This window comes from Podarcis cretensis (assembly GCF_951804945.1).
Source record: "Podarcis cretensis genome assembly, chromosome: 3".
Taxonomy (NCBI): domain Eukaryota; kingdom Metazoa; phylum Chordata; class Lepidosauria; order Squamata; family Lacertidae; genus Podarcis; species Podarcis cretensis.
In genome coordinates this window covers 94,576,217-94,720,395 of record NC_137172.1, presented here as the reverse complement: position 1 = coordinate 94,720,395, position 144,179 = coordinate 94,576,217, and the positions used below count along the sequence as shown (strand labels likewise).

The 144,179-nt window shown below is 42.8% G+C and overlaps 1 long non-coding RNA gene across 1 annotated transcript; it reads right to left on the bottom strand.

Annotated features, from left to right (window-relative positions):
• Window positions 1-68,184: 68,184 nt before the first annotated feature.
• On the bottom strand, window positions 68,185-142,951 carry LOC307212991. The gene is made up of 4 exons (XR_013837333.1): window positions 142,861-142,951; window positions 142,465-142,550; window positions 89,777-89,838; window positions 68,185-68,217 (listed from the first exon to the last, which is right to left on the bottom strand). It is a non-coding gene; the product is annotated as an uncharacterized lncRNA (long non-coding RNA).
• Between the last annotated feature and the right edge of the window lie 1,228 nt (window positions 142,952-144,179).

Sequence of the window (144,179 nt, the reverse complement as noted above, 5' to 3'; positions counted from 1 at the left end):
CAAGTATATGTATTTTGGATACATTTATTAGCTGAGGGAATTCACTGCAACATTCAGAGAAGTGAGAATTTCAAAAGTTTGCTGGGTTTCAGTTTGTGCATTGTTTTGAAAACTGCCAATCAGGTGGGTTCACTTTAAATGTGAATTAGGTGGGTTAACTTTAAATTGTGAACTGAATCAAATTTATTCCCTATCCCTATTCCCAGGTAAATGGGATTAGGATTGCCGCTTTAGCATTCAGATGCTCCTCATCTGTTGTATAGAAAGCAGTTGTATGACTGATATGCAGTTATTTTCAAAGGGTTAATTAGGTCTATGATATTATTCCAGTACAGAAAGCTTTGCACCTTTTAAGGACTTAGCACTGATCAAATGACAGTTTAAAGGAAAGACCAAATTCCTCCTATAAGAGTAAAAGGATTTGTGCTATTACAACGATGATGCAAAGTATCCTTTTGAATTGGCACCAATTTGTTGCACAAAGCTTCTTCCATTACTTTATCTCCTACCCCCCATCCAGCTTTTTGTGGAGGATTCCACTTTCAGAACAGTTTGAAGTGAACCCAGCAATCTTAAACCTTCTTTAAAACACACAATAAAGCACAGCTTCTTAGTTATTGCAAATGTAATTTTCTGTCCTCTGGGAATGCAGCCAGGAGTTTGGCAGTGGTTCTGTCATGTGCAGTCTGTGGGAAGAGAAACAAACACAAATGCTAAGAAGGATGGGCATTATTTTAATTCCATAATTTTGCAGGGCTGACTCACAGCTCATCCTCAGGCGCTTGCTAAACCTTGACTCTCAGCCATGAGCATGAGGAAGGCCTTAAATATGATGATTTCTCCTCTACCTTGCTGGAGTTGGTTCTCTGTTGTTACTGAAACTGTGCTTTAAAAAAGAAATAGGCAGTTTTAGTCCACAACTGACACGTTGTTTTCCCCTGACATTAAAGGCATTCGAGAAGGAATAGTGGCAATATGATGAGATAGTGAAAGGTCCTTCAGACAGGGGCGTAGCTAGCCACTCTGGCACCCGGAGCGGTGGTGCAGGGCAAGCCATCCACGGGGGCAGCATGGCGATCCACGCATGGGGTGCAGCGACAATCCGCCCATGGGGGCAGTGCGGTGAGCTGCCCACAGAGTCCGCCTGGCAGACGCAAGCCCCACACTGCCATTTTGGACAGCGTGGGGCCCCGAGCCACCGCGACACTCCCAGGAGAGATGCATACCTCGGGCGCGCTGCAGGCCAGGCCCCGCGGTAAATGCCACCTCCCATGGTGTGCCATTTTGTCACCCCCTCAGGGATGACACCCAGGGCAGATCGCACCCCCGCACCCCCTTGCTATGCCCCTGCCTTCAGACAACCTGTTTAGTGAAATTTCATCCTAATTTGCTTATGTGGTGATGGTTAGACTGTGCCTGGTCTTTAGTGAATGTTTGTTCATCCAACATTCACCTTAAATGCATGTCTTTCCATTCTTTATTACTTCTCTCCACATTTTTCAGTGCATTTCCTTGTCCATATGTTTTTTAATAGAGGATTTGTTACACTTGGGCCACAGAATGCTTTAATCTAGTTTAGATGCATGAACCTAAAGTTCTAGGATGTGTTTGAATTCCTCCTATAAAATACTGGACATCTGGTGGCATCATGAAAGAAACTCCTGGGGATCTACACTTTTCTTTTCTTTTAATCTACAAGAACAATAAACAGGTTCATCGTTCAGAAGTTTCTACTTTCTGTGCAGGTGGCATTCTTCAAGGAGCTATTATTGCTATTGAGGCAAAGTGTTTGCTATATTGGATCACACCACTGCCTGTGCCTCCTCAAGTCCTCCTTATTCCTAGAATATCAGTGCCTAGTAGCCCATTCCCTGTTGATGAAGTGTATCTCAGTGGAGGCAATGTGTCTCAAGCTGATCAAATATTGATCTGGTGGCATTCTAAGTTTTAACTCAAACAGAACAAAAAATGAAACTTCATTCTGCAGCTTTGTCTGTTGGTCATGAACTCTTTGTTTCAGCTTAGCTTCTGGATTAGCCTAAAGTTGGCACTTGCACAGTGTGAACTTGCCCTTGATCTTGAGGTCCATTTCTTGCCTGCAGAAAGACGAGGCTGGGATGGGGCAGGTTGGCTTTTTCTGCAATGAGGAGCAACAAGTTGGAGCTTGGAAGTGCTCGAAGCAGTGACTGTAATCCATGCATTCCATACAGCATCCTGACTCTCAGGCATCACACTCCAAGGAAGTTGCCATGGGAGTGTTGGGATGGGGAGTTCACTAGCTCCACCTGTTTTTCTTGCGGTCTTGTCTGAAGCCTCCATTGAGGCTCCCTGATCACTTTGGGTTCCTGTAAAACCAGGCAGATAACAAAAACAGGTATGGAGGGGGTTGGAGCTAGCACAGTGACCACAATTGCCTACTGATATGTAACACCTAGAGAGGGGTGTATGGCAGTGGAATGCAGTGGAATTTTTCGTAGGGGAACAGGGCCCACCAGCATGTGAAGGTGATGGGGGTGTGGGCGATGTCACGTGTATAAAGTTCACAACTCCCTCCCTAAACCAGGCAAAAGCTTCCTGGACTTTGGGAAGGAGGCGCCAGGCTTTGATTCTTTAATACACTAATTTACCGGGAACATTTAGGGGACTGTCCTAGTCCCCCTAGTCCACTGACACACACACACTGACTTGTGTGTGGAGGTTAAATCAGTGGCTAGTTAACTGAGAGGTGGCTTGACAAATTGGATTAATTTTGCAGTGCCCCATGAATATTTGTCTGCACAGCCATTGTGCCTTGCAGATATATGTACGCATCAGTCTTTTACCTGTGTTGTTCCTACTGCGTCCCTTTTCATCCATGTCACATAAGCATGCTTGTGGGAAGAGCAATGTTTCAAACCTTTGATATCTCTTGCACCTAACTGCTACCATTCCCAGCCTATGGTCTCTGTAACCCAGGATCTGACCTCTCTCACAATGAGTGTCACATAACCAAATCCGCATGGGTGCACTTAAGCTGAGATGTGGTTGGCACCATTTTGATCAACTTAGACGCCGTACCAAACAAAAGGCAGGCAGAGCACAACTTCTCTCTTTGCTGGAAAAATTTCGTTGTACGTTGAAGTCTTCACTTGAATGTGGCCTTAAGTAAACATTAAATATGAACAGTGTCAGATCTGACACATGAACAACTTGTAGCTAAATATTTATATGTAAGCTCCTTTGAGAGGAACAGCAGGATTTAAATTAAATAGTTTATTGTAGGTTTGTGTGTGTGCATCTAATAAAGAGATCCTGCTTATTCCAAATACTGGCATAAATCAAAAGTCCATTATGTTTGGCTCCGTTTTAAGCTTGGTGGTACTTAAACTCCAAATAAAATTTCTATGGCATTTTAATGTGTAAATAACCATGCAATTGTTATAATTTTTCATGGCTCACATGCTCCCCTGGCAATAATTATATTATTACAGTGTAATTGCAAGAATTATATATTTCTCCATAATCTCCCTACCTGAGGGTAAAATATATTTCATTTAATAATGAAATACAACATTTCAGGCAATCCTATTTTTAAAAAATCATTCTGTAGATATTGGTATCATGTGTGCGCATGCATGCATGAACACAGGCATAATGTATTAGATCCCAAGGCTATTCTCTATCTCTTTTCCAAATATCCATCCAATGGAAACGTCCTGTTTAAGGCTCAGCATGATTCTGTGGTCGAGATCTTGGTAGAAAATGCATTTTCCAGCTAAACTGAGTATTATTCATCAGCAGTGGTTTTGTAACAAAGACTTTGCATAAATCTTTAAATGCTTTGAAATGAAACAAAGTTGCTGTTTTTACCTGAAAATATCTTTCCAGAAGGGCATTAAAAATTGGAAAATATAATTTAGATCTGATTTCTCAACTCTGCATGGAATAGAAATAAAAGAAGGGGGGAGGTAATTTGCTCCTGCTCCTCATTGTTACTACAGTCCCACCCCACCCCATGCCTTCCAAACTATTCTAGAGGCTTCCCCAACTAACCAAAGCAGATTTTCCAGAGGATGGCAGTGGGAAGGAAGGGTCAGAGGAACACACATCTTCTGTTATGTTAGCAGCTGGCCACCTACACTACAGCAAATAAACCACCCCCACCCACATTTATAGTTGGTCACCTCAGCCAACCCACTCCAAATATCTGTGTGGATAAGTGTGTCTTTCCCAGCACTGAAACAAGAATGGCAGTGCTGGGCATGTATCAACGGGAAAGGGAGTTCCATAAAGGACCATGTCTCAGTTTCACAACAGCCTTGAAATACACTGCCGTCAATCAACAGCAGTGAGTATTACATGATGTCACGTCAGTGACCAAGCCAATATCCTTTGTTCCATCTCATGGTTGCTCCATAGGTTGTATCATGTTCCACACAACTTTTTTTTTTTTAATTTCATATTTATTAAGATTTTTGAATACAAATGCATAAATAAAAATTACTTATATCATAACTTAATTTCGTCTCTTCTTTGGACTCCCTCTCATCTCCCGCTCCCACTTACATCGTTGCAAAAGATTTTTTCCAAGCAAATTACCCACTTGTTTACAATATTTATCACCACTCATTTAGATAAAATCTAACAATTCTCCAAAATAAATTTATATTTTCCTTATTTCTCACTTATCATCAAAATCAAATCTAATTCAATGGTAGGCAATTATTTATGATCTAGCATCCTTCTTAGCATTCAACCAAATTACAGTATTTCTGTAAATAAGTCTTAAATTTCCCCCAGTCCTCCTCAACCCTCTCTTCTCCCAGGTCTCGGATCCTGCCAGTCATCTCGGCCAGTTGCATATAGTCTATCAGCTGCATCTGCCACTCTTCCAGTGTGGGTAGATCTTGAGTTTTCCAATTCTTAGCGATGAGTATCCTTGCTGCCGTTGTTGCATACATAAAAAATGTTCGGTCCTTCTTTAACACCTTCTGGCCGACAATACCCAGAAGGAAGGCCTCTGGTTTCTTAGTAAAGGTATACCTAAATACCTTCTTCAGCTCATTATATATCATTTCCCAGAAGGCCTTCACTTTAGGGCAGGTCCACCAGAGGTGAAAGAATGTTCCTTCATGTTCTTTACATTTCCAACATTTATTATCAGACAAATGGTATATTTTGGCAAGTTTAACTGGGGTCATGTACCATCTATATATCATTTTCATTACATTTTCCTTCAAAGCATTACATGCAGTGAAGTTCAACCCAGTGGTCCACAACCTTTCCCAGTCCTCAAACATAATATTATACCCAATGTCCTGAGCCCACTTTATCATAACCGATTTGACCATTTCATCTTGTGTATTCCATTTTAACAGCAAGTTATACATTCTTGACAATACCTTAGTCTTTGGCTCTAGCAATTCTGTTTCCAACTTCGATTTCTCCACCTGGAACCCTACCTTTTTATCATTTTTAAAGACTTCTTTAATCTGAGCGTAATGTAACCAGTCTCGCACTTTATCCTTCATTTTCTCCAAACTCTGCAATTTCCAATTGTCTCCATCTTTTTCTAATATTTCCCAATATTTTGGCCATTTGGCCTCCATGTTGGGTCTTTTTCGGGCCTTAGCTTCCAGAGGTGAAAGCCACCTCAGAGTTTTGTTTTCCAATAAGTCTTTGTATTTTGTCCAGACATTAAATACTGCTTTCCTGACAATATGGTTCTTGAAGACCTTATTTATCTTAACCTTGTCATACCATAAGTATGCATGCCAACCAAAAGCGTTGTTAAAACCTTCCAGATCCAGTACATCAGTGTCTTCGAGAAGTAGCCAGTCTTTTAACCAGCAGAAAGCTGCGGCTTCATAGTACAGCTTTAAGTCTGGCAGGGCAAAGCCCCCTCTTTCTTTTGCGTCAGTTAGTATCTTAAACTTAATTCTGGGCTTTTTGCCCTGCCAGACAAATTTAGAAATATCTCTCTGCCACTTCCGGAAACACTCCGTCTTGTCCACAATCTGCAATGTTTGAAACAAAAACAACATTCTTGGCAATACATTCATCTTAACAGCAGCAATTCGGCCTAACAAGGAAAGCTTCAATTTTGTCCAGCTATCCAAGTCTCTCTTAATTTCCAACCAGCATTTTTCATAGTTATCCTTAAATAGACTCAGATTCTTTGCTGTTATATTTACCCCTAGGTACTTTACTTTTTTAACCACAGTTAATTCTGTTTCTCTCTGAAACCGTTCCGACTCTGTATCTGTCAGATTTTTTCCCAGCACCTTAGTTCCCAGCACCTTAGTTGCTTTCCGGCTTCTTCTTTTTCTTTTAAGTAATTATTTTGGAATTGCACGCATGCTGTCTGCCATAGTCTGCAGTCTGTTTGGTCTTTTCTTTCCTTGTTTTGCTTACAGGTTACTAAGCAGCATAAATGCATGTGTATGTTGATTAAGACATCATACCAAAGCTATTGCTAAGAGTGCATAATCACAAAGGCCCAGGCAAACATATAGACCAGAGGTCCCAAACTTATTTGGCCTACCATTCCCTTTTCAGGGAAAAAAAAAATTACTCAAGCCCCCCCCCCCCGAAATCTACCTTCTTTAAGCGAACAAACAGAAAGATGCAGTGAAAAAATTGTGTTCTTTTAGTATCTACATTTCTATCTACGTCCTACAACATATTAAATAAATAAGTAATCACTATGACTTTTTTGCGGATATTGAATATAAATTCACCGTCCAGTCACGCTTCCTCTGAGCCTTCTCTGCTAGGAAGCTCTGACCTGGTAGGATAGCAGAGTAATGCAGCGGTCCTGAGTCCATGTGAGAAAGGGATAAATCAAGTCCAAAAGACAGATCGGTTCTTATCTCTAGCGTTTATTTACAAGCCATAAATCAGTCCATCAGAAACCTCCGCCATTCCAAAGGCATTCCTCCGTGCTTCCCAAAAGCACACAGACACAGCCTGTCTGTTGAGCTGTGTCTCTCAGCGTCTCTCTCGGTAGAACTGAAAGTAACTCTCACAGACAAAGCCTGTGACGTAAGGCCCTGCTTCCGGCCCCTCCCAGATGTAGGGCACCACGGAGTTTTAACCCTGTCTGTTCCAAACTCCACAACTTTAACTCTATGTTGCATCGGTAAGCAGCATTATACAACAGCAGAAACATGCATGAACGGTTTTTCTGCCCAAAACTGGACGAGGAGATGGACTAGGCCCTGGCATTAAAAACCCATGGGGCATTCATCACATTGATACCCAAATCAGAATTGGAAAAGACACAACTTAAGAATTACCGCCCCATTTCCCTTCTCAATGTGGATTACAAAATTTTTGCAGACATTTTAGCAAATAGATTTAAAAAGGTTTAAAGTGAGGTGATCCATAAAGATCAGGCAGGCTTTCTCCCAGGAAGACATTTGTTTGCCAACACAAGGAATATTATTGACATTTTGGAACTTCTGCAAACAAGTATTAACACAAGAGCAGTGTTAATATTTATAGATGCGGAGAAGGCCTTCGATAACATTTCTTGGAAGTTTATGAAGAAAAATTTGGAAGGGATGGGAGTGGGACGGGGATTTGAAAATGGGATAAATGCAATCTATTCAGAACAAAGGGCCAAATTGATAGTTAACAATGTGGTGACAGAAGAGTTTAAAATTGAAAAAGGAACACGACAAGGTTGCCCTATTTCCCCTCTGTTATTTATCTCGGTCCTGGAGGTGCTCCTTAATATGATCAGAGGGGACTGGTTGGTGGAAGGAATCCAGGTCGGAGCGAAACAGTACAAACTTAAAGCATTTGCAGATGACCTAGTTTTGACTTTACAGGAGCCAGAATCTAGTACAAAAAGGGTTTTACAATTGATTCAAGACTTTGGTCGGGTAGCGGGATTTAAACTAAATAAACAAAAAACTAAGGTACTGGAAAAAAATTTGACAACTTCAGAGTCAGAGAGGTTTCAGAAAGAGACAGAGCTAAATGTGGTTAAAAAAGTAAAATACCTAGGGGTGAACATAACAGCAAAGAATCTGAGTTTATTTAAAGACAGTTATGAAAAGTGCTGGTCAGAAATCAAGAGGGACTTAGAAAGTTGGTTAAGACTGAAACTTTCCTTGTTGGGCCGAATTGCTGCTATAAAAATGAATGTATTGCCAAGGATGCTGTTTCTTTTTCAGACTTTACAGATTGTGGACAAAATGGAGTGTTTCCGGAAGTGGCAAAGAGATATCTCTAAATTTATCTGGCAGGGCAAAAAGCCCAGAGTTAAGTTTAAAATACTAACTGATGCTAAAGAAAGAGGGGGGTTTGCCCTGCCAGACTTAAGGTTGTACTATGAATCAGCAGCTTTTTGCTGGCTGAAAGATTGGCTGCTTCTTGAAAACACAGATGTTTTAGATTTGGAAGGATTTAACAATGCTTTTGGGTGGCATGCATATTTGTGGTATGACAAGGTTAAGATTCACAAGAATTTCAAGAACCATATTGTAAGGAAAGCAGTGTTTAATGTCTGGACAAAATATAAAGACTTATTAGAAAATAAGACCCCGAGGTGGTTATCACCTATGGAAGCTAAAGCAGTGAAAAGACCTAATATGGAGGTCAAATGGCCAAAGTATTGGGAAATATTAGAAAGAGATAGAGACAACCGGAGATTGCAGAGTATGGAGAAACTAAAAGATAAAGTGCGAGATTGGCTACATTATGCTCAGATTAAAGAGGCTTTTAAACTGGATAAAAAGTTAGGATTCCAGGTGGAAAAATCGAAATTGGAAACAGAACTGTTAGAACCTAAGACTAAATTACTTTCAAGAATGTATAACTTGCTGCTGAGGTGGAATACACAGGATGAAACGGTTAAATCAGCTATGATAAAGTGGGCACAGGACATTGGGTATAATATCATGTTTGCTGACTGGGAAAAGTTATGGACCACCGGTATGAAGTTTACGGCATGTAATGCCTTGAAAGAAAATATTATGAAAATGATATATAGGTGGTACATGACCCCAGTCAAGCTAGCAAAAATATACCACCTGTCAGATAATAAGTGTTGGAAATGTAAGGAAACTGAAGGAACGTTCTTTCACCTCTGGTGGACTTGCCCTAAGGTTAAGGCCTTCTGGGAAATGATATATAATGAGCTGAAAAAGGTATTTAAGTATACCTTCCCCAAGAAACCAGAGGCCTTCCTTTTGGGCATTGTTGGCCAGAGGGTGCTAAAGAATGATCGAACATTTTTTATGTATGCAACAACAGCAGCAAGGATACTTGTAGCGAAATATTGGAAAACTCAAGATTTGCCCACGCTGGAAGAATGGCAGATGCAACTGATGGACTACATGGAGCTGGCAGAAATGACTGGCAGAATCCGAGACCTGGGAGAAGAAACAGTGGAGGAGGATTGGAAGAAATTTAAGGACTATTTACAAAGACACTGTAAACTATATGAATGTTAATAAGGATGAGAGATTTGAAAACAACAGGGCACCATAAAGTTAGTCGAAAAGCGTATGAGAATGAGTGGATTCTATGAGAATAATAAATTTTGAACAAATAATATGTTAAAATTAGGTATTTAAGACTTAGATTATATTCAAAGTTAGGGACAAACTATTGAAAAGGTGTATAATAAGAATGGAAATAAGGTGACAAATTGCTGATTAAAGTTTTATTAAACATGGAATGCAGGAGCGGGAGACGTGAGGAAGTCCAAAGATGAAGAAAAGTTGGTTATTACATGATGCTAATTATTATGTTTGTTCTTGTTATTTGCATATGTTGTTTCTTTTTTTTGTATTTTAAAGAAAAAACCCTTAATAAAAAATTTATATATAAAAAAAAAAACCCATGGGGCAGACCGGAGTGAAGCCTGCTGGCTCAGTCTGATCTGCCCCAGGGACAGGGACAGTACCACAGCCCTCCTGACATTGGCCAAATAGGCAGGCAAGCTGTGATCTACTTCCCAGCAAAGCTGAAATGGTACATCCAATCCCAGGAAAACCCCTCGCCTCCAGCGTGACAGCTGGATCCCAGGAAGGCAATGCCAGAGAAGGCATTGTCACAATGACACCAACATTGGCATTAAGCATCATTACACAACAGAATAACAGAATAACAGAATAACAGAATAACAGAATAACAACAACAACAACAACAACAACTTATCATTTATACCCCGCCCATCTGCCTGGGCCTCCCCAGCCACTCTGGGTGGCCTCCAACAAAATATTAAAATACAGTAATGCATCAAACATTAAAAGCTTCCCTAAACAGGGCTGCCTTCAGATGTCTTCTAAAAGTCTGGTAAATGTTGTTTTCTTTGACATCTGGTGGGAGGGTGTTCCACAGGGTGGGTGCCACTACTGAGAAGGCCCTCTGCCTGCTTCCCTGTAACTTGGCTTCTTGCAGTGAGGGAACCACCAAAAGGCCCTCGGAACTGGACCTCAATGTCTGGGTAGAACGATGGGGGTGGAGACGCTCCTTCAGATATACTGGACCGAGGCCGTTTAGGGCTTTAAAGGTCAGCGCCAACACTTTGAATTTTGCTCGGAAACATACTGGGAGCCAATGTAGGTCTTTCAAGACTGGTGTTATGTGGTCTTGGCAGCCGTTCCCAGTCACCAGTCTAGCAGCCGCGTTCTGGATTATAGTTTCTGGGTCACCTTCAAAGGTAGCCCCACATAGAGCACTTTGCAGTAGTCCAATATTGGGGGGCTTGATTTCTGCCAACTCTTTGCAGAGGCAAAGGGGAGATGCTCCATTCTGCAACTTAGATTTTTGCTCATGAAAGGCAAGTTACTTGTTCCTTTGTTGCTCAAAGACAATGTAGGTCTTTCAAAACCGGTGTTATGTGGTCTCAGTGGCCGCTCCCAGTCATGTACGAATGATTGTTCAAAATCCTCTCCTCTCCTGTTCTTTATGCTCCCCCACCCCCTTATTTTTATACAACACCCCACAAATGCATCTGAGACTACTACTGCCCCCCTGGATGGTTCCAGCAACCCCCCCAGTAGGCAGTATCATCCACTTTGGGAAACACTGATATAGACTATGGAAAATATGCAGAGAAGGAGAATGGGATGTGTATTTAATTGCTACCTGTTTCCCTTTTGTCTACCCCTCAGCATTACATTCCACTCAGCATTGGCCCAGTGTTATTACCATTTCCCAGGCTTAGTTTTACAGCTTCTGTAAAATAAGTTTAGTGCCGAGCCCAGTTTCTGAAGGATGGGTGCCTTGTTTCAATCTCAGCAAAGTAGTGAAAGGCTGAATAGGGATTTATGAGCTTGTGTGCGGAAACCTGCAAAGCCATCTATCTAGCACCTTTTGTGGGCAATGTGTTTAAAAGAGGTGTAAGAAAGAGATGGATGTCACAGAGAACAAAATGTTCTTGTTTATCCAAAGAACAAGGAGAGGCAAAAATGCAGCTGTTCCACCAGCAGCGGTCTTGAATTCTGCAAGAGCAAGATCTCTGGAGAGTTGCTCCCAGAATGCCATAGATTGTATTTATTTAACCTTATTAACAGCTCAGGGGACTTGGGATGCTGGAACATAGGAAGCTGCCTTATAGCGAGTCAGATCAAGCTCATTATTGTCTGTGCTGATTGGCAGTGGATCTCCAGGATTTCAGACAGGGACTCTCTCCTTGTTCTACATGGGATTGAACCTGAGACCATCTGCAGATGATCAACCACTGAGCTATGACCCTTCCCTCCTTGTCTTGCCCTCACTGGTTCTCTCTCTCTCTCTCTCTCTCTCTCTCTCTCACACACACACACACACACACACACACAGACTTATCCTAGAGCATGGATGTGGAACTTGTGACCCTCCAGACATTAGAGGTTCCTCATCTAGGGCTAGTAGAACTTTTTTAAAAAATTACTTTTTTTTATTCAAAATTAAAACAAAACATATTATCCAGAAACATATCATCCTTATTTTCCCCCTTTTTTCCTCCCTCCCTCCCTTCCCCTCACAGAACCCACCCACCCCCGACTTCCCTCAGTTCCAGTCTTTGATTTCTCTAAAAATGCTGTTTTCTGCATGTTACACAGTTGTATAGTTCCTCAAACTATTTAAGTAATAATTATCAATAAAAAGTTTGTGAATGTTTATTCAAAACCAGCCAAGGAGTCCGGTTCGCTTTGTTGCGTCTTCAAATACTTTGTAAAGGGTTCCCATTCATCTTTAAAGTCACAGTTATCCTTGTCCCGTAGCTTGTATGTCAGTTTTCCCAGTTCTGCATAGTCCATCAATTTTTCTTGCCATGATTCTTTAGTTGGGGTTTCTTCAGTCTTCCATCCTTGTGCTATTAAAACTCTTGTGGCCGTTGTCGCATACATGAAGATGTTTTTCAGCTTTTTTGGCAGATCTTTCCCTACAATCCCTAATAAAAATGCTTCAGGTTTTTAAACAAATGTTAAACGGAACATTTTCTTCAATTCGTCATATATCATTTCCCAAATTTTGTTAATTACCTTACAATCCCACCACATATGATAAAATGTCCCCTCCTTTTCTTTACACTTCCAACATATATTTAAACTAGTTTTGTACATTTTCCCTAACTGCACTGGTGTTGTATACCATCTGTACATCATCTTCATGTAATTTTCCTTCAATAGGGAACAATCTATAAATTTTAAATCAGTTTTCCATAATTTTTCCCAATCTTCCATCAAAATGTTGTGACCTACATCTAGGGCTAGTAGAACCTGGCCCTCCTAAGATTCTGAAACCTCTCCCTCCAAATCCCCAGAGCCTATGTCCAGTCTTTCTCCTGTCTCCCACACTCCTCTTCATAAATTTCCACTAACTGTCTGACTCCCTGGAGTTGTCTACCTCCTATACTCAACCAATCACCATTCTCACTATGGCCAACGGGTCCCAAAGATTGTTGGGGCTGCAACTCCCACCATCATTGAACTTTCAGGGGGGTGGGGTTTATGAGAATTGGTGTCCAATGATGCCTGGAAGATCCGATATTCTCCCACCCCTGCCCTGGAAGAAACTTGCACATTCTCCTCTCTATTTAGTATATTCATCATGTCCCCCTGTAGGTTTCATGGCCCATTTTAATGTCAGCTTCACTGTTAGACCTCTTGAAATATTCACCTTCGCTGTGCCCTTCACAAAATGCAACACACGTTAATCATACCCCCTTCTTAATGTTTTTAATAGCAATAAATCTCATTTTCCTATCTCCTTCTCATGCAGTACTTATAAGACCAGAGGCACTTCATCAATCTTTTCATTCTGTCTCTGTAAGTTTCCCAAACCTTATTGTAACAAAGTACCTAGATTTATATGCACACGCCAGGTAGCTTCTCATTAACTTTCTATAAGCAGAGTCAAGATTATCTCATTTGATTTGTGGTATACTCTTATATTGCAACTTCAGCTTATTGCATTAATCTGAATATTTTCTTGATTGCTTCCAAATGTGGACCTGATGATGGTGATGACTTGGGACAGCAGGTAACAAGGCAGGCTCCTTTCAGATCACACATTTTGTATGCTAAACATTGTACCCAATGTTTCCAGAAGCAAAATGTGGTTTTCAATTCCAACAAGACTCATTCAGAGGGAGGGCAATAGTTCCTGAACATGCCAAGCACTTTGCTTTCAAAGCAATCTGAAAAAGTGCCAGAAGGGAGCACTAATAATCACTGAGAGAAATCTTCACAAAAACCATCCTCTCTTTTTAACTCCACCCTAAATTCCCCCCCTCCACTTCCTCTACTCTTTCCAGGCATGGTCTGTGGTTTGAAACTCTGTGTCTTAGCACCTCTTTATTTGCTCCAGAGCTTTCCCTGTGAAAACCCACTCTTTAAAGCTCAATTGGAGCAAACTTCAATCAACAGAAAACCCAAATTCACATTTGCTCCAATTCAGCTTTAGAGAGTGGATTTTTGCAGGGAAAGCATGGGGCAAAAAGAGAAGGAAATTGGATACAGAGTGTTAAAGCGTAGACTGGAAAGTGCGGGCCAAAATGTAAGTGTGGATCAGCTCACCATCTGCTGCTTAAACCAGATTAAAGGCAACCAGCACTTCGGGCTTTAAACATATCCTGAAGGTCAGGACGAATTTAGACACCTCCACCACTTGAAGGGGGTGACAGCACAATTTGGATTCTGTAACAGGAAAGACCGCACACTCATTTCAAGTCACACAACTGTTAAGGATATTGCCAAGCCTGAAACTGATAGATTTGCACTCTCGTACTTGGCAATATGACTTCTGTATGTCTCTTCTCCCACACTAGGCTCTCATTTGTTTGTTTGTTTGTTTTTTAAAAATAAAAGGATTACAGCAGTACAGTGGTACCTTAGTTCTCAAACTTAATCCGTTCCGGAGGTCCGTTGAAAACCAAAGTGTTCTATAACCACGGCATGCTTTCCCATAGAAAGTAATGCAAAATGGATTAATCCGTTCCAGATTTTTAAAAACAACCCCTAAAACAGCAATTTAACATGAATTTTACTATCTAATGAGACCATTGATCCATAAAATGAAAGCAATAATCAATGTACTGTACTGTAAAATAAATAGTACAGTAGGTGATAAAAATTAAAATTAAATATTTTTCTTACCTGCACTGATGATAGTCATTGTTTGGATGGGGGGCTTTTATCCATTTTCACAGTCACACACTCAGTCAATCAGTAGCTGAACTGGGGTCCACACAATCACAAAAACAAATTAACTGAAAAAGCCTCAAAAACAAAAATGAAAAATAAATAGCAAAAATAAAAATGCCCAACTTAATCTTTTCCGGAAGTCTGTTTGACTTCCGAAATGATCAAAAACCAAGGTGCGGCTTCTGATTGGTGCAATAGCTGATAACCACATTGGATGTTTGGCTTCTGAAAAACATTTGAAAACTGGAACTGGAACTTACTTCCGGGTTTCGGTGTTTGGGAACCAAGGCATTTGAGAACCAAGGTACCACTGTATTTATCTCTCCTTAATCTAGAAGAGAATATGTTTGTACCTTCATTGATTTGGAATGGTAGGAATTGGAGTCCAACAACATTGTGTCTAAAGACATAAAATAGGACAGGAACTCAGCAACCCTGGACTCATTTGCTTCAATCCAATTCGTGCTGCCCTCATGACATATGGATTTTACCTGTGGTGAAACACAGGATTGGCTTAAAGGTGAGTAGACCATGCCTGCATGTGTGTGCTTGCACATGCGTGCGCACACACACATATGGGACTGATCAGACCTGATGATTTCTGAATGGTAAAGAGATACGTGCAAGACAAATCTTTCTCTCATATCCTATAGAATCTGCAGGCTGAAGATGAAGCTGTGGCTCCATCTTTATTCTAGGTTCCTCCTGGCTTTACAATCTTTAACATGAAAGTTGGGAATTGAATGACACAACCAATTTACTGTAGTCTTTCTTTTGTCAATAAAGATCTGTCACACATTTTGCAAAAGAGCCACTTTTGAGAATGTATGATGGTTAGCTTGAATATGTATGTCTCCAAATTTAAATCTGTCATCGAGCTCAGCCTCTAATTTATCTTAGGTATATCAAGCTTTTTCATGTTTGTTCAGCAAAAGGAAAATAAAGCCCAGGATTTTCCCCTTAAAAGGTATCTTCTGCCCACAGCGCTTGAAAAAAAAGAAAAGGACTACATTTTGTGTGATTGAGACTCTAAACGGTAGGCATGAAAAATAACTTGACATTTTAATACACAGAGAGTATTGATTACTAACCATCTTATATCTGACTTCGAGATGAGCTATTATGTATGCCTACAGATGTTTCCGCTTTGAAACCACATCAAAGAGACCCATGATAATATATGCTAATTTCTGCACTACCTCAGCTTCAAAAACCTTGAAGGTGGTGATGCTATTTCTGTGCTGATAAGGTTTCTTTGGTCAGTATGTAAGAGGTTATAGTCAAATGGAGACATTCCAGATGTCTTATGTGAAAGCAAACTTTCCTCCAGGTTTGGTGCTACTTTGAAACATCCCCCCCCCCCATATTTCAGGTCAACAGCTATAATGCTCCATCACAGTTTGTTCCCAATTGACATGAACTTTGTAGTTTTGTGATGAAATAATAATAATAATAATAATAATAATAATAATAATAATAATAATAAAAACATGGGACGTGGGTGGTGCTGTAGTCTATACCACAGAGCCTTGGGCTTACCGATCCGATTGTCAGCAGTTAGAATCCCCACAACGAGGTGAACTCCTGTTGCTTGGTACCACCTCCTGCCAACCTAGCAGTTCAAAAGCACGTCAAAGTGCAAATAGATAAATAGGCACTGCTCTGGCGGGAAGGTAAACGGCATTTCTGTGTGCTGCTCTAGTTCACCAGAAGTGGCTTAGTCATGCTGGCCACATGACCCAGAAGCTGTACGCCCGCTCCCTTGGCCAATAAAGCGAGATGAGCGCCGCAACCCCAGAGTCGTTCGTGACTGGACCTACTGGTCAGTTTTGTGGTCTTAAGGTACATCATGCTCTAACTTTTCTGAAGCTAAGCAGAGCTAAGTCTGGACAGTGCTTGGATCACAGGCCTGCCCATGAAGGGAAGAGAGGACACAATGTCACAAACAAAGTACAGTTTTCAAATCACTCATCAGGGCCCTGTCACACACTTTGGGGAAGTTGTCCAAAGTCAACATAAATGTTTAGTCAAATGGCAGTAATTAAGGGCTGGAACCAAAGAACCCAAGAGGAAGAAAAATATCCAGTAGCACCGTTTATGAGGCATTTTTTTGTCTAAAGTGGTTCATTTCGAGCTGAAAGTGGAAAATGTTCAGCAGAGCCTTCCCATGCAAAGAGCGGTGTGGTAACTTTTCCAGACAAGGACAAACGGAAAGAAAACAGAACTGGCACGAACAAGAAGGGTGGTGCAAAGTACTAGCTGCAGTGTCCAGCTAGTCCAAAGTTCTGTTCTCACAGTGACCCGCCAGATCCTCAGTAGTTAAACTTGTATTTAGGATTATTATTTTTTAAATAGAGGTTTATATCTAGTAATCTAAAGGGGGTGATATCTGCCTATTTTAAAAGGAATGAATATTAAACATAGCCATGCACTTTCTTTCCCCTCTTCTGCATGTTAGGTCACAAAAGTCCATGGCATTGATTAGCAAATTAATTAGCAATGTCCCCTAAGCCCCGGGAGCTGGTCTCTTGTGTCCATTAACATACAGGCAGAAAGAACAAATCTGCTTACCAGCATACAAAATGAATTGATATTCTTGCAGAGGCATTCGCTTCTTTGAACCCAGTTGTTTAATACCTCCAGCTATCAGCAAAGTTGGATGGGGAATAATTGAGTTTTGTGAGTGAAATTAAATAATACCGTGCTTTCTGACTCTCCCCTGAGGAGCGTGCACCATTTCAACATTCAGATGAACATTTGTATGAATAGCAAGAGAGAAAAACCTTAACTTTCCTTTCGAAAACAACGGGATTGCCATCTTTTAAAGCTACCACTTTCCTGGGTTTGAGCTCTTTGTTATCTCGAAATGCAGATGGGGAGGAACTGTGAAGCTGCGGCAGGTTTCTGGTTGCAAGTTTCCCAGGAAATTGCTAGAATTACTCCTCAAGACCTTCAGCCAGGGCCCAAGCATGCTCTCTTGTCTTTCGGTGGGTGGGTGGAACTCATAATGAGTTTCTCTACAAAGGATTCATTAAGCAGCTCATGCATGGGGATTGCACAGTAGTGACTACTGCCCTCTCAACATCACCGCTGCTTACCAAGATGGAAGTGGGGTGATAGCAGTGAGCTTCAGGTTGCACTGGATTAACTTCACTGATAAGCCTGTGCAGACCTGATCTCACTGCCAACCTGGGCTGCCCCCATAGCATCCTGATAAGTGACAGCAAATGTTACCCACCACAGGAAAGAAGCATGCTGGGGCAGATCTACACTCATGGTTTTTAACGTTAAGGAAGGGTTAAGGAAAGGTTTTGATGATGTACATGGATACATGACATCCAACTTTTTACATTCATAATGTGTTATTACCTTGCCTTTTTATTGCTTAATTTTAATAATAACAATAACAACAACAATAAATTTATTTATTTATACCCCACCCATCCGGCTGGGTTTCCCCAGCCACTCTGGGTGGCTCCCAACAGATTAAAAACAGAATAAAACATCAAATATTAAAAACTTCGCTAAACAGTGCTGCCTGTTCTCGCAGTGAGGGAACCACCAGAAGGCCCTCAGAGCTGAACCTCAGTGTCTGGGCAGAATGATGGGGGTGGAGATGCACCTTCATAATCATTTTATGCTGCTATATCGGTGAAACACTACTCATGTGTCCCTATGTATGTGTGGATAAGAAAGGACATGGAGGGAGACAGTGAAGAAGAATTAAAATGTGACATCAGAGGGCAGAGCAGAGCAACTAGTGACCACCAGCAGGGAAAGAAACAGCATTTTGCAAAATGGTGTGGCCAGGTATTACTTTCACATGACGGGGGGAAAACAAGGCAAAAAACATTTTAATTAACAAGTATGCCCTGTGACATTTTAGAATGACATATTTAATATCATTCCAGTAGGGGGAAATAATATAAAACTGGTCAGTGTAGATCCAGCCCTTGTTGCTAGGGGAAAAGGGCAAATGACAGAGATTTCAAAGATTACTAGAAAATAAGACAGAATCAGGAAAAGTGCAGTAACATGGAGGCGGAAACGAAAGCTCTTTAGAAACCCAGCAATTCCTACTGCTTTGTGTCCAAACAAATCAATTACAGCTCTGACTTCATTCATTGTCTAAGAGCACCAACAGGCAGGAACAGCCAGGCTGGGTCATTTTACCCAAATGTACCCGCACATTTTGATTCATAACCTTCTTTCTAGGAAGGCTAGAGACTTACTTTTTAGAAAAAATGAAAGCTCAGTCTGGGGTCGTTGCCTGAGGCTACCAATGAGGGTTTTTGTGGGGGCTCGCGGGAAGTGGGTTGGTGACCACTGTGATATAGTGCCAGGAGGGTGTCTCTGCCCCACCATACTAGCCATTCCATCTAGTTCAGCATTGTCTAGACCAGTTGGAAGTAGCTGTCCAGGGTTTCAGCCAGGAAACACTCCAAGCCATGTGTTTGGAATTGAATCTAAGAGCTTCTGCATGCAAAGCAGATGCTCTACTGCTGAACTATGGTCCTTCCCATTACTTTCATTTAGCAGCACATTATATTCTAAAATATGGCTCGTTGTTGGAACCCCAACATAGCATCAGTGTCACCAATAAGGTTCTATCTCAATTTAGAAAACAGCAGCAACAATATTGTTGCATATAGCTGGCTTCCATTTCAGATGCCATACCTACTCTTCATAAACAAAAAAACCTGCTTTTCTGTGGCAGCTCTCCTTTGTCATTTTTCATATTCCTTTTAAAGAAATGTAATTTACTCTCTGTTAGCAAGTCACTTCTCTTCAATAGTTCTATTCAACAGAATGCCATTATTTCGTTGCTTGCTTCTTTTGCAGTTATGTCAGACAAGAGCCTGAAGAACATCTGCAGAAGCAATATGGTACGTGGTGCAGGCCCTTTATTTTAAAGCTTCCCTGTAACAAAAGGTATTGGATAATGCAAAATGTTCTTTGGATTTGAGGGGTGGTGTTTGCTGTATGGGTAATTTTCTTGTGTATCCTTGTGCCAGGCTTAAAACTGTAAGCTTTTGTCAATCTGCCCTAGGCTTCGTCCAATAAAATATAGCAAATGTTCTGGTCATTCAAACAATTGCTTGCCCTCACACAAACAATTGTGCCCTCTTCAAGACACAAGGCAGCTTGTGGGTTTAATCAAGGGCCACATTTTTATTATAACTTGCGGGATCTGCTACAAGCAGCGAATTCTCTCAAACAATTCGTTCTAACTGTGTCAGCTCCCTAACACTTAAAGCACAAGCTCAGATGTTCTGTTGTCTCCTTTTAAATAAATGGTTGAATGCATCCTACTGATAATTCTTGGATCAGTCTACTGACCGAGCTGTGTTTTCCTTTGCCTGTGTACAGAGGAGGCAGGTAACAGCTTCCTCCCACCCCTTTGGAAAGAGTAATGCCACCAGAGCCCAAGGACAGCTCTCTTGCTATGAGCCAGACAGATGTGAGGGGTGGTTTCATAAGCCACCCTTCTTCACCACGAAGATAACTCAGCCTACTCAGCAGGGAAGCCTGCACAATTCTTGGCTAATCCACCACGAACCTGACAATGCCTACTAAAATCTGCAGCCAATGCATGCGAAAACAGCTCACCTTTAGTGATCTTCACAAGGTGACAAATGTGGGGGGAAAGATGTTCCTTGCAGCCAATTATGAGATGCTGCCAGGCTGCTGTCCTGGCAACAGTGCTGCTGGAGGAAGCAACACAAGGTGTTAAGGAGAAAGCTGACCGCCAGTCATAATTGGCTCGTGAGCAGCCAGCCACACCCCAGAAGGAAGTGGGGCATATTAATTACCGCCTATGAGCTGCAAGATGGCCTTACTGAAAACCCTTTTAATCAGGATGTAGGGACACCCCATTATCCCACCCCCCAAAAAACAACCCTCCACCTATTCACACATATGGCTACAGTTTTGCTTTGTTTTATTTTAAAGAGAAACTCTATTGTGGAACATGAAGCGAGACAAAGGCATCACTCTTATCGGGCAAATGCAAGTTTGTGATTCATTCAATGGGTGCTAATAGTGCCCTTTTCTTAGCAGTTTATATCCTTGTGCTGAAGAGTAATGTTGTACTGTTCAGAAGCAGAGACAAGGAAATGACTTTTCTTGAAGCCAGAAAAAGATACCAAAGATATTATCCAGCACTGCCTCACTTTTACTGTCAGCTTCATTTTTCTCTGCAGCAATGGGCTGCAAGTCCTTTCTGATGGAGAGCTATAATTGCCAATAATGGATTGTAATACCATGGGCTCAAATGCCCAATTTTGTGCACAGAAAGGTTTATCTGGGAGGGTGAAGGGAGGGATTTTCCTGGAAGAAAAAGACGTCCACCTCAAGAAATTCTAATACATTGACTGCCTTGGTCAATTGGTTGCTAGATTTGAGGCATCTTCTACGAAATGGAGAAGTGTTGTAAGAGTCCACTGAAAGGTGCATGCTCAAAGGGGTGGATCGGTAATATGTAGGCTTGCTTTCTGTTTTCAAATGAAGTAGCAAAATTGGGTGCATAAACATACTTCCCCGTCTTCTTTTCAGCACTTCTTGTAATGTGAAAAAATTAAAATGGTGCATCTTTACCCAGGAAGTGATGCAAATGCATCCAATGTTTGTGTAGCCCATACAATTGCATGTGGAAGACATAGGTGGGTTCCCTTTGCTTTTCCTTTTAATAAACTTATGTAAAAAGAAGCCCCTGGAAGAGCACAAAGACATTTTATGGCAAAACAAACAAACACACATACACACATGTACCATCAATCCTAACTTATCATTTCTTGTTGCTCGTAAGGTATCTGAGCCCTTTTCACTTTTCATTTCTAATTGTGATGACAGATTTAGGAGGCTTTCAACACTATAGGCTAATATGGAATAGCTAACATGGTGCCCAAGAAATGTTGATAGACTCCAACTCCCATCAACCTCGGCCAGCATTGCCAGTTGTCAGGGATGGTGGGGATTCTTGTCCCACAACATCTGGAGGGTACCCTGTTCTCGACCTAGATTGTGTGCTCATGCTAATAAATAATCCCTCCATGTATGACAAAGGCTTGTTGTAAGATATTGTTGTAATGTTCTTTAAAGCAATTTGTCCCATTGGTAAATAATCATTTTCCACCTTAGATGTTAGTTGCTGTTGTTAATTGTTTCTATAAGCTTTCAAAGGAGTTTCTCTTCCCTCTTCCCAGTCATGACACTCTAAATCTTTTGCAATTGTTAATTTGGGCCCAATCTTTCTGCCTATATGTGCAGGTGTGCATTTTTCCCTTACAGCAGTGTTTCCCAAACTTGGGTCTCCAGCTGTTTATGGTCTACAACTCCCACCATCTTTGACCACTGCTCCTGGTAGCTAGGGAGGATGAAATTTGTAGTCCAAAAACAGCTGGAGGCCCAAGTTTGGGAAACAATATCCTAGAGGATCTCCATAGGGTTTATTAGAACCTTCCCCAACTCCTTTCCCACCATTGGCTAACCCTTATTGAGGAGTGGATGGTGCTGGACACACAGCAAAGCATACGGCCCAGCTGAATCAGATCAAAGGCTCATCTCGTCCTGTATCCTGTTTGCACAGTGGCCCACCAGATAACTTTGGGCTTCCCAAAGGCAGGACCTGAGTGCAACAGCACTCTCCTCCCTTGTGATTCCCTGCAAGCAGTATTCAGGTGTTTCTTGCCTCTGATGGTGAATGTAGACAGACCGTCCAAAGGTTCCTATTTTCCAGGGACAGCCCCTGATTTACAGAAGCCATCCCGGTTTCTAATTTGATCCCTGAAAGTCCCGCTTTTCCTGAGGACATCCCTGTTTTCATTGGAGAAATGTTGGAGGGAATCTGACTCCTCAGCCATCTGAAGATAGCCCTGTATAGGGAAGTTTTTTAAACGTTTACTGTTTTACAGTGTTGTGTGTGTGTGTGTGTGTGTGTGTCGGAAGCTGGCTGGAGTGGCAGGACAACCCAGTCAGATGTGTGGGGTATAAATAATAAAATTATTACTATGCAATGGGACGTCCCTATTTTCATTGGAGAAATGTTGGAGCGTGTGTGTGGATTGTGGCATGCAATCACTTTGTAAGAAATTAAAAACAACAACTGGTGATCTGCATTTCAGTTTAATTTTCATGTGCTGCAAAACAAAAGCCGTGAATAATGAATGGAGATTAGTGAAGTTTCTTTTTTATCTTATTCATACCCACTCATCATTAATTCAGGAATGGGGGCTTACCCTTCACCAGCTGCAGCCACTACCTCCCCACCCCAAAACATTTATTTTAAGGTCCAACTAAAGTTTTGAGAGCACCGACAAAAGTAACCTAGTCTGGAAATAGACTGATTCATTCATCCATACTCTCAAGTACGGAATTAATATACCCAGTTTTAGCGACTCAGGTATTCATGCTAGGAGAAGGGTTGTCTGGTTCTATTCCATAAGTTGGTGAATATTTCCAAATGCAATATTGCAGACCTGTACAACTTGTTCACCAAGCCAAACATAGATGGCCAACCCTGTATGAAAGACTTGAATTACCGTATTTTTCGCTCTATAACACGCACCAGACCATAACACGCACATAGTTTTTAGAGGAGGAAAACAAGAAAAAAAGTATTCTAAACAAAATAGTGGATATATGATTTTTGTGGTTCATGCTGTGGCCACAGACATGTGATCTGACAGTGAGTTTGGAGTAGCCCAATGCAAAAATCCTGAGAATCCATGTGGATCCATGCTTTGTAACCATGGAGGAGGGAAGGAAGGGGAACCATGGATCCTCTGCTCACAACTGCAGCAGATCCCCCCCCCCGCCACCCGCAGGCATTCGCTCCATAACACGCACAGACATTTCCCCTTACTTTCTAGGAGGAAAAAAGTGAGTGTTATGGTGCAAAAAATACGGTACTTCCTATAAGTCCTGCCGTTTGAAAAACCAAAGGAGTTGCAAGCACCTGACAGGTCATAGCTCATGGGTTGCATTCTGTTTGATGGCTTATAAAGTTTTGCAAGTCTGAAAAAGGAATATCTAACTGCATATCTAAAGCTCTCCAAGCTTTCAGCTGTGCTGTTAATTGATGCTTCTGACTGATGCAGATTCTTTTTCACAACTACAGTATAACCATTTATAGCTCTGTCATGCTTCCATTTCATTAGGGATGGGTGAATCTGTCAATTTCACTTTCTCTCAGCTTCTAATGTTTCCAGCCTCAAATTCAGTTTGCCACATTCCAGCACCAATTTGAATTTTTAAAATATATAAATGTCATCACATAAATGTATCGGTCTCTTTGTGTGCATTTCTCCTAATGCAAACATTTTTGTATGCTGTCTTGCATAAGGCACACATTTCCCCTGAAGGAATTTCCCACATTACAATACTTTTTGGGGGATGCTATTTTCACCAATACATGCATTTTTAGGCACACTTTCCCTAATATACACTTTTTTCTGGTTGGAGAGCTGCATTGAAAAATTCAGAGAGGTGCAAATTGCAAAGGACAATTGTGTTTTGAATCGCAAATGGATTTAGGCAGTGTAAATTGGGTAACTTGATGTTAAAAAGCATAGCAAACCACACTTCTCTCCATCCCTATTTTTTGTTCCCTATTTGTAAGCAATGGTCAAATTCACAAATTGTTTCTAATGCCAGTGCCAAGTACTCTCAAGTGCCAAGTTCTCTGTGATCATAGTGTGTGTGTGTGTATCTATATAATCTCCTCCAGAGGTCACCATGCATATCCATTCCCCCAAACCCTCGTAGGATAACTTTAATGCTTAAACCTTTCAATGTTAGTTGTTTATAAACAGTTGGTAAGGCTTGATGGCAAATTATCTCTGTAGCCCACTGCACACCACAGATTACAGATCTGTGCAATCCTATATATGTCTACTCAGATGGGAGCCCCATTGAGTTAACTGAGACATAATCTCAGGTAGAGTCATATATAATCAAAGGTTTGTAAAGTTGGAAGGAAACACGAGGGTCATCTAGTCCCACTGCAATGCAGGATCTTTGGCCTAACATATACACAATCAGCCTATATGTTATCTACTATTCAATCAGTAAATGTTATCCGGTGTGGTTAGGGATACACACACACACACACACACACACACACACACACACACTCTAAAACCAATAGGTAGGAACCCACAGCAAGCTTTCCCCATATTCAGCAGTGCTGTTACCATTTGCAAAAGGTACGAAGAGAAACTGGACACTTTATCTTCCTGCCCTTGACTTGAAATTGTACAAAGGGAGACTGACTGACGTCCTCCCATGTTGAGCAGATTTTTACATTTTGCATTATTCATTCGAAAAAGTTGCACTCTTATCTATTTTGGCCAGAATAAGCAATCATCTTCTGCCAGCTGGGACTGTGCTGTGTTTATTTTAAAAAAAACAACTGGGACCAGACCAGCTGCTCCCTTGCATTCTTGTTTCATATCTACATGGACAAACATCTTTCTCCTTTGCTCCAATTTTATCCTCACAGCATCTGTATCAGATGAGAGATGGTGGCTAGTCGGAACTGCTTTCCAATAAACTTCATGGCAGAGTTAAGAATATGAACCTGAGTGTCCCTGGTTCTAGCTGAACACTCTAAACAAGCCCTTTCCCCTATTGTGTCTTTCCCTTGGGTCAGTTGAAACTTATAGTTCTAGTTCACAATTGCCTTCCGACACAAATAGTTGGAGTGCCACAAATCCTTGCATAGGATGGTCACGACTCTCTTCCTTTATGGACTGAAGAAATATGTGATATAAAACAGTGTGTTATCTAGGCTGAAGTCCCGAAATAACTTCTTCTGCAGCAGGTTGAGGGAAATGTGGATTCTTTTCTTCAAGAGATGCTGATCATAGAGGCTGCTAGGATATTTTCCTTGCTTGAAATGGAAATCAGAAGCTTAACACTATGGGAGCACCTGTCCCAGCAATTACCCCAAAGTTGTGGCGCTCATTGCTGCATAACATTGGGCAGACCCCATCCCTTTCAACGGACTTGGGAATCTCTATGGTCTTCAGTGGCTAATGCAAAATGCTGTTGCCTATTGGGGTTTTGCTCGGTTTACTGATGGTTTTTCTTTTGGCCTTTTTTTTGTTGTTTTGGCATTACTGCTGAGTAGATGGTTTTATATTGTGTTTTATGGATTATATTTTAATCCAGTTTGTAAGGAATACTACTTCCAGAGGGCCACAGGCTCCCCATGCCTAGTCTAAAAGGATATTTCCATTCTGCCACCTGAGTGGCTCAGACAAGTCTCAGGTGCAAAATGATGCACAGAGGACCACTAGCCATAAGGGCTAGGTTCTCCCTCCCTGGTCAAATTATTATTTATCTATTTATTTATCTATTTATTTATACCCCAGCCACTCTGGGCGGCTTCCAACAAAGATTAAAAATACATTAAAACATCAGTCATTAAAAACTTCCCTAAACAGAGCTGCCTTCAGATGTCTTCTAAATGTCAGATAATTGTTTATCTCTTTGACATCTGATGGGAGGGCATTCCACAGGGCGGGTGCCACTACCGAGAAGGCCCTCTGCCTGGTTCCCTGTAACTTGGCTTCTTGCAGTGAGAGAACTGCCAGAAGGCTCTCAGCGCTGGATCTCAGTTATTCAGTTATTATGCCTCTGAATACCAGTTGCTGGGAATCACAGATACTGTTGCACTTATCTCCAGCTAGCAGGGCGCTGGACTTGGTGGGGCATTGGCAGTGGTGAGTGGTGAATTTTTCGTAGGGAAACAGGGCCAGAGGCACCAGCTTGCAAGGGCAACTGTAGGGAGGGGGGAAAGGGTGATGTCGTGACATTGTGACATTGCATGCATGAGCGTCATGCTTCCCTTCCTAAGCTGGTCAAAAGCTTCCCAGGCTTGGGAAGGCAGTGCCAGACCTCTGAGAGAATGCTGGAGACTTCCTGCCTCCTTCCCAAAGCCAGTTGGGCTTTGGGAAGATGGCAGAAGGGCTCTTGGACCCCGTTGAAGCATCACACCTCCCTCCCTAAGCCAGGCAGAAGCTGCCCAGGCTTAGGGAAGGAGGCGCCAGGCTTTAATACTTTAATACTCAAGATCACCACAGCCAATCACAAACAAACAACCACACCCTAGGCCAACCCCAACCTCTCTCACCACCAAAGGAACACAAGTGAACAACACAAGCAACGCTGACACTAAACTCTACATACATTAAGCATAATAGAAACATCACCACCCGACCCCACACCTACCCATCTTCCCTCCCTCCACCCCCTTTTTTCCCTTTCTTTTCTTCTCCCCCTAATGTCTCAACAAATGAAACGGATTTGTAAAAATGTTACATGGAAAAAATATGAGGCATTACACTTACTTCTGTAAAACAAGAAAATCCTTAATAAAAGAAAAAAGAAAAAAAATACTTTAATACTCTAATTGTCCCAGAACATTTAAGGGAACTAGCCTATTTCCCCCTAGTCCACTAACCTCACCTCACTGGCCATTGGTTTAAACCAGCAGGCTCGTTTTATGTTCTTATGTGGGGAAAAGGTTCATACCAACAAGTGTTGGGGGGCGGGGCGGGAAACAGTTTGAAGAAAAATATAAAATGCATATGCTGTGACAATTTGTCACTCAACTTCAGCCTAGTGAGGGAAAACATGAGTCAGGGTGATGACTCAGACGATTTCCTATCCCTGTCATTTTCACATGTGTTTATTCATATGCTTCTTTCTTCATCTATCCAAATTAATCTGCATTTTTTTAAAAAAACTTCACAAACATGCACATTCGGATATGTCATTTTGCATTTTGAGCATATCTTATCTCAATATACACATTTCTGAATGCACTGTGTCCCAAAAGAAGCATTTATAACTAAATGTTACCTCAGAGTTTACATCTATAAACACATTTTCTGTACTTTCCTTTTTTAAAAAATGAGCATTGCAAAATCCAGAGGAGAATAAAATGGGCAAGATAACAACATTCTAATCTGCCCACGAGTTTGGGAGCTGTGGATAAAGTATTCTTGTACTTAATTGACAAACTGATCTTACTTAGTTATTTACTAAAAACATTTTATCCCCTGCTGTTTTATCACATTGGCTAAAAAGGATTCAAGTAAGTGGAGGAAGGGAAGAATTTGTTATTCACAGCGGGGAGAGCTGCCATGACAGGTAAAACCCTCCAGCTGAAAAAGAAGCCAAGGAAAACTACCAAGGTAAGGAACTTTCCACATGGGAAGACTAAATATCTATCATCTATCTATCTATTTATCATCTATCTATCTGTCATCTATCTATCATCTATCTATCATCTATCATCTATCTATCTATCATCTATCTATCTATCTATCTATCTATCTATCATCTATCTATCTATCTATCTATCTATCTATCTATCTATCTATCTATCTATCATCTATATCTATCTATCATCTATCTATCTATCTATCTATCTATCTATCTATCTATCTATCTATCTATCTATCTATCATCTATCTATCTATCTATCTATCTATCTATCTATCTATCTATCAGCTATCTATATCTATCTATCTATCTATCTATCTATCTATCTATCTATCTATCATCTATCTATCTATCTATCTATCATCTATCTATCTATCATCTATCATCTATCTATCATCATCACTTTTCCACTTAAAAACTAGTTACAGCCACTGTCCACACTTTTCTAAACAAAAGTTCCAGTTGGGAAGATCTGCAACTGCATCTCAGAAGCAAGATTCATACAACCCGAGGAAGAGACAAGTGGATGATTGGGCCACCTTTGGTTTTGTTCTTCTCTTCACTGTGCTCTGACACATTGAACCAAATTTTCATTTGTCAGCTCATCCTACATCTGCATTGTTATGTTCTCTGCCAAACTCACACATTTCTCTTTATGTTAGTTGTCATGGCATGAAGGATCAAAGACCATCAAATGCCAGGTCTCCCACTGAAAGCAGTAAGACACAGGCGCACCTCTTCGACTGCAGAAATGTTTTTTGCTCAATTTCATCTGTCTCTGAAAGCATTCAGCAGGGGGGATAGCTAAACAGCAGTTCTTTACAGTTGAAATGATTCACAAACTAGAGCAAATTGAATGTTTGCCTCTGGCAGATAACCTCTCTTTGCTTACTGTTCCCAGATTTTATGTGCAGAAGAAAGTGAGGGGAAAAGAAAATATTGAAATCTTAACTGTAGCTATCAGAACATTTCCCTACTTTTTATTTTTTTGCACATCAGACTCCATTTATTTTGCAGGGAAATTTATATTATACTTTATATACTGTTTGCACAGAGGGTGGTTTTTTGTTTTCTTTTTGCCTGGTATACTTGCAGTTTTTGGTCTTTCGTTATTACAGCACCTGCAAAATTGAGTTTCTGCTATAGTATAAGCCACAAAAATAAAGTAGAGCAAAGCTTTACATACATATTCCATGGAGCTGGTCTTTTTTAATTTTTATTTTGCATAATACCTAGGAACATTAAGCTCGTGATATCACAACAGCAGGAATAAGCTCTACTGAGGCTGAATTCCATCTGCCTAAGTCCCTGCAGTTCCCCAGGATGCCTTGCTGGGCAGTTGAGGACATAAGGCAAGTCTCCCTAGGATAGTGAGTGTCATTGCTGCCAGAAGTGGCCCAAGAGGATAATTGCATCTTTGGGTTATAATCGGGGGATGGGGTGGGGTCATCACTTTTGTGTCATTTTGTTGTTGTTTTTCTTGGGTAGGGGGCTGTCATATTTTTCTCGAGGCTACATCCAGAGTGAGACTTCCAGAAGGCAGCCTGGAGCAGTAGTTTCATGCAGCGCTGGATTTTAGGACTCGAAGGTATTAATCCGTTTTGCATTACTTTCTATGGGAAAGCGTGCCTTGGTTTTGGAACGCTTTGGTTTTGCAACAGACTTCTGGAACAGATTATGTTAGAGAACCAAGGTACAGTACCACTGTACATAGAAATGAGCAAACCTGTGATATTTTAGGGAGCAGGTTACATCATAGGAGCCTACACAGCACAACGCTTGTTTAGTGTATACGTAAATCCGGCACTGGTTTCATGCCCTGGAGTGTGAAATCCAGCATGAAACTGTGCCCTTCCTGGGTGGGAGACACTGGAGAATGGCAAGGTTTAGTGTTTTTTAAAAAAGAATCTGGGATAAGAGTTGGGGTGTGAGCCACGTCCAATATTTTTCTTTGTATATCTGTCAGTGTTGGGGAGGATTCATGTTGGAATGAAGTTATGTGGTTTTAGCAGTAATGTTATAAAGGAGTATTTAAAGATGGATTGTTAACAGGTGAGAATGTAAAGTTATAATATATTAAGATAAATTATTAAGATAAAAGCAAAAATGGAAAGGATTTGCTGAAACAACTAATTGAACTAGAATACAAAAAAGGGAGGTGCGAGGAGGTCAGGGAAACAAGTAAATGAAAGTCAAGACATGGAAAGGTTGATTTGTTCTTAATTGTTTTTACTTTTTGTATTTTGTATTTTTTTGCTTCTTTTTTCTTCTTTTATTCTTGTAACTTTTTTGAAACTTTAATAAATATTATTTTTTTTTAAAAAAAAGTGTTGGGGAGGATTCACCCACCAAGGGCCGTGGTGGGCGGCCGGGTTCCCCCCTGCACAGGCAGGCAGGTGATGTAGCCCTGTTTGGCTCGGGGGTGGTGGGACATTCTGGTGGCATAAGTAGCTTGTCCACCCCAGGTGTCAGCAACCCATGCTGCACCACTGCTCTTAGTTGATATCCCCTGACGTTGACCTTGTTGTAGCTTCCAAGAGTTGGGCCAGGGATACTGTGTGTCTAGCCAAGGTCAAGTGAGGGATGGGAGTGAGCCTCCCATCCCTGAGATGGTAGGATGGGGGGGGGAGAGAAACAGAGGTGAGCAAAGTTATACAGGGGAGAGAAGGGGGGCTGGTTATATCATAGACCTTGCCCCCTCTGCTTCACAAACAGAGAAACAAAATGGGAAAGAGGGAGCGAACAGAGGGGAGAAAGAAGGAGAAGGCAAGACATATAGAGGAAAGTGTTGCCCCCCCCACCCCACCCACAGCTAGCGCCACTCCAAATATATTTGACTTCAGCCCTGTCGACCCCCAGTCCCTGAGAGAGCACCCCCCAAAAAAGAAAGAATGCTGATTTTGACATAATGAAGGTTTCCTATCCCTGGAACACACTGACTTAAAGACAAGTCCATATCAAACCACACCCTTCTTCAGTAACATAAAAAAATCACCCCAAATAAACAAATAAACAAAAACCCATACAGTGAAGTCCAAAGATTATGGGCCGATCTAAATCCAGACACCAGCAAAAAATAAAAATAAAAATTCATTCAAAGAGCTGCTGCTTTGACCATTGCCATGGATGTGTTTGTATGAATCTGTGTGCACATTCTGGAATTTGGAGTTGTGGTAGAATTTCAGGTCAGGGTACAACAGAGGTTTCAGAAGACCCCTCTAAAAAGCAGCTTGTACATATGCTGTTTACTCTAAGGTAAGCCCCACTGTTATGTATGTCAGGGCAAAAGGATGCTTAGGACTGCAGCCCCCTTGAGACTTTTAGGCTTCAATTCTTCAGACACTTACCTAGGAGCGAGCCCTGTTAAATTACTTCTGAGTAGACATGCATACAGCTGTTTGGATAATTTATTCCCCGCCCACCTTTTTCCCAGTAACCCTCATATCCATTGTGCTTTCCTGTTTTAACGGGCACTGTGCTGCGTTTAATTATAGGCTATGTGAGGCTTGGTTCATATCTCCTCTCGCCCCCTGATGCGCTCGCCTCCCTTGTCCCAGATATCTCCACACACATGTTGTTTACACTCGCTGATTATGCAGCAGTCACATAGTAGCAATTGATTAGGAGTCAATCAATATCACAGCAATTGGCAGGGACCTACAGAGTGCTGGAGCATTGATTCACCTGCCACTAGAATTCACACAGCTGGCTTCCTTTTAGCCTGCTCTTTCCAATGAAGCAAGGCAGAGAGAAAATGGAAACTATTTATTTGTCTGTTTTTTTCCCTCGTTCTTTCTTTTCTTAAAAAAACAGCTTCCTCAGGAGAAGTCATTGAAAATTTGTGTGTTAGGGGCTGCAGTGGTCAAAGTATGCAGCATTATGACTGCTATAGGTCAGCAATCAAATCGTGTATTTAAAGCATCACATTTAGGTTCTGGTTAGGGTGCAAATAGCTTCTCAAAATCCTAGTTATGGACAGAGAAACTGAAGGGGTATTTTCAATGAATTTCTCCAGGGAAGAGGATAAATTCTCCAACATTTTCTCAGGGATCTGACTTCCATTTAGCAGTGGCAATAGCACAGCTTTTTTTCCTTTTCCCTAAGGTGCTGCTCTGTTTTGTTTGCCTTGCCACCATTTTGCATCCTCCACAATAAGGTAAAGGTAAAAAACTCCTGGATGGTTACATCCAGTCAAAGGCAACTATGGGGTGCGGCGCTCATTTTGCTTCAGGCCAGGGGAGCCAGCGTTTTCCACAGACAGCTTTCCGGGTCATGTGGCCAGCATGACTAAACCGCTTCTGGCACAACGGAACACCGTGACAAGTGCCAGAGCGCACAGAAACGCTGCTTACCTTCCTGCCACAGCGGTACCTATTTATCTACTTGCACTGGTGTGCTTTCGAATTGCTGGGGTGGCAGAAGCTGGGACAGGGGAATGGGAGCTCACCACCGTCGAGCGGATTCGAACTATCAACCTTTCGATTGGCAAGCCCAAGAGGCTCAGTGGTTTAGACCACAGCGCCACCTGATCCCTACCTCCTCCCCATTACTCTGGGCCTGGCATCATTGTGGACCATGGTGGGTGGATGGAGGACAAAGCACCACACACAAACACGATAGCAAATATATGAAGTATTTCTATTGATGGGATTGAGGGGGAAGGGAAATGTGTTTTCTCAGAAAAATCGCCTCCTGCTCAGCACCAATAAGATCTGTCCCTGTCTTCCCGCCCCCAATACTTTGTCATATAGTTAAACTGTGGAAATGGCTCCCACCAGCTTGGACGGCTTTAAAGGAGTTTGAGTCCAAATCATGAAAGACATCAATGGCTACTAGCCATGATGACTATGCTCTTCGTCTACCGCTGAATACCAGTTCCTGGAAATTGCAAGTGGGCAGAATAATATTGTACTCCAGTCCTGTTTGCAGGCTTCATACAGGCATCTGGTTGGCTACTTTGAGAGCAGAATGATGAACTAGAGCAGGCATAGGCAAACTCGGCCCTCCAGATTTTTGGGACTACAACTCCCATCATCCCTAACTAACAGGACCAGTGGTCAGGGATGATGGGAGTTGTAGTCCCAAAACATTGGGAGGGCCGAGTTTGCCAATGCCTGTAACTAGAGGAGCCATTGGCCTGATTTAGCAAGCTCTTCTTAGGTCCTTATGTGTTTCTATAGCCATCAAAGCATGCATTTTTTACCAATGAGCACACTTGCTGCTGATTTTCTCACTTTTTATTTTTTATGCTGCTGCTTTTACAAACATCTGCATTTCATTATGTAATTTGTTATTACGATACTATTTCAATAATTGTCTTTATTTTTATGTTGGATTATGTAGCGATTTTTGTGTTGCATGCTGTAAATTCCACGAAGAGCTCAAAAGTTCATGACTTTCTTCTTTTATGTCTCAGACAAATCCAAACAATTCTTTCTTACCCCCTCTTTCAGCACACACAAACAACAATCCTGTTTTCCTAATTTATTTACCATGCTCAGCTTGGCGATTGTCTGCATTCCTCATTCTAAGCCTCTCTATCTCTCTCTCTCTTGCCTTCCATTTAACTCTCTACAATTATCTTTTTGTTTTAATTGCTCTGTCCAAAACTGAATGTGGGTTTCTCAATAAGGTCAAACTATTGTCAGGATTAATGGAATAATTACCTCATTTGTTTTACACAGGAGGCAGCTGCTAGGACAGCTCAATAAAACATTAGTCAGTTTTGCAACCGCTTCACATTGTCAATTCATATTTACTTGATCATCCATTACAACTCCCAGATCTTCCCTCAGGTACCTTGCCTAGTGACTGTTCCTCCATTCTCCATTTGATTATCCTTTCCAATTTAGGTTTGCCATTAGTGAACTTTTCATTGATTTTCTTTTTTGAGGGGGCAGACACCTCCACTGCTGCAAGGCTACACTTAATTCTGCCATGCCCCAACCTAGTTTATACTCAGTTTATTTAAAGAGCCGTGCCAAAAATGTGAAAACAACAACAACAAACAAACAAACGTTTTGTAGCACACTGTTTTGGGAGCTGGTAATTCACATTAGAATGCAAACTGAATCGGATCTTTCCCACATCCCTATATGTTAATAGGAATCTGCGTCCCAGTCAATTTGAGGTTTTGCAGGCATGCAACAGCACCTTGAATCTGGCCCAGAACTGAATAGGTAGCCATTAATACTCTTAGAAAAAGAGGTGTCGTATGAGCAAAGCAAGCCATGGCAGTTAAAATTCTGGCAGTTTTGTTCCATATTAACTGAAGCATTCAGGCCACCTTTAAGTGCAGTCCCAGTCAGGGCTGGTTCAGTTGTGGGTCAGCACAGGGACTCAGAGACGAGCAGTAAAGTTGATTATTTATTCAAAGAGACAAACTACAAACAGAGAACTCCATGGGCAGGACTAGCCTGCAGAAGCAGTTGCCAGGACCGAGGATCTGAGCTCAGGACCTAAGGCTCCTCCACAGCAAACTCCTTCCCAACAAACTCCTTCAAGGAGGGTCTCTCTGTGCCTTTTGCTCTGCTACATGTAACACCCTCCTCCTTCTTGGGGGCAGAGTAGGAGGGGAGAGGAAAACAATGGAACTGGCAGGTTTCTGTGGATCTGTCATAGCCTTAGTTCTTCCTCCTCAGCCGCTTCTTTCTCACTCAGACCTGTTGCTTGCTTGGCCTCCAACCCATCTGCCCCTCTTTCGACATCTGAGCTGTCTTCTGTATCCTACCACCAATCTCCTGGCTCGGAACCTTCCTCCTTTGATGCTTCTTTGGTGGTTCCCTGGCTGTAGCCTCCTGCCATTTCTCCTCATCTAGGCAGTCCCTGACTGTCCCATATATAACACATTGCGTGGCTATTCCCTCCCCCCCCCCACAGGTGGAATGAATGAAGACACCGGACACAAGTATTTAGGTTAATGGGCGAAAATGGCCACAACTTTATTGATTACAAGTAAGAGAGGTATTGGCTTTAGGCATTGGCCCCTAACCGACTATCCGGTCTAACCGGGAAGGGTTAAACACCAACAGGGGGAGCTACCCGAGATGCATATCCCTAGGCGCTCCCCGAGGGGTTACCGCTCGGGGGCGCGCTTTAGGCCCTAGCCTCCGTAGGTTTCGGACGAGGCGTCGCCCCTCGGAGTCCTTTAACGAACTACCCTTCAAGCATTGGGGGAGGTGATGGAGCTCCTCCCCCCGATCTCATTTGCATGACAATACCCCGGCCAATGCCTACCGCCAACCGAGGAAGTTGTGACAATTTGCTACGAGGTAGGCGAAAAAACCAAGTGGCTCCAAAACCTAGCCAATTAGCCAAATGGAAAAATTCCTACCCGGCCCCTTGCGGCGACCAGCCGAAGCCCATAGCAATGTCGAAGGCAAACCTAAAGGGCGGGTGGGTGGGAAACCGCGCCAGCTGCAAGGGAGAAAAGGGGCGAGCCAAGGGCTGCCCCGACCTTAAGTGGCCTCTAGAAGGCCCGCCCCTGCCGCCAGCCGATTGGCTGGCGCGTGGGGATGCGAAACAAGGGGAATCCCTGCTTCCCGCGAGGCTGACGCCAGTCCTGCGGGAGTGTGGACGGGGTCGAGAGTCCGCAACCCCACCTCCTCCTGAAGCTCGGTAGTGGCATTGCAGGAACATAGATCACTGCCGTGGCCAAACTATCTTTGTTGAGAAGTGACCGCAGCTGGAGAACTAGCTGTAGCTGGTAAAAGGCACTTACTTTCACAAATGCTGGGTAGTCTCTTCTAGTGACTGGTTATAGGAGTACCCCCAGCTGTGATTTGTGGAGAGTGTAGACCCCTCCCCCTCAAGCAGGTTCAGCACCATCTCCCTCTGCATAAGGACCAACTACCCATAGCACTTCCATCTTGGCAGCATTCAGATTCCTTGTATTGGACCTTCCCCAGTCCATTACCAATTCCAGGCACTCTCATAGCATCACCTGATTTAGAAGACCAGGAGAAATAGAGCCAAGCGTCCTCAGCATACTGATGGCACTTAACTCAAAAACTCTGGATGATGCCTTACAGCAGTTTCATATGGTTTTAAAAGCAAAGTGGAAATTTTAAGACAGGCCTTAAAGTGGACATAGTAGTTTTGGTGTGGGTTTTTTTTTTTTTTTTTTTTTGCTCTTTAGAAACTTTACATACTTTCCAATTAAAGACCAATTTTTTATTATTATTCATGCTACTTAAGCAAATGTCTGTGATTAAATATAGTTAGACACTCTGAAGTGACTTCTAATTTTCCTGCCATCTGACCTCTCATTTCCCCCCCTTGTGCCCTGAAGCACAGAGCATCCATTTGCTGTTTTCATTTCAAGCAGAGACTGAAGGAAGGTACTTATTTAATGCTGAAGCTTTCTTTAACACTTCCTTTCTCTTCCTTTCTCCTTGCCAACCAGGAAGCATCTCCCCCTTCAACCTTTTCATCCACTAATAATAGCTTCTCATTTGGTGTCTTTTCTTCTTTTCTACTTCCTTCGTATCTCAAGCATCCTTTTATCCTAATCATCTGTAATTTTCACTATTATTTCTATTGTGATAAATGGCTTTGAATAAAACAATTTTTATTATCAAATAACTTTTTTTAAAAAAATATGCTGTTGAATAATGAAATCCCAGATTGGCATACTTCTATCCAAGTGGCTCTGTAAAAGCAAAAGTATAGCAATTAACAGTGAAATCCTAAACATGCCTACTCAGAAGTAAGTCACATTGTGAAAGGCTATTGGATTGCAGGCTAGACAATTGAATTGTGGCTTGCTACTGAATATTCATTTTTTTCCTTTAAAGAAGGCTTTGAAAGAGTGTGATCCAATAATTTTATGAAATACTAATTGTAGAAATGGTTTTATAGTTTTATAGTTTTTTTTTTTTAAATTATTAATATTGTACACAGCTTGGTAGCTTCTGGCTATGAAGAGGTAAATAAATTGGAAGATCAAACACCACCAATAGCAATAATAGAGTAAGTATACCCCCAGTATATTTACTTGGAAGTAAATACCAATGTCTTAGATAATATTACATTGCAGTCTCCACGCAGACAATAGTCTGCTACAAACCAAATCCGGATGCAAAATCTTTGCAAATCATACAGCAGCTCATGCTCTGCTGGAATTCAGTCTTCCTGAGCCAATGCCGTGTCTTGGCACACATTACACTGTGTAAAGTATCTGATGGGGGGGGGGGAATTAACCTTGATGAGTTGCTGTTTACAGAATGAGGAATCTTCTCTGTAAAGGTTCCAGTATCGCTCATGTTCAAACCCTTATTATTAATACACACCAAAGAGCTTCTGGATGGTTTCTAGCAGTAGTTGCTGCCAACAATCAGTCCTGGATAGACAGTAATAAAGACGGATTACTTTGGAGTACATGACTGCATGGGGCCGGCGTCTCCCGGTTTCCATAATGGATTGCTCTGCTATTTACAAATGAATATTCACTGCACAATAGCATCCTTTACGTTGGCTGCAGGGAAATGTTTCGTGGTTTTATAAAGCAGGCATCTCCTGAGCTAATCGGCCTCGATGAGTTTTGCAGGCCCGCAAGACCACCAGAGACTCTTGTTCATTCGTAACACTTTTTGCACATCAAAAGAAGAAGTGTGTCTTCCGCCATTCTCTCTCTTATCCAAGGCGGTTTATGAAAAGATAGTAACGGGTGAGCTCTGCCAAACTCAAATTGGATTGTTCGGGGATAAGCAAAGCAATTTCTCTCAAATTTGGGTTACCTGGGAATTGGAAGGTGAGTTGCGGGAGGAGCAGACCACTTCCACTTTTGCAATGGAACTCCCCTCCTTTTCTCCCCAATGGACCCCCCAAATATTCATTTGATGCTTTAGGGAACACCAAACAGCAAATTTGGTGGGAGTGCAGGGGCAAGTTCCATTGCACAAGCAGTTGTCATACAAGGAGGAGAGAGACTTCCTCAGCTGCTTCCTTAGCATAACCCAGAGGAAGATCATAAAGAGAGGTTCTGTATGGTCTCTTGACAGCAGCATTTGGATGGGCATGAAAACTGTTAATAGGGACATCCTTGCTGGTTTTGGTTCTGCTCAAAGTGCTTCAATAGCCCATACACTGTTGTCTTTGTCCATGGAGTTTTCTTGGCAGGGATACTGGAGTGGCTTGCCGGTTCCTCCTCCAGGTGGATCACGTTTGGTCAAAACTCTCCACTATGACCTGTTCATCTTGGGTGCCCTGCTCGGCATAGTTCATAGCTTCTCTGAGTTCTTCAAGCCCCTTCGCCACTGCAAGGCAGTGGTCCGTATAGTAAAAGCTATGGTTTTCCCAGTAGTGATGTATGGAAGCGAGAGCTGGACCATAAAGAAGGCAGATCGCCGAAGAATTGATTCCTTTGAATTATGGTGCTGGAGGAGACTCTTGAGAGTCCCATGGACTGCAAGAAGAACAAACCGATCCATTCTTAAGGAAATCAGCCCTGAGTGCTCACTGGAAGGACAGATCGTGAAGCTGAGGCTCCAATACATTGGCCACCTCATGAGAAGAGAAGACTCCCTGGAAAAGACCCTGATGTTGGGAAAGATGGAGGGCACAAGGAGAAGGGGATGACAGAGGACGAGATGGTTGGATAGTGTCTTCGAAGCTACAAACATGAGTCTGACCAAACTGCGGGAGGCAGTGGAAGACAGGAGGGCCTGGCGTGCTCTGGTCCATGGGGTCACGAAGAGTCGGACACGACTAAACGACTAAACAACAACAACAGCCCATACACTGGAAGACAATGGTTGGGACTAACTGCAGGAAGGTCATAGATGGGAGATGCAGCAACGGCAGCAATGATGAAGAAAGGACCTTAACTTGTATAATATATTTGGCTGTAGATAAATTACTCGCCCGTGCCTTTATTTAAGGCTTCTGGGTCATTCTGGCATTGCTTTGCATACCCCATAGAACCTGAGTTCTATTACACACATAGGTTTGTTTCCCAAAGGTCCCATCGGGGTTTGGCCTCGCTGTTAGGCAGAGTAAGGTGGGTTCCTCAGGTATCCAAAGTGGGACCGTGGAGGGGGGAGCAGTGGCAGTCCCCCCACTCGATGGTTCTTTTTGAGTCCCACAGTGGTTTTCCTCTGCTGGATGAGGGAGAATATATAGTGTTTTTGGATGCCAATTTAAAACTATTCATAAAGGTTTTTTTGCCAGGCCTTTTAGATTATGATATTTTAGCTGGTTGAGTGGATTTTTAAAATAATAGCATTTCCGGAGCATCCTAAATTGTATCGGCAGGCTCCATGAGTACAAGAGACACCCCACTTCAGTCACCCAGGCTCCATCTTGTGGAGGGTCCTAAAGATCAGGAAAAGTGAAAAGTGTTGTATTGGAAAGAGCTAGGCTTGCCAGTGTACCTCTGCTTTGCCTCATAACCTCTCACTGGAGGGGGAGACCATTTTTGCAAAGACAGGTAAAACAACTTCTCAGTTAATTTAATTAACAGAGAGGGTGAAAACTAGCTCCTGATTGAAATGTCCCTGCATCACTCTTAGATAGGCCTAAATAATTGTTTACAAATACAAAAATGTCTAGCCCTACAGATTTCTGTATTGGCTTTTAATTTCAGGCTTGATAAACCTGCTAATGGATGCATGTGTGATAGCCCTGCTTGTTAGTCACTTGATATTTCAAAAATGAAGGTACAATGCACTTTAAACAAAATGATGTTATGTGGGAGGCAGATCAAAAACTGGAGAGTATAAAAGGGAAGATCCAACAGAGCGTGCGATGCCTCCCCTCTCCCTTTATGTAGAAGAAACCAGATTCTATTCCCCTTTGCTGTCATTCCACAAGCAGCCACTCCCCTGCCCAAGTTCAGCAACTTTCTTTGAGTGCCAGAAAGATGTTCATGCCTTGCAAATTAATAATCTTTCTTCCTCTCTCACACAAACAAGCACTGTGCCATTAGCAGCACACCTGCTTCCGAAATTGGCCATTACAACGCAACACTTTTCAGCAAGGAGGCCCAAGCACCTTATTGATTTCAAAAGAGAGGCATGTTTGATCAATCCAAAACTTCATCACTCAACACCCTCCCACTTGCGCGCGCGCACACACACACACACCACACACACCCCAACAACACTCTGAGAGAAATAATCTAAAAATGAGATTTTCAAATTAGTATTTCAAATACTCATTTCTTCATGATAATAAAGAAAGGTCTTTGGCAGTAACCCAGGTTATAAAGTGACAACGGCAAGCAGAAAGTCCCAGGTTCAGTCTTCAGAATCTCTAGACAGGGCCAGAGGGACCCCTGTCTGAAAACCTGCAGAGCCAATACTGACCCAGAGGAACTATCAGCATCCTCTATTCCTATGACCTTGCCTTTCCCCAGGTTTCTGATCATGCAAAGAGAACATTAAACGTGTACCTGTGTACACACCTCCACATTAACACATTAACAGTGTGGCCTTGTTTCCTCCCTCCATGTGTCCACTGGACATGCAAAAAGGGCTTAAAAGTGCATTCTAAAGGTGAATGGGTGCTGCATTACATTTGACAGAATTTAAGGTGGAAATACACTATGCTTCCTAAACTTCACCTTTGTCTGTGAAACCTTTGGCACAGCCGCCTTGTTCCCACGTTGTAACTTAAAACACAACCCTAATCTTCCCTCCCCTCCCCACCACTGGGTGTGGCTTGGTGGAGTGACAGGAGCGCTGGTACACCCACAGCCCAGCCACTCACAGGGAGTGTAGTGGAAGGATTGGGTCCAATCACTATCCCCGTTCTAGGATGTGGTTGCCACACAAAAGCAGAGGGACCATGTTAGAGTCCAGCAGATACCAGGCCAGTTCAACCTTTCCCCACCCACTCCACCTCCATCATCCTCTTTCAGGCAATTCCACAGATTACTGCTGGCAGGTAGCCTACCAATGGCATGGCCACCCACCCACGTGTTTGGCAGGTGGAAGGGTGAATTCTGTTCCAATAGGGTGACACATGCCTCACTTTGTTAACAGCAGGCAGGTGGACAGTTTAGCCAGCCAAGAAAGCGCCCACCTTATCCAAACTAGGGATGCTGGATAATTCCAATGAAAAGAGAAAAGGAAATGGGAATCACTGCAGTCCATGTGTTCAGCTATGGTCAGGGATGGAGATTAGTCAAGCAAATAGCATTGGTATTGTGTCACTCAATTGTTGTTGTTGTGTTTAAGTCTGCAAGAGATATGCAATCAATGCCTTTTTAAAGATTATTCTGACCTTTCCGTTCCAATGAGATTCATGTCAGATACTTACGTAATGTACATTAAATAGTGGCAAACGAGATAAATAATACAGTGGTACCTCGGGTTACATACACTTCAGGTTACATACGCTTCAGGTTACAGACTCCGCTAACCCAGAAATAGTACCTCGGGTTAAGAACTTTGCTTCAGGATGAGAACAGAAATCGTGCTCTGGCAGCACGGCAACAGCAGGAGGCCCCATTAGCTAAAGTGGAGCTTCAGGTTAAGAACAGTTTCAGGTTAAGAACGGACCTCCGGAACGAATTAAGTACTTAACCTGAGGTACCACTGTATAGCATTTCACAGAAACCAAGCTGCAGCAGAATGGAAACAGTGCTGATTGTGATGAATTCAGGTCAGAGTGGAAATAGACGCCTTCTTGCATCCCTAGCCCAGACTGCTCCCAGCTCTGTTGACCCGTAACTAAGTACAGCATGCAGAACTCTTGCTTGCTGGTTCTTCCCCATTTGTGACAGTTATATATAGAGATCACTTAGAAAAATATGTGCCACTACAGATGTTTGCAGCTTTTTGCTTTGATATGAAGGACCTAAGTACAGTATGTGGGCAAGCTATGGATTTAAGTTTGATTAGCAGCCTCTAAAAACCTTCCCAAAAAATCAAACAAAAGGATTCTGTTTTTATCTACCTCCATTATGTCCCACAAGGCAGTCACAGTTCTCAAATTTATGGGCAGTACTAAAAAAAAGAGAAGTTTTTCCTCTTTAACTATATATACATTTGGTGGCATGTCTTAATTCCTATCAGCTAGAAGCCTTGATCAATTCTGTTCAGCTTTGTTATACTAATACCTCCTCACTTTTATTCTCTTTTTCTAAGGAGGCACTGATGACCTTTCAGATGATCTCAGCAATGATTAGCTCTCTCCATTGAGCGGTATAATAAACTATACCTGACAGTTTCACTTTTCCTTACACCAAGGCAGTTCACCTAACATCATAGATGAGAATTTGAACTTTCTTGCTGCATTCTCTCAGCTGAAGGTATATGCCAGTGAAATAACAAGCATGCATAATTTCGAGGAAATGTTGAGAGACTGCTAAAAATAATGGGTTTATTTTTAATGAAAGGGGGATATTATTTCTGGGAGAGGTGTGCATGTGTGTGTAATAACTGAAATTCCTTGTAAATGAAGCATTATGTACTATTCTGGTACTTGGCAAAGTATAACAAGGGTAGTCAATATGGTGCCCTTTAGATATTGCTAGTCTACAACTTCTGGCTGGGACTGATGGGAGTTGGAGCCAACCAGCTCCTGAATTTGAAGGACAATAGTTTAGCTCCATTAATACAGATGCACATACATACCTGTCTTCTACTAAGAAGCCAGTTCTGTCCCCAGTGCAGGCTGGTTTTAACAACAAACATAGCACAATTGATCGCTGTTGAATGATTATATTCTGAATTACATTAGTGACCCACCAAAAAGCTGCATGTCACATGTGTTGATCTCTCATCTGCCTTTGACTCCATCGACCAGTAGCATCTATGGATAAACAACTGCTGTTTCACATACTGAGCTCTAATATTGCTGGTAGAATTTGAACTAGATTTGTGGGATTTCCCCCCCTGAATACATATATATGAAATATTTAAATCAAGGGGCATTAAAACAAGGGTCCATGACCCCATATTGTTTAATTTCTGCATAAATGCTTAGCTCCTCTTTCTCTCCCTCAACTGGAAATCCCCCTCAAAAAAACATCTTCTTGAAAATAACATTTTAATGTTATTTTTGACCCAAAGCAGGGTTGACTGCTAAGGATGTCAAGAATGTCATCTTTGATGTAAACTTTGGATTCCACTTTACTACTCCAGGTGAGCTTCTGTTCTATATCTTTGTTTTTATAAGATTTTCCATCATAGCAGACACCTTTGCATTCCTCTGAGTAACCTAGCCATCTTTTCTGACTGAGTGATTTTTCAGGATTTTTTATAGCCACATTGAAGCTCTTTAATTTACTTCCCTAAATTCTCCATTTTTCCCTTGATGCAGCGCTTGACCTTGAGTCTGGCACTCAAAGGAGTCTCTTGCCTGATTGTGATTTTTGCCACCCTCTGTTGATTCATGTCGTGTGCTTCTCAGTTCTGATATGTAGTTCAATTTCTTCCCTTGCAGTGTTATATATTGCATCAGGTTGAGGGACGTGGACTAAGACAAATGCTAAAAGCACTAACCATGATAGGACTTCCTCAAGATATCTTGAAGCGTGTCTGCGAGAGGAGCAATCTCCAGCATATCTTTATTGTAACTGCTGAGTGGGAAAGGCATGTGCTGAATCTAGATGAATGTTATAAGGATTATTAGGTCTGGTTCATGCAATACTCTGTAAGTAAAGCCCAATGTGCACAGCAGTCTCCAAATGCCCGAAATAGATATCTGTTCTAACTGTTGCGAAAGTTACTCAGGGCTGATCAGCCCCATATCAGTCTTCTCCTTATCCCATTATCTGAGCAAGAAAGATCTGCTACTTGTCTGAAACAAAAGAAAAAGGAATATCCTTCTGGCTTACTCTCTTGTCTCAATATATTTGCAACTTTAAGGGGGGGGGGAACCAATTTAACAGTATCCATAATTGGATATGCTTTAAAAAAGCAAATTAATGAATCAATGCAATATTTCTAATCTAAATAAGCTGTTACAGGTATGCCAAAGCTTCTATATACATGGTTCCTTATTTTACAAGCTATTGTACAAACCAGACTTTTTTTTGTCCTTCTAACAATCAGGTGTCTTAACCTGAATTTGCATATAAAATTCAAATGATAATTTTTACATCTAAGAGGCTTAATCCTAAAGAATTGCTATATATATCATTTTCACATCAGTAGCAGCATATATATATATATATATATGTGCATATAGGCAGAGTCAGGAAGCGAGATATGAGAAAATGAAATACTAAAAATGTGACTAATGTAAAGACAAGATTACGAGAGGAAGAAAGGTAGAATCAAGCATAGATTTGACAAAAGCTGGTTAATACGCATTAGACATAAACTCTTAAACCCTGCCATCATCATGTACTATAAGGATAATAAAACTGTCCTTTGGATTGTTCAAATAATGTAGAGGAAGCAATTTGAGAAATTACGAAAAGATGTACAGAACAGATTTTCCACATACAATGAAAGCGTCCACTGTTTAAACTGCTTGATGCCAGAGCCAATGACCTCCATTCCTTTGAGTCCAATAATCTGATAGGGTGCTTTGTTAGTGTCTGAGTTCATTGGAAGTGTAGCATCCCAATTACCTGGGACATAGGAATAAAGTTCCTCTTTGGCCACCTTTATGGACTTACCTGTACACAACATTGTGCTTTGCTATCTCTCTTATGCCATAAAGCATAGGACTTGGTGATAAATGAGATACAAATCGTAATGCCCATAGGTACATCACACAGTTCTGTGGAAAAGATGTTTTATGCTTTCCATAGAGTGTCCTCATGGACCAAGGATGGGAAACCATAGACCTTTCAGATGCTGTTGGACTCCAATTCCTATCAAGCCCATCCAGCATTGCCAATGCCAGGGATTGTGGAAGTTGTAGCTCCTGCAGATTCCCTATCCCTTTAGAGCACTGCTAACAGAGGTGCCATCGTCTCAAGTTGATGGAGGGAGCCCAATGCGACGTCCTGACATCACACAATGTCACGAGGAGCCAGGGTGCAGAGCCAAACATCTTCTGAACATTGAGGGGGCCTGGTCTCCTCAAGAAACTCAAAACATTGGGGGAGCCAAAACTGCCTTGGCCGCTAGAAGCTGGCACATATGCCTGCTAACATGGCATGAATGTTCTGTGCAACCTTTATACTTTCTTGCTCTGCTTTTCCTATATTACTGCTTTCCTCAAACTGCATGTGCATCCTGTTTGGGGCCTGCTACTGTTTCAGCCAGCTCTTCTGAATTCCTTCCGGTTTGCTGCCTTTTCTCCCAGCCAAATAAGATAAACATATAGGTTACTATTCTTTGTGCCCTTTACAAAACAAGTCCCATTTGCCTATTAGGAATAGTAGTTATTAATCTATTAATCTAATAAGCATCTCTCTCTCTCTCCCATGTTGCCAACATCCTTTCAATCAATACTACTGAAAATGCTAGAGGCAATTAAGACTGGGGAGAAGTGTTGTTGTTGTTTTTTTAAAAAATGTGGCTATGTGTAAAAGTTTCAGCAATGAATACCACTGTGCTGAGGTTTTGCTTTTAAAAAAAATAGATATGGCAGACTCAATTAGCACCACATTAGCAATATACTTTGTATAAATAAGTACGCTCGGCAAAGAAGGAAAAATATCAATAATCCACTGGCAGCCACTCAGTATCTCAGCACTGCGCTTTCAACACATATAGGCGCCTTAATTAGAAGTTTGCCCATGTGCGTGCTTCACTCATTAACTGCCTCTTTACTGAAAAGGAATAATGAGCTGAGTTCCTTAATCTGACATTAATAAATTGCCACCATTTTGGGAGGTATTTGAATGTAAAAATGGTGCTGTTCATTATCAAAATTATGTTTGATGAGTTGGTTTTGTTCTGGCTCATTTAGTGGGTTACTTTCACCCGATGGAGCAATCCATGCCAAGGGTCGGGGAGAAGGAATGCACACACGCAACCCTAAATAAGCCAAATGGTCCCTGAAACAAATGCTCTGTTGATAAGGGAGAGGTACAGCTGTATGAAGAATCTGTGTGAATTCTGAAAGTGTAAAAATTACACAGCACCATCAATACGAGAGCCAGTGTGGTGTAGTGGTTAAGAGCGATAGACTCGTAATCTGGTGAACTGGGTTCGATTCCCCGCTCCTCCACATGCAGCAGCTGGGTGACCTTGGGCCAGTCACACTTCTCAGAAGTCTCTCAGCCTCACTCACCTCACAGAGTGTTTGTTGTGGGGGAGGAAGGGAAAGGAGAATGTTAGCCGCTTTGAGACTCCTTCAGGTAGTGATAAAGCGGGATATCAAATCCAAACTCTTCTTCTTCTTCTTCAATACGCTACCCAGTTTGAACAAGTGCAATGGCATGAGGGAACCTCTAGCCCTCTGCATGCTGTTGGAGTACAACTCCCGTCATCTTTGATCATTGGCCAGGGCTGGTGGGAATTGGAATCCAGCAATATCTGAAGGGTCATAGGTTTCCTGCCTCTTGAGAGGTGCTGCACTGGAATGGCAAAGAGGGTGAGGTTTGAGCTGGGAAATTATCGATTCGGATCTCACCTCAGCCATGTACATGCTTGGTGGCTTTAGCTGAGTCTAAAGCTTTCCTCACATCCCATCTGAGTATCTGCAGCAGGAGAAATATGAATGCAGCCTATAAAACCAGGAATTATTTATTTATAGCATTTTCATACCACTTTGCATAATATAGATCTCTAAGCAGTCACAGTACAAGAATAGCAGTCAGTGACCTTTCCTAAAAACCAGATTTGGAACAGGATGGAAGCATAACAAACACATATATCATGTCATGAATGAGCCAGCTCCCAGGGAAAGGTTGCTGTCAACTGAAGAAAGCAGCCAAGAACAGAGAGGGTTAACTGCCATGCAGGATGAGCATCTAGTGCCAACTCCCCCGCCCTTTGGAATGCCAGCTGATAAGGGAATGGTGGGCAGCAAGCTAGAATGCAGTCAAAGCTTGCCAGAAGCACCAAAAGCCACGACAGAGTTAAGAGACAGCCTCTCAGAGAATGGGGAAGAGGAGGGAGCTGACCCACTTAGTTTGAGGCCCCGGCGAATGGGAGGGCTGCAAGATAGGAAGCAAAACAAAAGGCGTATGAAGCGAAAGTTCAGTTGCTTCTTCGTCAGACTGGAAGCAGTCTTCAGAAGGGTCATCTTGATTGATGAGGGTGAAGGTTGTGTTAAAGCTGTCTGGAGCTATCTGTTTGTTTTGACAAGAAATCATCCTTTTTAATTAACTACGCTCACTGTGTTATCAAGCCGGGGACTGGATTCCTGATATATCAGAAATAAAGCTAAGCAGGGTACAAAAGAAAGAATTCAAAATGTTGATGGTGGAACTCAGTATCATGCTAAGTCTATAGTTATATCCATTTCAGCCTGTCAGACATAATGATGCCCCCTCTCCTTTCTGCATGTGCTCTTCTAGGGGTTAAACCTTATCCAACAGCTGAAGTGGGAATCAAAGGCCATGGGGGGGGGAAGGGCCCCTCTCCGAATCATGCTGGTGGGTGATTGTTCCATCCAACTTCTTATGAATGAACATCTGCCATATTTAAGATGCAAGCATTGATCTTATTTGTTTGTTTTGTTGCATCATTTCTCAAGGCATGATTAAAGGTATTCCACAAGAGGCTCATTTGTCTTAACATATGCATTTAAGCACCAGGAGACATGTGGAATTAGAGGGAGGGGAAGCAAATGTCTTCAGGATTAATGGGCCATACAGATTAACAGCAAACAGCATCCAAACATGCCACTAGCATTATTAAATGTATTCATAAACTGGTTATTTAATTTTTTAAAAGGCATCAGTGACATCTAAGATCCATGGACAAAAATTGCACATAGCAAACTGCCGTCAACATTTTGAATGCCATGTGATCGATTATGTGGGGTGGGCCTTACCTGGGCCCCCACAATATTTCATTCAAGTTAAGATCTCAGCTTGAATTGGTTAGCCAAGTTGCCACACAGGACTGTTAACAAGGCCTTCCATAAACTTCCAGATCTATAGGGAAAGATTTTTGCCTTCCCCCAACCTATTCATTCCATAATGTGAAATATGGTGGAGGGATATTAAATAGACTAGGTCCTGTGAGACAAGGGTGATTGTAGAGAGGGCTTCATTGAAGGGTGAGACTATTATGAATTAGGTCCAAGTTATAGAAGCGATCTTATTTGGAATGGGTTTGGAGAGAGTGCATTCTTACTATCCCCTGTCCAAAACATTTTCCAAGACTTAGAGCCATTCCCATTTTAAATAACCATGTTCTGTTCTTTTTTCTTCATCACAGTGAAAGGGGAATCATCAATAAATATATTTCTGTCTGTCATCTTTAGGTTGCCTCTCATGCCTTCCATCATTCTCCCTGTCTATGATTAAAAGATCAGCCTATTCATTTTATTATTATTATTCTGATGAATGCAATGCACCTTAAGTGTTCCCTTGGTCAGCCAAGATTATTAAACTTTGTCATCTCTGTTGAAGTTGAATAATCCATTTTATTAGCTAGTTATTTTCGTCTCTCAATCACCATCCCTAAATCATTTACTTTTTTTTCTCAAATGAGGAACAACAACTAGATTTCTCTCAAACTCAGTTTGTTTAACAGTGGAGAGGAGGAATCTCCTTTCTTTTATTAATGTTACGGGACTTAATATACTTTTGAAAAGAAGGTAATAGACATTTAAACAGAAAATAATGGAAGCAATGACTTTGGCAATGAATGTTTTATTGTTGTATATCAAGTTACTATAGTCATTTCCTTAAGGTTGAGATCTTTAATATAATATACAAATTGAATCTTTTATATATAGTGATTTATTTATTTTTGCCCATGTTTTTAATTTAGGTAAAGGGACCCCTGATCATTGGGTCCAGTCGTGGCCGGCTCTGGGGTTGCAGCGCTCATCTCGCTTTATTGGCTGAGGGAGCCTGCGTACAGCTTCTGGGTCATGTGGCCAGCATGACTAAGCCACTTCTGGCGAACCAGAGCAGAGCACAGAAATGCCATTTACCTTCCCGCCAGAGATTCCACAGATTACTGCTGGCAGGTAGCCTACCAATGGCATGGCCACCCACCCACGTGTTTGGCAGGTGGAAGGGTGAATTCTGTTCCAATAGGGTGACACATGCCTCACTTTGTTAACAGCAGGCAGGTGGACAGTTTAGCCAGCCAAGAAAGCGCCCACCTTATCCAAACTAGGGATGCTGGATAGTTCCAATGAAAAGAGAAAAGGAAATGGGAATCACTGCAGTCCATGTGTTCAGCTATGGTCAGGGATGGAGATTAGTCAAGCAAATAGCATTGGTATTGTGTCACTCAATTGTTGTTGTTGTGTTTAAGTCTGCAAGAGATATGCAATCAATGCCTTTTTAAAGATTATTCTGACCTTTCCGTTCCAATGAGATTCATGTCAGATACTTACGTAATGTATATTAAATAGTGGCAAACGAGATAAATAATACAGTGGTACCTCGGGTTACATACACTTCAGGTTACATACGCTTCAGGTTACAGACTCCGCTAACCCAGATATAGTACCTCGGGTTAAGAACTTTGCTTCAGTATGAGAACAGAAATCGTGCTCCGGCGGCACGGCAGCAGCAGGAGGCCCCATTAGCTAAAGTGGAGCTTCAGGTTAAGAACAGTTTCAGGTTAAGAACGGACCTCCGGAACGAATTAAGTACTTAACCTGAGGTACCACTGTATAGCATTTCACAGAAACCAAGCTGCAGCAGAATGGAAACAGTGCTGATTGTGATGAATTCAGGTCAGAGTGGAAATAGACGCCTTCTTGCATCCCTAGCCCAGACTGCTCCCAGCTCTGTTGACCCGTAACTAAGTACAGCATGCAGAACTCTTGCTTGCTGGTTCTTCCCCATTTGTGACAGTTATATATAGAGATCACTTGGAAAAATATGTGCCACTACAGATGTTTGCAGCTTTTTGCTTTGATATGAAGGACCTAAGTACAGTATGTGGGCAAGCTATGGATTTAAGTTTGATTAAAGGTAAAGGTAAAGGTACCCCTGCCCGTACGGGCCAGTCTTGACAGACTCTGGGGTTGTGCGCCCATCTCACTTAAGAGGCCAGGGGCCAGCGCTGTCCGGAGACACTTCCGGGTCACGTGGCCAGCGTGACATCGCTGCTCTGGCGAGCCAGAGCCGCACACGGAAACGCCGTTTACCTTCCCGCTGGTAAGCGGTCCCTATTTATCTACTTGCACCCGGAGGTGCTTTCAAACTGCTAGGTTGGCAGGCGCTGGGACCGAGCAGCGGGAGCGCACCCCGCCGCAGGGATTCGATCCGCCGACCTTTCGATCGGCAAGCCCTAGGCGCTGAGGCTTTAACCCACAGCGCCACCTGCGTCCCATTAAGTTTGATTAGCAGCCTCTAAAAACCTTCCCAAAAAATCAAACAAAAGGATTCTGTTTTTATCTACCTCCATTATGTCCCACAAGGCAGTCACAGTTCTCAAATTTATGGGCAGTACTAAAAAAAAGAGAACATTTTCCTCTCTAACTATATATACATTTGGTGGCATGTCTTAATTCCTATCAGCTAGAAGCCTTGATCAATTCTATTCAGCTTTGTTATACTTTTATATATAGTGATTATATATACCTTCCCGCCAGAGTGGTACCTATTTATCTGCTTGCACTCTGACATGCTTTTGAACTGCTAGGTTGGCAGGAGCAGGGACCGAGCAACGGGAGCTCACCCCGTCACGGGGATTCGAACCGCCGACCTTCTGATTGGCAAGTCCTAGGCTCTGTGGTTTAACCCATAGCGCCACCCGCGTCCCGTTTTAAATTTAGGAGATGCTAAATTGAACTGGCATAAGAACTTCCACAAAATATGAAAAATGCTTTTCAAGAGTTCCAGTCAGAGGAAGCAAGTCATAGAATATCACTTCAGATTCTCACTTCAGTATGCAGGAACATCACTATCCTGAACCAGCAAAGGGTGAATTGGACTCATGAATGCAAAAGACTAGTATGGCTGGGAGTAGACAAAGTGGACACACCCGTGCAGAGTAAACTCGCTGGCATACCCTTTGTCCCGCCCCAACACCAATTGCATTTTAGAAACCATTGTGCATTGTCTGTATAGAAAGTCCAACGTGGAAGCTCTTCCTCATGTGTATGGGCTCCATATGATCAGAACAGGTATCAGCTATCATGATCACATGATGCCCCTACAGGTGAGGAAGAAATTCGCACATTGGCCTTTCAGTACAGATGACTATACAGTGGTACCTCTGGTTATGAACTTAATTCGTTCCAGAGGTCCGTTCTTGACCTGAAACCGTTCTTAACCTGAGGTACCACTTTAGCTAATGGGGCCTCCCACTGCCGCCATTGTGCGATTTCTGTTCTCATCCTGAGGTAAAGTTCTTAACCCGAGGTACTACTTCCGGGTTAGCGGATTCTGTAACCCAAAGTTTTCGTAACCTGAGGTGTTTGTAGCCCGAGGTACCACTGTATACATGATGTTAGAAAAAGAAGATCCAATATTGGGAGTGGGGCTAAAAGTGTTGCTCCATTCTGGCATGCATGCAGGGATTAAATAGCAATAGTAGTAGTAGTGCTAATAATAATAATAATAATAATAATAATAATAATAATAATAATATGATGATGATGATGATGATGATGATGATGATGATGAAACAAATCAGTAGACAAGGTCAAAAAAGAATGGGAATGTTTTAAAAATTATTTGACAAAATACAGTTCCAACAATAACACTTGGCTGTGCCTAGATTAGTTTTGCAGATACTGTAGTAAAACAATTTCTTCATCCCAAAAGGTGGACAAACAATTAAACACAGATGAAAACTAGAAATACAGTGGTGCCCCGCAAGACGAATGCCTCACAAGACGAAAAACCCACTAGATGAAAGGGTTTTCCGTTTTGGAGGTGCTTCGCAAGACGAATTTCCCTATGGGCTTGCTTCGCAAGACGAAAATGTCTTGCGAGTTTTTCCGACTTTTCCCCCCTCCCCCCCTTTTTCTAAGCCACTAAGCCACTTATCCACTTATCCGCTAAGCCGCTAAAAGCCGCTAGGCCGCTAATAGCGCTAATCCGCTAAGCCGCTAATGGGCTTGCTTCGCAAGACGAAAAAACCACTAGACGAAGAGACTCGCGGAACGGATTCTTTTCGTCTTGCAAGGCACCACTGTAGTTGAATTGAAACCACAAAGTGGGAGCCGGAAGTCACCTAACTAATAAATTGATAAGAATTCAACCCAGTACGAGGGATGTTGTCTACAAGATACCTTAGTACTGGTTTGAATTGGTAAGACATTGATGACCGTTTCACAAGTATTTTTTATTTGTAATACTTTTTCTATCTTGTTGTGTTCTTTTTTCTTTTCTTTCTTTTCTTTTCTCTCTTCTTATTCTTTTTCTCTCTTATACATCTGTATTTATATAGTTATCTTAGATTTTGAACTAATTTCACTATGGACATTGTAATAGATACTTAAGTCTAAGAATATCTAATGTACAGCGAACTTATCTTTTTTCTATGCATGTCTGTAGAAATTTTGCAAAATAAAAAATTAAATAAATAATAACAATAAAATAATAATAATAATAATATGCACAAATAATACATACATAGAGCACTTGCATTTCTGCTCCATCTGAGCATTTGAATATATATTTCAATGCATATTTCTAAATACACATTCTCTCAAAATACACATATATGTATGTGTATATATATGTATGTATGTATGTATGTATGTGCCAAGAGCCGCATCAGAAAGTTTGGGAAGTGCAGCATCCAGGAGATGATTAAATTCTGATCTGTACATTAGCCAGTTGGATGAGGATCATGTTGAGTTCCTACTGGAATTTGTAATAATCAATTCTTTGAGCACGCCTAAACCAGACTAGACACACAGAGCTCAACAGATGGATAGCTTTGAAGGTGCCAGAACCACTAATCATCTGTCTGCGGAAGGAGAAGAAAATGAATCTGTTCCCCAACACACACACATACACACATAAACAGAGTGCTCCAAACTACTGGCATTGATATCACCAGCCATTTGATGAGTGAGAGGAATGTGCCCACATAGATATTCAGAAAGGATGATGAACTTTGGGCTGAGACTGTGGATCTTAAGGCAGCTGGCTCATATGCTGATATTTCAACCTTGTTCAAAGATTTACATTTCCCAGTTGGGATATCAGTTGGGTATTTGATAAACTTTTTATTAGGAGACAAGTCTGAAAAAGTGGCCTGTTTTCCCTTTAGAGTGACAATTTTAATGAGAAAAGTTTGTGAGGATGAGAAATTTTTCAGGGGAGCAAACGGAATGCCTGGTTTTAATAATTATTTCATCTGTGTAATGCATTTTATTCTGTTTTATGTATTTTATCTTTTTCAATGACTTCAGCTATACAAATAAATAAATTATATTCTATTCCATGCTGATATTCAACCCAAAGTGCTACAAAACTGTGTTTCATCACAGTTTATCTGTGCCAGCAGCAGAGAGTTGGACATTTCAAGCCTTCTTCTAATGTAACATTTTGTGGTTGCATTTTAATTTCTCAACTACCCAGAGTAAGAGGATACATGTGGGAACAGTGCTTTGAGATTGGTTGTCCTTGCTGCATTTGTAATTAAACAGATGACATATTGCAGTGAAATATGGCTCTGCTTGTTTTGTTTTATCCTGCACTTCAATACAGTTATTTTCTGTACCGTTATAAATATTTTTCAGGGTGGCAATGCATGTATACATGTTCGACAAGATCACTTTGGAAAGTGAACAATGGATACAAAAATACCTGGCCACAAGAAGCTCAGATACAGTTAGATTTTACATCTTCAAATACTTCATATCAAAAAAATGATTGCAGAGATAACCAAGGAGAATGTTTCAGAGAAAGACGAGTTGGTCTGCCAATTGGCCTGGTTCCTGCAGACAGCTCCTTGTAGAGCATGGTCCTTGGCAATCCTGCAATCATCCATTCTGTGCCTGTGACCTCTGGAATCTCATACTGCTGTGGAGATGGGTTGGCATCTATCTATCTATCATCTATCTATCTATCTATCTATCTATCTATCCATCTATCTGTCTAATCTATCATCTATCTATCTATCATCTATCTGTCTATCATCTATCTATCATCTATCTATCTATCTATCCATCTATCTATCATCTCTCTCTCTCTCTCTCTCTCTATCTATCATCTATCTATCATCTATCTATCTATCTATCTATCATCTATCTATCTATCTATCTATCTATCTATCTATCTATCATCTATCTATCTATCTATCATCTGTCTCTGTCTATCATCTATCTATCTATCTATCTATCTATCTATCTATCTATCTATCTATCTATCTATCATCATCTGTCTCTGTCTATCATCTATCTATCATCTATCATCTATCATCTATCATCTATCATCTATCTATTATCTATCATCTATCTATCTATCTATCTATCTATCATCTATCTATCTATCTATCTATCATCTATCTATCTATCATCTATCATCTATCATCTGTCTCTATCTACATCTATCTATCTATCATCTATCTATCATCTATCATCTATCTATCTATTTTTCTGTCTATCTATCTATCTATCTATCTATCTATCATCTATCTACCTACCTATCTATCTATTTATCATCTAGCTATCATCTAGCTATCTAACACTTGTTATTAGAATGGTTTAGATTTGTTATATGAAACTTGTATTTTATCCAGCATGGGCAGGATCTTTAAAGAATGAACATTATAGGAGCCAATCATCATGAGATAGATGATGATGATGATAGATGATAGATGATAGATGATAGATGATAGATGATAGATGATAGATGATGATAGATGATAGATGATAGATGATAGATGATAGATGATAGATAGATAGATAGATAGATGATAGATAGATTCAAAATCTAGGCTTGCACCATTGAGGCCTCATTAATTCCCAGCACTTTAACTTTTCAAGACATTCTGGCCCCCTCTAGAATGGAATCTGATTAGCTTTTATTCTGTAATTTGGATACAGTGGTACCTCGGGTTACATACACTTCAGGTTACATATGCTTCAGGTTACAGACTCCGCTAACCCAGAAATAGTACCTTGAGTTAAGAACTTTGCTTCAGGATGAGAACAGAAATTGCGCGGTAGCGGTGCAGCGGCAGCGGGAGGCCCCATTAGCTAAAGTGGTGTTTCAGGTTAAGAACAGTTTCAGATTAAGAACGAACCTCCGGAACAAATTAAGTAGTTAACCCGAGGTACCACTGTACTTCCCAGCAGACAATACAGTTGCATCTGGACCAGTGCATAGACAAATGTGGCCAATTTGCCCAAGCACTTAATATATCCAATGACTCTCTGCTTGTTTGGCTTCCAGATGATCCCAGGCTAAACTGTAACTTCTCAAACAGAACAAACCAAGGATTTTGAGTTTGAATGACTCTTATGGTATGGGTGGGGTGAGGAAAGAATTGGAAGGGTGGGTGTCCTCTCAGCTGGAAGAGGGGTGTGGTAAAGTCATACGTCCTGCCCTGAATTGTGTGAGGGTACTGCTTCAACTGATGCTTCCCTTCTCTCTGAGTCTGTTCCTGAAGCGGATGGATTTCAGAACTTTTGAGAAAACAGCATTGAGCCAATCTGAACAGTAGTGCCTGTCCCCACCCCATTGATGACAATGGTGATGACGTGGGACAAAACCAGCCAGGTTGATACTAATCATAGCTATAATTACAATCATTTCTCATAAAAATGGCAGTAAATTAAACATCAGGTTTGCGGAGATGTAGGGGGCTGCAGAGTTTAATTTGAAGATTGTTGTTAATTAAAAACGCATCTGAGGATCTGAATTGAATTGGGGCTTCAGAGCTGGGAAAGGAGAGCAAGCTGATATGGAGAGGCAAATGGTCCCTAAGGTAACCTCCTTTTTTGTTTAAAGTGCTACAGAAATTCATGTGCTTTTTATAGCACTGCGCTAGTATTTGTAAGTCACCATTGACCTTAGAGTGCTTGCAGAAAACACGAATGAGAGATCAAACAAAAGCATTAAAAACCATACAGTGGCAATTATTTGAGGGGAATGTTTACAACAGGGAAGCCTCTCCCCGGGACCTAAAACACTGAGCAGGTTTCGTAGGATGTTTTTTGTAAACCCTACAAATCAATGAATTGATTTCCAAACTGTGTACTTTGCTCCCTACATGCCAAGTGACATTCTGGGCTTGGCTTACAATTTTTTTTTTTTTTTAAATAGTAATATAACAAGACCAAAAACAACCACATCTAAAACAATGGCAATAGAACCACATATCAATAGAATTTTTTTTTTTGGGGGGGGGGAGTGAACCTCTTGCCGTAAGCATTTTGGGTGCTTCTGTAATTATGCCAAAATCACAGCAAGTGATTAAAGTCACTGGCATGGAAGTAGCTTGTAGCAGTTCAATAGCTTGTTCCTTTATGTCACGTTTTGCTCTCATGCAGCTGGTTGCATGGACTAGATTCATCACCAGTGATGTGCTTGCTGCTAAACAGGAAGCTGAGGAGTGTAAATCTTAACAGACTTTCAGAGGAGCAATCATGTTTCCTTATAACGTTTACTGAAGGGAGCCCATAGGTGAAATTTCATCTTCCCCATCCTTGATTTCAAGGTTTCATATGAATTACAAAATAAATATTTGGTCATGTACTATTAATTCACCGGCTAATTAGGGACTCAGCAAGTGTTTGAAAGGGCAAGAAAAGAAATAGTTTGTGGAAAGAAATAGTTTTTCTTCTCCTTTTTTTTTTTTGTAAGGAAGAACATAAGAATCTGCCTTATACCAGGTTAGATTATCGGGTCAAACTGTACGTGATGGGAAATGTGCATTTGCAGCTAATGAACGTGCAAAATTTTCAGAAATGCAAATTGCATTAGATGGAGTGTGCATGTGCATGCTGATAATTAAGAGGATCAGAGCACACATATAATTTAACTCTTTCCTCCCTTGCCAAAGTCCTGGGGGAAATCCCTCTTCTTAAGCAAGTATTTTTGTTTTGCAGGGGTACCCCCCCCCCATTGCTTCCTATTTATGCCCATGTTTATAATCCACCAATTGCTAGGTAAGAGCAAGCTTGCTACTCTCTGCAGAGTTTATGCTGGAAGCAATTATATGTTTACTTTTTAAAATGTCTATGCCCATATGTCTGGCACAGCTAGGGATTTGTGGGAGGAAGGATTCTATTCAATTCTGTTCGCGTTAAAAGGAGGACCTTCCTAATTAATACTTTCTGAAATGGTATGCAAACTAAAATACAGCTGTTCTTTCCAATTCACACCTCCATGAATGTTGCAATGCAGTTCTGCAGCCAAACATCTTGTACGGATATGCTCACACTTGGGTAAGGTATGCAAAAATATATGTGCATGTATTAGTAAGAATAACATATGCAATGCATTATATCGCTAGGAGTTTTTTAAAATAGCAAACAATGCAGAAATGTGGAGAATGGAATTTAAGACTGGGAAAATGAGAAACTGAAATCGACAGATTCACCAATTCCTAGGCATGCCTTGCATTTTTATTTTTTTAGGGAGCTTATGGCAGGCATTAGTCATGGGCTTTTCCAGTGTTTTGGCCAAGGTGCTGGTATGCACTTTGCTCCAAGCACTCCTTCATCCTTCACCTTGCCCAACACCCTTAATGTAAGTGTTGTGTTCTGAAGGCTGGGACTCAGACTATGTTTAGTAGATGTGTGGTTTGACTCTACAAAGCTACATGTAGACCAGCGTTTTTCCTTCCATACACTGCTCTTGTCTTGACAGCCTACTTTAACTCCTGGGGTAGATTGCGGCATTCGGAAATCCTGGTCCAGATAAACGAATAGATGGCTCTGCCATGAACATTCCAGTAAGAAGAGTCCTTTTTAAATATACATATATGTTAATTTTTATTAGTTTTCAAATTTTAACAAATCCATCCAAATTAGTTAAATTTAATACATTCCCCCCCAAAAGTAATTAGGTTTCCCACTCCCGTTGCGAGCGTACGTCCATTAAATTCCTGATGTTACTGCTTCATTCTTCTTATTTGATCACCTAATAATAATAATAATAATAATAATAATAATTTATTTGTACCCCACCCATCTGGCTGGGTTTCCCCAGCCACTCTGGGCAGCTTCCACAAAGACCAAAAATACACTAAGATGCCACACATGTCTTCTGAATGTCAGGTAGTTGTTAATCTCTTTGACATCTGATGTGAGGGTGTTCCACAGGGAGGGCGCCACTACCGAGAAGGCCCTCTGCCTGGTTCCCTGTAGCTTTGCTTCTCGCAATGAGGGAACCGCCAGTAGGCCCTCAGTGCTGGACCTCAGCGTCCGGGCACCTTCTCAACCTTTGACTAGTTTTAATCCAGTTTCATAGCCATCTGATTTTGTTACCTTGCAATCAGCACCATTGTCGTTTCCAGAACATATGAACCCAGTAAGAAGAGTCCTAATGAATCAGACCAAAGGCCTATCTAGTCAAATATTTTGTCCTCACCAATGAAACGCCTGAGGAACCCATTCTGGTGACACCGTGAGGAAGTGGCTGAACCCCCAACACAGCTATCAACTTCTCAGCATCCGGACTACTTTGCTCTGCAGAGATCAACAGCCCAATCCACGTGTTGATCTGCTGTATGTGAACAGCTCATCCTGGAAGATGCTGCCATGAGCATTTTTTTCCATTGCATAGTTAATATCTTATTCATACTTGATACCAGTGCAATTATTTCCAGGAGTTGCATTCGTTAAACAAGAAACGAGAAATGAGAACTTGATTTTATATCCAATTTATATCCAAAAGCCTTGACAGGAATGCATTTTACACTTACACCGGGAGATAAAAATAGTTCAGCCGGATTGGAAGTCGCTCCCCGCTCCCTCCCCATCTTTTTCCTTCTCTCATATTCTGTTACAGGAAATAGTTTATTAGGTTTTTTGCTGATGCATAATCTTTACACAAGAGAGGAACCAATTGCATATGAAGTAAATGTTGAATTGTGCATATTGAGTGTATCCCCCCCCCCCTCAGCTCTACCCCATTAACGAATTCACCAGCGACAAGAAGCAGGATGCTTCATTCTTTCATTTTCAGGTCTGTGATTTAGAATCTGTAAGCTCACTGAACCAAAGAATATATCTCTGCAGAAAACTATTATTGGAGCGCTTTGTCACTGAAGCATAAAATGCTGACATCAGGAAGCATTGTGCTTCTGATGATTTCGTATGTTTGGCCCATTGGTAGCCTCGCCATTTGTTCAGGTTACATGCATGACATTCCCAATTTCTAAAGGATTATGGGATGTACTGAAAGATTTGTGGTTTTTTTTAAAAAAAACACGTGTAGAGACCAGCCTTCAGGTAACATAATGAACCACAGCAGTTGTGCCTCCCCTTCTTCTTCCAAGCTGTGAGGCACACTTTACAATTCATGGACATCGTACAACTTTGTGTCAGCTGTCAAAAGCTGCTCAGGTTGACACAAGGAGTTGCAGTAGCCCCTTTGAGTGTGTGTGTGTGTGTGTGTGTGTGTGTGTGTGTGTTTCTTTGAACAGCAGACCCCCCTGACATATAACAAACTGCTGTTTGAGGGAAAACAAGGTTAAAGCCTCTGAGGACTCACACAGTCATTTGACAAGTCTTTGGATCCTTGCCAGCAATATCTATAAAAACCACAAACTCTCATTTATTTATTTCCTGTAAAAAGTGGGGGAGCGGGGAGAGGGGATAAAGGATATTGCAGGTTTTGTATCCTACAGGGATTTTACAGGAGAGAGAAGGCTGGAGATTTGGAAATAGTTCTTATGCAGATGATAAACTTGTGTCTCTGGGCTATAGCGCTTCAGAAAGCAGTCGGAGGCAGCATGTGACTGAATACTTCCTCATATAATAAAATTCCATGTATATTATATACACACACATACACAACAGATATCAGGGAGGAGTGTTCTAGTCCACCCTCTACCTGACATCCCAGTTTTCGATCCTAGATTTATTTTATTTATTTACTGGTGGAACATTCAGTCATTTGAATCTAGCCTGAAGTCTAAAGCAATCCAGCCCAGACACAAAATTACTACCTCAGTGAGAACTAGGTCTTGGTTTAAACATGTTAAAAAATGGCTTTCCCAGCAAGACCAAGGCCCAGCAAAGTTTGAATTTTTGAATTTTGGCTTCATTGTTTTTTGGGTAGATGAGGAAGCTAGGGGAGAACATTTTTTGGGGGGGTGGGGTTGTCTCAAAACCATATCAAAATATATTTGAAAATGCAATTTTCTTGAAAGAAGGTGCATTTTGAAATGTGTACTTGGGGGAAAACTATGTTTTAAAATACTGTTTCATTGCAACGCATCTCAAGGCTGTTTTTAGCACTAAAAACACACCTACACCAATATGTGTTGGTTGAAGCAGAAACTGGAAGTGATTGGGATACACATGTGAAGACGACATGGACCAGAAGAAGATTGATTCACCCTTTCCCTGTATTTTTGTATGTAAGAAACTGCAAGACTGGAGGATGCCAATTTGAGCAGAGGAGAGTGGGGAGGAAGAGGCTACTTAACTCCTTCCCCCTTCCAGCCATCTTCCTGTTCAAAACCCTCCCCAGACCACTACTTTTCTGCTTGCAGATACCTGTTTCTCCCATGATGGGAAGAAAAGCAGCTCAGAAGTTATTTTCAGCAAGTGGAAAAATGATTAACAGATCTCTCCTCACCTACCAACTTTACATTCCCAACTGCTGCCTATATGTATGGATTTCCCTTTGTGTGTGTGTGTGTGTGTGTGTGTGTGTGAGAGAGAGAGAGAGAGAGAGAGAGAGAGAGAGAGAGAGAGAGAGAGAGAGAGATGTAACTGCTTGAAGTGTACAGTTTTCACTAAAATCCAAAGTTCCTTCACATTTATAACCATCGCTCCACAACAGTTCTGTCATGGATACTTTGTTAATATTACAAAACAGCATTTCCTATTCACAGTGTTATAAATCTTACATGGCTCCATGGAAATAATGCACTGCTACATTAATATTTTAAAACAGTTTTCTCTTTGTGGCATAATAGGGGCTTGTGCAGGTGAATTGTTTCGTATCTGAAGTATTCATTATATGTTTAGAGATGATCTGAAGATGCCTCAAATATTTCATTGATATATGGCTTGGCTCATTTTAGAATATCACTCAGAAAAGTATTTGAAGTAGAAGAGAGAAATGCAGCTTTATAATCCACAAGTACTTTTCACAGAAATAAGGATGAGTCCTGCAGGCCATTCAAAAAATGGCAAAGATGATAATGATGACAACTTGTGTATACATGGAAGGGAGGGCTGTCAATCAGTGGTAGAGTCTCTACTTTGCACGCAAAAAGTCCCAGCTTTAAATTCATGGCACTTCCAAGCAGAGTTGAGAAGGAACTGCATCTGAAGTCCTGGAGAGATGCTGTCAGCCAGTGTATATAATACTGTGTTATATGGACCAACTGTCTGACTCTGGCTAAGGCAGCTTCATGTGGTGGTTTGACAAAAGTGATAGAAGACAGATTTCTACCCCGAGAGGCCCATAGGAGCGAGGAAGACAATGGACAAAGTGAAGGGAAGAAGATATGTTACCTAGCCAGAGCACTGAGGAAGGTGGATACCTCTGGCCACAGATTTCTGGACAGGGACAATATATTTTATTTCATGTGGTGATTTTACTTTACACTGAAACAGAAGGGAACAGAAACCTTTTTCATACACATTGTTCACTGCAGTCCAAAGACCCTTTTTTTTTATTCCGAGGAAAAATATGCAGTATAATCCTAAGCATGGTTAAAGGCAAAAGTAAAGGGACCCCGACCATTAGGTCCAGTCATGGCCGACTCTGGGGTTGCGGCACTCATCTTGCTTTATTGGCCGGCGTACAGCTTCTGGGTCATGTGGCCAGCATGACTAAGCCACTTCTGGCGAACCAGAGCAGTGCACGGAAACGCTGTTTACCTTCCCGCCAGAGTGGTACCTATTTATCTACTTGCATTTTGACATGCTTTCAAACTGCTAGATTGGCAGGAGCAGGGACCAAGCAATGGGAGCTCACCCCATTGTGGGGATTCAAACCACTAACCTTCTGATCGGCAAGTCCTAGGCTCTGTGGTTTAACCCACAGCGCCACCCGCGTCCCCAAGCATGGTTACTCAAGTGCAATTACTTGCCAGTATGTTTGGTAAGGGGTATAGCCTAAGGAAGACGTCCAATGTCATGCAAGCACATTTCCACAGATGCAATGAAAATTTCTTTTCTCTTCAATGCCACACTGCCCCCAGATCTGTTGTAGTGGATCCCCTGACCTGGGGAGATCTGGGGCTGTTTCAACCCATTCTGGCTGAAGACTGGATGGGGACAATTTGGTTTGTAATCTGGGCTTCATCCAGATTGGTCGCAGAGCCCTAGTTCAGATGATTGAAGGGATCTCCACAGAGATAGATGATAGATATAGATAGATAGATGATAGATAGATAGACAGATGGATAGATATAAAATTGAACAACCAAGATATTTTTAAAAAATAAAAATTCCCCGTGCATAGGAAACTAGAATCCAGGTAGAAGAGTACCAGCCCTGTTCTTCCCTCCCACTTGAACACATTATTTCTGAAATGGAATGATAGTCCTAATAATAACAATTTCTGGCCTAATGCTACCATACATTTTTACATGTCGATATCATAGAAAGTTCTCTAATACATTGGAGAGAGCTTTAGGAAGGTAAGAGAGTGCAATAAACAAATTCTCTCATTACCTATGTCTGAGCCATGCTGGAAGGCACTGGAGACTGGCGTCATCCTTACAAACAACAAGAAGAGAAAACTAATGAGGAGATTATTCGGTTTTAAGAGCGAAAGGCCATGCATGTACATGAGTGAGGAATGGGGAGAAGATCTAGATTAAGAAACAAAAAAAGTATTGCTTAAAGAAATTATTTCCATTCTAAATACTTCAGATCCACAGCAATGGTTTTTGTGAGCATGTTTAAAACATTCCATTGCACTCATCAAAACGGAGTCTAAAAACATTAAAAATACATACATACATTCCTGATTTAAGTGTACACCTACAAATCTATAGTGTGAATATACTGAAGATGTTTGCATATGCTTGTAGCAGGCAGCTGAGATTGGGTTTGTCCTGCAATGAGTGATTGTATGGAGTTACATTAATTGGCATTCTTAGTTTATGCTCGACATACTTAGAATCATAGCATTGGAAGGGACCAACAAACTAACTGTCGCTATTTTCCAGAGATGTCCCTGATTTAGAGAAGCCATCCCTGTTTCTGATTTGATTCCAGAATGTCCCACTTTTCCTTAGGATGTCTCTATTTTAATCAGAGAAATGTTGGAGGGTATGGCGTTATCCACCCCCCCCAAGCTGTCTGAAGGCAATCCTGTATAGGGAAGTTATTTTTTAAAAAATGTTTAACGTTTTATTATCTTCTTATTTATGTTGGAAGCTGCCCAGAGTGGCTGGGGCAACCCAGTAAGATGTGTGGGCTATAAATGGTAAAATTAACATTGTGGAATGGGACATCCCTGTTTTCAGTGGAGAACGGTTGGAGGGTATAGGACATGGGGGTCATCTTGTCCAACCCCCTGCAATACAGGAATCTTTTGCCCAATGTGGGGCTCGTACCCACGACCCTGAGGTTAGAGCCTCATGCTCTACCGACTGAGATATCCTTGAAATCTTTAAAAAACACCTTCCCACACCTGCACAGCTCAAGATGATCTTCAAAGGTCTTATCATGAAGAGATTTTCTGAGTAGCTTCTATCTATATGATTACCGCTAAATATTTTAATGCATGAAATTTGTGTGTTTGTTTGTGTGTGCTTGTGTGGGTTGGTTTTTTTTTTTTTGGGGGGGGGGAGAACAACATTCTAGTCCACATGTTGCACTGGTTGGCTGTGCCCTTCTCCCTTTTGGATTTCGACCTATCACCTGGCTGCCAACCTGTTGGGATGGCGCTTGCTTGAAATAACTTTGCAAGGATCCATTCCGGTCTAGTAACTTTGAATGTAAATGAATCTGGATGGGGGGGGGCAGGTGTTGCCGAAGGAGGTCAGGTGGGTTGGTTGGACAAATTTAGCTTGGCACATTCCCTTTCCTTACAGAGGCTGAGACACAAGAACAGGCTCAGGTTTGAGAACTAAATGGAGCTGAGGAAACAAGACATGTCCACCCTTAAGAGATTTGACGGGGAGTCTGAGTAAGCTGTAGATCCTCACCTATTATTAATCTGTGAGTGGATATCTATAGAATCACAAAACACCAGAAATCTCCTCTAACTCCAGATGCTGCATCCAGTGTGGTGTGGTGGTTAAGAGCGGTAAACTCGTAATCTGGGGAACCAGGTTCGCGTCTCCACTCCTCCACATGCAGCTGCTGGGTGACCTTGGGCTAGTCACACTTCTCTGAAGTCTCTCAGCCCCACTCACCTCACAGACTGTTTGTTGTGGGGCAGGAAGGGAAAGGAGATTGTTAGCCACTTTGAGACTCCTTAGGGTAGTGATAAAGTAGGATATCAAATCCAAACTCCTCCTCCTCCTCCTCCTCTTCTTCTTCTTCATCATCATCCCTGGATTTAGGAATAGATGGACACCAGAAGCAGCCTTAAAGTGAGTCAGAGCCCTGGTCTAGCTGTTTCAGTACACTAGAGGTAGCGACATGGCAACCGCATCTTTTTTTGGACTACCACTCCCATAACCCCATGCCATTGTCCATAGTGGTTGGGGCCAATGGGAACTGGAGTCTAGCAATGTCACGATGTTGGCTACCCTTGGTCTGCACTGGTTGATTGTGCTCTCCAGGCTATCAAACAGGAGTCATTTCCCCAGCCCTCCTAGGAGATACCAAGGTTTGAAACTAGGACGTTGTGCATGCGAAGCAGGTGCCTTACTCGAGAGCCACAAGCCTTCCCTTCCCTTCTTATCTCACAGCTCAGAAATCGCTGAAAATAAACACCAGCCTTCTCGATCTGAACTGCAGAAGAGCACCGGTTTCAAAGAACAAACATATCACAATCATCCATGTAACATTTTTTTATCTGCATAAAGTTTAAATCTGAAGTAAATATGTCTGGTGCCCAAAATACAACCTGATCTCCCTCCTCTCCCTCCTAGGCTCACTAGGGTGACCACAGTTGCTGCTACAGGTCCTAATTTAGGAACTGAGCTCTTCAAAAGATTGAAGATGCTCATGCCTGTTAAAGAGCAAAGACAATCTGTAGACTTCCCTTTTGACTGCCACATTTTGCCAGGTTAAGACATGAGGTAAACCCTGTTCTCAAGAAGTGGCTTCTATCAGAATTATGAGCAGTAACTCTGAATCCTGATCTAGCTGCCAGGGAAGACTTAATCAGGCTGCTTGCAGGCTAGAGCCTTTAGATATGTAACTTTGTAGTTAGGCACCCTGTATCAACAACATGCAAGATGAGGCATATAAACTCAGGGCCGGATTTAGGTTTGATGAGGCCCTAAGCTACTGAAGGTAATGGGGCCCTTTGTATGTCTAGCTGTCCTTGGTCAACAACAAATTGTCGCTGTTTTTTGTGTTGAATATATGCTATATGGTACCGTAATTTATGGATCCAATAAATCCATACACAAGACAAAACACTGTCACTGTATGTAGGTTTTATTTTATTTGTTTTTTATCTTATATTTTGGAAATTTACATCCAGTTTTTTTCCTTTAAATTTTTTTGGGGCCCCCAAGAGCGTGGGGCCCTAAGCTATAGCTTGTTTAGCTTATACGTAAATCTGGCACTGCGGTGTGGAACAGGACTAATATGAAAAGCCAAGACGTATAAAGAAAACACGCAGCAAACAATATAAATAATACAATGTATGATAATTATAATCAGCAAAAGAGGGGGGGGGACTTTTTTGCAACACCTGAAGCAATTTGCAGACCAGATTTAAAATATAATTTGCATGGTGGAAAAATGAGGGCACATGACAAATATCACAATACAGTAGTGAGCATTCAGTGGGCAGGATTCGCCTAACAAACTCTGTCAGTGTAAGCCTTGCATAAGGGCTTTCCCCCTTCTCTCCACCCCCCCCCCCCGCACCCCCTGCTCAAACTAGAATCTGCACAAGGGGGTCTGGCAAAATCTCAGAACAGCATGCAGGGGGAGGAGATGAGAGTGCTAGCACAGCTGGAACATTTGGAATAGTGGAACATTGAATTCTGCCCAGTATGTCCATCTGCCTCATTGGTGAGATGTCCTTTTTTGAGGGACGAGATCCACACAAAGTCATCTATTCATTCATCTATTTAAGAATCTCTAGAACCTCCCCCTTCCTTGACAATTGATTCTAGGGCAGATGCAATAAACGGGAACCAGGTTTTTCCTACGGAGCTTCTGTCTCCCACAAAATGTTATGTGCATGGGGGGGAAAGCAAGACTGCTCCATCGGTGCAAAAGCAGGACAAGCAGAGAGATAAGTGTAGCCCTGTTGAGAGCATTCATAACACTCACATGTAAGCAATCACATGGGGGGATGGGGTAACACTACTAAGCTGCCCCACACCCTCTGGCATGTCATCTGTTCATGATTTAGAGCAGGAGCATTTGGTTGGGAGGGTTGGTAGTGTTGACATTTCCATTCCACCTTAAGGAACAGGCATGAGATGGTTGTGTGTCACATGTCTGCATACATTCCAGCACAGTATGCTGGGAACTTCCGTTTACGTACAGCTTTTGCTCTAGCTGTTCTCTCTGAGACGACATGAGAGAGAGACGACATGTTTCTTTGTCTGATTTATGATAAATAAATCTGTAGCTATAGTATGACGTCACACACCTCACGCCTATTCTGTGTGCGTGGTACATTCTGCTAAAAGAGTGCCCTGCCTTCTAAAGTCTGGGTCGCTGATTTACAACGGAGCACGGGCTAATGGAAGGAGACGTCTGAGCTGGGACTTATCAGCTGGCCTCCTGGCCCTCTCCATGTTGACAGGTAGCACACACCTAGCCTCCCAGCACCAGCGTCACTGAGGTTTACTGGGAGCGAGAGCAGGAGGCAGCAGGGAGGTCCACATAATTCCAACCTCCCAACTGCATTGCTCATCCTTTTCTCCCATCCAGCAAGTCATAGCAATGCTGGAACCAGGAAGAGGCCAGATGTACATCACTACTCCTCTCTCCTGGCTCCTCCAGAGTCCTCCATGAGTTTGAAGGCCTAGGTCTGCAACTGAGAAGTTCCTGTGGCCTGGCTGGTTCTGAACCTGCACGATCACAGTGGCCTTTTATCTCAAGGTTGATTTGACCAGCAGGATGACATGCGTCGAAATCTAACCTGGTGCATCCTGTGTTTGGCTCCTAATATTCTGCTTTTATCATGTCTCCTGTGAGTGTGGTATTTGCCAGCTGTGCAGATATAATGATTTAATCCTTGGCAATTTAGTCTCAAATTAATGCCTTGCAAAACAGCAAATTGTGAATCTCTGCAGAGCACGGGCATTAAATATCTTGGCAAAGAGGAGGAAGCGAGGGGGAAACCAAGGAATTAGAATGCATCACAGTAACAGCAGGGCACAGTTTTGATTTAATAGTTTATTCTGCAGAGCCCCATTCAACATGGCTGCAACGTGCTACATATCTCACGAGGAGTACATATTTCACCATTTGCATTCCAAGCCCCCATTCCACCCTACACGTTTAGCTGTTGAATGTGGTTAGCTGGCATGTTACAAGCTGCTGCTGCTGCTGCTTCTTCTTCTTCTTCTTCTTCTTCTTCTTCTTCTTCTTCTTCTTCTTCTTCCTCTTCCTCTTCCTCTTCCTCTTCTTCTTCTTCTTCTTCTTCTCCTCCTCCTCCTCCTTCTCCTTCTTCTCCTTCTCCTTCTTCTCCTCGTTGTTGTTGTTGTTGTTGTTACTCTATATGCGCAACGAAACCCAGAACCAGTTTTCCAGAATGGGAGTTGCCTCTGGTTAAATTGTATTACATGTTATGAGGTAGAGAGGTTTGTGGGGGAGGGAATTGAAATGGTGGCTAGATCCAGTTGCCTGGCACTGCTTGGAGTACAAGGCCGACATGTTTATTAAAGGGGATTAGGTGCAGGAGGGAGCCCTGGCATCTGCCCAAGGTCACCAGGTGTTGATGCCCATGATATACATGATACATCATGTATCAGAGCACTTGGTAGAGCATCACGGCTCACCAAATAGCCCAGAGTAACCTTTCAAAATATGCTGTCAGAAGAAGGAAAAAGTTTTATCCATTCAAAACCCACTGCGGCATAAAAGCTTTATGGCCTCACTTACCAAATATTTCAGGGTTTTTTGTCTTTCTTTCCCTTTTCCTTTGATGGTACAATAAAAATACTGCCTGTAACAACAATATAGAAGAACCATTAGGGAGGGGAAGGAGAACACATTGTTTTCTCATGCTCATTGCCATCCTACGCTATGATAACAATTTACTTTGACCTTTGGAAGAAATGCCACAGCTAAAATATTACTAAGGGAGACACATTTTACAATACTTTTTTGTAAACTTCTTTGAGGAAGCAGGACATGAAGTACAGTGCTTGGCTAGTCTAGAAGAAGAAGAAAATACAAGGAAGGCCACATCATCTCTCCCTCCCTCCCTCCCTCCCTCCCTCCCTCCCTCCCTCTCCCTCCCTTTCTTTGTTTAAAATGTTTTCACATCATGGGGTTGCCTGTGAAATTTACTAGCTCTACTGGCATTGCATATAAACTGCTTAAAATCTGCCAAACTTTGTGCAACCATCAGTGTGCCTCCGAAGTTTCCCTAACGCTGGGAACAGGTGTGCACAGCCAAAGCACAGTGCAGGGCTATTTGAAAGCCCCTTTGCAAAGAACCCCACACTGCTTCCAGAGGCTGTCTCTCCTTCATCCAGACTGCTGCCCCACCTCCTGACAGCACCAGATAGCTCTGGGTGGCCAAACCCAGGGTGATTCAGGGCTGTCACAGTTTGACTCAGTCAAAGCTCAGTTCCTCTTTGGTTTGGGACTGGGCTTTGGTAGAATCTGGCGCACAGCCTTACCTTCTACCCACTGCTGTCATCCAATACCATTCCCATTTGCTTTCAGAAGGCAAACCAGGTGTGGAATGATGAGGGTTTTTGGCCATTCAAAGTGCTGGCCTGGGTAATCCATTAGCAGGCAGGAGGGTGGCACCAATGGAAGATGGGTAGCAACTGGGACTTGTTGTAGCTCTGTAGTATTGCCTTCCCGATCCCCCTGCTGGCCTCTAAACCGTGGGTCAGCAAACTAAGGCCTGTGGGCCAGATCAGGCCCAATTGCCTTCTAGATCTGGCCCGCGGACGGTCCGGGAATCCAGGCAGCTAGCATAGCACATGCGAGCAATGGTTTTTGTAACTCAGCCAGGCTTGGGGGGGGGGGTCAAAAGTGAGGCAGGCGGCTGCTCGAGACAAGACCCTTTTTTGTTGCATAAGCACAGCAATCTTTTCTTCCGGGGTGGAGGATGTGGAAGAGGGAAAAGGAGCCACAGTTTGGATTTCCAGCATGGAGCTGCCGGCGACTGACCTCAGGAAGGGCAGTTGCAGCGGCAGGGACTCGGAGGCGCCTCGGGAGCGACAGCCGCCAGTGTCTGTGGGGATGGTGCTCCCCGCCAAAGGAAGCGGGGAGTGCCTGGGCGGCTGCACTCCAGAGCAGTTCCGTGCTCTTCTAGGGAGGCCACTTGTTAGCTACACGATGCGAGCCATGGAAAGGTAAACGGTCGCTGCCACCTCGTCTTCTCTCACGCGGGGAAAAGAACGTTTTTGCTTGAGCGGGCAATGGCTTTTCCCTTCACCCACGCATGCGCACACGCTCTTCAGGGCTGACAGGAATGGCGCATTTACCTCAGCCCCCCACCCCACCTCTGCCTTACAAGAGAAATAATAACTGTCAACACGTAAAACACAAAGGAAGCAGTGTGGGTGTATGAGGGAACACCCTCCCCCCAAAAAATCACATTTGGGCAACGTTGGGGTTGGTCCCAATAAGGGTTTTTTTGTCAAAAATGCGGGTCATAATCATGGCAACATATAGTCTGACCCCCCACAAGGTCTGAGGGACAGCGGATCGGCCCCCTGCTGAAAACGTTTGCTGACCCCTGCTCTAAACTGACTCAGAAAGAGGGGGAGGGTGTCAGTCAGCAGCCATGAGCACCTCGCAACCTTAGCCTGTTTAAGCTTTGTGGGTCTACTATTATCACTGTTAAGTAGTGTCTGGCATGGTGCGGCAGTGGGGCTTACCTGACCTCCCAGCAGCTGTTGCTGTTGCTTACGGGGAAGGGGTGGGGACATTGGCAGGGTGCAAGAGCAAAACCAGGAGCACCAAATTAGTTCTGTAGTGTATTGACTTCCCCTTCATCCTCCCCTTCTTCCTCCTAGCAGTGACTCAGCTGTTGGGAAGGCAGGTCAACACTGCTTTCCCACCACTTTATCCACCCCTGTCACTGTTGCAATCAGATTTACCTGTATCACTGCAGACTACTGTGTGCATTTACACCCCCCTGCAAAAGTGTAAATGTACCATGGCAGCTAGGGTGCTTTACTGCATTTTGCGCCATGGTCCTCTGCTCACCAACCCTTTGGGCATTTATCTCAAATGCTACTGACCTCTGTTATTAACTCTTAGAATATAGTAGCGGCCTTATCTTCCACCTAAAGTATGTTGGCGATGTAAATACCATATGAACCAAATTGAGTTTGTCAAGTCAGGTCATTTAGGATTCAGTTTGCTGGCAATCAATCAGAGTTCTTTGCCGAAAGCTTAAGGAAAATGTGTGTCCAGGTTTGACTTGATTTGCTCATTAATAAGGGTTTTAGAGTTATTAAAGATGAGTGCCTACTACAGGTGGAGACTTTCTTTTGATGGTTTGCCACCAGAACCAAATTCAAATAGAGTGGCTTGTTCAAGGAGATTTGGAAAACTCATTGCTGGTGCCAAAATTACCTTTTGATTGCGTTAAAAGCATGCTTCCTGCATTTGCCTTCGTCGTAAAGTGGATTTTGACAAACAGCTAGGATGGAGCCTGAGACAGTGAAAAGAGCCACAATTGTTCATGTGGATATTATGATATGCTAGTGGTGTGTTAGCAACTCACCACTTCCTGGAATTCTCCTATAATGTAGAGTAAACAAGGCAGTGGCAAAGTAGACTTTCACCACATGACTGTGATGTATGAGAGTTTTCACATGATTGGGCACCACTGTAAAAACAATGAGGTTGTATGTATTTCTATACTTGATTGCATTAGTTAAGTACAGTGGTACCTTGGTTCTCAAACACCTTGGTTCTCAAATGCTTTGGTTCCTAAGCAATGAAAACCTAGAAGTAAGTGTTCCAGTTTTTGAACGTTTTTCTGAAGCCGATAGTAAAATTCATGTTAAATTGCTTTCAGGTTAAGAACTTAATTCGTTCTGGAGGTCCGTTCTTAACCTGAAACTGTTCTTAACCTGAGGTACCACTTTAGCTAATGGGGCCTCCTGCTGTCACCGTGCCACCACTGCACGATTTCTGTTCTCATCCTGAGGCAACGTTCTTAACCTGAGGTCCTATTTCTGGGTTAGCGGAGTCTGTAACCTGAAGCGTCTGTAACCTGAAGCGTCTAACCCGAGGTACCACTGTATGGGCATCTTCTCCAGATTGCTACAGTTGTTTCTAATACTGAAGATATGTCACAATGATGGTTTTCTGTCACTAGGTGTCACTATTGTACAGCTGGGCCAATTAAAAGCCCTTTAGAAGTACATCCATGAGAAATACAGAAGGGGTCCTTACAATTAGGTCAATATTCATTTTATATGGTAGGAACGGAGAAACCTTGCCATCTCCCTGGGCAGAATGAATTGACCCAAGGAAGAAATTTAGGGGGCAGGAATGATAAGCAAGCATAGGGAAAGATCTGAGTAAAAACTAGGACTGTCAACTGATATATATTTTTTTTAAAAAAAAGTTGAGTAATTACCTGCCTTTAATAAAGTGGTTCATTAATACGTTTATTAAATTTAAATAAATCTACATACACTTAGAAAGTGCAGCTCTCTTCTCATTATACAGCAAGTTCTGTAGCAATTCCAAGGCAGCATTATAAATCGCATGCCAAGCTTTACTAATGAAAGTTAAGCCTCTTTTGGCATATTAGGAGAATCACTTGGAAAATGTTCAAAATATTAATAGTATATTTGGCTCTGAGGTCTACACATGGCAAGTGTAAGCAGTGGTGAAATGTGACTATACTTGAGCTCTGCTACTACGAATTTGAAACTGATGTGATGAAGATGATGATGATGCATTGTTAAATATAAATATAAATATGATTATGGAGATATATGGAGGAAGATGTGTCACTATGATAATTAAAAATAAAACCTCCATAGTTAGAAATGGTATACTTCTGATTGTCAGATGCTGAGGACAAACATCAAAGGAAGGCCATTGCACCCTAGTTGTGACCTTCCCTGACTTGTCACTTTTGCATATAGTGCCCTATACTAGAGATCCACTAGACTAATCCAGCAAGTCAATCCCCATATCTCCATATTGTTGTTGTTGTTGTTGTTACCCCATCCATCTGTCTGGGTTCCCCCAGACAGTCTGGGCAGCTTACAGCATACATTAAAACACAGCAAAACATCAAACATAAAAAACTAAACAAATATTAAACTATTTACAGTCTGCTATTTAAGGCTCACATCATAAGCGTTAATCTTCCACAACACTTGTTTCTAATTCATTGTTAGAGAAATTGACCACATATCTCTTGTACAGACATGGCCAAAACACAGGTGTATCCCTCTCTTGCTTGCTAGTTCACATCTAAGAGTCCCTAAGTGTTAGGTATGCTTAGGGGAAAAGGGTTTCACATTAAAATACTTGTTGATTAATAATAGGAAATGCAAGAATATTTTAGCCAGGTTTATGGGAAATGGAGGATGGACAGGTTAGTGTCTTTCAGGTCCTTGCCCCTTTGTTATTTCACCCATGTATATGTTCTGTCACATTTATGCATTCATATGAGAGTTTAAAAAAAGCTTGCATGTTTGCCTTTTAAAATGCATCCATATTCAGATTTTAAATGCATTTTAATATGTTGTTTGAACTGAGATCAGCTTTGGAATGTTTTGGAAGTTCTAAAGCTGGTGGATAATTAAGTTCCAATTAGTATTAGTCTGGGAAGTGTGGGTCAGGTCCATTTCTTCTGGAATGACCGCTCCCCACTTAAAACGGGGGGCACCTTTTGCGTGGACGCGTGCAGCCCTGGATCTGGAGTGGCCCCATCAGCATAGGCTTTGCCTTCCCTCAGGTGGGATACCTGGAGGTCCCCGCCTACCCCAGTGAGTTGTCCAGTCCCACCTGGGGGAAGCGTTGCCAGGGAAACCAGGCCAGGTAAGGGGAGGGATTACCTGCCCACACAATAGAGGGTGGATCTTACTTGTTAATCCTCACTTGGCTCCAGAGCTTCTCCCACCCTACCCACCCTCAGTTAATGTCTTCTTTTGCAGGTTAACTTTTCTTCATAGGTTTTGCAGGTCAACCTCTCCACAGGTATGCGGGCGCTGCTACGATAAGGTCGCTGTTAAAGGGCCGGAAAGGAATTTCCCTGCATTGGCAGGTTTCGCCTTTCCCGTAGCAAAACGTCACAACTTTGGCGGTATCAGGCCTTGGGCGGAATCCTTTAGTCCATCTTCCTCTTTGCGGCGGTGATACCAGGGTTCCCCGTTAAAGGGGTTTTTGAAGGGAGGCTTTGGCCGTACGCCGAAAGGTCGTCATTGCTCTCCCCTGCGGCGGCGTAACGGGGGCGGCTATCTCTGCTTGAACATATGTTCTCCAGAGCCGGCCCATCCCCCCCCACACACTGGATAACCCTGATGCTCCCTAGGTCCCCGGCTGGGGACTAGGGAGGGAGAACGCCCAATGCCTGAGCCAAGGTCTACCCACATTTGAAATTTAATAAAGTTGTGGCCAATTTAATCCCATAGCACGTTGTCTAGAGTCGTTATTCCACATGACGGGGGGGACCACTCGGGATCTGGGGACTCCGCCTGTCCACGCAATACAAAAATATCAAATTCCTCAAGCATCCCTATTAAAAAAACATTTGTCTTTCTTTGTCAGGACAATTATAGTAAATTTGTTCAGAATGTGTGTTATTGGTAGGTTGAAAAAACCCCCCACTGATTTTTGTCTCTTTTTTCTTAGTTCAATGCAAAGTGTATAAATTCCAATTCACATGCAAAATTATGACATTTCAGAACTATGTTTGGGCACTGAATGTTGAGCTAAGATTCAACCAAAGGTCAGAAAACCCTGACCTAGCTAATGCCCAGACATGCTGTTTTTGCTATCCACTATAATCTCTTATTTTCTCTCTGTCAGGTCTTACCAATTCTGATTTCATTTTGTCAGAGTAAACATACATTATTAATAAAAGAGGAATAGAACATTTTCTCTTTCCTTTGTCTGTTTCTTCTAAGTGTCTTCAACCGCCTTGATAACTGGGGTAGAACAAATTGAATTCTTCTTCCGTCTCCCCTGTTATACTGAAAGTGAGTCAGCCAAATGTTCATGGATTCCGAATGTACAGTATTTATGTTTATTTATCACAGCTGGATCTAGCTTTCCAATGTGTAATGGTGGGAGGTTTCATGTCAGAAGCAGAGTTTTCTTTCTCAGTGTTGGAGCAGATAAAATTAACCATTTAGACAGAAGTCCTCAGCATTCTGAGAAATGCGCAGCACCCAAGTGGCTTCTCTGGGACTCAAGCCTAGGCAGTGTGTATGGAGGTCCTGGGCTGTCCAGAAAACAAGACCTCCCTTCTTGGCCTCACCAATGTGGTCCAAAGGACAGCAGAGCAATACATATGCACAAGGTGCTATTCAACCATCTTAGGGACTCCACTTGGTGTAAGGTTTACTTCTTAGCCCTTTTTTCTCCTGAAGGTGTCCCGCAAGGCAGTGGAGGTCCAGGGTCAGAGTTTTCCTTCTCCTAGGTGGGCTAGCTTCTCAAGTTGTCACACCCCATAAGCTTCTCACTTCCCCCTTGACCATTGGACCCACTATTGGTCTCATCCGCTCAAACCACTAGAGTCTGTCTTCACATGCAACTTTCTGACTAGTTGCAGGACCTAGCAGAGTAAACGCAGAATCCACGGAAGCAATTGGCGACTTGGCTGCAGACAGGATAGACAAAGCAGGAAGCAGGAACTTGTAGTTAGGTGTTTATTATATACAGTGGACTATTTACAGGAACAGAACACGGATCTTTTGCTAACTCTCTCTGACACGACTCACAACTCCTACACTGACACAGAACTCTGAACTCACAAACGCCTGAACTAACACATTCCAGTTAGTAGGCCATTAATTATCACTCCCTTGAGAGAGCTTGACCAATCAGGGAACGGACTCCATGTCTCTGTTATCACCAGGCAGACCTACTCCTTCAGACTGCCTTCTGGCTGTCTCCCAAACCTTAATTGACTCTGTGTGAGTAGCTGCACATATTCAGATTCCCAACAGAGGAAGTCCCAATTTGAAACCAATCGACTACCCTCACCTGGTGTAGCTGACCAGTCAAATATGTTCCTGGGATGTGGCTGCTGTCACATGCTGACAGCTTCTAGAAGCCACAGGTGAGAGCTGAGTGCAGGGTGGGGACCCAAGGTGAACAAACTAACCCAGAAGGAGCATGATATGTCCCCCACCAGAGGTACTATGCTTCCCCTAACTACCCACCCACACATTACAACACTAAAATCACCATTAACATATCCAGTATCAAATGCAAAAGAGAAACAGGCACTAAAATTACATAGTTTTATTACGTACATTTGCTCTCAAAAAAATACGTTGATTTCAGCCACATTCTGATAATATGTCAAATTCTGTTTATTGCTAATCTTGAAAGGGCATTTTATATCACTTTATGTAAGCTGCTTAGAGACATTTTCTTTTTGATTAAGTGGTACATAAATCTTGCTAAATGAATGGATATGATCATAACTGAGCAGCTCATCACAATCCTGACAGCCCTCCCTAAAGGCCTGGGCAAAGAATTGCATCTTCACCTATCATCCAAAGATCAATAACATGGGTGCCAGATGTACCTTTAAGGGAAGGATAATATGGAGATGGGGTACCACCACAGAGAAGGCCCTCTCACATGCCACCACCTAACAAACTTCCCTTGATAGTAGAATCACAGGGAGGGCCTCTCCTGCCAACCTTAATCCTTTTCACTTCCACTCATTCACACTAGGGTCTCTGTTCCTGCTGGGGCTTCAGCTGAAACAAGTGGGGAGGCAAATTTTCCAGATCCCACCATAACCCCGAAGCCCCCAGCTCCACTTCACGCGCTGTTCGAGAGGCTCCCCTGGCCACGTGGAACAGAGTTACAGGAGGCACAGAGGGCTGCATAGGTATGGGGAATCAGCAAATAGTGCCTCCCTCCCCAATGGGAGCACCTCATGAGTGGAGTACTTCTCTGAGGAACTTGGAATCTATCCCTTTAAAAGATGTATTTGTCGGCATGTAGAGGGTCGAAAGGCCAGCTGGCTAGCCCCAGCTAGGTAGTTGCCTTCCAGCCGTCCCGCTGCGAAGACCCATCAGCCTCTGCTCCGACATAAATCAGCGACCCAAGCATCAAAGCCAAGGCACACTATATCAGCAGAGCAAACTGCGCACACAGAATAGGCATGAGGCTTGTGGAAGCATACTACAACTACGGATTTATTAATCATAAATCAGGACAAAGAAACACGTCGTCTCTCTCTTTGTCTTCTTAGAGAAACGCAAAAGCTATACATACAACAGAAGTTCCCAGCAAGCTGTGCTGGTATGTAAACAGACATGTGACACGCAACAGTTCCATGTCTGCAACTAAAGGTGGAATGGAAATTCTCAACAGTATTCTCCTACAATGCACCCATTGAAGTGTCAAGCATTTACACCTTTTTGTTGTCCTGCAACATTTCACAGTAAAACACTGAGAATTTCAAAAAAATGTGCACTCTGATCCATGAGGACAAATAGCGTTGAGGCAGCCAAATTAATACGCTTGGCAGGCAAACTCCAGTAATCAGTGACACATCCAGTATATCACAGACACTGGTGCACATAGTGAGAAAATAAGTGTTAAACCCATTAAGCTTTACAGTTATTTGTGTGTGTGTGTGTGTGTGTGTGTGTGTGTGTGTGTGTGTGTGATACATAAGCCAGCGAGACTTATAAGAAGGGGACAATATATTTATAGACGCTGCATGCACTTTGGGAAAGTTCGCAAAGCCTTTCTTGTGTCGGTGCTGTGACATTCACCTGCTTCACCTTCCAATGTGCATTTGAATGAGGCCAGCAAGGAGTCAGCCTGAAATTCTCCCCTCCTACCTCTGCAAAAATCACACCACTGAGCCAGTGGGAAATTCAAACTACTTCAAGCGGAACAGCCACCGAAGCTGTTGAAACATGAGATAGCAGCAAGCAGAGCACCCAGTGTGCTGAAATCTTATTCAAGACATGATTTGTATCTCTGGATTGTTCATGTGAGCTTGGCCTGAGGCACTGAGCATCAAGGGGATTGGAGGGGGAAGAAGAAGGGCTAGAGAACAGAAAGAGGGTAGCAAGGAATGCAAACCCACAGACTCAAAAGGGCACATGTTCTCCAAGCCCGTGGGGGTGAACAGCTTCATCCTTACTCGATTCAAAGCCGCATGCGACTCCGGTGAAACAAGACGGTCGCTTCATGTAAAATGGGGGTGCGTATGCCGGAGTGGACTCAGTAGGTGGAAGGAAGAAAAATGTGATGTGAAGCCCAGCATAACTGAGTACCAGCGGTGGGATAGGAGAAGCGAGCACTCCCCATCCCTACCGCTGAACACAGGAAGAAAGGATGCTGCCTTATGCCAAAGCAGACAATTTGTCCATCTACCTCAATATTGCCAGCACTGGCTTGCAGCAGTTGCCCAGGGCTTTCAGACAGAAATCCTTCTGAACCCTACAGCTGGGATTGGACCTGGGGCCTTTGCATGCAGTACATGTGATGTACTAGGGAGGTGTTCCTTGAAGAAAGGACCATTTTCACATGCTCTCACCTGCAATTCACTTCCTTCTGTACTTCCTCCACTGTGTGTGTGTGTGTGCTGTCTCTCCATTTTATGCTGCAACCCTGATTTGTTTGTGCTGTGGCATTGCATCAGTTTCATTGGTTATGAGGCTTACTTGCTTCCATCCTTTAATAATAAATAACGTTCCTAGTACACATTAGCTACATTCTATCTCCACATGCCTGACATCCAAGTGACATTTGCAGGTGAGTACTTGGGGTGGCGCTGTGGGTTAAACCACAGAGCCTAGGACTTGCCGATCAGAAGGTCGGTAGTTCGAATCCCCGTGATGGGGTGAGCTCCCGTTGCTTGGTCCCTGCTCCTGCCAGCCTAGCAGTTCAAAAGCACGTCAAAGTGCAAGTAGATAAATAGGTACTGCTCCGGCAGGAAGGTAAACGGCGTTTCCATGCGCTGCTCTGGTTCTCCAGAAGCGGCTTAGTCATGCTGGCCACATGACTCGGAAGCTGTATGCTGGCTCCCTCGGCCAATAAAGTGAGATGAGAGCCACAACCCCAGAGCTGGCCACGACTGGACCTAATGGTCAGGGGTCCCTTTACCTTTTACTTGGTCTAAACTGGGAAAGAACCCTCAAAGTGCGAAAACAAAAACCCACACAGCATTACTCTGGATCCCCTTATGGGTGGACTCCATAGGTGGCTCTGCTCATTTTCTGTTCTGCTTCATCCTTAATGCCTTGGCCTCTGATCTTAGCTGAAGGATGAAATCAGTGCAGGGTGAAAAAAGTACTAGTAGGTTTGTAATCAGTTCCAAAGCAAGCTAGTGACTTCCACCAAATGGAGGAGGCAGGTTAGCTGCCAAGCCCACTTTAAGATGGGGAACATTGGTTGATGAAAGACTTTAAAGGTCATGATGATTTTAGAAGTCTCCACATAAACTTTTACTCATCTGCTGTATCCTTGCCACAGGTTTCTTTCCAGGAGATAAGAGGCAAAATTGCAACCCAAACCTAACTTTAACAGTAGAGGCTGGTTTATAGCTTCGTTTCCTTGCGTCACAAGAATAAGTCTGTGGGTTCAGAGGTACAAGTACAGGCGGCTAGCTGAGATCTTCAAAATGTAATTAGGCTGAAGAAAAACACACTTGAAGGTTCAGGAGGCTCATGGAGAGCTCAGGCAGCTCTCTGAGGTCACGGATCCAAAACCAGTTACCAGTTTGAATGACAAAAGACACACAAAAGAGGAGGATGGACAATAGTCTTATTCCTGCTTCGTGAAGTTTAAAGTACAGGTCATTCAAACTCTCAGTGTTCTCCACAGGAAACTGATATTATTTGCATGAAGAGGTAAAACTTTTATGAAGAGGTTCTGTGGCTCTGTTGTAGACTTGTACAGCTCCTCCAAGTCTGGACCTCATGCTCATATGTTTGTATGGATGTTCTACCTGAATAGTCTACCTGATGTGGATAAGGTCCCCTGGTTCTAAGGATTGGGATTCCAGAAACCTCCATGTGAAGAGGTCTGTGGACAATGAAGGCTTTTCTTCCTCAAAGTCCAGCAGAGAGAAAGAGTATAAGACCCTTTTTTGTCTTAGTTTCACATCCCCTGAGTACCACATCGCATCACTTCCCTGGGGCTGGATACAAATGGTGGGTGGGACCAGGTGAAGTAGTGGGCAGAGCAATGGATGTGGCATTTACCTTTGCAGAACAGGTTACATCCCAGCCTTGAAAAACTCAGTGGTTACTTACTATGCACAAACCTTTCAGACCTTCCATCCTCCTTCAAGGCAAGCAAGAGGCGTTTTAACAGTTAAAGGGCACATTCTAGCCAATCAAAAGCATTCAAGGATGCTGTGGCTTCTGGGAGGCGTGTGTGATCTGGGAAACGAGCAGAGTGGAATAAAGAGGCCTGGAGGACCACATCTGCCCTCCTCCTAGGCCTGTGCTTTCCCAACCATGAATATAGGATGTGGTTGCTCACTCTTTTGCCTGTTTGCTTGCCAGTAGGAACTTAATAATAATGATATTAATCTTATTATTTATACCCTGCTCATTTGGCTGGGTTGCCCCAGCCACTCTGGGTGGCTTCCAAAACATATAAAAACATAATAAAACATTAAACATTAAAAACTTTCCGATACAGGGCTGCCTTCAGATGTCTTCTAAAAGTTTTGTAGTTCTTTTTTTATATATATATTATATTTTTATTAGTTTTCAAATACAAAAACAAATTTATACATTCCATACATCTTAATTACATCTTACTTCTCTTTTTTGACTTCCCTCAATTTGTCTGTCATTCCTTCCTATTGTTACTTTTTACACATTTCTGCCCTTTTAACCCTTTCCCCTCACAGAGCTTCCTTAAAGCTTACAAACGTAATTTTATTATCACTCAGTTTTTGCATATATTGGATAAACTTTCCCCAATCTTCTGTAAATCTTTGATCTCGTCGATTCCAGATCCTTCCTGTCATTCTGTCCAGTTCGGCATAATCCATCATTTTAGTTCTCCATTCTTCTATCGTAGGTAATTCCTCCTGTTTCCATTTCTGGGTCATCAATATTCTTGCTGCTGTCACTGCATATAAAAATAACTTCTTTTCTTTCTTATTTATCTCATTACCTGTAATGCCTAGTAAAAATGCTTCTGGTTTCTTAACAAATGTATATTTCAACATTTTCTTCAATTCATTATAAATCATTTCCCAAAAGCATTTTACCTTCTTACATTCCCACCACATATGAAAAAAGGTACCTTCTTTTTCTTTACATTTCCAACATTTGTTACTTATCTTATACATTTTTGCTAACTTCACAGGTGTTACATACCTTCAGTACATCATTTTCATAACATTTTCTTTTATAACTGTGCATGCAGTGAATCTTAAACCATCTTTCCAAAGTCTTTCCCAATCCTCCATTTGAATATTATGCCCTATATCTTTGGCCCAGTCGATCATAACTCTTTTTACCTCCTCATCCTTCGTACACCATTTTTGCTAAATTCTTATAATCATTATTCAATATTTCTGTCTGAAATTTTGATTCTTTGTCAGCAAAACTCCTCTGATTTAAATCTTTTCTAAACATCTCATTAATTTGAAAATAATGCAGCCAGTCGTTCACATAGTCTTTAACTTCTTCAAATGATCTCATTTTCCATTTTCCTACACTTTTACACATTAACTTCTCATATGTCACCCAACCCCCTGTCATATTGACTTTCTTCACACTTATCGCCTCCAACGGCGACAACCAATATGGAGTTTTTTGTTCCAACAAGTTTTTATATCTTTCCCACACTTCAATCAAAGACCTTCTTATAATGTGATTTTCAAAACCTTTATGTACCCGTTTCTTGTCATACCACAAATACGCGTGCCACCCAAATCTATTATCAAAACCTTCAAGATCTAACACATCCATGTCTTCTAATTTCATCCATTCCTTCAACCAACAGAGGCAAGATGCTTCGTAATACAATTTCAAGTCTGGCAGGGCGAAGCCTTCTCTTTCTTTTGCGTCTGTCAATATCTTAAATTTTATCCTCGGCTTCTTACCGAGTTTTGTAGTTCTTAATCTCCTTCACATTTGATGGGATGGTGTTCCATAGGGTGGGTGCCACTACCAAGAAGGCCCTCCGCCTGGTACTTGCTGAGCCCAAAATGCTTGCTAAACGATCCTCGCTGGCTCACGCTTCCAGACAAAATGTAGCCTTTTGAAGCAAGGTTCATGTGAAGAGATGCACAAAATGATGCTGGAGTAATGCTCTCTCCAGCACTACTTCGTTACTTCCAAGAATTAAGCAAAAGAACTTCCCCATCAGATCTGATCTCAGTAACAGGCATCATTGCTCTCTGTCTAAATGCATCCTTTAAGCTATTGCATTATAGTATATGCTAGAGTTGGGAAAGGTAGAAGATAGTAAAACATTCAGATCTGACAAAGGAAAAAAAATCACCAGAGCCTCATGTTTCTTGCCACATTTGCAGTAGCATGTATATAATTAATTCTTGCTATTTATGTAGCAAGGTACTGCTGGTACTGCTGCCTTGACGGCGGATGTTCCTTGCAGTGTTCTTAGGGTGTGTTCATCCCCCAACCCCAATTCTATCTAGTTCTGTATAATATGTATCTGTCAAAGTTTTATAATAACTGGTATTTTTTCTTCCAGTTCTGATTGCTGAAAAGATGCAGACGTACGATAACTGCTATTTTCTTTAAAGAAATCAGCGTGATTTTGAAGGATGGTTTATAATGGCTCCAGAGGACCTCAGAAGTATATATATATTAAAAAGGAGCAGGTAGAAACTGTAACAAACAAAGAATAAAGAAAGAATGCCTGACTAAATCAAATAACAGCAGAATCTCTAGGTTGAAAAGGTTAGAACAGTCTGAAAGATGGTGCTGTGGGATGAAGCGAATGTTGTCTGAGATTATCTGAATAAAGGCCAAATAGGTTTTGATGATTTCTGGAATGGCGCAAACTGTAATTTGGATGCTGCTTCTGAAGTTTGTGTTTTGCATCCTTTTCGTGCAGCAAAAATAAATGAGCAAGATGGGGAAATAGCTTTCCAGCTGACCCCTGTTCAAAAAGTTATTACTCCCCATCTTTGTAGCTAAAAAACGACTTGGCTGTTTGTAATAATATCCCTTAGCAGTGTATAAAATATTGGTTCTAAAAAGTGTGAGGATGGGACTTGGGACTTGGGTAGCTGTGGGGGAAGGGAGGGACCTTCAGTGTTAGCAACTGCTTCATGGTAGTTCTTGCCCCCCCCCCCAAAAGAAGCAGTTGCTGAGACCAAAGTTCCCCTCCTCCCCACGGCTAAGTCCCCTCCTTTCCAGGGTTTTCCCCCAAGCAGTCAGAGATGGCGCCTACATGCCTGTCTTTGCTCCTTCCACTTCATGGCCCTTCTGGTTCTGGAAGGCCAGCAGGGAAGGGAGCTTGTCACAGCAAGATGGAAAGACACTGTGACATTTCACCAGCCTGACTCGTCTCTGTCTCTTGGCCTCTCTCCTCCCATCCTCCTGCTTCAGCTTCTGCCTCTTCTCTGGACTCCTCTCTGCCACAGACTATCCCAGCTCACTAAACCTTGTTCTCTCTTCAGCTTCTGACACCTGCTCTTTCCAATCACCTCCCTCTTCTCCCTCATCGTTGCCGGCTCTGAGTCTTCTTCTCTTGGTGGTTCCCCAGCTGGTTCCTCTCACTAATATTCTGCATCCAACCAGTCTAAGACAACCTGGAAGGGGAAGGCCCTGACTGGCTCCAGCTATAAACGCCCCCGCTCCTCTTGAAGTTACTCCTGGAGATGATCAGACTGGAGTTTTCCTTAGGGATATTTTTGCAGCTACTGACCTTAGGTATTTGTATTTCTGTAAATAGACCTTAGTATGACTTATTAGTAGATTGATTAATCTTATATGTTCTAACTCCCCTGATGTTTGTATATTGATTTAGATTTTCACAACATCATGGAGTTCAGGATTGGGGAACCTCAGGCCTGGGGGTCCAGGTGGAGCCCTCCTGACCTCTGGGGCTCTCTCTTAGACCATGTGCATCACCGGCCTGCTCTGTGCCCATCTTTAGTGCTTTTGCTTAGCTGGGATGTGACCTTGAACTGTGTGATAATGCCTCCTTCTCACCTGGATAGTGGAGCTATGTGTGGAGACCTCTGGCTTTTGTGTGATCAGAATGCACCATGTTGTGCAAAGGTGAAGATCACATCTGTTGTTCCATCCACTTTTACCACTGGCCACCACTGAGTGCTAGGCCACTTGGAAGACTCCCCATGAGAAAATGAGGCCCTTGGCTATAAATACTAGTGGATCTTCTTAAAATGTTACATTTTAATATGCTAAAATATTCTGATGTTGTAAACTGTCTTGAGCAAGGCTTGCAACAGAGAAATAATAAAATAATAATAATAATAATAATAATAATAATAATAATAATAATAATAAATTTTATTTATACCCTGCCCTCCCCAGCCGCAGTTGGGCTCAGGGCGGCTAACACCAGTAAAATTACAGTAAAAACATAGTGGGGGGGGGGGACCCAATTTAAAACACAGGTTAGAATGCAATTTAAAATGCAGTCTCATTTTAAAAGTAGCCCATTGGTCAAAACCATTAGGGGAGGGAAACATAAGGGTCAGACTGAGTCCAAACCAAAGGCCAGGCGGGACAGCTATCTTGCAGGCCCTGCAGAAAGATGTCAAGTCCTGCAGGGCCCTAGTCTCTTGTGACAGAGCATTCCACCAAGTCGGGGCCAATACTGAAAAGGCCCTGGCCCTAGGTGAGACCAATCTAACCACCTTCTGTAGCACCCTGCTTGTGGTTAACGCTTAGCTGGAATGAAATATTCAACGCAGCAAGAGAGAAATTAAAATAATAATTTATTTGTCAGACAAATAAATGATAGGCACAGTGGTATATGGTTACCAAAGCTCTGCCCCTTCCAGCCCTGATGGCCAGCAATTATATTTCCTCAGCCCAGCCCCCTTGCTCCTCCTTTGGCTGCCTCTGTCCAATCAGCCTGGTTGAAATTCCTATCGGCTGTTTACTTGAACCAATAGTAAAAGATACACCCATTTCCTATTACCTTTTATGGGAGACAAAGAGCTATATTTCCTTCTATCCATAAATGGCAGACAAGTAGCCATATATCTTACATTTGCCTCGACAAGGCACCTTAATTACCAGATCACCTTTTGCCCCTGTTGCCCCTGCATTCCAAAACAAATGGCTAAAACAGATGGCTCATGATATTACATTCTATCTAAACAGAGATCTTGGGTTCACATTCTCACACACCATCAATGAAATAAGAATCTAACATAAGAATCTAACATTTCTTACTTTCTAAATCCTTTGCCTAATTACATTAAGCCAACAAATCTCATACATAACATAGATAGCTTTTAGAAGGAAAGGCCTTTGCAAAGTAAAAAAGGAACTCAATAAAAAACAGCTTCAAAAGAAGCCTTTTCAGTTTACACCCCCCTTTCCCAGCCAGCTGCTTTTCCCATTAGCTCTTCCCAAAATTTATTGCCCTTTAACTCTCTCAGTATACCTTAAACCTTAGGAAAATATGGCTAGAGTCTGATGGGAAGCACATGGTATTATTTTCTGTTAAACAATAAATCTTTGTTGTTGTTTAGTCGTTTAGTCGTGTCCGACTCTTCGTGATCCCATGGACCAGAGAACGCCAGGCACTCCTGTCCTCCACTGCCCCCCGCAGCTTGGTCAGACTCATGCTGGTAACCTCGAAAACACTATCCAACCATCTCGTCCTCTGTCGCCCCCTTCTCCTTGTGCCCTCCATCTTTCCCAACATCAGGGTCTTCTCCAGGGAGTCTTCTCTTCTCATGAGGTGGCCAAAGTACTGGAGCCTCAGCTTCACAATCTGTCCTTCCAGTGAGCACTCAGGGCTGATTTCCTTCAGAATGGAGAGGTTTGATCTTCTTGCAGTCCATGGGACTCTCAAGAGTCTCCTCCAGCACCATAATTCAAAAGCATCAATTCTTCGGCGATCAGCCTTCTTTATGGTCCAGCTCTCACTTCCATACATCACTACTGGGAAAACCATAGCTTTAACTATACGGACCTTTGTTGGCAAGGTGATGTCTCTACTTCTCAAGATGCTGTCTAGGCCTGTCATTGCCCTTCTCCCAAGAAGCAGGCGTCTTTTAATTTCGTGGCTGCTGTCACCATCTGCAGTGATCATGGAGCCCAAGAAAGTAAAATCTCTCACTGCCTCCATTTCTTCCCCTTCTATTTGCCAGGAGGTGATGGGACCAGTAGCCATGATCTTCTTTTTTTGATGTTGAGCTTCAGACCATATTTTGCACTCTCCTCTTTCACCCTCAATAAAAGGTTCTTTAATTCCTCCTCACTTTCTGCCATCAAGGTTGTGTCATCTGCATATCTGCATATCCTTCATGCATCACTGCCTTGCCGTGGCGAAGGGGCTTGAAGAACTCAGAGAAGCTATGAACTATGCCGAGCAGGGCACCCAAGATGAACAGGTCATAGTGGAGAGTTTTGACCAAACGTGATCCACCTGCAGGAGGAACCGGCAAGCCACTCCAGTATCCCTGCCAAGAAAACTCCATGGACAAAGACAACAGGCATATAAAAGTTATGACGCTGGAAGATGAGCCCCTCAGGTCGGAAGGCGTCCAACATGCTACTGGGGAAGAGCGGAGGGCAAGTACAAGTAGATCCAGAGCTGATGAAGCGGCTGGGCCAAAGCCGAAAGGACGCTCAGTTGCGGATATGCCTGGAAGCGAAATGAAAAGGAAATGCAAGAAAGCAAAGTGGCTGTCCAATGAGGCCTTACAAATAGCGGGGGAGAGAAGGCAAGCAAAATGCAAGGGAGATCGTGAAACATACAGGAAATTGAATGCAGATTTCCAAAGAATAGCAAGGAGAGACAAGAAGACCTTCTTAAACAAGCAATGCAAAGAAATAGAGGAAAGCAATAGAATGGGAAGAACCAGAGATCTGTTCAAGAAAATTGGAGATATGAAAGGAACATTTCGTACAAAGATTTCCATAATAAAGGACAAAAGTGGAAAGGACCTAACAGAAGCAGAAGACATCAAGAAGAGGTGGCAAGAATACACAGAGGAATTATACCAGAAAGAAACGGATGTCTCATATACCCCAGGTAGTGTGGTTGCTGACCTTGAGCCAGACATCCTGGAGAGTGAAGTCAAATGGGCCTTAGAAAGCACTGCAAATAACAAGGCCAGTGGAAGTGATGGTATTCCAGCTGAACTATTTAAAATTTTAAAAGATGATGCTGTTAAGGTGCTACACTCAATATGCCAGCAAGTTTGGAAAACTCAGCAGTGGCCAGAAGATTGGAGAAGATCAGTCTACATCCCAATCCCAAAGAAGGGCAGTGCCAAAGAATGCTCCAACTATCGCACAATTGCACTAATTTCTCACGCTAGCAAGGTTATGCTTAAAATTCTACAAGGAAGGCTCAAGCAGTATGTGGACCGAGAACTCCCAGAAGTGCAAGCTGGATTTAGAAGAGGCAGAGGAACCAGAGACCAAATTGCAAACATGCGCTGGATTATGGAGAAAGCTAGAGAGTTCCAGAAAGACATTTACTTCTGCTTCATTGACTATGCAAAAGCCTTTGACTGTGTCGACCATGGCAAACTATGGCAAGTTCTTAAAGAAATGGGAGTGCCTGATCACCTCATCTGTCTCCTGAGAAATCTCTATGTGGGACAAGAAGCTACAGTTAGAACTGGATATGGAACAACTGACTGGTTCAAAATTGGGAAAGGAGTACGACAAGGCTGCATTTTGTCTCCCTGCTTATTTAACTTATATGCAGAATTCATCATGCGAAAGGCTGGGCTGGATGAATCCCTAGCCGGAATTAAGATTGCCGGAAGAAATATCAACAACCTCAGATAAACAATAAATCTTACTATTTACCAACTCTTAATTAGTGTTTTTACAGATTGATTGTATTCTGTAATATGTAGGGTCAGTGTAACATTTGCTCCCATCCTATAATTCCCTTTTACAACTTTGAGAAACTTGTCTCCTGCTACTGCTATAAATCAGGGGGGTCCTTGTTCAGGAGAGCAGGAAAATAAACAACTGCCAAAGTACTTAGCCAGCTGGTTTCTGCCTGGCATGAAACATACAAACATTTGCAAATATATCTGTCAGGGAACTGCCATCAGAGCCGGAGGCAGAGGGAAGGCTCCAGAGGGATGCCGGAGAGGGTCCCAGTAGGGAGAGAGGCAGCCCATCTGCTGGGGAAGGAAATCAGCGTAACACCAGTGGAGGAGGGGGGCAGAGAGGGGATTTGGAGAGGAGGCTCCAAGACTCTTCGTCAGAAACCAGCGGGGAGAGCACAGGTACTCCGCTGCCCACTCCCTCCCTGCGCAGAAGACTTCTGCACAGGGAGAGTAGGAGGAGACTTGGCGTCAAAGAACTTCTTTGCTGGAAGAGATTTAAAAAACGCCCACTGATGGATTCTGCCAGCGACTGAGACAGCCACGAAGTGAAGGGCTGTCCAGACAGAAAGGGTTCAACCAGACAACCAAGCCAAGAGTGGCGGCAACTTACGCACAAGCAACCCCTAGAACCATTACAATATCTTTAAGCTCATTTTAAAATACAGGGCTTGATCAGATGCCTCACTTCCTTGCGACCTGGGACCTCCAAAATGTTGTCCTTAAGGTCCTCCGTGAGGCATACCAGGAGAGGCGGTCTCGTAGGTACATGGGTCCTAGGCTGCCTAGGGCTTTAAAGGTCAAAAACACATTGTTGGCACAGGGTTGTTGCAGGAGTAGTTGCTGTTGTTTTTTTTGTAACTTTATTTTAGATCTTGTTTTGATTCATGGGGAAATTGTTCAATTTGGTTGTGTATTTTTAAACGTTTTGTTTTTTGTTTAGAACTACTTTTGTTTTGTTGTGGTTATTCCCCCCCCCCCCCCATGTTGTAAGCTGCCTTGAGCATAGTTTGAACTCTGGAAAGGTGGCATACAGATAAATTTATGTGTGTATATATGTCAGCAGGACACAGAATAAATGGATGAAAAAATGCTCATCCAATTATTCTACTGTTTCTCCTCTACTTTCTCACCTGCACCCTGAATAAAAAGTAGACAGGAGGGATTCAATAATGTCTTTGCACATTATGTTCAACTTTGGTGTTAAATTGGCTGAGCAAACACAAGTGACATGAACCGCAGCTTCTGAAAAATGTAACCAAAACAGAATTTCTAATATATATTTTTTTACTTCGTTGCTCAGTGGTTAATGTGTTCTCTCACTGACAATATTCCTGTTCAGTATGTTCACATAAGCATTTCATGCTTGAACTGTAAGAGCAATTAGCATTTATTTGTATGTAACACAATACTAATTGGGACATCATCCAAAAGTGACTACTACCGGTAATTCTTCCTTGTCTTGCTCTACACATCTGGCACACTGTAAAGTTATTGTTCCGCTATGCCACTTTAGGAGAAGAGGTCACGTAGGATTTGGATTCTAGGACTTTCAGGTGGAAAGAAGAATGGTGAACTGTGTGAGGAATCTTTGGCGCACCAGATGTTGCTCAACCACAATTCCCATCAACCCCCAGCAGTGGTCAGGGATGAAGGAAGCTGTAATACAGCAACATTTGGAGGACCAAACCTTCTCCACAAATGTACTACAGTGGTACCTTGGGTTACAAATGCTTCGGGTTACAAACACTTTGGGTTACAAACTCTGCTAACCCGGAAGTAATACCTCGTGTTGAGAACTTTGCCCCAGGATAAGAACGGAAATCGTGCGGCAGCAGTGCGGTGGCAGAAGGAGGCCCCATTAGCAAAAGCACGCCTCAGGTTAAGAACGGTTTCAGGTTAAGAACGGACCTCCCGAACAAATTAAGTTCGTAACCCGAGGTACCACTGTACATCTGAACTTCCATGCCACAGAAAAGCAGCATGTTTATAGATGTCGCACCTAAACCTGACCTCCAAGGTTTTGACCCCCCCCCCCAGCAAAAGTGGCTTCCATTCTTCTGCCTCCATTTCTCTGTTCACTATGGAATTCCAGTGGATGTGGAGTTTGGGCCTTACCTTACAATTGTGAGGTGGCTGAGGGTGTTGTGTGAGTAAACATTCTTCCAGGGCTCTGCAGCCCCCTTGGCTGCCCACACTTCCTGCTCTGAAGACAGCTCCATGGAAGGAGTTGCCTCATGACTTCTTCCCCTCAGATTTAACTGAAGCACGGGCACCGAGTAAGTCTGCAGAGTACAGACCACTGGATTTGCAGAATGAAAGAACACTCACAAACACCCATTTCAGAGAAATTTTACCTCACCTTTCACAATGTTGAATGCAGTTTGTTTTCTCATGAATCAATGGAGAATGGTGCAACAAAACCTGAGGGAGATTTGTGGTGTGGCATTACTTCATAGTTGCCTCCCTAAAGTGCTGGCTTTCTCTGTGTGGCCATAATCCCTGCCCCAGCTCAGTTCAGAATAAACATGCACTTTTTCATATTGCTCTCTGGGTATTGCTGTAATCCACTGCCACTCCTAGAAAAACAACACACTTGGCAACAACAGTACCTTTTAAATTTGTTCCTTACATTTACACACACACACACACACATACATATGCACACACACTCATATATATGGGTTATAATTCCATAATGTTTTGAATTGTTAATATGGCACATTTAATATACATTCCATCTCTCAGACGGTGACAGTTTTAACTTTTGACCTCCCTCAAAAATGGATGTCTACCTAATACGTAGTCCAGTTGAAGGGGATGTGAGTGAGGTGTTGCAAACGCCATCTGACAAATTCTTAAAAGTATTTTAAAAAGAGCATAGTGGATTTTTTCCCCAGGCTGAAGAACAGGAACAAATATCTTTGCATCACTCATGTGTCAAGCTGTTTTTCAAGCAGGGATAGAAACAAGTTCTGTAATCCTTGGGAGATCATAAATCATGCAGCTTTTACCTCGGCATCACATTACGCTACGCCTTGCCACACATTCATGCCTCTTTCAAGACGCTGCAATCAAGTCTAGCGAGTGACTGGTAGCCTTTGAGGCCAGGCACAAATCCTATTTCCATAGTACAGAACATTGTACAGTGGTTAGATAATGTGTCGGTGATGAATCTTCCTTCTCGAGTTTCTAGCTTCCTTATCTGTCAAGGCTGGGGAATAATCACCTTTGTTTTTGTTTTTTGAGTAAACACTTGTGATTCTTCTAGTTGTATAGCTTTTTTGCTTAGGAGCCCACTTTTGGGACAACAAAAAAATGGAATGAATAAATGCCTAATGTTTACTAAGAAATCAACCAAATAGCCCAACCCAGCTTAGTGAACAGTATGACATAATGAAGGAGTAGCATCAAAAAGCACTTGTTCTTCCAGGGATATATTTAATGGTCCAGTTGCTAATACCATGTCTAAGATTTACCCAGGAAGCTCAAAGCTGTTTGGAAGTTAAATAAAGAACTTAGGTGCCTGGTCTTTGATGCTGGAAGAAAATAAGAAAAGCCTTTTTGGATCAGGCCAAAGGCTCACCTAGTTCAGCAACCTATTCTCATAGTGGCTAACCAGGTAACTATGGGAAGCTCACAAGAAGAGTGCTCTCACCAGTGCTATTTTTCTAGAAAAAAGAGGTGCTGGAACACATCCCCTATTCTCTTATAATGGCACTTGCGTTCTGGCGAGTTCCAGCTGAAAAAAAGCCCTGGCTAGTGATTTCTAGCAATTGTTTTCCATAGGCATTCTGCCTCCGACAGTGGGGGCAGAAGATAGCCATTGTGTCTAGAAGCCATTTTTAGGGGGAGAACTGAGTAGTCAGGGGTGCCAACTTGAATAAAATATGGGGGAAGGGACAAGTAAGCCGTGCCCCGCATAATCAATCACATGTGCAAACACACCCATCAACTTTGGGGGCCCCCAGCTCCCTCAAATATATTATTGGGGGGGGACAGGGATGGGGACAAAGGCCCCTCGGCTCCTAGGAGTTGGCTCCCATGCAAGTAGTAGTGAGGAAAAGAGTATTTTGATTAGAGGCTCTTATTTTTTCCTGTAACACATTTTAAGGGTAAATTACAGGTTTGGGAGAGAGATTCATGTGACACAAGTATCTGCAGCAGCAAGAAGGATCTCTTGTGGTGTAAACTCATGCAAGCCCACTTGGAAGTAAGTCCCATTGCAGGGGTAGCAAATGTGGTGCCCTCCATATGTTGTGGGCAAACATTTTTACCAAGCCCAGTTGCATCCAGCTTCCAAGCCACCAGTTAGACATCTTCGTTTTCTACACGGAATTCTTATGTGAATGGCTGAGACTATGGAACTACTTGTCTCTGTGAAATGAAGTGTTTTGACAAGTCAGGATGCTGTGTCATGTGTGGCCAGTTCGGGCCCATAGATGTCTAGTAAAGAAATAGATGGTAGAGAAACAGTAACTACCATTAATCTTTTCCCTGCTGTGGGCATAAAAACTGATGAAGATGGGTGATTTTGAGAAGAAAAATGGGAGGTGACGAAAGGGTTAAGCGCCTCTTCCCTCCTGCTATTTTCCCTTCGCAGCGAAAGCTCTCCAGGCTGTTTTTCATTTCAACAGCAGGAGAATATTACATGCAACTGTGTGTAACATCTAGTAGCTTGCCCCTTGGTTAACCCAAGGAGAGAAATTAGCCATTAAGTCAATAACAATTCCCTTTTCACGTGCCATAGTTCTAAAATGGAATGTGTTCTGGTACACATCCTACATGCAAAATTTATCATCTCAGGGCTGTAGCTAAATATGTTCACGATCCCCCCCCCCCATTATCCTAATATCTTTGTGTGCACGTTATTAAGCAAGTGCATCCGTAAGTCAAGATTACATTAATTGAGGTTGATTATTTAAAATAGCAAAGCCTACCATTGCTAATCTGGGAAGGATAAAAGGGGGGGTGGGGAGAGACTATACAATCGACTCCAAACAAATCAACTCCTACACATCAGCTTGAAAGTATAGCTGTAAGGAATAATTAACATTTCCAAGAACAAAAGGAAATGGGCTTCATTTGCAAGGATTAGCTAATTGTTTGGGTCCATTTTCTTTTCAGACTATTCACATTTCTGCATGTACAATTAGACATGCCTTTTATTTTTCCAGTATAAATGCATAAAGCAATAAATTGACTTTGGTTTGAAGGCAACGTAAAAGGAAGTGTTGACTACTTTCAGCCTTTTAAGAAGATAATCAGCAATAATGGATAGCAATGCTTTAGGAAATATATAAAAGAATTTACTTATGTCAAAGCGAAAAATAACGATAGGGGTGGGAGAGAGAGAGAGAGAAGGAAGAAAAAATACCTGTTACTTGTTTGATTGGTGCTGCTTTTGTGAAGACTGGTAATTTCTGTGCATTAAGGTGCATTGCCATAAGCAAGAGCCACTAACACAAGCAATTAAGAGGGCTGCAAAAATGCACACACACACACCCCACAATCACATTTTGTTCACTGAGTAAGGGAAGGAAACAGCACCAGTAGCAGACTACACCTCAGCCCTTAAATTACGCCATTAGGGAAATCTTAATGGATTTATGCTGAGCTGCTAACATTCTATGCACTAGTGCCAACCTCTTTCAAGAAAGAAACAATTCCAAGGATAATGTCACCTCTACTTAGGATGATTTGCACCTCAATCTTTGGGCAGCCCAGTTTCAATATAGGCAATGTTGACGGTGCAATCCTATACGTGTATACTCCGAAGCAAGGCCCACTGAGCTCGAGATAAGTGTTATGTGGAATTACAGCTAAAATGCAAGAGCATAACCCTCCAATATTTCTCTGTTGAAAGTGAGGATTTCAATAATAATAATAATAATAATAATAATAATAATAATAATAACCCACCCATCTGACTGGGTTGCCCCAGCCACTCTGGGCGGCTTCCAACATATGTTGTTGTTGTTGTTGTTTAGTCGTTTAGTCGTGTCCGACTCTTTGTGACCCCATGGACCAGAGCATGCCAGGCACTTCTGTATTACACTGCCTCCCACAGCCACTGCCTCCTGCAGCCATTCCAACATAGATAAAACATAATAAAACATTAAACATTTAAAAAGCTTCCCTATACAGGGCTGCCTTCAGATGTCTCCTAAAGGTCGTATAGTTACTTACCGTATTTTTTGCTCTATAAGACACACTTTTCCCCTCCTAAAAAGTAAGGGGGAATGTGTGTGCGGCTTATGGAGCGCATGCAGGCTGTGCAGCTAAGGCTGAAGACAGGAGAGCAAGAGGGATCGGTATGCACGAATCCCTCTTGCTCTCCTGGCTTCAGCCATAGCCACGCAAAGCCTCCTGCATTTTTGCTCAAAAGGCTTTGCGTTGCTTTCTTGTTTCTTGTCTTCCTCCTCTAAAAACTAGGTGCGTCTTATGGCCGGGTGCGTCTTATGGTGCGAACAATACAGTATCTCTTTGGCTTGAGAATCGCATAACTCCATACCCTCCAACACATTTTTGATGAAAATAGGGACTTCCTAAGGAAAAGTGGTACATTCCGGGATCAAATCAGAAACTGGGACAGCTTTGTAAATCTGGCAGTGTCCTTGGAAAATAGGGACACTTGGAGGATCTGCAAGAGGGCTTGCTGGCACATTTGGCTGAACACGTAATGAGAATCTGGCCCCTAGTGATGCAAGCTTCCTGGTTAACTTGTAAGTATGTTCAGCCAAATGGGTTTACAAGCCCAGTTCAGGCATTCCCATTCAATGTGGGAAGGATGGAGGGAAATGGAGCAAGCATGCCTGACATATGCACACTTCCCCCTTCCTCAGTTTAAGCATTCAATCCTTGTTTCGAAGACATGAAAGGGTGCTTACAACCTTTACTGTGTGAAGGGATCCCTCCTTCCCCCCTGCATGAAATATCTCCCTCATTTTTTTTAATAAAGTGGATAATATAGTCAACAAATGCCAGTACACTCATTAAAGATAGAGAGAGAAGAAGCTCATTGATTCTAGTTCGTAGTATATTATGTATGGGCTTGTGGGGCATTTAGAGTAAAACAGCCTGAGGAGAACCCAGTTTACTAGGCTAAAAGTGATTTTTTGTATTCAGAAGATTATTATTCTTTTAAAAAGAAAATATATATATCGTATCTTTAAATAAACCAGTTTAAAACCTATTCCAGGCATTTTGCGTTCCTTTCCCTTGGACATTCCCATGACCCATTTTTAATGCATTTAAAGCAAAATGTTTAGTGAATTTTAGTTTTCATGCTGACATGTTCAATCAGGTGGAAAATTAAATCAATATGATGAAACTCCCAGTTGCATCTAACCAGCATCTTTGCACTGAATGCTCAGGGTTTCAAATATACTAAAAACAAACAAACAAACAGGTTTCCATTAAATTAAATAGCAGATCTGGGGTTTTCATAGCAAATAGTCAATCCATTATCATTTTCAAGGAGGGTTTCATTGCACGATCAGTAACATTGCCAAAGGATAATGCACTCTCCAGCTGTCTCCATTTCCTGGGGATACCCCCTATTTTCTGGCAGTGGTCTCTGCCAGAAATCATTGTTCTTACTTTGTCTTTGTTAGGGCCAATATAGTATTTTCCTAGCATATCTTTTGAAGACTACCACTGCCGTATGTCTTTCATGAACTGTTTTTGGCCCCACTCACACAATGCATTTAAAGCACTCTGATGCCATTTTAAGCAGCCATGGCTTTCCCCCAAAGAATTCTGGGAGCTGTAGTTTGTGAAGGCTGCTGAGAGTTGTAAAGAGAAGCCTATTCCCTTCACAGAGCTGCAATTCCCAGAGTTCCCTGGGAAGAAGGATTGACTGCTTAACCACTTTGCCATTACTACTTGTGTGCTTAAATAAGTGTGGCAGGGTCAAGTGCACTTCTTCCTCCCAGTCCTCCTCCCCTTTGGCATCTTGCCCCCTCTTGACTGGTAATTCTCATTTGTGTGTGCCTAGTTGCTAAGGAAGGTGACAACATTCAGTGTTGCGTGTGATGTGGTGTGGCGTCATGTGGCGTAGCTGTGTATGCAATAATTTCATTTCATTTCTTTAGCTATCAGCTATAGCAGAACAGAAAGAACGTTCAAGATTGAGGAACTAATTTACCTCTTAATTTCTTGGCTGCCAGCACAATTAAATAAACATATAGGGTAGGGAACATGTTCAAGGGTGTGGTATTAGCTGCTGCCGTCCTGCCTTCTGGCTTAATCTTTTACTACATTGTGATTATTTCCTGGGCCATATCTTCCTTACACAACTCTTTCACCACATATCTTCCATGGATACATTGTAATAACTCCTGGAGCACAGACCACTTTTTCTGAAAGTTATTCTCAAATTTTCAGTACCAAACAGCAAAAAGAATACAAACTCAGTTGTGCAAGGAAATGGTTCAGTTTCTATGGCCTCTCCTTGGACACCCTTGTAGTGCGCTGAGTTGTTGGTGAGAGCAGATAAGATCTAGTCTTGGCTTCTACAAATATCTCTAGCAACCATAAGATTGGACCGTGATCATACATATCAATACTACTGCTGCCCATCAATGCATTTTCAATTATAGGTGATAAATGCAGACTATCACCAAGCTCTTCACAGCTTTTCCTCCCCTAATTATCCAGTCCTAAAAGTTCTGATTTATCCCATGAAAAAGAAATTCTTACAAGTTTTATATATACACACAGTGGCGTAGCGTGGGTTGTCAGCACCCGGGGCAAGGCAAGTAATTTGCGCCCCCTAACCCGTGGATTTGCGCCCCCTAACCCGTGGATTTGCCCTAACCCCAGATGTTGCGTCCGGTGCGGCCCCCCCTGCACCCCCCCCGCTACGCCACTGTATACACACATCCATAATCTTTTCCTTCTAAGTAGCTTCTAATCCATACAAATTCCAGCTTGTATCTGCTTAATATTTCCTGGCATGTGATAAATGCCACTTAGTTTTATGGGGATCTCACAGTGTGTGTGTATTGGACACACACACACACACACACACACACACACACACAAATATATCAAGTAAGCAACAAGCAGGCTGAGACATGTGAGATTTAATTTGTTTGGGACCATGTTCACAATTGTCTCATTCTTATGCTACTTCTGTAAGCTTGGAGGCAGTTATAAGAAGACCAAAAACTGACAGTTGTAATATTTTATTCCTGATCTAAGTGCTTATAAAATGGAGATGTGCTGGATCATTTCCTGCCTTTGTTTCTTTGGGCGTAGTGTGAGAAGGCAACAAACAGCTTAAGTTCCGATTTTTGAATCGTTTCCCTTGAATCACTCTTTATTCCCTGAATTACTGCTAGGCTGAACAATTGTATGTGTAGAAGCAATGATTTATGCTTGGGTTGCATAATGTAATCAGAAGACAAACAGTCTCTCTCCCTCCTTCCATATTGTATGGTTAAAAAACCATTGGTTAAGAATGCTAGTTGTGACTAAATTCTTATCACTATGTCCACATGTCTATATTTCCACAGTATGTTGAACCAAATTTAATTTATGCCACCCCTGAAATCCCCTTCTATCTTTGATTATTCTTGCTGGTTGGTGTGCCCTTCTATATTTTTTTTATTTTTCCTTGGATTAGGAGAATCATTGGTTTGCATACCTATATCAGTCCCTCCAATTACTCAAGCTGGATGAGTTGCAGTGAGTTGTGTGTCGAGGTCCCCAAGCCACCCCTTAAATAAATCACAATTCACACAGAATTTTTGTTTAAGGTTTTTGGCATAATTTTGGCCACAACTTTATTAAAATACATAAATGTGAGTGGTTGCCCGGGGACAGAACTGACTTCCAGATTCCAGTGAAAGCCAGTAAGGGAAAACAATATTGGGGAGAAATGGAGCTGAGCCACAGGCCCTCACCTCTCCCCGCATACTGCCAGGGGTTTGCGCAGCCCAAGCCCCATTCAGGGGTACGGATGAAAGAACGGCAAACCCCTGGATTCCTTTAACGGAATTCCCTTGCAGCAGCAGCATTGGAGGGGCAGGCACAGCCAACCCTTACCCCTCCACCAACCAAATTCTAACCAATGCCTAACCGCAACCTTACCAGTTATGACAATTTGCTACACAGTAGGCAAAAACCAAATGGCACCAGCCAATCTGCCAAATGGACAAAATTCCTACCAGTCCCCTGCCCCAAAAGCAGACAACATCATGACAGGCATAGCAATGTCAAACGCAACAGCTCTAAATTAGGGAGGGTGGGCAGGCGATCCGATGAATGCAGCAAAAGAGACTGAAAAAAGCTGCATGCCAAGAATATATAACCTTTGGGCCAACCCTCTAAATGGTAACATCAAAATCTCCCCAATAACCCAAATTGGTCCAATCACAGTCATGGCCATCCAAATGGTTCCACCCAGTAACCAAAAGGGGGTGTCCTGTTAGACCCCACCGCAACACGTGCTCTCCATGGAGGAGAACACACTTTCTGTGCCAAAGAAGGATAGAACATTTTTTATGTATGCAACAACAGCAGCAAGAATACTCTTCGCGAAGTATTGGAAGACACAAGATTTACCCACCCGGGAAGAATGGCAGAAGAAGTTGATGGACTATATGGAACTGGCGGAAATGACTGGCAGAATCCGAGACCAGGGAGAAGAGTTGGTGGAAGAAGATTGGATAAAAATTAAAGATTACTTACAGAAATATTGTAAAATTAATGAGCTTTAGAAAATGGTGGAATGAAACAATATGGCTTTGGCAGAAATGTTATAAGGAACTAGGTACAGATAGATTGTTAATGTATTAAAGGGAAAAAATCAGGTTAGAATATGTTAAGATTAATTATAGGACAGAATATAGATGAAGATGGAAAGGACTTGCTGAAATAGTTAATTGAAGTGGAATACAAAAAGGGAGGCGTGAGGAAGTCAATGAAACAAGTGAATGAAAGTTAAGATTGAAAATATTGGAATTGTTTTTAATTGTTTTTGTTCTACTTTATTAATTCAATGTGTTATGTAGTGTTTTTGTTTTTGTTTTTGTATTTTATTATACTGTTATGTTTAATTTTCTTTCTTTTCTTTTTGTATTTTCTAAACTCTTAATAAATATTATTTTTTTTAAAAAAAAGAGAACACACTTTCTGGCTGGGAAAAAAAAAGCCCTGGGTATCAGTATGCTAGGGAGGTATCTAAAATATGCAGATATACAAAAGAGGTGTTTGTTTTGCTTTGCTTTGCTTTAAAAAGAGCAAAAGGACAAACACAACAACATCCCAGTGAGAACTAAGTTGGGATGTGCAAAACTGGTTTTACTTTATTAGCTGGCAACAGAGTGCAGGTGGCCTGCAGACAACGGGAAACGATGGTTGAGTGTCACATATAGACTCAGGCTGGGTGTGCATAAAATATATGGAAGTTGGAGAGATGTTGTCAGAGACCAGACACAGCTAGCAGAGGCTGAGAGCCAAGGAGACGAAATAAGCCTGGAATGCAAAACAAGGGAAGGGCAGCCGATTTGTAGGAGAAACTTCAGTTCTGAGTACAAATTGCAGGAAGGGGGAAGTCCAAGGGGGAAAACACAAACGGTCAGCTCAAGTTCAGGCTCAGAAGCAGGGGCACCGGAAATAGCCTGTCCAAAAACTCATAGGCTCGTGAGAACATGCGAGAGGTGGGAACAAGAAAGAAAACGAAAGTGGGGGTTTCGTTGCAGACTCGGCAACAGCAAACTTGGGAGAAGACGCCAAGGACTGAGCTCCACAGTGATTTATGTGTTTAAGCAATAAATCTGAGATAATTACTACCAGAGTTGTCTCGCTTCTGTGGAAGAGACCCAAGCCATTACAGATATCGTGTAGGGATTTTGTTTGTTTGTTAGCACTTTGTTTTCTGTTATAATGCACAACCAGTTCTGTCTGCAAAACCAATGGGATTCTCAGTTGTCCAAACATTCATTACCCAAGCTGCACTTTGCCACTTTTAGGTCTCTCACTTCCTCTAATGACTGCACAATGGCTGCTTTGCATTGGTCTGGGTATTAGGCACAATGCATAATGAAATCTCTCCCCGCCCCCCTCCTGCGAAAACCAAATCCATAAATAAGAATGATGTGGCCTTTTGAACAAGGGCGAATTTTGTTACATGGACGGAACTTGAGGGGGTTGTCAAGAGACATGAATGTTAATGTAGGTTTCAAGGCAGTTCCCAAACCGACAGCATCTGATTCCTACTGACTGCGGCTTGCTGATAAAATGTAAATTGCAGAAACAATGCAGAAAAGAGCAAATAGCATAATAAACAATTACTGACAATTCGGTAATTACATAATTGCTGGAAGCAGTGTCTGGGATGCTTACATTTCAGGGCTTTTAGACCAAAAAAAGAAAAATAAAGACATTCAATATCCCTTTGACCTTTTTTTTTTTGGGATTCTGGCTAAATTTTCATAGTCCTTGTCATCTGGATGGCATTATAACTGTCATTCAAATTAGGATAGATTATGTAGTAGTTTTCAGAAAGTGTTAATTACACATCTTTGAATATGACTCTACAAATCCATTTGTATTTTTTTTTTAAAAAAAAAAAATATGGAACGCTTCACGAATTTGCGTGTCATCCTTGCGCAGGGGCCATGCTAATCTTCTCTGTATCGTTCCAATTTTAGTATATGTGCTGCCTAAGCGAGCACCAAATCCATTTGTATTAAGTCTGGAGACTTTATTGTTCTAAGCTCCTTCTTCTGTTTTGCCTCTGTTTCCAATGGGAAATTTCAATTTATATTGTTATGGCAATGTTCTATATAAGGTTAGTTAAAGAATATATGCTTGCTCCAGGCTTTTGCCCACTAAAAACTTATTCATGTCTTAGAAGTAGTTCTTAGAACAGACATTGACATTCCTAGAATGATTTCTAGCAAACACAAGAGTACAAATCTAATTATTGCTTTTCCTCATGTGTTGTTATTTTTATCAGTAAGCTGCCTTGACTCCCTGTCAGGGAAAAGGGGTGGGTATAAGTAACTATATACTAACTATATAATAATGCTAAACTGCGTTTCAATTACATGGGTTTATATCCAGTGAAGTTGTCCCAATTAGCTGGAAACAACCCATTCATCCTAGAAGCCCAATTGAATTCCCATAACAATATAAATAGATCCTTATTTTCAAGTCAATCTGAGGCTCAGGAAAATGCCTCCTATCCTGAAAGCACCCCTTAACAATTTCCCCCCAAACACATACTCCTTTTTCCTTTCCTTTCCTTGTCTGGTAACTGGTAGTGGTGGGAGTAAAGGTAAAGGTAAAGGTACCCCTGCCCGTACGGGCCAGCCTTGACAGACTCTGGGGTTGTGCGCCCATCTCACTTAAGAGGCCAGGGGCCAGCGCTGTCCGGAGACACTTCCGGGTCACGTGGCCAGCGTGACATCGCTGCTCTGGCCAGAGCCAGAGCCAGAGCCAGAGCCGCACACGGAAACGCCGTTTACCTTCCCGCTGGTAAGCGGTCCCTATTTATCTACTTGCACCCGGAGGTGCTTTCGAACTGCTAGGTTGGCAGGCGCTGGGACCGAGCAGCGGGAGCGCACCCCGCCGCAGGGATTCGAACCGCCGACCTTTCGATCGGCAAGCCCTAGGCGCTGAGGCTTTAACCCACAGCGCCACCTGCGTCCCCCAGTGGTGGGAGTAGGGCTGCTATATTTCAAAAAGTGAAAATCTGGACACAAAATCCAGACACATGGACGTAGGGCAGCCCTAGGAAGGAGTAGCAGTATGAGGGGTTTGATTCTCCCTTTCCTTTTGGGGAGCTGCCACTCCCCTTCACCACTCCCAGAAAACCCCATGGAAATGACACAACAGCATAACACTGCACTGTTCCCAAGCGGCACTGTGTCATGGAATCAAGGCCAGCTCTACCATTGGGTAGATTGAGACGTTTGCCTCAGGTTTGCAGGTCATGGGGCGAGGCAGCAGAGGAAACACCTCAGCCATTCCTACTGAGTTCCCTGCCCATTGCCCTCTGCAGGAAACCTATGAGTGTCTATGAAGTTCTATGAGTGTCATAGAACTTCCCTGCTCCTCTTCAACTTGCTCGCTGCTTCTTATGCTCTGAAGGATGCTATTCCATTGCCATAGTTGAAGGAAGATCCAACTGTACATGGAATTGTGTGTGTGTTCATAAATGGGATCCTCTTTAGAGAGGGTCTTGGTTGCGCGCGGGCCTCGGGACAGCCCCCCAATCTATTGGTAGGGTCCTGGGGTGGGGACAAGCTTGTACAGTACGGCCCCACAGTCACGCCAGGCTTCTTGTGCCAGTCCGGTTACAGAGGCGTGATTGTGGGGCTATAAAAGCGGCAGCACGACGTGACCAATGGTGCTTGCTTCGCACTGCTGAACACCTGCCTTCCCATCGCTATGGGTGGGTTTTGTGCTTCGGCCTTGCTTCAGACATGGTGTGGTTGCCTGTTTTGGAACAGGGATCGGGTAGGGATTTTTTCATTTGGCAGATTGGCACTGGCCACTTGGTTTTTGCCTACCCCCTCAGCAATCGTCACAACTTTGTAAGGTTTGGCACTTAGGCATTGATTGGCTTGGGGAGCTGTGTGGGAGGGGAGGTTCAGCCATCACTTGCCCCTCCATGAATAAGGGTATTCTGTTAAAGGAATCTGGGGGTCCTGGATCTCGTCCGAAGTCTGTTTGAGGGGCTAGGGCCATGCCATGGCCACAGGAACCCTGGGGTGAGCTTCGGTTGATCTACATTGATGTTGGTCCCTCGTTTGGTGTTTACCGTTCCAGACTTTCTGCCAGAGAGGCAGGAGTCAGTTATAGTCTGTTGCCAATGCCTAAACCAATACCACTCACTTTGCTGTAATCAATAAAGCTGTGGCCTAAAATTTGCCCAGTAACCTTAAACCAAAATTACGAGTGTGAAGTATTTATTTGGGAGTGGCTTGGGGCCTCGAGGCGCAATGTCCTTTGCCTTGGACCAGGTTCAGGCAGCTGAGGACAGCCAAGTTGGTTTAGGAAGGAAGGAAGGAAGGAAGGAAGGAAGGAAGGAAGGAAGGAAAATGAACCGCTGACCATCCCATATTTAAAAGAAAGATGACTCCCCCCACCCTTTTAAATTTATTCATCTCTCCTCCAATCACCCTCTTGGTGTCTACAGGAGATGAAAGGTACCACAAAATTCATCTCTCCTCCAATCACCAAACACCCTCTTGGTGTCTACAGGAGATGAAAGGTACCGCAAAACTCAGGCTGCCTGAGGTACCTAGCCCCACTGTTGTGCAGATTCCTTGCTTTTATGTGCAGGGTTGTAAATGATGGGGATGGAACAGGAAAAGAATGGCAAGCAGCTAAGGGTATGTGGAAGATGTAAGAAACAGACGCTAGAAAGTATTTTGAACATACCCAGGCATTCATACATGATAAATATTGTTTTGTTTCACATGTGCCTTAAATAGAGCAGGTTTGAAGTAGCGCCAAGAAACTCATTATTCAAGACGTCTCAAAGAAATATTGGACCTCAGAAACAAATTAAAAAAAACAATACAAAAGGGCACACATGTAATCATTTGTATAAGTAATGTTAAAATCTGTTAACAGCTCTTCCTAGAATGAAATAAATGCAACTGTAATGTACAAACACGTCGTGGTATGTATTGATCACCTCTTATAACAAGGGTTTGGGATGGGTTGCATGCTAAACTGTTGTTCAATACCAAGGTTTTGTTTTGTTTTCATTCTGAAATCAGAGCCTATTTGTGAAATATGAAGAAATAGTTCATATTTGCCCTAGGGTGGATGTTTGTGAGTTTGCATTGCCAAGACAATAGATCATTTGTTACTGGATATATATGAAAAAAAAATAAATGCGTTTCCAAAACTCTTTTTTAATTTAATCCCATTAGTCCTAGTTATAATTCATTTTATTATGGGAGCTGCATATCCTGCTTGCTTGACTCATACATAGTCAATAGGTCCACTTACATGAATAAAGCAACAGGGCTTTTGGCCTTTATTGAATAATTATTTCCCTTTCGTGTTTACACCTTGGAAAACCTGGGTTTTGGCCAGAGTATACTTTTATGAAACAGGATTTAGGTACAGAACCTGGTGATTAATTTTTATTCATTTTGGTAGTTAACCTTTCCTCTCTCTCCCACCACCCCATTATTCAATTTTGGGAGGGAGCCTGTGCTGTGCAGGGGATTATTATTGGCGATTGCAACATTAGAAATACAGGCAGCTGGTGTTTTCAACAGTGTTGTGTAGACCACATGGCGGTTTACAAAGGTTGCTGATATCACATGCTGTCTAGATCAGTAGTCTTCAGTTTTTTTCATACCTGGGACCCACTTTTAACCTAAAAATGAATTTAGGGACTCATTCATTCACACACACACACACCCCGCACACACCCCATATTTATTTGGTTGTAGTGTTGCTGTTGCAAACCATGTTAGATAAACCATGACATGGTGATAGGTTGTGACCTACCAGTTCATCTACGTAGCCTGTTAGCGCTGGGGTCAGTGAATATTTGTTGGTTGTTAGCACCAGAGAAAGGAAGACATGTATTCATGTGGTGAGGTGGCTAAATCCTATGCCCTTTTAAAATGTGGAGGTTTTTTTGTGGGGGGAGTATTGGGTTGTTGTTTTTATTTTGATTATGTGTTTTGTGGTTGTATATTTTAATTTTCTTCTGTGAACTGCCCTGAGACCTCCAGGTATAGGGCAGTATATAATACAAACAAACAAACAAGTTGGAGAGTGACAGCCATAATGGTCAACATAGAAGCAGACTGTCAGTAAGCATGTGAACAGGGGTGACATGGTAGGCACTGACTGTGACTCACCTAATAAAGCCTATCAGTGGAAGCCCTGTTTAAGGACCTCCACTTGTGCTACAGAGCTCCCCCCTCTCCCTGTGTACCCCCCACAACAGACTCAGAAGGGATCAGGAGAACCCCCAGAACAGCATGTGGGGAAAGGGGAGGGGGAAACATTCATTCTGGCAAGCTGATATGTAATGCAATGTTTGCAATAGTGGGGTGTTCAATTCCACCCAGTGTTGTTCGACTTCCAGAAAACTTCGGACAAAATCCCTCATCGAAGGCTCAATTTTTTTCTATTGACTTTCTCCACCTCATGTAAGGAACTCCATTTCTCTCCATCTCTCATCACACTAGAACCAGGGGTGGGGTGGGGTCATCAAATGAAGTTGAATGTTAAAAGACTGAGGACAGAGAAAAGGAAATATTTCACACTGTGCACAGTTAAAGCTATAGAAATCACTGTTGTAAGATGTGGTGATGGCCAGCAACTCAGGTGGCTTTATAAAAGGGGATGAGACAAATTCATGGAGGATAAGACTATCAATGGTCTACTGGTCATGATGGCTGTATGTTACCTCCAGAACCTGAGACAGCCTGCCTCTGAAAAGCAGTTTCAGGAAACACAAGAAGTGAAGAGAGTGCTGTTTGTTGAAGTAAGAGTAGCGAAATCGCAGCTAAGAAGCTCAAATCATATATACGACTAGCACATTTCTTTGGAAATTAAATCAATGTCCAGACTTTAATATTCAAAAATTTTACTTGCAGAAACTTTTAGTTTTAGATGAATTACAACATTATATTTACAATTACATGCTTCTTCAAGCATGGACTTACAGTCTCTTCTTCTAACTTCCAAACCACTGCATTTTCCTCTCTTTCCAGAGCTCAGTACTCAGCCTTCTGTATCTCAATTAGATGATGCCTTGCAGCCCCTATGAGAGTTTTCCACTTTTACCTTCTCTTACAGCTTTCCTCTCTTTCCTTCAAGCTGAGAAAAAGCACTCCAACACTCTATTCCACTTAGCAGTGTTCACAGTGGATTCTAAAACACAGCCATCTTGCTTCACATTAAACGGAGTCTCTCCTTCACTAGATACCTCCCATGTGATCAACGTTAGCCAATCACACAAGAACTACTAGAGAACTCTCTAGAATTCAGTTACCAACCAATGGAATGTAAACACATAATAATGCATACAAGCGTTCACAATTCCAGTGGATTAAATTGCTATACCTAACACTGTTGCACTCATCTCCTGCTGCTAGGCTTTCCATAGACATCTGGTTAGCCACGGTAAGAACAGGAGCCTCAACTGCATTGGCCTTTTGTCTGACTCAGCAGAACTTTTACGAATTCTAATGAGGACTAGTGACAATTGCAGATGAATGAGGAAATGGGACAGAATTTATGTGTGAATACACACATGCGTAACTGTCAGGAACCAGAAGCAGACTGATCCATCACACACCTAGAGATGTTTCCGGTGCAGGTCTGAGTTCAGTTGCACTTCTATACATATTTAGCAGTGAGGCTCATGAAAGCTGCATAATCATTAAGTATCTTCAAGTGGTGCTTTGAACTAGATATCATTTCCTCATTCATCTCCCCCCCTCCCCTTCCCCACATTCCATTGTTGATCTAAAGAATGGGGTCTCGAGAAAGAGAAATTGAGCCTAACTCGCTTTTTCAGAAAATTGCTTTGAGGCGTTCCATCACATTTGCAAGAAGTTCTTCAGAAACTATTTTAATTAAACAGAAGTGCATATTATCATTCCGGGATTCCATGGAGCGGGTCGGCTAGTGGTTACAGGATAGGAAGCCTAGGGATTGATTCACAACTGCTAGGTGCTAACCGCTTTGGAGCTGCTGCCATGGAATTAAAACATCTCTCTTTAAATGTTGCAAATCATCATGTTTTGTTTACAGTTACTGTTTTCTGTTTCTTTGCACTACATCACTGCCGCCCGGGGAAGATATAAAACCTCTCCAGTGGTACTGGAGCCTTAATTAACATTTTCTTGAACCTCTGCAAATCAGCTATACGGACATTCTAGTTAAAACCCAAACTTGCCAATGCCTGACTCCTTAAATTAACATTTAATTCTAAAGGACTGCAGATCAGCTAGCTGATTATCCACCATCATCTAGGGAGCTAAGCGGAAAGAAATAGTCTCTAGTACAGTGCAGGAATCTATACTATCCTCTCCCATCAAATTATCCCCAGATTCTTCATTTTTGTGTGTGTGTTTCTCTCTCTCTCCTACCCCAAGTTCTCTGTTTCTTTTGCATGAAAATATATAGTTCTACCTTTCCAAGTGAAAAATATAGCAGTGTTGGGTTACAGAAATTAAGCAAGCATATAACATGCAAAATTACAGAATACATTGCTCTGTGGGGAAGGCCTATTTTTCAAGGCACTTGCCTCTTCAGCCTTCCAGTGAAACATTTCATAATTAAAATGAAAGCTTGTTCCGTCAGTGCTCCATTCTGGAGTAGCATGCATAAACTGCAGAGATTCTTTTATTGTACAACAGATACTATTTTGAAATATTTAGTTGCTTAACTTGCAATTCCTGACTGGGGGAGATTTCCAGTCTGTTACATCTCTGTGGAGCAGTCTTATCAGTAACCTAGACTCCTGTGGAGGGATATACCAAGTTTTAAATTTTCCTTTGCATATAAGGGGAAAGAATCTCAAACAGAAGTGCATCTGTCAAAATGGCATTAAGTACTTACAAAAAGTGCTCTGTATAGTGCACTTCAGAATCCTTCACATCTAAACCACCTAATTTGTGGTGGTTAGAAAAGGGCAGCGCTAACAGTTATGCTAAGTCCACACATTTAAAACACTAGGATACCACATTAAGCAAAGAAGTCTCCTGAAGAATTCTGGGAACTGTAGTTTGTTAAGGGTACTGTAGTTTGGGATGCGGGTGGCCTAGGGCTTGCCGATTGGAAGGTCGGCAGTTCGAATCCCCGCAACAGGGTGAGCTCCCATTGCTCGGTCCCTGCTCCTGCCAACCTAGCAGTTCGAAAGCACGTCAAAGTACAAGTAGATAAATAGGTACCGCTCTGGCGGGAAGGTAAAAGGGCGTTTCCGTGCGCTGCTCTGGTTCGCCAGAAGAAGCTTAGTCATGCTGGCCACATGACCCAGAAGCTGTACGCCGGCTCCCTCGGCCAATAAAGCCAGATGAGCGCCACAACCGCAGAGTCGGACACGACTGGACCTAACAGTCAGGGGTCCCTTTACCTTTAAGGGTGCTGAGGGTTGTTAGGAGGCTCTTCTTCTGCTCCCAGGTGTCAGGGACCGTGCTGAGGAGGGCTGTACTGAGGAGCCTACCCCTCCCCCTGCTTCAGATCCAGATCCTGAATCTTCCCAGGAGCAGGAGGACCGTATAGATTTGGAACAGTGGTTTGCAGAGGGACAAAGTTCAGAAGGCAGAATCTGGGAAGTACTGGGTGGGGAACAGCTAGGAGGAGAAGAACTGGGAGAAATAGAGAGGGGGGGAGGGAGAGAGAGAGAGAGAGAGAAAGAGAGAGAGAGAGAGAGAGGAGACTCACTGTCACTTGAAAGTGTTCATCCGCTCAGCTCAAGGTCAAGAAGAGCAGATAAGGTGGAAGCACAGAAAGCACAGTGGTTGCGAGATCAGGTTACAAGGTGCTATAGTGACATGGGTGACTAGGGAGGAAGTGGGTGGAACCCTTAATTGGGAGCACCTTCATTCCTAGGAATGGATTCTTTGTTCTCTCGCTGTGGTCATTAAAAGTTTCTGACTGGTAGGAGACTCCTTTCTCTTTGTTCTGCTTATCTACTGCCAAGGGGGGGGGGCGAGGAAGCAAATTCCCTGAAGCCTCACACCAGGACTACAACTCCTAGAGTTCCCTGTGAAGGGGGATTGATTGTTAACTAGGGTTGCCATACTTTGAAGAGCAAATGAAAGAGTACACATTTGCTGACTTCAACTTTTAACTATGGATAGCTTTGACGGCTCTACCCATGAAAAAGAGGACATGTGGCAACTGTTAACGCACTGAGAATCATAGTTTTTGTTGGGATACTGCCAGGGAGACAAAGGCCATCATGCCCCCACGTCGACTCCGGACGATCCATCAACCTCCCGTAGCGACACAAGCCTCAGAAACAGCTTTCCACATTCCAAGGACTTGTGCACGCCCTTTGCAGAGTTTGCACAACAAAAGGTGCACTCAGGAGAGCATTATTTACAACTTTATTCAGCGTTGGTCAGAACAAAGAAAAAACATGACTGCTTGCCTGCGTGTCCAGGCACAGAGAGAAAATGAAAGCTATATACAAAAGAGAAACTTCCTGTAAGCCGGAAGTAACGCAGGCTGTGACACAACAACCTGCTCCCTTTTTTAATGTGGAACGGAAATATCCTAACAGTTTTGTGAGGGAAATAGTGGTCCCCTAACAACTCTCAGCAGCCTTAACATACCAAAGTTCCCAGAATTCTTTGGGGGGGGGAGCCATGGCTGTTAGAAGCCACATCATAATGTTTTAAAGGTATGGTTTAACACTTTCCTGGAAGTCCATTTGAACTCAGTGGAACTTACTTCAGAGTAGAGATGTGTGAGATTGCACTGTAAGTAAAGTTCCAGCACAGCACAGAAGTCCCTTCTGTGAACTATGAAAGGAAGTTCCATTCTTCATAAAACATCTCAGGACACTATGGCAAAGAAGCATTGGTTTGCACTATCTAGTCTGAACTGTAAGGGACAGACACACTGACCACCTGAGCTGCTAGTCACAAATCTCCTTCCTCCGGCTTCTGAGAATTCACCAGTCATAGGCCTGTCATTACACTCTTTAAGAAGACTAGAAACTTCTTTTAAAACACATAAAAACAACTAGATTTTCCAAGATGCTGGATTATGCAAGTGTCATATTCTACCAATCTGAAAGATATTCATGAAATAACAGAGCCCTTGACACGTTGGTACAAATTCACACATCTAAAAAGGTGGTAATAATGAACTGTTTCAAGACTGCCAATGGGACACACCTGTATGTGTCTCTCCTCTCCTTGTGATATGTGGAACCCCTTTTCTATGACAGTGGTACCTCGGGTTAAGTACTTAATTCGTTCTGGAGGTCCGTTCTTAACCTGAAACTGTTCTTAACCTGAGATACCACTTTAGCTAATGGGGCCTCCCGCTGCCACCGTGCAATTTCTGTTCTCATCCTGAAGCAAAGTTCTTAACCCGAGGTACTATTCCTGGGTTAGCAGAGTTTGTAACCTGAAGCATCTGTAACCTGAAGCATCTGTAACCCGAGGTACCACTGTATTTGCATGTATTTTAGTGTTTACACCATTTCTACACTGCTTAATATATTAAAAAAAATTCTCAGAAAATAGAGGGAGAAAATAGAAAACAGACAAGTTGTACAAAAATATAGCTATGTTTAAAATGTTAAAGGTAAAGGTAAAGGTAAAGGTACCCCTGCCCGTACGGGCCAGCCTTGACAGACTCTGGGGTTGTGCGCCCATCTCACTTAAGAGGCCAGGGGCCAGCGCTGTCCGGAGACACTTCCAGGTCACGTGGCCAGCGTGACATCGCTGCTCTGGCGAGCCAGAGCCGCACACGGAAACGCCGTTTACCTTCCCGCTGGTAAGCGGTCCCTATTTATCTACTTGCACCCGGAGGTGCTTTCGAACTGCTAGGTTGGCAGGCGCTGGGACCGAGCAGCGGGAGCGCACCCCGCCGCAGGGATTCGAACCGCCGACCTTTCGATCGGCAAGCCTTAGGCGCTGAGGCTTTAACCCACAGCGCCTAAATGTTACATTCATACAAAGTTAGCAATATGTAATATCTATTCATTTGCCTAGCATACCCTTCCTCTCAGACTGCAGGTTTTCACACAGAGTCCAAACAAACTTTCAGCTCACCCACAAAAGTATGCAAAGAGAAGAGACCCTGGAAGCATTGGACACTACCTTAGTCTCTCACTCTAGACTTGCTTTTTATGGGCCGGCCAAAAGTGGATGGTAGTTCCTCAGGCTGCCCACAGCTGTGTCCCATTCAGCCTCACCCTCCGCACCCAGTTCCAGATACAGCGTGAGTTTCCCAGGGAGTCCAAAGGATGGGAAGAGGGGGCCCCTCCACTCACAGCTCCTTCTTCACCCTCTGCCCTTTCCTCCTCCTCCTCCAGCTGCTTTAATGTCCCATGTCAGGGTTTGCTTGGGGGGGGGGGGGGGCAGGCACCAAGGTGAATGGCACTTCCTCAGGCTGTCCACAACTCAGCTGCATTCTCTACTTTCTAGCGAGGCCCTAGGACATTTGTTTTTGAAACGGAAGTCATGACAAATGTTTTTGCAGTTTTGTTTTCTAGCAGACACTAGCAATTTCAGAAGATAGATAGAAATTGCCCCTGCAAAAATGACAACAATGGCACTTAAGCCTGCACAAACAGTAATCTTTTCTTCATCCCTTCAGTTCAGGGTTCCCCCCCCCTCCCAACAGGTTACTTCTTCTTCCATATTTAGTCATACAGGTGAACTTTCCCAAGCAGGAAGCATGCAATGAAACAGTGAGACATCACAAGGCTACAAAGCCAATGAGGTTTGCTTGCATGATAACTTACTTAAGGGAAAGAGTGATAGCAACTGATGGCAATGCAAACAAATGAACAAACATTTTCACAGAGAGGGAGGGAGGGAGGGAAGGGAGGGGATTAACCAAGAAACTGAAGATTGGGGAGGGGGCACCACTGAAAACATTTGTAAAAACTATGAATTGTTTTGGCTCAGCTCTAATTAAAATGCTTAATTTTGTAGGTCTATGATCTGACTGCTCACTTATTTTATTCCTGGTTATAATTTTTGTTGTAATATTGTTGTTGTGTATAATGTTTTGGGGACGTGCTTTGGCTGTCTTTCTCACTGAAATGTGGGCTATATTTCTAGGAGAAAAATAAACATATAACAAAAAAGGACATGCCCAACTGCCTTGTACAGGACTGAAATGAATTGAAAGTAAAACACCATTAATTCAAAATGCAGTATATGGAAAATCAAAATTACCTTAGGCAGTATAATGTGGATTTTTCCAATGCTTAATATTTGATCTTTATTTGTACTGCTTTGGGGAAAGCAAAAATTATTGAAAGTTGTAAATTACATATTGAACTGTGTCCTGTGGTCATTTTTTCCAGTGCAGCTTTATTCTTCATCTCTCCAAGGGAGGAGATATATATCCATATTTAAGAGCTGTAGTAAATATGCTTTTCTCTGGGTCTTTTGCCCACCTCTTTAGCAGGAGAACCATAATCATGCATGATGAAAATCAAAATGCCAAATGCTTTGCTGATCTATGATTCAAAGTTACAACTTGAAGCATGCTCTAACAAGTTAATGGGGACATATTGTTTCTAAAAAAAATTCTTTTGTCCCCCCCCCCCCCCATATTTCCCTGAGGCCTATTAACAATGTCTGTATAATTAGAATGACATTCTGAGCTGTTGAATGCCATGCAAAAGTAAGAGATGGTGATACGATTCGAGATGTTCGAATTTAACGTCAACTTGACTGGCATTGCCATAACCCCATGCATATCTTTCTGGGTTGGTACCTCTTTGCAGAAAAGAACATCGAGTACTCGAGGTTCGTTAAATCTGAGGGCACCATGCACCAAAATAACAGCACTTTTCTGTTTCGCTGATTTTAAGGGGCAACTTAAGCAGTTAATTCACTCCGATTGAAATCAATAGGACTTAAAGAGTTACTCTTTGACTGTGCAATGGCTCCCAATACATTGGAAGGAAGTATAGGTATATAGGGAAATGGATACCTTGCTCCCGCTTTATGTAAAGAGAAGTTTATATATTTATACTTCTTTAATGCTTATATTTTGGACACTATGGAACTCCCAGCCACAGTAACTCAGCATTAGGGGTTGGCAAATCTGCCAATCAGAGAAACCAACAATTTTTCATTTTTTTTTTACTCTTATGTTCACTTCTCCACTTTTGCACGTGTTGATAGAACACTGCCCAAAAGGCAATCTTGACATGAGCACATGTATGATTTCGTCAAGATCCTTCTTGTACAATTTTACTGATGCACACTTATGTTCCCAGACACTGGTTTGCGTGCCAAGGCCCCATGACCCTGTTGCTCCCTAAATAGTGAAATAACCAGGCCAGACAACAGCATATAGAGTTTTGTGCTTCAAATAGGCCACAACTTTATTGGTTACAGATGTGAGGTTTGGGCATAGGCATTGGGTGAAACCATTTATTTAACTCTAGTCCATCTGCTGGGAGTGTATCTAAGGGTAAACCATACCATGGGGGTGGGGGCCCTATTGAATAGGGGTTCTATGGCCCTAGCCCCCCATCTGGACGTCAGGCAGAAGCAACTACTCAGGGATCCCTTTAACAGGATACCATTAACCAAGGAGGGGCAGGCAGAGACTACAATCTCCCCTGCAACCAAGACTAAGGCTTGTTATGTCAATCACAAAAATATTATCTATATCATATCTATCTATCTATCTATCTATCTATCTATCTATCTATCATCTATCTATCTATCATCTATCTATCTATCATCTACCCAACCATATGGGATGCAGGTGGCGCTGTGGTCTAAACCACTGAGCAACTTGGACTTGCCAATCAGAAGGTCGGTGATTCAAACCCACTTTATGGTGGTGAGCTCCCATTGTTCTGTCCCAGCTCCTGCCAACGTAGCAGTTTGAAAGTATGTCAGTGCAAGTAGATAAAGACTCTCCTCCCTGAAAGAGAGGGGAGTGGTTGTGGGCGGGAGCCCGAACACCGCTCCTAGCAGGGGGTGTTGCCCCCTGCCTCCAGCTCACCTGGCTGGCGCTCACGCCCCCCCCAGTGGCCGTCCAACCAGGTGCCATGGGGGGGGCGTGTCCAGCAGCCTTTATGCTGCAGAGCAAGCCTCTATTCCGTTAAAGGAATCTGGCGGTCGTGTATTCCGTCCGAAGCCTGCTTGGCGGGAGGCCATGGCACGACCCTCGGTGACATCAGGGGTGAGCCTATAGTTGGATTAGCATCAACAGGTGATGAACCCCTGGTGAATAAACCCACTTGTTTTGCGATCCAATGCCTAAGCCAATACCTTTTCATTGCTGTAATCAATAAAGTTGTGGCCTTTTCTAGCCCATTAACCTTATATCATGTGTCCCTGTGTCTTCATTTCACTTCGCGGGGGTCGGGTCCTCGAACCACAAATAGGTACTGCTGTGGTGGAAAGGTAAATGGCATTTCCGCGCACTCTGGTTCCCATCTCAGTGTTCTGTTGTGCCAGAAACGGTTTAGTCATGCCGGCCACATGACCCGGAAAGCTGTCTGTGGACAAACGCCTTTACCTTTTACCTTCTACCTATCTATCCAACCCTCTCTTCACATAAGGTCACTGGATAGGTGAGGACAACAATATAAAAGAGACAAAGTTTAAATCCAAACCCCAAAATTGTACATATTACTGCATCTTGATTGAGTTTATCCCTGCCTCCATTTATTTATCACTTCATGCATGTACATCAGCAATGCATATAAGAATGTAAAAAGAGTCCTGCTGGGTCAGAACAGAGGCCTATCTAGACCAGAATGTTGTTTCCACAGTCGCCCACCAGATGCCTACAGGAAGGAAATGAGGGCAACAGCCCTTATTCACTATTGTTCTCCAGCATCTGGTATTTAGAGGCTGACTGCGTCTCATCCTGGAGCTAAAGTCATCATGGCTAGCAGCAACTGATAGCCTGTATGCTCCATCAATTTGTCTAATCCCCTTTTAATGTCATCTAAGTTGGCTGCCATCACTGTATTTTGTGGCAGTAAATTCCATAACTTAATGTGTTCTGTAGAAACAAATACTTCCTTTTGTCCTGAATCTCCGATCATTCAGTATCCTTGAACAACTCCGGGTTCTAGTATTATGAGAGACGGAGGGAGGGGAATCCAGTTTCGCCACACCATGAATGGTTTTTATAAAGCTCTATCATGACCCTGCCTTACACCTTTTTTCTAAACGAAGACTTGCTAAGCATTGTAACCTTTCCTCATAGGAGAGCAACTTCAGCTAGTGTAGGAAATAATGTACTGAAGGGACACAAAGCTATAGCAACAGACTCTCTATTTTCCCGGGACAGCCCCAGATTTACAGAAGCCGCCCTGATTTGTGATTTAATCCCGGAATGTCCCGCTTTTCCTCAGGACATCCCTATTTTCACTGGAGAAATGTTGGAGGAAATGGCAAGATGTCACTATTTCCATTGGACAAATATTGGAGGGTATGGAATAGGATGTCCCCATTTTCATCAGAGAAATGATGGAGAGTATATAGAAAACTGCACCTGAAGAGTACTCTGTGAACTAAAATCTGGCTACTTTTATTGTTGATATTTATATATGACGGCACATTGTGCTCTCTCTTTCTTTGTTATGCTGTTTAAGCCATTCTGAATGCCAAGTAAGGGCGGGGGGAAGGACAAAGAAAGCCATTGAAGATTTTTCTCTGTGCACCCTTACCCTCTGTGCACCCTTCTCTGTGCATGCTTCACAGTAGGGGTGGCTAACATGTGACCCTCTGAAGGAAGTCGGACCACAGAAGATGACTGGCCATCGTCTTATACACAGATAGTGCAGAGGGGGGACATGCGATTGGTTGCAGCAGCGAGCAGGAGATTGTCAGGGGTGTTTGGGCAGGTGATTGGTGCCTGTGGCAAGGGCAGCTGTCCATTGGCTGCCGCTGTGGCAATTATGTGTGCGATGGGCAACTGTTGAGCGAGCAGGCTATTGGTGGTTTATGTGAAGTGCGCTATTGTCAGCGTTGGTCAGGCAGGTGAGCGATTTTTGGCACTCCCCCCTCCAAAGCTCAACAACTCTGGGCAATTTCACCCCATTTTCTCAATGTGGAGTCCCAAAAATTAGGGGGCACCAAAATTAGGGGGCATCTTATACACGGGACATGTTATACACAGAAAAATATGGTATGTAAAATTCATTAAACAAACAAAAATACAGTCAGGGGCTGATGGGTTTGCAGTGATACTTTGAGGAAAACATCTGCCCCACACCTGCTTCTTCTTTCGCTATCCACATCATCTGTAAGTGTTTTGACATCATTCTGTTCCAACATTACTTGCCACAGGGCTTTTTTCCAGCCGGAACTCAGCAGAACTCAGTTCCAGCACCCCTGAGGTGGGCACCTTTATAAGAGAAGAAGGGAGACATTTGCAGAGAGTTCTTGCACCTCTTTTTTCTAGAAAAATAGCACTGACTTGCCACCTTCTTCATCTAACCAACTGAAACAAAGCAGGGATGGGAAGAATTAGAAAATCATGTGATGTTTTGCTAGGCATCGCCAGCAAGAACAAAGGAGGAGGCTATAGGACCAGTGTTTTGGGGGGAAGCCCCCGACATATCCACATATAGATGCCGTTGTTTTTAGGCATGGCTCACCGTGAGATGGCTGGGTCTTTAGGTGTAGCTAATAGTCACTATTTTGCAAGCAACTTAGCGCCCTCCAAATGTAAAAATGTGCCAGCCATTAGCTCATGATTTTCTGCCTAAACCCATTTTGAGCAACATAATCTAGTACCTTCAAAAGACAAACCAATATACTCTGAACCAGCAATAAAGAATTCATTAGTATCTTTTTCTATCTGATAAAATATTTTCAAGCCACATATTTTCCTTGCAACTGAACAGGGGGAAAAATGCATTCCAACATTCCTCATGAAAACAGGAACATTCTATTGATGTTGCTTATTTTTGGATGTTAAGAATGGTTTATTTGTCATTTGCCTCTTTATTTATATCTTCATTAAAAGCAAAATTACTTCTACAAGAATCAAAAAGAAATACCTCCTGTGTAAACTTCTATATTGAACATTGTATGGTACAAATCCTTCTTGGAGAGCAAGGATATTTTCTGGTACTAGAAGTATAGTGACAATACTCAACCCACTCTAAAATGTGTATATGACATGTGATATATTCCACTAGATGGCACTGTTTCTAGCCATCTTTTGTAAGATTATATTCAGGATGCTGAATAATAAATGAATCAGAAGGAAATGTCTATTAAAGTAAAGTCAGAAGGCGCATTACAAATACCAAACAAATTTATCTTGCTTAATATTAAAACGGTAAATATCAAAAGGATTAATAATGATTTGCTGCTGATTCTGAAAGTGTTGGAAAATAGCTCTTTTGCTGACTAATGGCACAACATTATAGCAATTTGAATGTGTACATTTGTTAAACGATTCCCATGCTTCTTGAGAGTTGAAGAACAATGTGCCTTGACTCTCATTCTAGCATTTCAGTTGTTTCTTTTCAGGCAGGACCACTCCATTTTTAGTCATTCTGTTTCTGCAAAACATTTTATTCCCTGTATGCCATGATTTTATTGTCTGTTTGGCACTCCAGTGTATGCTTTTAGGAGGTATGTTATTGTTAGCATATTGACAAACCACCCTGCAGATGGTTTGTCAATATGCATGCAGATGGAGCTGAAAGATCAGGTGTCCTTAGGATAGTCCAAATTTGCCTTTCTATGTAACATTCTGTAAAACTGTCCCTTCCCTGTACCTGGCCCTTATTACCAATCTACAAACAATTTATGGATGGTTGAGGATTGTAAATGATTTGGCCTACATCAGCGGTTTCTGGTGAAGCCCCTTGATCTTTTTTATAGATGGCTGCCTATTACTTGAACACCAATCAAACTATGATCAGCCATGAAACTAGTTTTGAACCAGGTGGAAAAGTTCCCTACATCATGGATAACCAACATAGAGCAGTAAAAGATGCTGCAATCCTGAATGGCAGAAATGTTCTGACAGTTAGGGCTGGGCCTCTGATTGGCTCATTTTAACTTGACTTTCCAACGGGCAACCCTGCTTGGTACTTCTGCCAGCCAGTGAATTCCGTTAACAGCCAGCCAGCACATGGGCTTCTGCCACTGGGAATGGCAGATGGGGTGAAGGTGCATAACTACCACCTACCTGAGAAGGGTGAGAGGCCATTATTGTGACAAGAAAAGTCGTTGGAACCTCTTTCTGACTCACTCTGATAAAGTCACAGGGACCTTCTTTGGGCCAAGAGATAGCTACCATGTACTACACTGAGAAATATTTTTACCAGATATAATGATGATGATGTAATACAGTCAGCATGTATTTAATAAGCATGGACACGTCTATCAGAGCAACCATATGAAGTCTAGCTTTGTGAAGAGTTGTTTATCTGTATCGAATGGTATGTGTGTGCTTGAGAGTGAGTGAGAGAGAGAGAGAGAGAGAGAGAGAGAGATTACAGACAGACAGACAGACAGACAGACAGACAGACAGAGATGCTACAGAGTGCAAATCAATGGATTACATGTCATCCAGCTTTATTTATTTTATATCTTGTATCCTAGAATAGCTCACTTATTTGGGGAGTGTGTCAAACTCCCAATTAGATGTCAGTGACAAACTTGGCTCGCACACTTGGGACTGAACTGAGCACCTCTGCCGGCAGAATCCGAGACCAGGGAAAAGAGTCGGCGGAAGAAGACTGGAAGAAATTTAAAGACTATTTGCAGAGGCATTGCAAAATTAATGGACATTAGAGGGATGTTGGACAGAAATTTAGTGGTTACCAGCTGTAATGTAAAGGTTGAGCAATAAGTTATAATAAGTTATAATAAGTTATAATAAAGATTTGCTGAGTTAAGAATTTGAACTGGAATACAAAAGGGGAGGTGAGAGGAGGTCTGGGAAACAAGTTAATGGAAATAAGTAATGGAAACTATATTTGTTTTAACTGTTTTTTAATTTTGTATCTTTGTATTTTTGTTACTTTTTGTTACTTTTTGTTTTTTCTCTTTTTTCTTTTTTTTCTTCTTTGTATTAATTTGGAAACTCTAATAAATATTTATATTAAAAAAAAAATGAACTGAGCACCTCTGAAGCCAAATATGACGACTCTCCATTTTTTATTTGAGCCAAAATGACTAGGTTGTTTCTGCTAAGCAGCAATTGAGTCCCTTTTTTTTTCTCAGGGCCCTAAGCAAGCACCTAGCATAACTCATAATGAGCAGCAGTTTACACAAATCCAATTAAGGGCTGAAGGTTGAAAGTATGGCTTCATAAATGTATTGATGTAACTCGCCGCCTGACTCTGCAAAATGCAAAGTTGTAGGGCAAGCATCTTCAAACTCGTTCGAAATAGGATCGTTGTAAATTTTCCTATAAGGGTTTCCTCCACCACACACACACATGGAAAAGAAGCCAACATCTAAGTATTAATGAACACTATAGCTCTCAGCAGCTTTCACATTAACAGAATAAGTCTAAACAAGTCTATTGGTAGAATCATTTCCAGATAATAGAATCACCTTCAGGTAAGTGGGTATAGGATCGTATAGGCTGGTACTTCCCAAAGAGCTTGTCCGCAGTTCTGCTTGTGTCATGCCTCAAAAGCCTGGGTCTGAGCAGTTTTCCACTTGAGCCGCACTTTCTAGGCATGGGTGTGAGTGGTTTTCCTCTTGCCCCACTCTTTTCAAAGGGAAAATCCAAACTTTAGTACTATATCAGAGCAAACATCAATCCTGAGAAAACTCGAATTGCTGTTTGCTCTGATTGAGAGCCAAAGAGCAGTTTTCCCCAGGGGAAAGCAGTGAGAAAAGAGGGAGCATGAATAAGCCCTTAGTAATACTCTGAGCAGGGACGCAGGTGGCGCTGTGGGTTAAAGCCTCAGCGCCTAGGGCTTGCCGATCGAAAGGTCGGCGGTTCGAATCCCTGCAGCGGGGTGCGCTCCCGCTGCTCGGTCCCAGCGCCTGCCAACCTAGCAGTTCGAAAGCACCTCCGGGTGCAAGTAGATAAATAGGGACCGCTTACCAGCGGGAAGGTAAACGGCGTTTCCGTGTGCGGCTCTGGCTCTGGCTCTGGCCAGAGCAGCGATGTTACGCTGGCCACGTGACCCGGAAGTGTCTCCGGACAGCGCTGGCCCCTGGCCTCTTAAGTGAGATGGGCGCACAACCCCAGAGTCTGTCAAGACTGGCCCGTACAGGCAGGGGTACCTTTACCTTTACCTTTAATACTCTGAGCAGCCTCATTTAAATCTATTGATTAACTGAAACCAATAGTCAGTTTTCAATACTCCCATGTGCCAACTATTATTTTCATTTTTTATTTTCTCTGTGTATATACTGTCCTTCCTTCCACAGCAGCCCTGGGCTACCAACTCAAGCAATAGTGCCATTACAGGTGGAGGCTGGGAAAGAACTCTACTTAAAGGGTTTGCTGGAAGAGGAAGGTCTCCAGTAGGTGCTGAAAAGGCAACAGGGACAGCACTTTTCTAATATCTAAAAGAAGGGAAATCCACAGGGCAGATGCCACAATACTAAAGGCCCAATTCTTATATCCTGCAGAATGGTCTTCCTGGTAAGATGGCATTCGCAGGAGGCCTTCACCTGCAGAAGGCACAATTTCATACCCTCCAAGAGTCCTGATTTGCCAGGGACAGTCCTGGAATAACAAAAGCTACCCCAACTTCTGATTTGATTCCAGAATGTCCCTGTTTCCTCTGCCACTGCAGCCAAGCTCAGGGAGGAGGCTGGAACTTGTCCCAAGTGAAGGTGGCAGCTGTGAGAGAGCATCTGGTTGCCTCTCCATGGCCACTGCTACTGGCCTTCAGCAGTTTATAGTGGCTGCTGCAGAGTGGACAAGGAGGAAGAGGAAGAAAGAGTATTTGGATTTGATATCCTGCTTTATCACTCCCCCTAAGGAGTCTCAAAGCAGCTAACAATCTCCTTTCCCTTCCTCCCCCACAACAAACACTCTGTGAGGTAAGTGAGGCTGAGAGACTAGCCCAAGGTCACCCAGCAGCTGCATGTGGAGGAGCGGGGAAGCGAACCGGGTTCACCAGATTACAAGTCCACCGCTCTTAACCACTACACCATGCTGGTTCTCATGGGAGGAGAGGCTGCCATTGCTGAGGCATAGCTCCACATGACATGCAGGCTTTGAGGGGTAGGCAGAGTGCAGCGAATGAGAAATGTCCCATCTGAGGATTGTTGGTGGGTGTGCAATTTCCTGTATCCTGGTCCCAAGCTGTGTAGGGGCTTTATACACCAAAACCAGCGCCTTGAACCTAGCCTGGTACTGAACTGGCTTCCAGGTGTGACTGAGATGCAGACCCATGTCTAGCCAGAAGTCTCACTGAGTTCAGTTGGAGTTATTCCAAGGTCAGCGTACATAAGATTGCAGCCCAAATACCTAAATTATAGTTGCTCAGCATGGATAACCAAATCTGAACATGTTAAATAGCAATCTTTGAGAAGAGCTCTCTGCTTTTTGTTTGTTTTTGTGGGTTTGTATCCTTAATCCACCACACTCATTTGCTGGTGTCCCTTTCAATAATGAAAAGATATGAATTCTCTTCTATATCCAGTTTACCTTGGCTTATATTTCTAATCCTTCTATTTTGTAATTTGCGCAGATTCGTCTTGCGGAAATAATTTGAGTAGTGTTATAAAGTTAAATACACACAAGCCTTCTCAGAGCTGGATTTGACTTATAATTTCTCTTACATAACTTTTATAATGTTGTCTAGCAACCAGCTCACTTGGTATGAATCCAGATCTTCAGTCCTATCTGTCTTTCATGCTTTCGTTAAAGGAAGTTTTGAAGAAAAGAAAAGAAAAAACCCACAAGAGTTACTGTACAACCTCTGTTATTAGTTGACTGTGTGCTAATAATAGGGCATTTGAACATTTTCATGCTTATTAATAGAATAATGTCAATTTTCTAGAAAACTTGCAGTCTTCTCTTTCCACGATAAAAAGTACAGCATTCACCATTCACACTTTATAGTCATTTTAATAGGCAATTACAAAGCCATTATAACTCTCCATGTTCTCCTGCTAATAGGAACTACAGAGTACACTATATATACACTGTTGTATTGTTAATTTTCCCTTCTCCATAGCCAGGAAAATGGTTGAAGGAGAAGAGCAGCACTTCTGATTTGTGTTTACTTGGAAGTCCCACAGAATTCAATGGTATTTGCTCCCCCAAAAGTGTGTTATATGTTGCATTTAATGTTAAACCCACCCAGAATAGACCAATTGAAAATTATGGGCATCACTAACTTAGGTTGGGACGCGGGTGGCGCTGTGGGTTAAACCACAGAGCCTAGGACTTGCCGATCAGAAGGTCAGCGGTTCGAATCCCCGTGACGGGGTGAGCTCCCGTTGCTCGGTCCCTGCTCCTGCCAACCTAGCAGTTCGAAAGCACGTCAAAGTGCAAGTAGATAAATAGGACCCGCTCCAGCGGGAAGGTAAACAGTGTTTCCGTGCGCTGCTCTGGTTCACCAGAAGCGGCTTAGTCATGCTGGCCACATGACCCGGAAGCTGTACACCGGCTCCCTCGGCCAATAAAGCGAGATGAACGCCGCAACCCCAGAGTCAGTCACGACTGGACCTAATGGTCAGGGGTCCCTTTACCTTTAACTTAGGTCCAGAAATGTTAATGGGTCTACCCTGAGTAGAACAGCTGGTTACAAACTATAGGACTTTACTGTCTTTTGGAGAAGTAAAAATCCAGATCAGTGTATCTGAGAGCTATTGGGCTATAATCACGGTGTCTCAAGTGATTGTATTGTATTGAAGTTGCTGGAAAAGCATGCCTGTATTTTTCCATGGGGTTTGAGCAGTGATATTTTTCTAGAAAAAGAGTTGCCAGAACTCATCATGAACGCCTCTATTGTTCTCTTGCAATGACAATGGTGATCACCTGAGATGTGCCAAAACTGTGTTCTGGTAAGTTCCAGCTGGGAAAAAAGCCCTGGGCTTGAGATGGAGACCTGCTGTAAATTTCCATTACAGAGGTGGAGTGATCTAACTCTTTACAGCCCAGTCACATGCAGTCACAATACTTGGATGGGGTTACAAGATGTTTGCATATGTTACTGAAGAAAGTCCTCCATCTTAGACCACATTGATTTTTGTTCTCAACTGCTGAGAAGAACAGACGTGCTTTCTCCCAGGAAAAAACAGCCTGAGGCAAATAGGTTGGAAATGGGAGAGAGAAGGCGGTTTGAATAATAAAGTCATGTCTTTACTGAGAGTGGTATATATCTGATGCAACATATTTCCATTGTTTTTGTAATGTTTGGAGCTAAGTTCTATTAGTAAAGCTTTTTGAACCGTTTTTGGGGGGCTGGAGAAGTTAATTTCTAAATGGGAATTAGTTTACAAAGAGAAAAAGTTCTACTTGAGTTAATTTACAAAATCCGTCAAAGAAGAACTTTGCACTTCTACAGTTAAAGTTTCAAATTTATTATTATTATTATTATTATTATTATTATTATTATTATTATTATTCTAATTTACACTCCCCACCCACCTTTTCTCTTTTTCCTAAAGATATTCTGTAATGCTGCTGCCTTGGCAATCATCACCATATTTTCCCCCCTTTCTCCATTTGTTTTATTCTTCCATTATTGTTATGGCCAACGCATTGCACTGCCTGCCTCTGATTCTCTCTCTCTCTCCCTAACCACTAAAGTCTCATAACAAACCGACAGAAACATTTACCTGAGGAAGCTTAACAAAAAGAAAACTCCCCAAAGAATATAGAACATGCTGCCCATCATGATGCTACTAACACACACAAAAACCTCTTTGCTAAAAAAACCACGTCCTTTGAATACATTTCCATGAAAGGTCAGGTAAAGGGTTAGAACTACTGGGGTTTTGTCCTCAGAGAGGGAGGGATTCCAAACAGCCGAGCGTTTTAAACATTTATCTAAAAATAAAAATTTAAAAGATAGGTGCTCAGCCTACCAAAATAGATTTAATTTTCTTTTAATGTTCCTGTAAGCCTGCCAAGATTTAAATTGGATGTCTGGATTCAATTCTGGTGGAAGGAAAATGATATTACCCAGCGCAAGCCCACTTTGGGAAAGTTGAGAGCTTTAAAAGTTTTATTTGCTCATCAAAATAACATGCCCAAGCAGTGCACAGCCTACGAGTCTTTCAAAGGCAACCTATTGCACACACCCAGAAGCTATCCATCTCCTGGCATATTTCATATGACTGTGCCAGGGGCAAAGTGTAAGGCTTTTAAATATCAGAGAGGAATTCTTATTTAATTGACTCTCCATTTGATGGGCCTTGCCCACTTATACCTATCTGCTTCCCTTCCTTCATTAATTCGGCCTCACTGTGGTCATCTGTCATTCTGCTGCTTCTGAAGATGCTCCACTCTAATGTGCTCTTTGCTGCTGGATGCTGTTGCTTCTGCCTCTTCTACTGGACCAATGTAAGAGAAACAGAAGAGAAAAAGACTCTTTCGGAAACACAGGAGATGAACATCGCGTCATCACTTTTTGTCCTCTCTTCATATGCAAAGCACAACATCCAGCAATTATCAAATAAATGGCTCTCAAGTTGTGAACGGTGTCCGTTCCAATATGCAACAAAACAATCAGATATTTCATTGATCATTCCTGTTTGATTCCCCCCCTCCAATTTTCTCAGCATCCTCTTTCGGAAAACTATCATTATTAGGCTACGCATGGAACATTATCATTTCCAGCCACTTAAAGTAAAGGTAAAGGTACCCCTGCCCGTACGGGCCAGTCTTGACAGACTCTGGGGTTGTGCGCCCATCTCACTTAAGAGGCCAGGGGCCAGCGCTGTCCGGAGACACTTCTGGGTCACGTGGCCAGCGTGACATCGCTGCTCTGGCGAGCCAGAGCCGCACACGGAAACGCCGTTTACCTTCCCGCTGGTAAGCGGTCCCTATTTATCTACTTGCACCCGGAGGTGCTTTCGAACTGCTAGGTTGGCAGGCGCTGGGACCGAGCAGCGGGAGCGCACCCCGCCGCAGGGATTCGAACCGCCGACCTTTCGATCGGCAAGTCCTAGGCGCTGAGGCTTTAACCCACAGCGCCACCTGCGTCCCTCTTCCAGCCACTTACACTGGCTTAAATTGTTTTAGGACTTTTTTCATTATTTTCTCTGGAAAATTGTAACCGATCCTCAATTAGAACCATGAATTAGATGTCCAGACTATTCTTTTTCTTATTGTTATTAGTCAGTCACTTTGCGCAAAAGTCTCAGAGAGACTTCACAAGATAAATATTATTTACAGTATTAGAAGACTGAACGAAATACACACATCTGAATTCAACCCACAATCCAGCAGCCACATCTTACACTGGGTAGCACAGAAGTGAATTGAAAGCTGTTGTGGAAAAGTTTTTTTAAAAAAAAGGATTAAAGAAAAGAAAACTTCACTCAGCGAAACAGAACAGAAGATGTGGATGAAAAATATATTATGACCTCATATTATAAATCAACAGTTAGAGAAAGAAATGGTTGCAAGCCATGCCTAAGTCAGAAACACATTCAATCACTGGGAAAACTGTGCACAATTCAACTACCTTGCTATAAAAATGTTTCTTAGAACATTCTTTTTCAACGATTTACAGGTGGCAAAAATAACTGCAGTGTGATTTTGGCATTTGTTTTCTTCACAAAAGGTGTACAGGTAGTGGAAACATTCAGTGGATGGAAGGACACTAAACAGTACCCAGTAAACTATCTGGTAGGCCTACAGATGCTGCTGAACTACAGCTCCCATCAGTGCCAGCCAGAATGGCCAATGGCCCAGGATGATGGGAATTGTATTAAACAGATTCATTACAGAAGAAACAGAATAGATGGACCTAGTGAGGCAGGCATGGATTTGGTTAATCTTTCATATTATGGCGCCCAGTGCGAGGCCAAAATTTGGTGCCCCGAAATGGATCTTCTCAATTATAGATCTTCTCAATTTTGCATCCCTTCATCTCTGTGATCTGTGTGGGTGTACGTCCCAAACAGCCTTAAATCTAGTGCTGAGTGAGGCCCATCACTGTTCTTTACAACATTCTCAAGATTTTGGACACTTCTGTTGGGAGAGAGAGTCCTTTTTTGATGCTGAGATGCTGAACTCTACAACTCACAATCAGAACATATAAGGTTCTTTTCCAGTTTCAATGGTTGAGCCGGTTTTGACATGAAGACTTGAGTCAAAATTCCAGTTTGCTTATGGAGCTCCATGAGTGGCCTCAGGAAATGTACTGTCTACCTTTCTAGCCCTCCATATTTATTATGTAGAAAAGTGAGACTGGTGCACATGTTACGTTTAATTCTGCTTTCTCCCCTAGGAAGAGATGTCGGGAAAAGGCCTGTATTAAGAACCCTGCTGGCATGTGCACCAATCACAAAATTCAGTTCAGACCAACTTGGGGTCTGTTCAGGTCAGCTTCATTTCTCCCTCCACCACTTACTATTGAGTTTTTATTTTATTTTTAATGCTATAACTTTCATTGAACTTTGGAAAGAAGTGAATGAAATTTTCCTGCCAAATTTCAGAAGGATTGCTGTTGTGGTTTTCCTACAAGGGCAGCCATTGAAATTGGGTGGTAGGTGGTGTTTTGTTTGTTTGTTTGTTTGTTTGTTTGTTTGTTTGTTTTAAGGAATTGCTTAATCTCTTCTAATATTTTGTGAGCAATTAGTTTCAAAACTTCAGACATGAAAACGGCAGCCCTGGGTTTAGAAACAAAACACACACACACACAGTGCCAAATTGCAAACAAATAGTCTGGCATTTTTTGTGATAACTATCTTTGAATTATTTTTTTTGTGTGTGTTTGGTGGGGTGGGGAATTCAAAGTGATTTACTTTCTATGCAAAGTCGTTCCATCCGATTTCAAGATTAACCTGTCAGTTAAAATGAAGATGTCCCTCTACCATCTCCCCTCTACATCCTGTAATCTTTCTTAAGCTTAGAGACATTTTCACTCTTGCAAAGCTGCTCCCTCTCCAAAGCATTGGAGACTGCTGCTAAAATCATTACCTCTGATTATAAACTAGACATGTCAGTCACACAGCAGCTCCCCTCTCCCGCCTAATAATAATAATAATAATAATAATAATAATAATTTTTTATTTATACCCCGCCCATCTGGCTGGGCCTCCCCAGCCACTCTGGGCGGCTTCCAAAAGAATATTAAAATACTATGATACATCAAACATTAAAAGCATCCCTAAACAGGGCTGCCTTCAGATGTCTTCTAAAAGTCTGGTAGTTGTTGTTCTCTTTGACATCTGGTGGGAGGGCATTCCACAGGGAGGGCGCCACTACTGAGAAGGCCCTCTGCCTGGTTCCCTGTAACTTGGCTTCTCGCAGTGAGGGAACCGCCAGAAAGCCCTCGGTGCTGGACCTCAGTGTCCGGGTAGAATGATGGGGGTGGAGACGCTCCTTCAGGTATACTAGACCGAGGCCGTTTAGGGCTTTAAAGGTCAGCACCAACACTTTGAATTGTGCTCGGAAACGTACTGGGAGCCAATGTAGGTCTTTCAAGACCGGTGTTATATGGTCTCGGCGGCCGCTCCCTGTCACCAGTCTGGCTGCTGCGTTCTGGATTAGTTGTAGTTTCCGGGTCACCTTCAAAGGTAGCCCCACGTAGAGTGCATTGCAGTAGTCCAAGCGGGAGATAACCAGAGCATGCACCACTCTGGCGAGGCAGTCCACAGGCAGATAGGGTCTCAGCCTGCGTACCAGATGGAGCTGGTACACAGCTGCCCTGGACACGGATTTAACCTGTGCCTCCATGGACAGCTGTGAGTCCAAAATGACTCCCAGGCTGCGCACCTGGTCCTTCAGGGGCACAGGTACCCCATTCAGGACCAGGGAGTCCTCCACACCTGCCCGCCTCCTGTCCCCCAGAAACAGTACTTCTGTCTTGTCAGGATTCAATCTCAATCTGTTAGCCGCCATCCATCCTCCAACCGCCTCCAGACACTCACACAGGACCGTCACCGCCTTCACTGGTTCTGATTTGAAAGAGAGGTAGAGCTGGGTATCATCCGCATACTGATGAACACCCAGCCCAAACCCCCTGATCGCTCCCAGCGGCTGCATGTAGATGTTGAAAAGCATGGGGGAGAGGACAGAACCCTGAGGCACCCCACAAGTGAGAGCCCAGGGGTCTGAACACTCATCCCCCACCACCACTTTCTGAACACGGCCCAGGAGGAAGGAGCAGAACCACTGTATAACAGTGCCCCCAGCTCCCAGCCCCTCAAGACGGTCCAGAAGGATGTTATGGTCGATGGTATCAAACGCCGCTGAAAGATCCAGGAGAACTAGGAAACAGCTCTCACCTTTGTCCCTAGCCCGCCGGAGATCATCAACCAGTGCGACCAAGGCAGTTTCAGTCCCATGATGAGGCCTGAATCCCGACTGGAAGGGATCCAAATGGTCCGCTTCTTCCAGGCGTGCCTGGAATTGTTCAGCAACCACTTGCTCAATCACCTTGCCCAAGAATGGAAGATTTGAGACTGGGCGATAGTTGGCCATCGTGGCCGCATCTAAAGATGTTTTTTTAAGAAGTGGTTTGATAACCGCCTCTTTCAGTGGGTCTGGGAAGGCTCCCTCACGGAGGGAAGCATTCACCACCCCACGAAGCCCATCGCCCAGTCCTTCCCGGCTAGCTTTTATAAGCCAGGATGGGCAAGGATCAAGGAGACAGGTGGTTGGTTTCACTCGTCCAAGCAGCCTGTCCACATCCTCGGAGGTAACAGATTGGAATTGATCCCATGTAATTTGACTAGACAGGACTCTAGCACTCTCCCGCCCCGGCCTTGCTCCCACAGTGGCGTCTACCTCTTCCCGAATCTGAGCGACTTTATCTGCAAAAAACTTTGCAAAATCATTGCAGGAGATCATGTGGCCCGTACTGGGCCCCGATGTAGCAGGTGGTTCCGCTAAATTGCGGACCACCTGAAAAAGTCTCCTGCTGCTGTTTTCTGCAGATGCAATAGAGGCGGTGAAGAAAGTCTTCTTCGCCGTCACTACCGCCACTTGGTAGGCTCGACATTGAGCTCTAACCTGTGTCCGGTCAGCTTCAGAATGAGTTATCCGCCACCGGCACTCTAGCCGTCTCAACGATTGTTTCATTGCCCTCAGATCCGTGGAAAACCATGGGGCTCTCCGGGCTCCATGCAATCGGAGAGGGCGCTTCGGAGCCAAACAGTCAATAGCCCTGGTTAACTCCACATTCCAGCGGGCCACCAGGGAATCAGCTGAAAGGCCATCAACATGGGATAAAGCATCCCCTACCACTCTCTGGAAACCATTTGGATCCATTAAGTGGCGGGGGCGGACCATCCGAATCGGTCCCACCGATTATTATTATTATTATAATCACTTCAGGTGGCCCAGCACTGGGTAACTCAGCTCTATAGAGATTCTCCCTCACCTCAAATGAACCCAAGGTTCCTCAGAGGCATCCTGCCTCCATTTGGGATTCATCCAAATCCCATGTACAGCCCTAGTGTGCTCCCCTGTTTAATATAATTATTACATTACCAGCATTTGTGTGAAGCCTGAATCAGGGTTCAGCAGACAGTACAATAACAATGTACACTTGAGTACATTCTTGGTTCTTTTGGTTTGTGACAGCTGTATTGAATTTACATTGCTTTCCTTAAAAAAACCTCCCATATGTACATTTTTATTTTATTTTATTTTATTTTATTTTATTTTATTTTATTTTATTTTATTTTATTTTATTTTATTTTATTTTATTTTATTTTATTGTAAAGGGTGTTTAAAGAGATAACAGAAATCACTGGGTTAAAGCTGACCAAAAGTCCAGAGGCCTCATTATTATCAATTTATGATGGGGTGGAAGGTTCACAGGACTTGCTCACAAATTTATTGACAGCTGCACGAATTATGATAGTTAGGAAGTAATAATAATAATAATAATAAATTTTATTTATATCCCGCCCTCCCCAGCCGAAGCCGGGCTCAGGGCGGCTAACAACATTAAAACAGTATGACAATATAAAACAAGCAAGCAGAATATAAAATGGAAGAATGGTATAAAGAGGTGTGGGATATAACTATTAATGATAAATTAACATGTGTCATTAAGGTAAGATGGGGAATATGCAGGGGAAATGGTTTTGAGGAGATACGGAGGGTGTTTGTAGAATTTGCACTGTTAAAATGGAAAGGGGTCAAACCATCTGAAGAGGTGTTGAAGTTTTGGGAGGTTGGGTAGTTACAATGGAATGGTCTTGGTGGTGGGGTGCACATTTTTATTCTTATTTATTTATGATGATTATTTTGTCAAAATAAAATAACCCATAAAACTATAACCCATCTTTCCTCCAAGAAGTTCAAGCTGGCATACATGGTTCTCACCATGTTGTGCTAACATCAATCCTGTGAGAGGTAGGTTAGGCTGAGCCACTATGACTGGTAATGAGCTGCATGGCTGGGTGGGGATTTGAACCCTGGTCTCCAGATCCTAGTCCACTATATACCACATTGGCTTTCACTGAATTTATTTTTCAATTTTGGCTTTTGTCTGTCGCCCAGTAGAACTGCTGTGTGTTTTTGTGTCTTAAAAAAACAACAGCAGCAGCAAAAGACCTAGAGAGAACAAGGCCAGCGCCTTGCAATTTATTGGCTTGTCATAATCGTTCATTTGCCCCAGGAAGGAGTGTATAATAAATCACTTATCCAAATGAGTTTGGATATTCTACGTTAAAGACGTTTGAGTTTAAAACTGCTATTCTTGGCCAATTTACAATGGATAATTCTTGCTACCTGGTTATGTCTCACAAGGTAATCAATACTTGACAGAGCAGGGCAACCTGTAATGATGCAGTCTATTGACTGGGTATGTGACTGCATTCATGCTGTTTGTCATTAGTTGTAATTTTGGGGACAAATCTGTCGTTGGATCTTGAATGGCAGCTATAATATACTCTGCTTGAACATGAAAGTTTGCTCTGTGTTCAGGAGTGTAATTGATTTCTTTACTCTTGGCAGGAGCATCACTCAGACTCCAGCCCATCTTCATTTTGCATCTCTTAGGAGCAGAATTAGAAAAGGGGTAGGGAGCCTGTGGCCAGCTCCCCTCCTCTCCAGTCATCCTCACCAGGAATGATGGGAGTTGTGGCCTAAGAGCATGTGGAGGGCCAAAGGTTGTCCACTCCTGAATTAGAGATTTGATTTGCTGATTGACGCTGTGGGTTAAACCACAGAGCCTAGGACTTGCTGATCAGAAGGTTGGCGGTTCAAATCCCTGCAACAGGGTGAGCTCCCATTGCTTGGTCCCTGCTCCTGCCCACCTAGCAGTTCAAAAGGACGTCAAAGTGCAAGTAGATAAATAGGTACTGCTCCGGTGCGAAGGTAAACGGCGTTTCCGTGCGCTGCTCTGGTTCGCCAGAAGCAGCTTAGTCCTGCTGGCCACATGTACGCTGGCTCCCTCGGCCAATAAAGCGAGATGAGCGCCGCAACCCCAGAGTTGGTCACGACTGGACCTAATGCTCAGGGGTCCCTTTACCTTTTTAACACAATCTTATTTGTTGGGAAGGGAGCATTTGCGATTGTTGGTTTGACAGAAAGAAATATTGCATAGAATCTGTCATCCCATGCTTACAACTCCATCTGCAAGAGATGATCTCCTAAAGCATTTTCTCTCCTTTGCTGGCTCCCAGATGATGAATAATCACAGCAATGCCCATAGTTATTACATAATATGGGAGCCATCCACGTGTGCCTTGCATATGTCATATGTTCTAGCTGTCCCTCTTTACAATATTGCAATGAGTGTTGTAATTGAGAGACACTTCCTTACAAGGGACATAGGAAGGGAAGTTAAGAGATAACTTAGAGAGGAGCCCCAACAAATGTTGTCCTACCTATAACTGATTGGCAATAAACCATTATATTAACTTATTTTACTTGACCTTTATGGGGGTGAACCCCATGGCGTCAGATGTAAAGAGCAAACAGATGTTTGAAGAAGAACTAGGGGCAACTGAATACTGTGGACAAGAAGAGACCCACACAAACATTGAGACCTGGTTGCAGGAGGTAGCAGGAGAATGGTAATAACAGAATGTTTGCAACTGTCATCCAGCATACAGAAAATTCAGGCAAAGATTTGAACTTTATCCATAGGGTGCCATAGAGACTGAAGAAAAACCAGATAAACTATCAATTTTGCTGCATGTTGTTAGGAATAAGTACAGGAGATATACAATTCCTTTCTGCAGAATAAGAAAAGTGAATATAATGCTATAATGACTAAATTCAACGAGTATTGTATACCCCCAAAACACAGACCATTGAAACACAGAAAATTTTTTGTACACATATGGGAAATTGATGGGAATATAGAGCAATAGAGGCCCAAGAGTTAAAAACCTCTTAGCAAGCCCTTTGCACTTATTAGACTCTCTGAGTTCAGAGCCAATATTTTTCTGTAGCATTAAGGAAACCACAGTAAGGAAAAGAAAGTTGCATGAAGAAGGTGTCACTTGAGTGGGAGAAGAGAGCTTAAGATATGCAGAGTAGCAGAGCTGGTGAGAGCTCAAGCCAGCAAGACTAATGGTCATGGATATTTGGAGTTTAGAGTCCAGCAACATCCAAACAGCCACAGATTCCACACTTCTTCAGGTAAAGGAGGGTGTGCCATCACGAAATACAAAGGCACCATATACAAACGTAGGCTACCTATCCCTCATAAGTTTAGTTGGAAAGGGCTCCTTTGGTCTCGTTGCCACCACAGCAGAGCTGTACAAATGCAAAGGTGAACCCCACACTTGTTGATTACTTTCACCTGCATTGCGGTAAACAAAGGCAGAGCAATTCTAAGCAAAGGAAGATGGTGGAACTTAATGCAGTCTTAAATTCAGCGGGTGCAAATTAACTCTATTCCAAACTCATTTCAGGTGTGGGGTTACTGCCATCTGAGCCAGCCGAAGTCTGGCAGAGGGAAAACAAACCCCTCTTTTTGCAAGTATAATTGACACTGAGTTGCCAAGTCACATGACTGAGCTAAATGGAGTTAAGATCCAGTGTAAGTCCCCCTGCCCTGCCTCTCCAGAACACCCATTTTTCGGGGCTTATCCGTTTTTCATAGTGTGAGCCCTGGCTGAGCCAGGTTGAGCAACTTACACTGGCATAGCCTGGCTGTGCTGCGAACTGATCAGCTGAGCCATAGATCTGCCAAATCCTAACTCGCTCAGCTCAGTGGATCTTGGGTTCGGATTGCCCATTTGTAAACTTTCTGCTTAGATCTTTGGGGGGAGTGGGGAGTAATTGTTCACACCAACCTTCATTTGTGGTGTATTCTCTCAGCCTCTTCATAAATCTGTTTGAGTCATATTCAGATCATGTAGGACAGTATTAAACTCAAGTAAAGATAAAATGAAGTGAATATAAGCCAAAGGTTTATGTTGGGTGCTATGCTAATCCAACAGCGTTTTGTTTATTTAATCATGTTTTGGTGTTTCCGTTCCCCCTTCTCACTATAATTCTTCCAATTTTGCTCCTGTAGTTCCACACTTCTCATTTATTTTTCTCTCACAGTTAGGTATATAGCACTCAGTCTTTGCTTCGGTTAATGGAAAATGACCTTTTGGTTTCAGGCTTCATATCTGTACTTCTCTTACAGCTGGGTGACAAACCACCGAATGAATTTCTCTGAATTTCTCTTTCAACAATTCAACATCACCGTCATACGAAATGTCTTTCTACTTGTATTAATTTTTTGGGTCACTGGTGTCTTCCCCATTTTTTAATGTCTTCATTTATATATGTAAATGCTGCTTTTTATATTTAAGAAAACCCATGAAATGTTTTCTTAAAATTGAGTCTTTTTTTAAAGTTATTAATAATTGTCTTTTCAGCTGCAGCATTTGCTTTCAGTTCCCCTCAACTTCTCTGTTGCTAAGCTAGATTTCTTCGCTGCAACTTTTAAAAGTGCTTTTCTTCTGTCAAGACATCCAAAGTTATGTATTATAACGTGTTCTTAAGTGTATGCAATTGTGCCTCTTACACTGATGGAAAGCTCTTTGATCCCTCAGAACCTTCCATCAGCAGGATGGGAAGGGAGGCAAATTTTATGGATTTCCTCCTCCCTCTGCTGCCCTCCATGTCACTTCTCATACTGCTTGAAAGGATCACCCAGCCCTCCAGTATAAATTTCGGAGGAGCAGTGGAATGTATGAATCAGCAAACCAGCCTTCAGTTCCACTGAGGAAAGGCCTCATTAGAACAAGGAGCCTTCCATGACTGCAATGCACCTCATTGGACATGTCAAGTCATTATGAATATGGATTCATAATTATAATAATTATTAGCACAGAATCATCTATACTGACACAACAACTCTCCAGGGTATCAGACAGGGATCTTTCCCTGCCTGCCATACTTGGGTTGTAGTAAGGACCCTCTGCGTGCAAAGGAAACATTCTAGCAGTGAGCTCTGGCCTTTTCCCCAAAGTGACAAGCCAGGGTGATCTGATTCTCTCTTTATGCTGCTGCTGTTTGTGATAGAAGCAGAGCTTCTCTTCATTTTTGCTGCCTGCAAATAGGATGGTGAATTGAAGGGGATATTCCAACTTAGCCCTAAAACCACAAACCTTGGGACAAGCCAAACCCAAGAGCCACTGGGATGAACAAACTAGGATCTAGTGGATCACGGGCTCAGCCAGTGGTATAGCGTGGGGGGAGCACAGGGGTGGTTGCCCCAGGTGCAGAATTGTTAGAGGCTGCAGAATTTCAACACCTGGTGCTGCCTCAATACAGCTGTGTGCTTCCATTGCTGGAATCCATTGAAAACGGCTTCTCTATGGGAACCAGGAAGTGACCTCCAGACAACAGAAGGACTCTTCTTTTCTGTGATATCCTGGGCGACGCAGACACTGTTAGGTAGTTGAATGTGCATGTGTCCTCCATCCGTTTTCCTCCCTCTCCCCCTTCTGTGTGGCCCTGGGTGCCGTCAACCCATGCTACACCACTGGGCTCAGCTGACTGGTTCCTGGCACAGACAGACTACACCAACATAATCCCCTCATCCTTGCTCAATGAGAGATGTGATGGCATGAATCCTGGCTCAGCCACCTGAGCTGAGATTGGCAGATCTTACTGGTGTAAACTCTGAAAAATGGGGGGATGGCAGTTTCAAGAATGGATGGAGTGGGGAGACTTATGCTACATCCAAACTCTGCTCAGCTCAGTCATATGACCTGGTAACCCAGCAAAACCTGGCAAAAAGGGTGGTTCAAATCAAATTATTCTGAAAGCTTGTCTTCTCTCTTCCAGGCTTCAGTGAGCTCAGCCTATAGTAGCTCCCTTGCTGAACAAAGTTTATAACAGGGTTAATTTACATCAGCTTAAGTTCAGCTATTATTAAGTTTTACCAGCTTCCTATACATAAGGGAAGTGGCCATGGGAATTATGTTTTCAAAGCCAAATTATGTGTTTTTTCCTCCACTCTCACAGAATCAGTGCATATAAGCAACCCTGGCTATTGTTGCCAATTGAATCAAGGGGGCGGAATAATTTTGTGCAGTGAAGGCTATGCGCTTTAGCATTTGCAACTCAGAATGTCTTTTTAAAAAGATGCTCATAAAAAAAATAAAATTTAATGAGCAATTTTAAAAATAAAAAGTTGGACAGTTTTATTTGCTATCTTTGCCTGCAGGTTCCATTGCAATTATGCTGGTTAGAAACATTTAACAAACATATTTAAAACTGAATATATAACAAGTTTGTTATATTTTACAACCTGATGCTCAAGGCATAAAACTGAGTAGGTCCTTTATTGGGCTAAGTGTTGATATTGTTTATTGGATCTACACATTCTAAGTTAATTCTGTCAAATCACCCAATAAGGATAAGGTCATGGAACTGAACCCCCGAGTTATCGCAAAAGTTTACAAAATGTTTTACCAACTGTTTGGTACAATGAGAGTTTCTGCATCCATTTCAGTGAAAGCAACATGACTAACAGAAAGATACTGACTTGGGTCTGAAACTAAAGCACCCCTTTCCATTCACAAAAATGTATTTGAACCCGTTGAGGATCCTGCTAGCAGAAAAGTGATAGTCATAGATTCCTCCTTCTCCAATAGTGGTCCACATGGTGGACAAGAGCAACAGAGCTATCCTCCTGGCACTGCAGTCACTACAACTTATCTCGACAGTGCTGGGGTGATATATGGTGGTGAGATCAGGGCTGCATGTGCTACACATCAGTAAGTGTGATGGGTAGGACTTGTTCTTAGTATGTTGGAGGAATGGCAGGAGGCACCAGCTAGGGAACCTCCCAAGGGAAGAAGGTTCAGAGCCAGGGGATTGGTGGTGGGATGACAATGAGTGATCAAAGGGAGAAGAGAGCAGATTGGGAGGAGGAGAAGCTGAAGAGGTAACAGGGCTTAGTGAGCAGGAAGAGGCTGGGGCAGAGAGCAGTCTAGAATCAGAGGCAGAAGCAGAAGGGGGTCAAGAAGTAGAGTGGGGGCACGCTGGTGAAGAAGCCAGGGGATCAAGCCCCCTGTTGTGACCAACTTCCCTCCCCTCTGATCTTCCATAACACAAAGAAGAATGAAGAGGGCAAAGAGAGACAAGATGATAAAGGCTTAGGCTGCTGGGGAAGGAACCAGGAGAGGAACCTTAGAGAGTTCTGGAAAGGCAGGGACCTTCAGTCCTCACAACTGCCTCATTGGGGCAAGGCTTACTGGGAAGAGTTGCTGTGATCACTAGGCCTGCATTGTTCTGGGTCCTTTGAATAAAGAGTTAACTTCACTGACTCCAGGTGTTTTATTGCTGACCTGTCCCTGACTCCAGCTGTTGACACTGCGTGGGCATTTTATATATTTTTCATTGCTCCAGCAGATCCACACCATACATTTAAAGCACACCCAGCACACATTTAAAGCATGTGACTCCGCCCACAGAATCCTGGGTCACATGTCTGAGCTGAACAGAGTTAGGATCCAGAGTAAGCCCTCTCCTACCCTTCCAGTCCTGCGCCCTCCCTTCCAGGTGTCCAGGGCTTATCCTGGTGTATGTTCTACTGGCTCGGCTCAGCCAGCTGGGTCACAGCTGAGCCATGATGGGGGAATTACAGCATGTCAGCATATCTTTGGCTGAGACTGGCATAAGGCAGCTGATCCAGGAACCAACCACATCCCAACTTGCTCATCCCAGCAGATCAAGGGATAGTATTTTGCCCTTAGATGGAAATCTACTAGAGGGGCTACTTCTGCATCTCCCAAAATGGGGACAGGAAATAAGATGTAGATTTTGGTAAAATGTGCCTATTCTGTACATAAAGACACAAATTTAAAAATAATGATTATTACTGAAAAATAAATACATCTCATCATAGCAAGGAAAACTGTGCCCAGATGACTTGTATGATGTCAATATGCTGCCCAGGTGCTAACTTTTGATGGACAGCTTCAAGGTACCTGCTCTCCCTTTTAACACTTTTTTTTTTTTGTCTTTCTAATTGATTTCAACCAGACACTATTTCAAACAGAGAACTGTCTAAAGTAGGACAGATGGTCACCCCAAACTGTAATGACCTCAGAAACATGGGTGCTCCCCCAATACAGCTGCTTGGGCTGCCCTGGTAGGAAATCAACAGCGCTGTTAGTCAGCCTTTTGGGAGATGTTGGATGTTGTTGGAACCATTCCCGAATTCCTACATGCAGTGAATACAAGAGACCAGAAGTTGTTGACCCAGATGCCAAAGTGTACACTTTTTAAATGAAAGTGAAGGAGATTAGTTGATAAGCTTGTTTTGATCTTGGCTTATGCCTGATCCTTATGGGGTCTGGCAGCTTTCAGAGATGAAAATCTGCCTTGGGCAATTATGTCAAATGTAGTCCTGACCCCAGCTAGGCATTGCATCAGCATTTGTAATGGAAAAAGTGCATCTGCTTCTTGATGGAACCAGAGCCCTCAAGGCAATTCTAACTACAATAGTTGATGACGTCCAGGAAGGAAGTGCTTTCAGTAGAGGAACAAAATATTAAGTAACATTAACCTCAGGGAATAAACTCTGGGATAATCCTGGTTGAGTCAGCCTGGTCAAAATAGCTGATTTGTTTATAAAGGTCCACAATCATTATAGCAAATTGTTTGGTCGATGCTGCTTGAATGCTAGTAGAGTGGGCTAGGGACAAAAAAAAATCACTGATATGGGTACCATCTAATTATTTTTCTTGGTGCTTCCCAAAGGTTTCTGGTTGGCTACTGTAAGAACAGGACACTGGACTGAATGGGTCACTGGTCTGATCTAACAAGGCTCTAATGTCCTTCTGCTTCTCATTATCCCTTCAAATGGCATGAGTGTGGCCTGCTTGGGATCATCCCGTTTTATCCACATAACATCCCCTGTGAGCTACGTTTGGTTGAAGGCTGGCATCCTATCCCAAGCTACCTAGTGAATTTCAAAGTTAAGCAAAAAATTCAACCTGGGTTCCTCAACTTCACATCCAGATTTTTGCATTCTAGTTACACCATGATAACTCTCTGAAAATGGATGTCAGATCTCACCAACAGCAATAAACAAACAAACAAACCTCATACTATAAAGAGATTTTCTTCATGGCTCTGTAGATGGAGTGTTTTGACACTGATTTAGCATCAACGCAATCTGTTGTCCAGATCCAAGGCTCACATATGGTAATTCACAACATTGAGCCAGATTCAACTAAATAGTTGCTCTAGAAGAAGCCAGCATAACAAGTCCTGCCACTGCAATGGGGCTTTGCTCCTCTATTTGCCCTGAACCCCCCAAATCATCTCTGAGTGGGTCAGGAGAACCCTCAGAACAGTGCATGAGGGGAGAACCTTCTGTCTGGCAAGTATAAATATTGAATTTCTCCCATTATCTTTTTGGTAGAGGAGAAGGGACATGCTTTCTCCTCCATCACAGAAAATAATGTACTGTAGCTGCTCAAGTAAATGCCTTAACCAACCCTTCATCATGTAGGAACAACCAAGGGAGCAGAGGCCAACCAGCTACATTAGAAAAAAACAAAACATAGATCTTGTCTTAAACTGTGTTGGTGAATGCCATTCTTGCATTCTTGCAGTATGTTGTCATTTATTTTTTTTATGAATGCATTTATATTCTTTCTCTCTGGCTGCCTAATGACTCACGGATGGAGCTATTAAGGAGAGTAGTTGTGAGAAATAATGAGCTTTATAAGCAGGAAAATATCTCTGAGATTTTGCTTCCAGGGAGCAGCCAGCTGATGATTTGAATAGTGGTAATTCTGATCAGCTTTCATATTTCCATGCACTGTGTTTCCCTGATGGGCCAAGGCTCTCTCTAGGGTCAACAGATAGGCCACTGATGGCAGATCAGGTGTAGGGAAGGTGCATGACTTCAAATGTGGGAAATGTTTTATGTGGACTTCCCCGTTGCTCATGCATATGGTCCCATCCAGCATCAGCTCCAGCCCCTTTCAAACTGATGTGGGATCAAAATGTACATTGTATTCTGTCTCCTAACTCTTCCCTTTCTAACCTGTTCTTGAACTTCTCCAAGCCAAGGACCTTACCTTAAGGGAGGAAGAAGATGCAATACTGTCAGTGTGGTGTAGTAAAGGTAAAGGTAAAGGTACCCCTGCCCGTACGGGCCAGTCTTGACAGACTCTGGGGTTGTGCACCCATCTCACTTAAGAGGCCAGGGGCCAGTGCTGTCCGGAGACACTTCCGGGTCACGTGGCCAGCGTGACATCGCTGCTCTGGCGAGCCAGAGCCGCACACGGAAACGCCGTTTACCTTCCCGCTGGTAAGCGGTCCCTATTTATCTACTTGCACCCGGAGGTGCTTTCGAACTGCTAGGTTGGCAGGCGCTGGGACCGAGCAGCGGGAGCGCACCCCGCCGCAGGGATTCGAACCGCCGACCTTTCGATCGGCAAGTCCTAGGCGCTGAGGCTTTAACCCACAGCGCCACCTGCGTCCCTTCAAAACCTGGGAAACTAAAAACCTGGGAAACCAGAGTTCTAGTCCCTACTCAGCCAGGACGTTCACTGGGTGACCTCGGGACAGACACTGTCTCTCAACCTAGCCTACCTCACAGGTTATTGTAAGGATAATATGAGAAGATGGAAACCATATATGCCACCTTGAGCTCCTTGGAGGGGAAAATGGGATATAAATGCAATCAGTGCTATTTTTCTAGAAGAAGCGGTGCTGGAACTCACCATGAACACCTCCCTCGTGGCAATGGAGCCCACTGAGAGGTGTTGGGACTGAGTTCCGGTTTGTTTGGCTGAAAAATAAGAAGCCCTGAATGAAATAAATAATAGGAATATGAAGATAGGAGCTAACCTGCACTCCTTGCCTGGCAATGAAACATCATTTCCTTCTGGTGTGATTATGAGGCATATAATTTTAATGAGACTAGTTCCTGACCCCACAAAACCCATTCTGGAAGGTACCTGGAACCACCTCTACCGAGAGGATGGGAGATGTAATGAAAATGTTAAACAGTTGGCATCTGAGCAGCAGAGAAGCAGAGAGAGGGAGGGGTAGGTTGGTTCTTTTTGGGGCCAGGCTATGAAATATATACATGAAGGTGCTGAAGAGGTGCTTTTCTGGCTACTAGGTGCAGGCTTTCTTGGAACTATGATTGCTTGCTTGTGTGCCTTCTTTCTTCATATCTAGGTGTCATAGGAGACAGGGTATGGTAGACAGGGTAACCTGGCTTCCTAATGGTGTGTGTTGCTGCCTGGTGCTGAGAGGTGGAGAGGCAGGACAGCAGGGAGTTTGGCAGGTGCAGTTGCAGGTTTAGGGGCATCAGATTGGTTCTGCCACTGAGCCTGCACTGCACTGAGCTCCCTGACACCTTGTATGGTGAGTAACGCTGCCCTGACAACCACTGCTGATCAGAAGCACTGTATGTCAGCAGTAGATCATCTGATTGACATGGAGAAAGCCTCAGGCTCAATCCTTGGTCCTTGCAGGATAAGTTAGGAAGACTCTCTGTCGGAAACCCAACAGCCAGGGTAGACCAATGGTCTGTCTATGTTGCGTGCCCAGGTGTCCCCATCTTAAACAATAAATAATGAGACACAAGAAGTTCTTATTTTGGGTGAAATCAGGCCACAACTTTATTGACTACAGATGTAAGAGGTTTGGCATAGGCATTGGGTAGACCACACTCCTTCTGGTCTACCTGCCGGAAGTACTTAATTTGGGGTCATCCAGAAGTGAGGGAGTTCCCTCTCTGGATAGTGCCTGGGAATCCAGACAGAAGCATCTTCCGTGGATCCCTTTAGTGGGATACTCCATTTACCCGAGGGGCAGGAAGAAGCTATAACCTTCCCTCACAAACAAATGCATAATAAACCACACTGCAAATCTGCAGTTTTTGACAAGGAAACCAGCTGTGTCATGCAGTATCTTCTGAAATAGAAGGTAAACAGATATAAGGCAGATAATCTGTCACATAGGAAATCAGTTCCATTTCACATAAACAGCTGGCGACGCCTTGGAAGCTTCTGTGAGTAATTTCAATGCATGGAGCAGCAACTGAGGTTTTGAAATGTAGCGACTGTGCTACAGTGTCATTCCCGAAGCAATTGCAGTGGGCGTCAAAATATTTATCGACCTCCAGCAGAACTAGATCATTAAGAAAGAAGAAGTGTGCATGTTAAGGTCAGCCGACCTGAGAAAGGAAGAAGGGCTGAAATCAATGAAGACATCTCCCCTGTTTGAAAGCATAAGCTGCTGATTACCATTCGGTACACAGGAGAATGCCTGTGTACTCTGCTCCAGAGGGAGGCTTGGGGGCTCAAAGAAAGCCCCACAGAGAGACAAGGTGCCTTAGGCAGGCTTGAAGCAAAAACACTGTGAATGATTAATTACTTCAGCAAAGTCGGTGTTCTAAAGAAAGCACAAAGGTTGCAGGCTTTATTTGCACAGGAAGGTGGGAACCCACAAAACTATATTTCAGTAATTTCCTGAGTCTGAAAGTGCTCAAGTGTCAGTGCAATGGGGTTGCCATCTTTTCTCCGACAGGCTTCATTTGCCTTTGCGACATGGCAGGCAGACGTTCCACAGGTCCAGGGCATGCAATGGAGGGGAAAGCATCACCTGCTGATCTTTTGCAGTCGTGCAGCTCTTCATGGCACCAGAGCCCTTCCAAAGAACAAAATGGCCATCCTAGAGTGTAATGATGAAGCCATCACCAATGTTTAGAGAGGAGAGTTTTGGCTAAAAGGGGGAAACCCCCGGACTGAAAAGCACTAATTGCATGCGAACCACATGGATTTGTAAATCTGATTTCTTCATTGATGTGATCTCTAGTGAGCAGAAGTGCTCTTGCCTCAGATAATGGGCTTATAAATCAGATGGCTTATAAATACCACTGGTGGCGCTTGACTATTCCTTCTCTCTAACAGCACAGAAGTGCAGCGCAGGCCTGGTTCTCACAATCAGATGGGATGGCAAAGTTGCTTCGGGACTGGATGACTCCAGACTATGAGCCACTATTTGTGGTGTGGGTGGGAACTGGAAGACAGATGTTGGTCAATGGAGCGACACAGGAGGAGCTGCATTGCAGAGCAGGCTAACCGCTGCCAGTTACTGAGAAGGCAGGAAGCAAAGTATCAGGGAGTTAAGCACAGTGCAGGTGCAATGGCAGAACTGATCTGCTTCTGCTTCTGCACTGCGCTGCCCTTAGCAGTAACTTTGCCCCTATCAGTCACTGGCAGCCGTGAGTGGCATTAGAAAGCCAGGCCAGCCATCAACCGCACCTGCACCACCAGCCACAACTGCACGGCACTAAGCGGAACATGCCAAAGTCAGAAATGGGGGAGGCAGGGTGGGTATGTCACATGGGTGACAGGGATGTTTCATGTCCCCAGGGCCCACTATACATGTTTTGCTGCCCTGTGTTTGGTTTCAGTACTTGAGGAAGCATAAGGTGGGTGAAGGAAGTATAAGCTCTTACGGAACGTTTCAATATCCATTTCAAAGCACTGTGGATTTAAGTAACCCTGCTCAGTTTGTTCAAGGTGAAGCAGAGATATGTAAGAGATAGAGACATGCTTCCATCTCTGTGCCAAGGATATGAGATGTCTGTACCTCCCTTTTGCACCAGAGCTGTCATTCTGCCATGATTGTGCTTTGAAGTTTCTGATTAGATTCAGGGGGCTGACTCGTATTTGATTCTACCCGCCCAACCCACCCAAGGATCTGCTAATCTTGCAAGAACAGGCTCTTCTTGTGAGATTTACAATGCTTTCTTGCTTCCAAATGCCTTGAAATATCCTCCAATTTTGTTGCAGTATTTCAACAACCCCTGGCTGAGCAGAACAAATAATAATAAAAAATCAATACCTTTTTTTACTTTGGTACAGGAGGTCAGCACAACATCAGTGCACCTCTTCAGCCCGCTTAAAATCCTTGTGTTATGACAGGACTTGCTAAAAGCATAAGTAGAGACAAGAATCTGTTGAAAGGTGCAAGCTCACCACTTTAGACCTCAGTAGGAAACTTTCAGAAACAAACCAACTGTAGTTATAATTAGAGGTGGGAACATTTGCAGTCCCTGGCAAATAGTTTCCAACTTGGCTCCAGTTTCCACTTCACGGCCACAGAGAGAAGTGTGTGTTCATGCAGCGGGAGATAGAACCCAGGAAAGTAGTACCCAGGCTGTGTTTTATTGTTTCTGTTTGTTCATTCTTTGACCTGCTTTCTGCTAATCTGCCAAACTCAAAAGCCTCGTTCACTTACCAGAGCAAAGAGGGTCCTGGCAGATGACCTCACAGTTCCTGCTCTGAAAAACGACAGCCTGGAGCTGTGTTCCTCTGCATTCCTCTTCCACAACACCACTTTGTGGGACACGTAAGGCAGCAAAGAACTTCAAACATACCTCTACAGATGGGTGGATGCCTGCCATAGTCTTACCACTTGGTAATTAAGCCTATGAAACTTGCAATTGAGTGACTCCGTTCAGCCTAGCTTGCAAATCAACCCTTAATAGACCCGCTTCATGCTCCCTGAAACTGCACTGATGATTCATCTGATATAATTACTGTCTTTAACACAAACAAACAAAAGTGGGACTTTGGGGGTTAAAGCAGGGAAGAGTGGCAGCTTTCGGTTTCTGATAGAAGTTGTGTATGGAATGACAGAGGTCAGGCAAAAGAATTTTAGCACTCAAGCGAACTTGTGACTGTTGTAGCAGCAGCAGGGTGGCTGTGACAAAGTGCAGTGACATTTACAAAATTCTTTGATTGCTAGGGACGATTAGGTGCTCTGCTTTGTCAAAGGAATAGGTACTATCTCTCTGTAACTGCTGTAAAAGAGACAGTCCTCAGAGGAATAAGTTGCAATAAAAGTTAGTTAAGCATCAAGGCTGGTAATATTGGCGACTGTAATTCTGGAAACTGTGACTTGTTTGGCCTCCTGTGAATGCAGCTTTTGCATGTGTGTGAAAACAAGTGCCACCAGAAATAATGAACGCTTCTCATTCAGACTAGCAAAAGTTCAGACCCTCCAAATGTCCCTATTTTCCAGGGACAGTCCCGGATTCACAGAAGCCATCCCAGTTTCTGATTTGATCCTAGAATGTCCCGCTTTTCCTTTGGAAGTCCCTATTTTCATCAGAGAAATATTGGAGGGTATAGAGTTATGTAACCCCTGAGCCAAGGAGATAAGTAACTAGGCAACCTTTAGAAGAAATCTGAAGGCAGTCCTGTAGAGGGATGTTTTTTAATGTTTAATGCTTTATTATGTTTTTATATTTGTCGGAAGCTCGCGGTGTATAAATAATAAAATCATCATCGCTATCATTGTCATGGAATAGGATATCCCTATCTTCATCCGAGAAATGTTGGAGTTTATGAAAATTCAGATTAACAAATGTAACCACCACTGTTGGAGGCAATATACTAGGAATCACAGGTGAGTAGGCATGGTGAGGAAAGGAGGCTTGACTAGATAGGCCTCTGGCCTCACTCAGCAGGCTGCTTTATACATTCCTGTATTCTATATCCTGACTGAGAGACCTAAAATCTCTTGAGAAATTTCACAAATTCCGATCAATTTTC